Source organism: Oryza glaberrima, chromosome 1 (assembly GCF_000147395.1).
Source record: "Oryza glaberrima chromosome 1, OglaRS2, whole genome shotgun sequence".
NCBI lineage: Eukaryota > Viridiplantae > Streptophyta > Magnoliopsida > Poales > Poaceae > Oryza > Oryza glaberrima.
In genome coordinates, this window is record NC_068326.1 from 35679666 (window position 1) to 35814610 (window position 134945).

The following is a 134945-nucleotide window of genomic DNA, read 5'->3' on the forward strand; positions in this document are numbered from 1 at the left end:
CAAGTGCAGAGTAAAACCTACTGAATCAAACAGCTTTGATCAGTGATCCGTGCTGTGTTTCTAGTCTTCAGGTGCATTTTTTTTTCTGACAAGTTGTGTGATCCTTTTCCGGGACATTGTCTTGCACGTCAAAACACAAGAAGATCTATCCGAAGCAGTGAATGCAGCAAAGCTAGAGATGTCGCCATGGTTGGCCGGTCAGTTTTCCTGCAACGCAAAGGCGCGTGGCCTCCACACGCCGACGCTAATATTCAAGTGTTCATGTCGCGATCAGTGGAGATGAAATGGAGATGGAGAAGAGCGCGTGGCCGTGGGAGCCACCACTTGGTACTTTGGTTAGATTTTGCTTGGCTTTGGTTCCTTGCGAAGAAGACGACCATGGCCTGAATTCACGGCTTGTTTGTTTTCTAGCAGCAGATAATTCGCGGTCAGGTTCAGAAGAATTCAGAGATGTCTTGATCGTACTTCAACAATGTTAGCTGGTCACCGGGCATCTTTCAAAGGTGGTGAGAAACTTCGCAGGAGGGGCAAGATGTAGATGTGATTATATATTTGATTGATATAGATGAGGGTTTTAATATTGCACGGCCTGGAAACCCTCTTCTTCTAGATTTAGTTTGCGTGTAATTTGGGTACTGTAAAATGATCCGTAATCAAACTGGGATCCACGTCTGGACGCACTTTGTACATGTCGAATCGGATTATCGACCAGAGTCCAAATTAACTTCCAAGAGTGGATATATAGATAATTAAAGCATGACCTGATCTCTCTACAAAAGTAGTTCAACACTGGTCATCCACGAGCTTGAGCATTCAAGTACACAAAAGTCTACAACAAAAACTCACCGAATCAAACAGCTGTCAGCACTATGCTTCTAGTACTACTACCACTTCTTCACATGGTTTTTGACAACCATATGAGTCATTACACACATCACCAATTCATCATCATACACACATGGCGTTCGATCCTTTTTCTGGGACGTTTCGGACCAGTTCGTCAGTCACCGTCTAAATAGTTGGAAAGATTCAGAGCTGAGCTTGTGCGAGGCACCCACACGGCCACACGCACACACCCGGCCATCCGCCATTGGCCGCTGCTCGCGACATCGTCAACCAACCAAGGCGCGTGGCCTCCACACGCGCCGCTAGGAGAGCGTGCAGTCCACTAGGCATTATCTTCGGAATCGGCCTCTTCTTCGCGTTGAAGACTACTCCTTTCTTTTCAGAACAAATCAATTTCTTAATAGTATAACGTAATAACGAGCATGTCTATATTCGTTGTACTAAAATATGTTATATCTTATTACGAGATTAGTTTATTTTAGAACGAAATGAGTACTCTCGTAGCTGGCCCAGCTGATCGTGGAGGTTGGCTTTTTCGATCCATGAAGCGTGGTAAACTTGATGAGTTGTTGGAATAGTAAAACAATATATTAATTGGTAAAATTTTTTGGATTTCCTCATTACATGGCCCTACATGACCCTGAGGGCTATTTATAGTCTTAGTACAAGCTTATACCCTCTAGATACATAGGAATTTACGTAGTTATCCTTATGATAGATACATTAGTGTGGGTATAAAATGTCTTTTGTACTCATGGGCCCTACGGCGATCTTCTTGGGTCAGCCCATTAGTGGCAAAGGGCCTCTGTGGGCCGCAGGACCTCCCAAGCCCTTAGCCGAAGGCACCTTCTATTTCGAGCGACGACCATATCTTTCGCCCTTAGTGGATCTTCGGTCGATTGATAAGCTTGGTGATGAACCCTTCGGTCTTTATCGCCTGGCTTCACACAGGCTTGATGGCGAACCCCTGGGTCTTTGTCGTTTGGCTTGGGGCTTCGCCTTAGGTGCTCCTTTTGGATTTAGTCGATGTTTGATGAATTTAGATGGTTTCAGCAGGTTAGCCGAAGATCCTCATGACATGTCTCCAACACTGTGAATTGCGGTCAGGTTCAGAGTCGTCTACGTCGTCGTCGTCGTCCCGGATAGCACCTCGTCGCGTACACGCACCGTCCGCGACTTCCCCAACGGACAGCAGCAAAGCCCGGCTTCGACGAGAATATAGAAATGATTCATTAGGATTATAATATTGCACGGACTGGAACCTTCCAGGGTGGGAGTTTTTCAATTCAGGAAAAGCTTCTCGTGAGGTTGTATATGGGGCATAGTACGAAGTAGTAGTTGTTGTTATAGGAATCTGAAGGGATGGATTGATTGGAGCAGGGATCATGGAGTTGGTTTAAAGCTCTGAAACGAAAACATTCAGGCTGGAGTAGTGCGTAAGTGAAAATATTTCAGAGGCATCTTGTTCTCAAGTAACAGCACTACTCCTTTCATATCAGATTGAACATGATACAATTACAGTACTAGTACAAACACGGGAGTGGATCCACTCCCTCGAGTCACTGGAACTGAGTCACTGACTGCCTCGTTTAATTTAGATTATTGAACGGATTATTGCGCAATTTCAATAACCAACTTCCTTTGTGAACGTTCGTTTGTCTGAACTCTGAAGAACTCAACAGATGAGATAAGCTGAGAGGATGTTCGCATGTCCAAAAGAAAAGGCTAATAAGTCTCCACGCGGACAGCGTACTAGGTAGAGATGATTAGCTGAAACTAACACGTTCGTTCGGTCTCCTCTTCCCTGTTCTGACCATGAACATGGCACAGTCATCAAGCCGGTGCGGTTACAGTATTCTGCTACAACTTGCAGTTAGGCCTGCTAATGGGTTGGATGAGAATGGGTTTAATGGATTGGTTTTCAATTTGGATTGTTTTGGTATGGGTGTAAACGGGGTGAGCTACCTAATGGACTGGGGCGGTTTGGATGATGAATAGAGGTGGGTTGGATTGGATTGGTTTTTGGTTTCCAGTTTTCGGCCTGAAATGGGTGGAGTCCATGGATTTTCATTGGATTGGCCCCAATGGACTACTGGCGGCAAGAAGGACAGGAAGGGCAAGGAGTACAGAGGTGATAGCCAGCCGCCGCCGTCGTCGTCACCGGCGGCGGTGCCGACGCCTGTCTGCCAAGAAGAAGCGGTGGTGGAGCTTTCGACGGCCAGCGGCGGCGACGACCAACACGTCGTCGCTCTGCTTCTCAGGCGTGCACGCTGTCATGCAGCAGCATGACCAGCTCGTCGTCATGGCCGCTTCGCCGGCGGCACCGGAGGCGGAGAGGTTGACTGCCGCTGGCGTCGCCAAGGAGGAGTTGGTTGCGGCGGTCAGGATTCAGGCGGCGGAGGTGATGCGCGCGGCGGCGCCGCGACGGGGCGAGGGGCAGCACGTGCTGCTCGGCACCGCCGGCGAAACCCGAGCTGCACCACAAGGTCTCGCCGATGCCGTCGACGTTGACGGACTCGAGCGCGCGGACGATGAGCGGCCGCCGGCCGGCTCGATGACTACTCCGCCGCGGCGTCCGAGGCCAGTGGGCGCCAACACCGCGTTGCAGCGGCTGCAGTTGCCGCCGCCAACGGCGACCACGAGGCGACGAGCTGACGACGCTGCAGCAGTGGATTTGGAATGGACTCGAATGGTTTGAAGAAGTGGATTGAATCCACAAGGGGGAAATGGTTTGGTTTGGTTTGGTTTGGATTGAGCTGAGAAATGGGTTGGGTTGGTTTGGATCATGAAAGAAGGTAAGTGGATTGGGGTGGTTTGGACTATTGAATTTCACTGTTGTGGTTTGAACTGGAGGCGGGGCGGGTCTTGCACCATTAGCAGGCCTACTTGCAGTGCATGCCGTTCCGATCATCGCAGTGAACGCTGTATGTACATGCGTGTGTGCGTAACATATGCCACTTGCTCCAGAGAAGAAAAAGGCTTGCAAGTTTCATGCCCCGTGCTCTCTGGTCTCTGCCCGGAAAGTTGCCAACTGGGGGATATGATTCTACTTGTTAAATCAAGGTCATATTGCATGAAATTTAAGTATACATTACTGTATACATTACTGCATTTTGTTGCTAGGTTACGTTGTTTGTGAAACAATGACGACAAAATCAGTTTACAATTCAGAATGTCTCTAGAACGCTAATGCAGTTTTATGCAAGAAGGATCACGAGGAGATGGTTACATTTGGCGTACCACACAACTCACTGTCAGCCCCGTTTACCAGACAAGTAACTTGCACTATAATACCATCAAATAATGTTCTAGACAAAGTGACAATCCTAAGCTAATACGTACTCTACGTGTTAATGGATTTGTTAATGACAACCCTAAGCTAATCCTAGGCACAATTTTTTACCCTTTTTTTAGCTTAATAACTCAACGTTTTTATATGGATTTGTTTGGCCAATTGTCACCACCCAGCGTGTACGTACAACACGTTTAATTATTCCCTGCAATTTTGTTAATTAATCAGACTTGCATTTCACCAAGTCTTCCATAGTGCGAGCCAAACCAAAGATAAATACCTTCACATTTGCAAGCCACAACATGCGCCACAAGCAGCTGCACCCAGTTTTCTTCTTCCCCAGCAGCCGCCCACAGGCCACAGCTCGAACTCACCAAACAAGAAACCGAGCAGAAAAGTTAAGCAAGAAATTAAACCGATGAAGCCGAGATCTCGCTGTTCTTCCGTGATCAATGGGGCGCCACTGCTCCTGGTGGTGGTGGTGTGCTGCGGCTTGAGCCCCGTGGCGAGGTCTCAGTCGAGCGACTCGTGCTCCACTCCGGCGAGCCTCGCCGCCGGCGTCAGCAAGCTCATCCCCTTCGACACCTCCAACCTCACCTGCTTCGACGCATGGAGCTCCGAGAACTTCATCGTCCGCGTACGTTCTGTTCATTGCCATTTGCTCTCGATTATGATTGCTAGCTTCGTGTAGCTCGCGATTCGATTCATGGCGGTGTATGTACGGACGATTGATGTGTTTGTTTTTTTTGTTGTTTTGCAGTATACGAGCAGCGGGAGCACGTGGAGCTTCGTGCTGTCGGCGCCGGACAAGGGAGGGTACGTGGCGGTGGGGTTCTCGCAGGACGGCGCCATGGTGGGGAGCAGCGCGGTGGCCGGGTGGAGCAGCGGCAATGGCGTCGGCGGCGTGGCGAAGCAGTACAAGCTGGGCGGGACGAGCTCGCGCAGCTGCCCGCCGGACCAGGGCTCGCTGTCGCTGGTGGCCAAGAACACCCTCGTCGTGGCGCAGTCGTCGCGGATCTACGTCGCGTTCCAGTTCACGGCGCCGCAGCCGACGCCGTACCTCATCTACGCCGTCGGCCCGTCGAACACCAACCCCTCGGGCAACGGCGACTACCTCGCCCAGCACCGGGTCTACACCTCCGCCGCCGTCAACTACGCCGCCGGCACGACGTCGTCCGCCGGCGGCGGCGCGGCGGACACGAAGAAGTGGCACGGCGCCATGGCGGGGCTCGGGTGGGGGGTGCTGATGCCGGTGGGGATCGCGCTGGCGCGCTACTTCAAGAAGCACGACCCGTTCTGGTTCTACGCGCACATCTCCGTGCAGGGCGTGGGGTTCGTGCTCGGCGTCGCCGGCGTGGTCGCCGGGTTCAAGCTAAACGACGACGTGCCCGGCGGCGACACCCACCAGGCGATCGGGATCACCGTGCTCGTCCTCGGCTGCCTCCAGGTGCTCGCGTTCCTGGCGCGGCCGGACAAGTCGTCCAAGGTGAGGAGGTACTGGAACTGGTACCACCACAACGTCGGCCGCGCCGCCGTCGCCTGCGCCGCCGCCAACATCTTCATCGGCCTCAACATCGCGCACGAGGGCAACGCCGCCCGCGCCGGCTACGGGATCTTCCTCGTCGTGCTGGCGCTCGTCGCCGTCTTCCTCGAGGTCAAGCTCTGGCGGAGCCGGAGGAGCGGGTGATCCACCGCCGGCGTGTATGATGCTACTGGTGGTGTACACGGAGATGACACGATTTTAGCGATACGTACGCCGCGCGCTACGTGGGTAGCATGCGCGTACGCGTACGTGCTTCTTTTTTTTATTTTTATTTTTTTATTTATTTTTGGGTAGGTGTTATATGAGCGTAGATGCTCTCTCCGTGTTCATGTTCGAGATGGAGTACATTTATTTCGTGTATTATTCACTCACATTGTATTACATTTATTTTGGTGCTAGATCGATATAGAGATAGTGTATATTTTCAGTACATCAGAATACGTGTCGCCGATATTTTTTTTGGAGGGGTAACTACCGATATTTCATATTTTGTTATAAAAGGGACGTAATATACACTCACTCACAGTCACACCACGTTTATGCACGCTGCGTGTGGCTGCAACGCATCACATGCATCCACGTTGAAGGATGGACGAAGTGGCACACCTAGGTGTGATCCCAACCGGGGAGGGTTGGGATTTACACGGAACAACCTTTCACTAAACGCCTCTCAAAGTAGCATTCTTATACTCTTTGAAAAGCCCACTGGTATATGCAGAAATAAGTTATCATTGCTTAATTAATCTAGTCAGATCACTATGTAAGCATGTGTTTAGTTTGGGGACTACATGGGATAGGATGATACCATCGATGATTTTAGGGATGGAGTGATCCTATTTATTTGTTTGGTTTATTGGATGGAATGATCCCAATTTTTTCTTTGGTAGAAGGGATGGGTAGGGATGGGATGAATACCGTTTAGAGTGATGTTAGCACCACGTTACTCCCAGGGAGAAAAGGAGCGGAGCGACAGAAGGATAAGCGGCGACCGGTGACGTGAGCGGAAGGAGGAGCGGCGACCAGTGGCGCAGGCGGAAGGAGGACCGGCGTAATATCAAAGACAACGACGATGTGGACGTGGCGGCTGGAGCAATCACCCTCGCCCGCCATCGCCGCCGCAGCCTTCCCCGCCACCGGATTCGCCACCGCTGCCCTCCCCACCATCGGATCCGTCGCCGTCGCCCCAAGGCCGCCTCCGGATTCACCACCGCCACCGCCGGATTTTCCGTCGCCGCCGAGCCCTCCCTGTCTCCAAATTCGCCGCCGCCGCCCTCCCCACCATCGGATCCGCCGCAGCCGTTGCTCTCGCTTGAGCCCGCCGTCATAGTCACTCACGATGCGTGGAGAAGCAGAGCACGATGCGAGCGAGCGAGCGGCGCGAAGTGGCACCTCACGCCGTGCGCTCGTCCTAGGTGGGACGAGCTCGTCCGCTAGATTTTTCTGGATGGCTTGGTCCCGGATCTAAGAGGAATATTCCTATCTAGGGACCAACCCATCCCACTCACCCCTAAACTAAACACCTCTAAAAGTGGGTTCGTCACATCCCATTCCATCCCATCCCGCCAACCAAACACTACCTAATCTACAACTCCAAGGAGTACTGTTAAAGTGAGCCAACTTTACCATACGTCTCACCATACAACAATGGTTCGCTCATTTACAAACTTACAAATTTACTCTTTTAAGTTGACTTGCAAAATTGATGCAATCTTATTCTAAAGTTCCATATGTTCTCAAATTCAAGTTGAACTCAGACTGTTGTACAAACAATCAAACATAGTAAATCAGACGGCCCACGAGCGGACCTAGGCCCCTGTCAGCCCCTGTCACCCTAGACCATGCCCTGGGGCCTGGTGTCAAAAGCCCATTGGCCGCAATATTTTTTTTTATCATATATGAACTAGCTTAATATTAGAGCACCATAGATAGGCTCGAGCTCTAGCTGTGGACTAGGTCCGTCCCTGAGACCGATCAAAGCAGATTTTCACAAAGTGACATGTCGGTCTGACTGGTCTTTACTCATATGCTCAAATCCTTTACGATTGTAGCTCAAATTTGATCTAGCGCTAAATCAATTTCGATGTCAACACCATCGCTTGATTTCTACATCGACTAACCAAAGTTAGAGAAAGATGTACATATGCAAGTATCAAGACGTGAAATGATGTTTACAGATTTTTTTGTGCCTGATTGCCTCAGCAAGTTTTTGAATCTTAGAATTTGATTGTATGATTAATTGTAGGGGCGTTCTTGTCAATCTTTTGTCCCCAACTTTCTTTTTATGTGGTTAAGAAGTCAAGTAAAAAAACAATTCTAAAATAATCATTTCAAAAAATTCAACCTTTTAATTTTAAAATCGGTTTAGGCCCTATTTAGTTCACACCAAATTTCCCCCAAACTTCCAACTTTACATCATATCACATCACATCCAAAACTTTTCTACACACATAAACTCCTAATTTTTTTTCAAACTACAACTTTCCCCAAACTTCTCCCCAATTTTAGAAACTAAACACAGCCTTAGTTGAAATCCAATACAGTTAGGTACTATCTGCGAAAGTCAATCCACCAAAACTCCCCATCCCAAAAAGTCAAGAAGGCGTTCTCTTTTTGGCTTTTTTGCATCCTGACCCTATCAATTCGAAAACATCATCTCCCCGTGCAGCGAAACCCCCCAAAAAAATTCCCAACTCGAACAGTCTAGGGCACTGGGCGCTCACGGCCGAGAAGCTGCTCGAATCCCCTCCAAAATTCCAAGGTGAGAGCCACTGATCCGTCCCAAAGCCTTCAAATTACTCAAATCCAACCACGAAACCCTAGATTTCTCCCGCTAATTTGCTCATCCGACCAGCCAAACTGTCGCCTCGCGATCAGCGAGTACCCCAATCCCCGCATAGGCTGCGTGCTGGGTAGATCTCTTGCCGTGGAAGTATTGATCCTGTCTTGTTCCTGACCAACTGAGGATTGGAGCTTTGTGATTCTGTGATCTTCTTGTGGAGATATGGGCAAGCCTCTGATCTATGAGATATTGGAGAAACCAGCCAGTAGTAGCGTGATAGGCATCTGCTCCCTGATCTGGTTCTTCATCCAGAAGAGGAACATTGGGTATGGAGATGTTGGGCTGAGCTACGAGGCCGCCATGGAAGGCGGGCAGTACTGGAGGATCATCACCTCCGCCTTCTCGCACATCAACGTGGTGCATTTGGTGTTCAACATGAGTGCATTGTGGAGCCTTGGTGTTGTCGAGCAGTTGGGGCAGATTGGGCTCGGTGTTGAGTACTACCTCCATTACACGCTTGTGCTCGTGGTGCTGTCTGGATTGCTTGTTCTTGGGTTCTACCATGTGATGATTCAGAAGTTCAAGGTGGAGTATTTCAGGAGGGTGACCGCTGTCGGGTACTCGTGCGTCGTGTTTGGGTGGATGACAATTCTGGCTACAAAGCAACCGTCGTCGAAGCTGAATATCTTCGGGGTTCTTTCGCTGCCTATCAGCTTCGCGCCGTTTGAATCGCTGATATTCACATCTATCATGGTTCCTCAGGCGAGTTTCATTGGCCACTTATCAGGGATCATTGTTGGCTACTCAATTGCCTGGGGTTTGGTTCATGGAATGAATAACTATTGGGCTATCACCATGTTTGGTTGGATTGTGCTTGTGTTTGTCTTGAGCTTGAAGCGTACAGGCTCGATGGATTTGAGATTTATTGAGATTGAGCCAGTTACGGATCCCTCGCTGCCTTCTGTTGGCGTAGTTGCCTCAAGAAATGGCAGGACTCTTCAGATGGATGTGCTTCCGAGAAGAGGAGTTGCAGACATTGTATGACTTGCAAAGTGGGATGCTCAATCGCTGAAATGTTTTATAGATAGTCCTAAACTTCTCTGAAAATTTTCAGACATTGTATTACTTGCAGAGTGGAATACTCGGCCGCTGAAATGTTCGATAGATAGTATTGTTCAAGCCCTGAATTGTATCATGCTGATTCAATACTATACTTCCAGTTTTGAAAATCTGGAGTTACTTTCTTTGGTCATTTCTGCTGCAAATGAATTCTTTTATCTGGACTAAAGGAAATATTTGTGAAGGACAGCATGAGAGGTTGTTCAACAGAATTTGTTCAGCACGCTTTTCTTTTCAGGTTTTTCCTATGCTAATGTCCAGTTTACTTATGAGGTGTATTGCATGAGAAAAATCGATGTTCTTTTTAAGGAATTGTGCTTAATAGAACTGCTCTGTTTTCCCTGCACCATTAGTTCAGGTCTCAGGGGTACATGTTTGCTCTTTCTATGAGTTATTGTTTGCTCTTTTTACTTATTATTCCTTAGTAAATTGTTCTAGGTATAGGTTTCTTTTCACGGTTTGAAATGCTGAAACACTGAAACTTATGCATTCGTGTATGTTGATTGCACTGTGGCATTATTCTTAGAATTACACAGATGAATACAGTGAAGACAAACTCTTTGGCAGGAAGCTGCTTGCAGTTGCTAGCTTGATATGCAGTAAAATGTTCAGTGTTCAAAAAGTGGCAGAACATCACCCCGTGCACATTATATTCGCAAGTCGCAACGTTACAACGTCAACATTTCACCAATTCACAACTAAAAACAACGTGTTGCTGGTAAGTAGAATCGTATGCTCTGCTGTCCAAAAGGAATGATCTTCAGGCTTTTGTTCATTTCATTCCAATCCGGATATTCAAATTTTCAGCACACGCAGCAAGGAACACTTGCGGCTATTCTGGCCTCCCAGATCATTTATTGGTAACAATTATAAGCAATGACCATGCAAATTCCAGCTTCTCCTAGGAAGAATGCACTTTTCCGTGATTTCAAAGCTCATCCTGCAAATGGAGCATTACTATGTAAGTCACCCGCTATTATCTAATTCAATATCGATGGAATGAAGGTTTTTTGCAACTTACATGGTAGTCATCATCCCAGTGATCCCTATGACGCTGAAACATAGAGAAGAGCAAAGGGATGTTAGTAACCTAGTAAATCATAGCATTCACTTGTTTCTACCTCTATCTTTGCTTTCCTAAACTCTTGTTTGATCCTTTAATGCAATAAGCAAGGCTCATGCCCTTTTCGCTAAAAAAATCATTATCCACTCTGCATATTTGATATTTCTTGCACTACATCATGAACTTACGGCACTACACAAGTCACAACACACTTCACCACAGCCTCCCAAAAATACCTTACATCTAATCAGATATTAGATCCGGAAAAAAAATCAGATATTAGAGAGAATTTGTTTGCTTATGTAGGAACGTGTGAAGGACAATAGTATAGAAGAAACTAAGGGACCACATGATAATCTTGCATCAGTAGGCGTTTTTTTAGGGGAATCAAAGGTTATGACTCAGTGACCGGTACTCAGTACTAAGTACTTCTAATAGCTCAATGGTGGCTTCACTAGTTCATGAAGAAAGCAAGATGCAAGTTTGTTATATAGCAGTAGAAGAAATATACTCTTTTGTATCTGTCCTTGTAATCCCTGCCACGGTGCCGATCACCCCTCTCTCTCCTCCGTCGCTCTCCTTCCTCCCTTGCTCGTTCAGCTTCCTGTACAAAAGTAGTTACAGTTAGCTTCTCTAATTCCCGTCATGCTCCCACATCAAGTGCTCAAAACTAAGATTTTGACCTTATCCTCTCTAGCTTTCCTCTCCTTCTCAGCTTCTTCAAAAGCCTCTTTTTCGGCCTGCAATGTAGACAAAACTAAGATTGTGCCTAGCAGATATGAATAGCAGACAACAATTCTGTAAATATTTATGTGATGTTACCTCCCTGTTTGCACCCCATGTTTCCTCAGCAGCTTTTCTTGCATATTCCGGATCGTCACAAATGAGGATGTTGTCAAAAACCGAACCAGCCTTTACCTGCATATGAATAAAGCGTGAGTCTATGTCGCATATACATCATTCAGACCAAACTAGGATTTGATGAAGCAAGCAGACCACTATAAATGTTACCTGCCAAACCTCAATTCCAATATATTTCAAGGGTTTCAGCACATATAGGTCTGGATCATCCTCAAACTCTGCAAAATTGGAATTACACACAGCTTAAGTGGTGTTCAAACAAGAGGCCCAGTTCAAAATCAGGTGCTGAGTGTCATATCACACTAAATGTAGCACATAAAGTTAGTAGCACTATTTGCATACCTGGATTATCAATCCATGGGATCTTCCATTTACCCTTGTAGTTAGGATTCTTGATTTTCTGTACACAAAAGAATGTATGAATATGAACTCTTAAAAGATAGTGCACCAAGAAGGATTGGTTGCCAAAGACAAAAAAAACAAACCTTGCGCTTCCATGGTCCCTTGTATGCTGGATTTGGTATCATTCTAGGCTTCCATATGCCATCATCATCATCATCCCACGTGTCAGGCTGATTTAGAACAAAAGATGCATATTAGTTATCATGTGCGTTCAGTACTTCAGTTATATAGAGAACTTCACTGAAAATGCATACTAGGAAGTTATACTAGAATCAGTTGCATTGCTGTCAGAATCTTATGTTGCAGTTACTATAAATTAAATAGATGCCATGGGCTCATGGCAGTAGGTAGAGGTATAGAGCTAGACATGTGGTTAAATTGGCCAGTCTTTGGGTGCTTTTAAATGGTTGATACGTTAGGTTTTGATTAATCTAATAGCTTATTACCTTTTTGTCTTTTGGATCAGGAATCTCCTTTGGAATAGAATCATAGCCCTGACCAAGGCAAATGAAATGTTACAACACATATGCACAGTATAACATGTAAGGGGTGGAGTTTTGGCAACACAAACCTCTGGTTTAACTGCATCTGGATCCTCAATATATTCTCTGTCATCCCAATCCTTAGGCTGCAAAAGAAGGCATATATGTTAGTTATGACATCGTAATTTCTAGTCTTCATACAGCTCCAGTTATTGAAATAAAAAGTTACCTTTTTGGCATGAACATCCTTAATCTTACGAGGAGGGAGGATGTCCCAGTCAGTGTACATGCTCCCTGATTCTCTTTCACGGTTATCAACTAGTATGCTATAGGACGCATCAGGCCTTAGTATGAATGTGTAAACATGCGTCAACTTGTCTGTTTCACATTGCAGATCTTTCTTGATAGGGTAGTTCTGCCCTTGATAAGAAAGTATAAGATGGAGCTTCTTCGTTTGAGTTCCGCATATATCTGGCCCAAACATTAAGCTGCATAAAGGGGAGAAAATAAAGTTAGCAGGCATCGTTTAGCAGCAGACTAGAAAAAGGAGAGCAAATAAACCCTGTATACATGGATTAGTCCTTTGATAATCCAGTCACAGACCATGATCTGGAATTATATAATATAGCTTGCGACACTACCACACGAACAATAGATATTTGTAGGAATTGGAAATCCTGTAAGCAAGAACATACCTGTATGGAGTGTCTCCACTAAATTTCTTCTGGTTGACATAACCAGACATAAGTTTAATATATCCACCACCACATTCAATATCCTGCTCAAACTTTATGGAATACTGGAGTACCAATGTACGGCCCTTGTTACTGAATTCGGGGATCTTGGCCGATATAGCAAAATGCCTGGCGTCCAACGTTGTCTGTATACCTGAATGCCACAAAGAACACAAGGATCAAACACTGTATGGAAGAAAGATAAGCATACAGAATAAACGTTTTCACAATAAAGCCATCAATGTCATCAATTGAAATAGAACGACAATGACAGTAAAAAGCAGACCTTTGTCATCAGGATCTCCAGAATATCTTCCTGCCGTGTGTTTGAACGTTCCAGCTTTCCCTTCGCTCCTTTTCCAATCAGACTTCACCCAGCGGGACTCCCAACCATCTGAATATTTGAAACATGCAATCACGTGAGTCATGACATACACTCAGACAACCAAAACAAGGAGGAAAATAAGCAGCATGGCACCTATTCATTGGAAGTTCATAAATTGGACAAAGCATCACACCTTACTCATTCAAACCAACTCATGCCAACTATTTTCCGTTCAATAACACACTCAGGCTCTTCACGGTCACAAAATTTGATAAACAACAGTTAACAATGACACCATACAATGCTCAATACTCCACTAATTTCACTAGCGGACCTGAACTACATCAACCTGTGATTAGCCCCTTGAAGAGAAGCTCTCATTTTTTGAACGAACAACCCAACCTCCATCCCCATCCATACTTAAGTATTAACAGGTCAGCTCTAAATTCCATCTCTCTCTCGTCACGGGCCGCACCACCATCAGCAACCACCACCATCAGCAAAGATTCACGATGCTGTTAATTATGTATTAAATATCTCGAAATTGGGGCTTTTAACTATTTGCCACTTTTAGATTTGGCAAATAACTATTTGCCACCCCTATCTTAATGACATGTGGGTCCAGATGTGTCTATGATATGTGGGTCCAGTGGTAAAAAGTTAATTGCCACGTCTAAATGTGGCAAATGGTTAAATATCTCGAAATTGACAGGGACAGTAACCATAAAGCCCTTGGATACAATACTCGCACAAGCCCAGGGGGCGACATGGAAAAGCAGCCGCGCCCAAAATGGAAACCGGGAGCAGCGAATCCAGCATGGTGAGCCTCGCCAATTCGAATCAAGCACCAGCACAGAAGTAGCAGCAGCTATAACTATAAGCTCAAGCTAGGGAGCATGCGAAGCGAGCTCCCCCAAAACTGGTAAGCAATTAGGACTAAATTGGGAAACGCCGGATTATTACCTTCGAAGCGCTCCTCGAAGATGACCTCCCCGGCGGCGATGAGGAGCAGCGACGAGAGGGCGATGAATCGGAGGAAGAGTCGGTGGCGGCCGCCGCTGCGACTTCCCATCGCCGGTGGCTCGCCGGAGAAGACGAGGCTACTCCGGTGGCTCGGTAAAGCTGCAAGCATTCCGATGCAATGGAGGAATATTTGTAGCGTGCGCGAGGCCGAGAAAACCCGTGGCTTTTCGGAATATTCACGACAATGCCATCCCGACCTAGCCTAACACATGAACACGAGGCGTTTATGTACGATGGCATTTTGGTGATTTAAGCTAAGACTTCGGGGTAAATCGCGCGAGCCGAAGGGATTAGTGGAAGTGTGGACTGGAGCAGAGCGAGGCACCGGACGGGAGGGGGACGGCGATGACTCGTCCAAGTCAACGATCCAATTCAATGTTCAAACACCGCTACCTGGCCGGTGGGCCCCACCGTCCAGTGAGAGCGCACTAGACGCCGTATCCGCTCGGGGCGACGTAACCAATTCCCGCGGCGGCCAATCGCGGCTCGGCGAAGCCCCCGCGGTAGCCAATGGGGGGGCGCCACGTCACCGGACTGACGTGTTCACCACTCCACCGCCTCGTCTCGCGCTGCCTGGGATTTCTCGTGCCGTCGTGATGACTGCCGGTCAACACCTGGTTTGTGCTTGACCCGCTGTGATTCGCAGCCTCGATCGCTGGTCGCGGGCTTGAACGCCGGATTGCCGTTGAGGCGTCGCCTAAGTTCCTGCATCAATGGATCGAGAAACTATAACGAGAAATACTGTCCTCCTCCATCGTACTTTGTATTGGGACAGTCGACCTCGGGCATGTTCGGCTGCCTGTCTGCGGTGGTTGTGGTTGCATCATGTGTTGTGCGGCACTGTTAGTGTCGGATGCGTCACAAACGTAGCATAGGCAGCCGAATAGGCTCTTCTGAGACGAAGTTCCACATAGATCTCGACGTCTCGTTTCTCATCCGGAAAGACTAAATAAGGCACAGTTTAGTTTTCAAACAAAAAATTTTTTTACCATATCACATTAAATGTTTAGACACATACATCTAGTATTAAATATCACATTGAATGTTTAGACACATATATGTAGTATTAAATATAGAAAAAAAACTAATTACACCGATTAGACGAATATTTTAAGCCTAATTACTACATGATTTGACAATGTGGTGCTATAGTAAACATTTGCTAATAACGAATTAATTAAGCTTAATAAATTCATCTCGCGGTTTTCAGACGGAATCTGTAATTTGTTTTGTTATTAGTCTACATCTAATACTTTAAAAATGTATTCGTATATCTAATGTGACACGCTAAAAATTTTAGTTCGCGAACTAAACGGGCCCTAAGAAACACCCCTAAGTTCCATGTTCCATGTGATTGGTGACCCTCGCAAGCCAACGGCGAGGCAACAGGCGGGCTACACAGTGAGAGATCATAGAGCGTTGTGTGTTGGTAGGGAGCGAGAGCCACCGTGCGGATGGAGAATCCACGGAGGTGTCATGGCGAGCAGACGAGGAAGAACTAGGGATGAAAACGGTCGGAAACGGTCGGAAAAACCCTCTACCATTTCCATTTTCATTTTATTCTCTCGAAAATGGAATCGGAACGTTATACTCGGAAACGGTAACGATATCGGTAATGTCGGTATATCGGAAACGGAACCGTCGGAACGGGAATCTATCGATATCGGTCGGAAGTCGAAAATTCATGTCGGAAGCAGAGAACTGTGGTATCAATCCATATTTAACTATGTATGAAGATGACCTTATAATTTCACCCTTGCATCATCACGCTGCCACACAACACCGTTATATGATGATTAATAAGTTGACAATAAGATCGACAAACAATATAAATAAAGTTCAACAATACTTCAACATCAATGTGGCTAAAGCATACAATGTGGCTTACAAGATAGGATTACATCATAACTAATATTGTCCGACTTTTTTTTAGGATATAGATTTGAAGTCTTCGAGAACACCAAGCTCACAAGCTGGCATGGCTTCAACTGATCAGCTCCTTGTCAAACATCATTTATCATTTCATCATCAATTGACATAGCTACATCGTCATCCTACAGACTACAGTGGCACATTGCATAAGAACTTTTATGTTGACACTGTATAACTACCATTGTAAATAAGTTTCATGCTAAACTAGACTTTTTGGTAGTTTCCAGGTCAAGGGGGATCACCGAGTGGAGTCAAGTTGGTGGGGCCCGCCGGTGGGTCCCACTGTCTTTCCTTTTCCCTCTTTTTTTTTCTTTTCTTTTCTCTCTCTTATCCTTCCCTTCACTCGGTTCCTTCTCCTGCTCTCTCGATTTCTTCCCTATTTTCTCTCTCGTTCTCTTCTCTGCCTTCGGCTCCTTCACGCGCGCCCGAGAGGAGAGAGGTGCCGGAGATGGCGGCCTAGCGCAGGGCGGTGGTGGGGGAAGGAGAGAGGAGAAAGGTGTGGCGCCAGTGGGGAAGAGGAGGCCTCGATGCAGCAGCGCTCGGCACGGCGTCGCTCGGCGCTTGGCGTGGTGGCACTTGGCTCGGCGGCACGGAGGCCGGCGGTGGAGGATGGGGGAGGGAAAGGGGCTGGCTGCGATGGAGGCTGTCGGGGCGAATTAGGCTGCAGCCGGCGTCGGCGACATCGACTGCTTTAGTCTCTTAATGCCTAATGGGCTGCTCCTGCTCCTGCTAGCCAGGCCCAGCCGGCTTCCTTCTTCAGAATTTTGTCGGAAATTACCGATAAAAAACGGTTACCGACCAAACGGTCGGAAAAAAACCCCATATCATTTCCACTACCATTTCCGAAAGAGATTACCGTTTCCATTTCCGATACCGACAATTACTGATACCGACTGAAACGATCGGTGCAAACCGGACACGGAAGCCGGAATTCTCGGAAATTTCCGTACCGTTTTCACCCCTAGGAAGAACGCGGTGGTGCCTGGTGCGTGGCGCCGGCAGGCGGTTTGCGGCGAGGCTCCGCAGCCGGGTGATTTACGCGATCTGGGCCGCTGAATCCCGCTGATCCAACGTCATACTGTCACGCCCCGAACTAGCCCCGAGCGGAACAAGCCCGTAACGCTCCAAATTAACCTGTTAATTGATACCAATCCCAGGAAACAGTGCTGGTATCACAGGAAGACAGAATATCACAGCAATAGTAGCCTCTTTATTACAGAGTAGGATTACAGTCATGTTGGGCTGCGGACAGATCCCGAGCTCACAACTGCATTACAAAAGGGAAAGCGGAAGCCAAGACTTGGACCATTCATCACAGGCGCGACTTGGGAACTAGACCGAAACCCTAAAACTCATCGTAGCCGACTTGCTCCTGGAAGAACTCCGCATCAGCGGGATCCACCTCATCTTCTTCAGTAACTAGGGGGGGATTATTTATATAGAGCAAGGGTGAGTACAGGAGTACTCAGCAAGCCATGAGAATTAAGTGTTTAATGCAGGCTTCAAAGGAAAGGGTGTTGTTTTTGCAATTGATTTTATTTAAACTCCTTTTTGAAACAACTAAGTGAGTGCTTCTCAAACGACACGGATGAGACAGTGCGTCTCGTCCGGTCGGAGTATGTGCAATGTATCAGTCTTTGACTTGATTCAAGGTTGGCACCCAGCCAACAGCTTTCAAACGGCCACCCGGGCCAGGCTGATCCCATCAGCCGTAGATTTTTCCAAACATCGAACCCATTCCACAACAGTAATTTCACAGGCAGTAGTCAAACAAAACTACTCTAGGAATCACCTCACATCCGCCCATGACCGTGGGTACGGCTGTTTGAACAATTTAATAACCTCTGGAGAGGGGGTACACTTTACCCACACGACATTACTAACCCGGATCACCCAGCCCGTGCAGAACGGCCACGTCTGGAGACCTTGAGGCTTTCATGACAAGGCATTTCGAAGCCGACACAGGTTCACCATATGCCAACGAGAGGGGTCCCAGACCAACACCAGATTAGGTCCCAGACTATACTGTGCCAGGAAACCCGGGGGTTCTCCCCGGCACCACCCAGTTGAATCCACATGTCTCTTGGCATCATGGTTCCCCCGATTAGCTAATTACTCAGCCAGGGGTGTCCCATTTCACCATGTGGTCGCACTGTCTTATGTTCGGATGAAATTCCAAGGGAAACAGTCCTTAAGTGCAAGAGCGGGAAACCGTACTCCCGGTACGTCCCCCGGTCTACGGTTTTGGAAATTCATTTAGTTCGCAAGCACCGACCCAGGTGTCGGGTTTTCCAAGTCTTTTGTAAAACCCCAAATTTTACCCATCGTTGGATATTTTAAATTTGAGGGGAGGTGTTCTGATGCGCGTGCCCGAAGGCCCTTGCATCGAAGCACAACAGTTGACAAAGGAGGTTTAAGTATTCAATAATTCACGGAGGGTGATTGCAGCAATTTAGGATTGGGGCCGACAGGCTATCTCGCAAGCTGCGGCCGAATTACTTGTGTTAAACATATCCATGCAATATTTGCGGAAAAGAAATACTTAGATTTAAATTATAGGTGCAAGATGATCAAAGGTGACTTGCCTTGCTCGAGATCTTGAGCTTGATCCTCGAAATCCTCGCACGGCGGGTCTTCGGGCTCCGAAACTACACGCGAAACGGGACAACTCAACAAACGGTGAAAATAAAGCCCTATTATTGACCTCTAAGCGTGCCATTAGATAGATCTCGAGATTTGAGGATTTTTGGAAGTTGAACGGAGTCAAACGGATGTATGGTTGAGAAGTTATTGGATTTCTAAGATTATTGGATTTTTGGTCTAAAGGAAAAAGGATTTATTTAAACCCTTTTTGGAAAAGAAAAGAGGGAGGGAGGGAGATTAGACTTCCCTCGGGCGGCTAGGGCGTGGCCCGAGAGAAGGGGCGCGGCTCGGCCGAGCTAATGGGCCGGCCGGCCCGAGAAGGCGGCCCAAAGGCATGCGCGGGGGAGAGGGAGGGGGAACCGGTGGGCCGGGTCCACCTTGCGTGGTCCCGAGTGGGACCTGCTTGTCGGCGGCTCGGCTCACCGTGAGCGGGGAGCAGGCAGCGCGGTGCTAGGGTTCGGAGGGGGGCGCGGTGCACACGCGCGGCTCACGGAGGACGCGGATGCGGCGGGCCCACGCGCAGCCTCACGGCTCGCGGTGGACCGCGCGCGCGAGCGGGACAGAGGGGAGCGGTGGACCGAGGTCAGCTTGACCCGGTCGCGGCCGAGGTGGCGCCGACGTGGCTGCCACGCGGGCCGGCGGGAGGTTGAAGAAGGCGCCGGCCGGAACGGACGGCGGACGGCGGCTGCGAACAGCAGGGCGAACCACGGCGATACAGGCAAAAGCGAGCACACCGGGAGGTAGCACGGGTTGAGGGGAGACGAGCCAATGGCTTGGATTCGCCGGAGGGAGTTCAACGGCGGCGACCGACGGTGAGAAGAGAGGGAAACGGCGACGACGCGACTAGGGTTCGATTCAAGGGAGTTAGAGCATCTACGCGACTCCGGGAATCCATTCCTTGCGCCGGATTAGGAGGAAACGCACCGAGGGAGGCCGGCGACGAGCGGCTGCTACCGAGCTCGGGCAGTGACGGCGGCGAGCACACAGCGAGCGACGGCAAGGCTTAGGGCGGCGCCAGCTAGCTACTGGGGGTCTACTCGAGCTGCTACTCAAAGCTAAGGGGAAGAGATGGAGCGAGGAGGGAGACCGGAGGAAAGCACTACCGTGCGGGCGGGCGCAGTGACGATGGCCGACGGCGCTGGGCGTGATCGCTCCGGCCTCGGGCCGAGGAAGAGGAAGGAGAGGGTGCGCCCGGAGTCCACGTCACGCGTCCTCGCTCGTGCCAGCTCCTCCGACACGCGCGACGACGAACGGCGACGGTGAACAGGGCAGGGTTGCAATGGCACGGCGGCTCGGAACGAAACAGGGGGATCGAGCGAGAGGGGGAGGGTCGGCTTTTAAATGGTGGCAATGTCGGTTCGGAAACCGACCTCGGAGCAGTGCTGGGCTCACGGGCGCGGGGTCAAACGGCATGGGCGATGGCTGGCGCGGCTGCTCCTCTGCGTCCATGGCGCGGGAACCGAGCGGTGGCGCAGCAGGAGGGCGAGGCGTCGGTCCGGGAAAGGAAAGCGGGAAACGGAGGGGGAGAAAGAGAGCTCGAGCCATGCCGATTTGGGGAGGGAGAGGGATGGGAGCGAGAGGCGCTGCCTCCCGATTTTGGACGGACGCGGGCGGCGCGGCTCGGGCACGCGCGCTGGCTTGCGGGGCCGAGCGGCAGCGCGGCCACGGGCGCGGCAGGGCAGCGGGGCGCAGGCGCAGCATGGGCGGCGACCGCGCGGGCGCGCACGCGTGTGCAGCGCATGGGCAAAGCGAGGGGAAAGCTGAGAGAGAGAGAGAGAGAGAGAGAGAGATAGGCCGAGAGGGAAATCGGCCCACCGAACCTGAGGGAGGCAAACTAGACTTTTACAGAGGGATTTGAATTTGGAGAGATTTCGATTCGGGATTTGAATTCGACGACGGATCGGAATTCGAGATCAGGGATTGGCACGGAGACTGACAACATAAAAAGAAACAGATTTCGCAATTAGTGTTTTTAGAATTTAATTTTCCCGCTAAGCGCCACGACGGAACGGACGCTACACATACGGGGTCCCCAAATTGGATCATTACCCAAGGACCCGACCCAAATCGGGGAGGGCTCACATGGAAGCCCGTTCTAATTGCACGGTCTTTCCCAATCCAAAATGGCCGAACCTTTTCGATTTGGGCCATAATTCCCAAGCAGACATGAAGCCCATGAAGTCATTAAGGTTAACCCATCTAATTTGAGCAAAATTGAAAAAAGTACACCGAAGATCCCTCAACTTGTCATTGAATTACAAAATCGTCCTTAAACCGCAAAACCGGATACAACGCATCCCCTAACTTACAAAACCGTGCAAACTAGGTCCCTCGGCGGTTTTGACTCCGGTTTTGTCCGATGTGGCAGCTGACTCAGCGTGGGACCCACGTGGGTCCCACATGTCAGCCCCTTCTCCCCCCTCCCCTCTCTTCCTCCATCCTCTTCTTTTCTCTCTCCTTTGCTCCTCAGTTTCACCACTTCGGCATGCAGGGCAGCCGGCGGCAGGTGGGGGAGACGGGAGTCCAGCGGCCGGCGACGAGGCGCCGGCGGCGGCGACGGGCGACGAGGCTGCCGCGGCGACGAAGCGGGAGCAGGAGGGCCTCCCCCATGCCGCCGCCACCGGCGCCGCCGATGGCGCGGGCGCCAGATCCTGCCGCCATGAACCCTCGCCATGGTCCTCGTCGATGGCGCGGGTGAACATGTCCTCCGCGCCGGCGAGGTCACGGCCCCGACCTCCGTTCCCACCTCGCCTCATTCCCCTTACCCCCGCCGCCTCTCGCGTGCCTCCGCCTCCTCGCTGCCTCGGGTGACCACGCCTCCGCCCTCGACGCCTTCGCTTCCGTTCCAGCCAAGCCGCATCGCCCCGCCGTGGAGGCCTTCCTCGCGATGGTCCGCGAAGGCGCTCTCCCGAACGCCCGCACCTAGACCGTCGTCATCGAGCACCTCGCGGTCGACGTGGACTGCCTCCTCCTATCGCAGCGCGCATGGCGGACCACCCGGCAGTACAACATGCTCGCCGTGGCGCTTGCGTCGGCAGGGAAGTTTGAGCTGCTCCGGTGGCGGTCGGGGAAGATGGGGTCGGGGCCTCCGCTCGAGGGAGGAGGGTTCCGGGAGCGACGGCTGCTCGGCGTCGGCGCGCAGGTCGCGCACCGCGGCGAGGTCGTCGTTGGCCGCGGCCGCCTCCCGCCTCCCGCTGCTCGACGTCATGTTGAGGTCCGCCGCCGCCTCGTTGCCGGCCGCCGGACTCCCGCCTCCCACTACTTGATGTCGCGTTGAGGTCCGCCGCCGCCTCGTCGCCCATCGCCGCCGCCACCGCCCCGTCGCCGGCCGCCGGATATCCGTCTCCCCCACCGGCCAGTTGCCCTGCCTGACGAAGTGCTGAACTGAGGAGAAAGGGAGACAAAGAAAAGAAGAGGATAGTGGAAGAGAGGGGAGGAGGAGAAGGGGCTTGTCAGGGTTATGGATACCACATACCTAATAGTAGTCAACTAAATCTCGGCAGGACCCACCACATACCATGTCCTATACGGAAACAACCTGCGGATATAGGAGGAGTTCCGGATAAGGAAAGACAACCAGAGTTCTACATGGAAACGACAAGGGACTACTCGGATTGTATCCATATTGGTTTCCCTAGTTCTACTTGTACAAGGGGACACCTATGGGTATAAATACAAGATCCCCTAGGAGGAGAGGGGGGAGAACATAGACACACCCACCACAATCTACGGAACAATAGATCAAGACACAGGATGAACATACAAGCCAACATACGTCAAGACAAGACGCCGGATATCGACTTCAGAGATAGGCATGGCTAGTCCCATACGGTATCTCCGGATACTGATAGGAGAGACATTGCGCTGTCTCTGATCTCGCCGGGCACGAACTCGAGGAGGAAGACTACCCTGTTGCCGACTACGAGTCAGATCTTCAGACCGCCATGTCGACAACAGTTAGATAGGCTACCCCAAATATTGTACTTATGTCATCCAGATGAATAAGAGCAATACCGGCTTCGGCCAACAGGATGTAGGGTTATTACCTGACAATTCAGGGGCCCGAACCTGTATAAAAATCCTCGTCTCCATCTCTTTTACCTCATCTCGCGCATATCCTAGTACCAACGATCCCCATACTATGTAAATACCGGAATCGCGACATCAAACGTCGACAGGGCTGACATGTGGGTCCCACGTGGGTCCCATGTTGAGTCAGCTGCCACATCAGATAAAACCGGAGTCAAAACCGTCGAGGGACCTAGTTTACACTGGTTTTGTAAGTTAGGGGACGCGTTGTATCCAGTTTTATGGTTTGAGGACGATTTTGTAATTCGATGACAAGTTGAGGGACCTTCGGTCTACTTTTTCCAGCAAAATTTGTACTGATTGGGCCCAACAGGCCCAACTAGAGAAGAAGCGCACCCACCAGCCCGTCCCTTCCGTCTCCGGCGGCCGCCGCGCCGCCCCCGCCCCCGCCGCCGCCGCAAGACTCATCCGATCCCTCCGCTCCCATGCCCAGGCTCATCTCAGCGCGATGCTCTTGCCATCACGTAGACGCGCGGCGTGCGTCCACATGGGGAAACCTGAACTTGCATGCCTGCGAAGCCTGTCAAGTTTCACCTCCCAGTTGCCCCAGCCTGTCGAGCACTCCGGCATCTGCAAGATTTGCAGCCATATTATTCAATTCAGCCACACCACCAAAAAGAAAAGGTTTGCACCCTGCAATTGATATTTGATTCCAATTCACCGACAGTTCTTAAATTATATGTTTCAACCTAACAGGTTCAGTTCAGTTCTTCAATCAAGTTCAGTGCGAAAACCTGCCGACTGAGTTAACTGAATCGCACGGACTCACTAACTCTACCCAAAAGGCTCATCCAAAAAGTGCTTCTGATCAGGTAAAAAAGAATGCATATATTTACGCGTTCCATGTTGGTTATGTTAGTTGTTTGTTAGTACGCTTGACACCTAAGAGAGTAAAGCACTTGGGATATTAGATTATGAGAATTGGTTGCTCTTTCTGATGATTAAAATTCAGAAGCAAGCAGAAAGGTGACTAGTTTATTCCAAACTGAGGCAGTACACAAGCAACATTGAGGTGATAGATCCAACTAAGTTATAAATAAATAAACCTGAGCCAAATAGTCTCAAGATGAAGACAGAATTGTCAAAGAAGGCCATGGGATGTGGCCTACATGAGTTGTTGTTAGGAGCAACACCCAACCCAAGCACTAAGACGCCCTCCTCTGATTTTGATGAGGGAACCAACTAGCTAGCTAGACCTCTTCTTTTCTAGGAGATGTTTAAGTTTCATTTTGTCCATGGAGTACCTTGCAAGCAAGACCCCATCTTCTACTTACTTAAGCCACTCAATCCGATTCATTTCTTCCCCCTTTTTTACAACATGTTCCGCACGCATAAAACAGCGCAGATGCAGATGGACTAAGATAGTACATCTTTTTCACTGTGAGTTTTGGTCTCAGCAGTTACTTCTTTTTTCGGTTTTCAGGAGGTGCATCAGCTTATGCTAGTTTTTTTAATTTTTGATAGTAACTTGATTGACAAAGTGCAAATGAGGAACAGTTAGAGGGGAATCATCATACTGGTCCAGAGGATTCATTCTTAAGCAAGTTTAAACAATGACATACAGACGAAGTTACCTACTGTGTGACAGCTAGCTCAGGTATGCTAGTCTAATAACATAGATCAGTTACAACTCAAACTTCCTATTAACCAACAACCAGCATGAGCATGACAGCATCATTTCCCACTTCAGAACCCACGTATGCTAGTGCCAAAGTAGAATCATCAATGTACTTATTACCCTGCAGAAGGCATTGATTTCAGATATAATTGAGAGTGATGCGGCGACTGATTCACATACTAACAGATGAACAGGGACTATTAGATGAAGGTAATTACATCTGTTTTGACTGATAATCTGGACACTCCCCTCTCATATCTGGTCCTGTTCAAAACACATGAGCATTCAAGAAAACACAAAAAAGAAGTGTATTTTACTCGTATTTCAGGGTAGAGCAGTAACAGTGAAGCATACATGTGGATAAAAACCCTTTCATGCATAAATTTTTATTGGCTCCTCATACAAATAAATTGCAGCCTTTATGTTTTTTTTGTACAACTGAACAAGCCATGTTGGTTCTTGTACATCACACATGGCAGAGGTCTAAAGAGACATGTTTGAAGTACAAAGGCAAGGCAAGCCAAAACATTGCCCCTCTAGTTCTCCCTGCTGCAAAAATTCCTGCCTAGCTTTTGAGGCTTATCAATCAAGCAAGGTTGGTTGGATGTCATCGAGTGGGAAAGTGGGCACTCCCCTTCATCAACACCAATCCAGAAAGAAAATCTATATAACAGCCTATTTCAGATGAAGGGCTTTCGAAGGAAAAGGAGATGGACCAATGTGGTTCCATTGCTTGCAAGAACTTGATGCATGCGGCTTGAACAAGAATGAACAAAGATTTGTCGTGAGCTTGTGAGGCTAGTAGAACAAGGTGACAAGAAGAGCCTATCGAAGTATAAGCAAGATTTCTGGGGAGGACTGGGAAGTATAGAAAAGGTATGAACATCAACATGTTCTTGTTCTTGGTAATATTTACACAGAAGTTTTTTCCCATGTTGTGGTGCATTGTTGATGTAGAATTCATGTCTACTAGTAAAAGTTTCCATAGCCTGACATGATATTAATCATGTAGAAGTAGGCATTGACACTACACTCGTATATAGAAATGATCTTATGCTAAACTTTCTGGCTGGATACATGATGTTGTTTTATACCTGTTCGCATGCAGTAGAAGCTGTAGTAGAGATTTCAAACGGCACATTAATGCCATTCAGATCTTAAACATCTGTGTCCTTATGGAGTTAAGTGTGTTGTTTTGAAGTTCCAACAAGGCTGAAGCTGGTCACAGCAAATTTGGTTCTTAGGAAGTAGGACAGCAATGAAATATATTCAGCTACAGCTATTCGAAAGTCAGACAAAAACAATACAGTACTTCGTACAGTTTGACTTGTAATCTGTTACATATAGACGCCAAACCGGTTTTCAAGCATAAGCAGTTTCAGCCATTCAGTTTTTTTTTTAAAACAACTCCATTCAGGCTTCAGTCATACAGCACTTCAGTTTTTGCATATGCAGGCACAGGGAGGAAATGGTCTTGTTGAGTTTTGAGCAGAAAACATCAATTATAGAGGAGTGTGGCAAGGAGATATGTTAAGGAGATGGGCAAGAAGGGAGGCTGGATCACTGCACTCAAGAAGGCTTTCGCCTCTGGCCCTAAGGACAAGCCTACAAATGTAAGTGGTACAGGAAAACAACTAATTACATCCCTTGATCTACCTCTTCTCAACAGTAAATTCCTCATTATGCTTCTCCCACTTGCAACTGACAAAGTACTGAACAAAGTTTTTCAAAAAAGAAAAGCAAAAAAAGATGATTGCCAAAATCTGGTCTTTGCCTGGAAGCAACTCTTGCAAGCTGTATGCACATGTAGAATTGTAGATGAATACAGTGGTGCCGTAGCGACGAATACACTGTTCTGTACTGGACCCAGCAGTACAAAACATTTTATGATGCCAAGTGGTGAATTACTCAAAGCAATCACATTTTATGATTTTATCACAAGATTTTGTAGTAGATGCCAAGTGGTGACTGACAGGTGTGATGGCAATGGCAGGGGCAGCTGGTAGCGCAGTACTCTCACCAGCACAGGAGCGGCGGCGGCGGCGGCGCCGCCGCGAGGGACAAGAAGCGATGGGGATTCGGGCGGTCGCGGCAGCACGCCGAGCCGTCGCCGGCGGGCGCGCTGATCAACATCCCGCTGTACCGCGAGCCGAGCAGCATCGAGAAGATCCTCGTCGACGCCGAGATGGAGCAGCAGCACCGGCAGTACAGGGCGCAGTACCAGATCACGCCGGCCAAGCCAGCCACGGTCACCGCGCCCGCCGCCGCCGCGTCGCTGCCAGCGCCGCCGCCACCTGTGTCGGCACGCGAGCGCCAGCGCCGGCGTGACGTCGACGACGACAAGCCCGCCATCGTGCTCCCGCTGCCTCCGCCGTCGCCGCCCCCGCTCATCAGGAGGTTCGACCATGACAGGGAGCAGCAGCAGAAGCTGCAACAGATGCAGCAGCAGACCCGCGCCGAGACCGAGTGGCGGCGGCCGCAGGCGCAGCGGCGTCGCGCGGCGAGGCCGAGGGGCCCCGCCCCGCCGGACCGCGCCCGCGCTGCCGCCGTGGCGATCCAGTCCGCGTTCCGCGGCTACATGGCGCGGCGGAACTACCGCTCCCTGCGCGGCCTGATCCGGCTGCAGGGCGTGGTCCGCGGGCCCAGCGTCCGTCGCCAGACGGCGCACGCCATGCGGTGCATGCAGATGCTCGTCCGCGTCCAGTCCCAGGTCCGCGCCAGCCGCGTCGAGGCCATGGAGCGCCGCAACCGCCACCACCACGCCGCCATGCTCCGCGACGCCGCCCGCTGGCGCGCCGCCTCACAGGTACGTGAACAAGAACAAACACCGTCACACCAGCGACACCAACCAAACACCGCCGCCTCCGGTGACATCGTCGTCGACGTCGCGTGTGCAGGACGGCGGCATCTGGGAGGACAGCTTGCTGAGCCGGGACGAGATGGACGCGCGGACGAAGCGGAAGGTGGAGGCGGTGATCAAGCGGGAGCGCGCGCTCGCCTACGCCTACTCCCACCAGGTACGATGCCGTGCCGTGCCGTGCGTCGCGACGGCGACGCGGCGGCGGCGGTGTCGGATGGACCGACGTAGTAGTAGTACTACGTAGTGGTTGGATTAGACGTGCCACGAACGCGGCGAAAGGGACGATTTGGTACGAAAAATATATCGTGTGACCGGCCAGCTAAAAGCAGGGCGATTGATCATACGGTGTACCGTCGTTGTTAGTTGGTGCCAAGCCGAAATCGGCTAACTTTCCTTACGACCTCAACACATCCGAGTGACTGTGTGCTGTGTCGGTCTCATCTTTTCGCTCATAGTTATATTTATCAGTCAAAATTTAATTTTTCAACCTTAAATTTAGAATTGATTTGGAAAACACCCACGGCTCTTCTGGCTAGCTCCACAAGGTGAGTTAGACGACTTGGGTTCGAAGCCTCACCCCTTCTAATTATTTGATATTAGATATTTCCCTAATATTTGCTTTTTTAATTAATTTTAGGATTCCTTCATCCAAGCTTATTTTTCAATCTTTATTTTTGATCGCTAAGAATATTATATAAAAGTTTTATTGACCAGATTATTTTTCGTTTGCAAATATACAATTTGGCTTATTTTTCGTGTGGCAGCTGCTGAAGGCGACGCCGATGGCGGCGCACGCGATCCTGGCGGACCTGCAGTCGGGCCGGAACCCATGGTGGTGGACGCCGATCGAACGCCGGCACGAGGCGGAGGCGGCGGCGGCGCTGCTATCCCGGCAACGTGTGGAGCACGTCGGGAACGGCGGCGGCGGCGGCAGGCATGTGGCTGTGACGGCGACGCCGGCGCGGTCGGTGGTGTCGTCCTACTCGACGGCGACGGCGACGACGGCGGTGAGGCCGAGGGCGACGCGGCCGGCGAAGGTGGCGTCGAGCTACGGCGGCGGCGGGAGCATCCGGGACGACGAGAGCCTGACGAGCTGCCCGGCGTTCGGCGGCGCACTGCCCAACTACATGACGCCGACGATGTCGGCGTCGGCCAAGGCGAGGGCGCGCGCGCAGATGCTGCGGCAGCAGCAGGAGAAGCAGGCGCAGGCGGCGCAGGAGAAGCCGAGGTTCTCGTTCGGCCTCGGCCAGAGCATCGGCAGCTGGGCCAAGAGCCCCTTCTGGAAGGGCGGCGCCGCCGCCGCTCCGCCGTCGATCTCGTCGCGGGTTGCCACGCCGGCTGCGTCCGTCGCCGGCAGGCACCGGCCGACGCGGTCGTCGGTGAGCGAGCTCAGCGTCGACTCCGCCGTGTCCATGCCGGCCGGGATCGGCCGGAGGACGTTCAAGTAGTACGATCAAAATCGCTTGCGTCGTGTGTTGGAATTCGTCGTGTCGTCGTCGTCGACTCCTCGTCGTTCGTGCTTTGGTTGGTTTGGTGTTTAAGTGTAAAATGGTGTGGGTTTCTCGTCGTCGTTGTCGTTGCATTGCATGGTGCGTATGTGCGAGCTTGATGTGCGTGATTCGTCGCGGTTTTTACACGTGTGGTTGCTGCCTCCTTTTTTTACGATTTTGTCTCGTGTCGTGACGATTTCGTTTTTTTTTGAGGGGTTGGTTTGCTGTGGTGTAAAAGCTCGGCGAGTTCATGGAACAGGATATGCTCCGTGCGTTCGTGCGCGTGTGGCGTTATTTTGTCATTTGTGATTTGTTCGTGTGCCGTTCCAGTGTTTTGGGAATTTTTTTTTATCTTTTTGCTCGTTTCTGGTTGGCAGAGATTGCCAATCGCCTTCTAGAGCCACTACTACTAGAACCCTAAAAACGCTGGTTGTATCGTAAAAACGTTGGTTATCAATACTACTGCTCTTTTATTTTCACAGTGTCGTATTATTTCACTCTTACATCAATTTTTTTTCTTTTTTTCCATGCTCGAATAAATGCGAAAAGGAAAATAAGCCATAATTGACCTGAGTGGCGTAGACTCGTTGCCTACTGTTAGAACGGTTAGCCACGTGGGTAGCCATTCTCTAAAATTTTATCAATTTGGTAACTAAATCTCTATTGCTTCGTAAACACACTTGCACATGCGACAATATTAATTTTGTACCATTTGGATCGTATAGTCATATGCATAATTATGGATATATTGCTGAAGAACAGAAATAAATTTAATTTTGCTACTGAATGCACTCCATTGGTTTTAAATAACCCAAAACGCGGAAGGAAATGCATAAAACATATATATCAAACATGTGTGATAGCATGGCTATAATTACGATGCACGAGTTCACTCGATTTAAAATCTTAATAATCACTAAAAACCTATAGCATGTAACGTTGATGCTATTTGATACAGTTTATCATGACATGTGAGGTTCATGACTTATCTTAGCCTTCGTGTGTTGAACAGATTCAGGGGCGGAGATAGGTAGAGGCGGGTAGTGGCTTTGGCCTACCACATGTTTTACTTGTTCTTCTTTTTTCTTTGCACTAAAGTTGTCATCTTCTTTTTTCTTTGCACTAAAGTTATCGTAGCTTTAGCAAATTTTCAGAAAAACCAGTATAGCGAATCCCGTTAGGGACACGAGGGCACAGGATAAAAATAGGGTGAACGTTACATATCTTCCAGATTTGTTTTCCCCACCGACTTGATTTTCTTCCCCACCGAGCAACAACGCTTCGTCTTCCTGCTCCCTCTCCCTCCATCCATTCCTCTACAGTGGCCATCCTCATCCTCCCTCTCCTCAACTCATTGACCATTGTTTTCAACGCCAACATTCCTTATCCTCTTCTCTCCCTTCCTACGGTGGATTCAGAGCATGTGAGTGAGTGGAGGTTGGCGAGGGCATGGGGGTTATAGCCAAGGAGGCAGCTAACTATGGCTGTGAGGTTGGGGGATGTCATGTGTGAGCGGAAGGAAAGGGAAGCGGCGAGGCTGAGGGGAATGAGGTCCTGGGCATCGACAGTAGGGTAGAGGCAGCTGATCTCGACGTATATGGTGACGTCGAAGTTGATGAAGTGCATGAGAGGTCGTCGGGTCTCTTCATGCTCCTTGGCAGCCCATCACTTCTACTCGCCGGTGTTGTGTACAAGTACGTCATAGTTGATACTTAGGTATCAGGGGGTCAATACCAGGGTCTGACCGTTTGATACCTCGGGTATCATGCATGGTACCAGGTACCAGGGTCTGGTACCTCAAGCATCATGTCTTGTATCTCAAGTACTAGTTGGTACCCATAGGTGGTATATGGTATCGGGTATGTCATCTATGGTATCAGGTACCGAGTCAAGACGTGGGGAAGGAGAGCGCATTATCATCGTCTGGCTTACCGGCAAGTTACCTATCATTGTCTCACCTTTTCTTCTCCATTCCTCTCATCGACGTCTCCCCCTTCATTTGTTGTTCCCGTGACTGGTGGGGGCAAGGAACTAAGGGTGTCGTTGCTTCGTTTCTTTACAACACAGGAGCTCGAAAATGGGGAAAACAATGTTGGTCCCCTCCAACACTATTTTTTAAAGGTTGCTGAGAAACCTAAGTTCGGCTGTAAGGCAAAAGAAGGCCTTTTAGTTGTAAGGGACAGTGATGGGCTGGTATAGCCACAACCCACATTGCTGCAGCGACCCAATAGCATTTCCCTTCGTGCTAGGCTGCTAGCAGCCGGCGCGCTTCCGCGGGAAGCCAAACCCCCAAAAAAATTTCTCAAAAACTCCGCGGGAAACCACACGCGCGCGCCATCTCCTCCTCTTCCCATCCTCTTCTCATCCCCAAAGTCCCAAACCTCACGCGCGGCGCGAAGCGGCTCATTTTCGGATCCCGCATCGGGCGGGAAAACGGCGGCGGCGGCGAGGGAGGGAATGAATCGCGCCGCTTGAAAAATATAGCCTCCCTCCCCACCCTAATCCCCATTTCCATCACCCCCTCGCGTGGCGGCGATTCGTTTTTTCCCCCAGATCCCTCCTCCGCTTCACTCCACCGCCTCCGGTCGAAGCAGGTGATCGATCGATCTCCTCGCGCTCCTCCTCCTCATCCTCTTCGTCGGCCGCGACTGGACCGGCGGTAGAGTGGAGATCCTCCGGGCTTTTGGGTTGGTTTCTTTCGTTGGATTGTTTCGAGCTAGGGTTTCGTTATGGTCTTGTATTTGCCGTGGGCAATCGAACTCTAGGCTGTTCTTTCGAGCCAGGGTTTCGTTACGGTCTTGTTTGCCGTGGGCAATCGAACCCTAGGTTGTTTTTTTCTCTCCACTCTGTCCATTTTAAGTGGTAATTAGAATTTTTTTTCGAAGTAGTTTTGGGGGCTCAGATGGTGCACTCACGTTTAGATCTGGTCCTGTACTGTTGAATTCCTAAACTTGTTTTTTTGGGTGGGGAACTTGGGATCTGAGGGCTAACACCAAAGAGAGATTTGATTTTGTTCATTAATATCGTGTCTGTCCATGTCCAAGGAGACTGATTTATCTTTTTTCTCCATGTTTAATTTATCTTGATCCAGGTTGAGAAGGGTGGGGGAGATTCTTCGTTCAGGTGGTTAGGTAGAGGAATTCGCTGTTCCTGAGCCAGCCATCGCAAGAACTGAACTCTCAAGTTCGTGCCTTTAGGTGAACATCGCCATTTCCCAGCAGCAATGGAAGGCGGCAAGCTTCTTGGCGTTGCTCACCCTGAACCTGCTAATAGTATCGATGCTGAGCTGCGCTATGATTTAGGACAGTCGCGAATGCAAGTAGATGGACCTGTTGTTCTCAACCGATCTGCCGAGCTTGAGCCCAGCGATTCGATGGCCATTGATGATGTCCCAGTTGAGGCATCAAGCCAACCTGCGCCGGCGAAGCAGTCTCCTGCGCTGATGGATACCATCGTGGAAGTGCAGAAGCAGCTGAAGAGGAAGAGGGCTTCCAGTGGCCCGGCGCTTGCTGCAGCAGACAAGGATGCTCTAGTTTCTGGATGTTGCCAGGAGCTCGAGGGCTTATTGGAGTATTACAGGGAGGTTGCGGGTCACAGGATGCAATTCGAAGTTGGGAACCTGTCGACGAATGCTGCTATCGGATGCTTGCTAGAGGAGAGCAGTCTTGGATTGTCCAAGTTGGTGGATGAGATATATGAAAAACTGAAGGGAATGGAAGGCGTGTCGGCGACTTCGGTCCGGAGTTCTGTGCTGCTCATTGGGCAGAGGATGATGTATGGGCAATCTAGTCCGGATGCTGATGTGTTGGAAGATGAATCAGAGACGGCTCTTTGGTGCTGGGAGGTAAATTCTTGTGTTGCTTGATCAGTTGATGGCTTGATGCACGCAATTATGTGTTTATATGTGTTGTGGTGGCTTAGTTGGTTTTTGTCCATTGACAGGTGAGAGATTTGAAGGTGATTCCTCTGAGAATGCGTGGACCTCTGAGTACACGTAGAACTGCTAGAAAGAAAATCCACGAGAGGATTACTGCTATTTATTGTAAGCCAGACCTTCTTAAGTCCACTTCCATTTCTCAATACGTGGTGGTAGTTTTATAAGAAATTAGCACGTTCTAGCGTAATTGCGTGGGGGCAATTATTGTTCCAAGTTAGAACTGCATTTACTAAATAATTAGTATTGTGTTTATTTCTGGAAAGGCAACCACATTTCTTATATAGTTGTAGGAGTGCTCCAGTTTATTTTATTTTGATCTAATTTCCATATCGGCTTTACCATGAAAATCTACTTATCCAGTACTCCATATCTTTCCTTTTCTGCTCACTAAATAACTGCACCGATTGCAGCAACGTTATCAGTTCTAGAAGCTCCGGGAGCTGAAGCTCAAGTAAATGATATGAGGAAAGCATCACTGAAGTTAAGCAAAGCACTGAACCTGGAAGGTATTAAATCATTGGTGGAAAGAGCAACACAAAAGAGCAACATTGAACGGTTTGTACCTTCTCGTTAGAGTAAAGTGTACGGGCGGTCCTTAAACTTGTAGGGGTGTGTCATCTAGGTCCCTAAACTCTCAAAATGTATATCCAAGTCCTAGAACTTGTCATAGTGTGTCATCTAGGTCCCAAATTGCCACAACCACTTCAGGATCATACATGGCGTTGATGTGGCATGCCACACGGACATGACGTGGCATTATTTTGACTGACAAATAGGACCCATTTAAATTTTTTCCTTTTTCTTTTTTCTTCTCTTTTTCCCCTTTATTCTCCTTTCTTTGTGACCTGAGCAGAAGAAAGGAAAAAAAGAAGAATAAGAAGAAAACGGAAAAGAAAAAGAAAAAGAAAGAAGAAAAAAAAGAAAAGGACACGTCATGTCCATGTCACATGCCATATCAGCGCCACGTAGGATCCTAGAGGGGATGTGTTGATTTGGGACCTAGATGATACACTTTGACAAGTTCTGGGACCTGGATATGCATTTTGAGAGTTTAGGGACCTATATGACACAACCCTACAAGATTAAGGACCGCTCATACACTTTACTCTTCTCATTATTACTTTCTGTCCAAGGATTTTCTTGCACATTTTTTATGACACAGGTGCACACATGATTTTAATCTTGAATCTTTTAGCACTCTGATTTATATATTATATTTTCTTGACAAAACAGGGGTGCCAAAAATACTGGATCAACAGCTAAAGAGCCAATGCAAGAGATGGTGAAAAGCAATAACGATACTGGGATTATTGAGAATGTGGATGACTCTCAGCTGCAAAAAAACACCTCAACTAATGTCAGTATTTCTTCCTGTTTTGTTCTTGAAATGGTCACATGCAAATCTGTTAATGCCAAATTTATTAGAGGATCACATGTATTTGACCAACAATAATTTGGTATATGTTCTGTTGCATATTAGAGCTAAAGTTCTGGACATGACTTCACTTCTTTGAACTATCAACGGCTGACTGTAACAAAAAGCACACAGCTGAACTTACATTATACTACAGTTTATTCTTAAGCAAAGCCACTTGAAATAAGTACTCCCATTTACAATAGGCATGTTGAGCTTGGTGTTGTGGTCTTGAAGTCTTGCTATTTGAGCTACATGTAATTATTCCAAGGATATACTGTTCACTAGCATGGTTTATTAATTTGTTTTGGGGCACAGTGCAATGTGATGCAACAGTAGTTTTGCAAGGAAATTACATATGTTTATCCACTAATGCTATACTGCTGAATTTTAGGAAAAAGATACTCAGAAAGCACAGAAACAAGTTGAAAAGGAGCTAAAACAGAAGGAGAAAGAAGAAGCTCGAATGAGAAAACAACAAAAGAAACAGCAAGAAGAGGCGCTGAGAGAACAGAAACGACGTGAAAAGGAAGAAGCTGAAATGAAGAAACAGCAAAGGAAGCAGGAAGAGGAAGCACAGAAAGAACAGAAGCGCCGTGAAAAGGAAGAAGCTGAAACGAGGAAGCAACAAAAGAAGCAGCAAGAGGAAGCTGAGAAAGAACAGAAGCGCCGTGAGAAGGAAGCTGTCCAACTCAAGAAGCAACTGGCCATTCAGAAGCAAGCTTCTATGATGGAACGGTTTTTCAAAAATAAGAAAGACAGTGAAAAGCTTGAGAAATCTGGAGGAAAGGACTCAGGCGTTCAAACTACTGATCCATGCACCACCAACAAAGAGGTGGTACCATTGGTTACATCCATAATTGATTCTTCATTCTCTCAAAAAGAAAACTGGGCTTTGGAGGATCTTCGCAGGTTAATTTCCTTCTGATGTCAATATGTTTCATATATATGCGCCTAATTGTTACCTCATACTTGAGGCTTTACCAGAAAAAAAATCATTTACATTCATATATTGTTTTAAGATATGCCAATGCATCACATTTAATAGAAATATGTAACAGGTTGCAGATCAGTGGTTGGCAGAAGTTATCTAGCTATAACAGGTCCTCCAGGTGGGGGATCAGAAACAAACCCAAGAAAGAAGCTTTTAAGGAGCTCAAACTTCAAAAAACCTCTGATAACATGCTTGAGGAAATTCTTTCTCCTAATGAAGATACCTGCCACAATTTAAGTCAGGAAAATGAACCAGATAAGTCAGCAAATGATGTTGATATGCTACCAGCGGTTGAGCTACAGTTTCATGGCACCAATCATGCTAATCCTCTGCCAACTAGATCAATAAAGCGGAAGCTTTTGCAATTTGACAAAAGCAACAGACCTGCATATTATGGGACTTGGAGGAAGAAAAGGTTAGTATTTAATTTGAATACCATGTTCTTAATACTTTCCAACCTCCTGTTTTGAATGCCATGTTTCTTAATGCTTTCCATTCTGTAATCCTTTCCAGTGCTGTTGTTGGCCCAAGATGTCCACTTAAGATGGATCCTGATCTTGACTATGAGGTTGATAGTGATGATGAATGGGAAGAGGTAATTGGTGATTTTGCTCCTTTATTCTCTTTCTTTCTGGCAAGAGGTACTCATGTTGTTTGGCGCACAGGAGGATCCTGGTGAGAGCCTTTCCGACTGCGAGAAGGACAATGATGAAGTTATGGAGGAGGATTCGAAGATCACAGATGAAGAGAGCGAAGATAGCTTTTTTGTCCCTGATGGTTACCTCTCGGATAATGAGGTAAGTCATTAATAAGTGAATTCTTTACCAGTTTACGATATAAATAGAACTTTTAAGTTTGTCTTTTTGTGTAAATGTACATCTCTAAGATGCTTCCATTTAGTTATTGTAACTAACAATCCGTTCTGTTGTGAGAGTGGTGTGCTATTTGTTTCTCTGTACCTGCTGAAAGGATGATAGAAATGATATTTGTGCATACTTAAATCTTCGTTGAATTTATAAGAAAATAAAATTGTGGAACAAGACAAATCCTTATATGAATATGTATGCTGATATGAGCTACGTCTTCTACTTTTTCCGTATATGAATATGTATGAGTTCTAGGTTGTGATACACTTTCAGTTCTGTTCTACATACATGCGAGATCAATAGTTGTTTCATTGACTAAGGCCAAGGACTAGGTTCAAATCAATTCAACATTTGGAGTTCCTTTATTGCAGGGGATTCAGATTGAAAGCCTCTTGGACGACAAGGATGAAGCCAGTAGCTCACCACCAGACCAGTGTGCAGAAGTAGAGGAATTTAGGGCTCTACTACGCCAGCAAAAAGTACTAAACACTTTGACTGAGCAGGCTCTCCGCAAGAGCCAACCTCTAGTGATATCAAACTTAACTCATGAAAAAGCTGACTTATTGACTGCCGGAGACCTCAAGGGAACTTCTAAGATTGAGCAGCTCTGCCTACAAGTTCTTTCAATGCGCATCTGTCCTGGAGGTGCTACTATTGATTTACCGGTTATTGATAGTTCATCTGCAAATGCTGAGGAGACCAATCAGTTGAATGTGAAGAGTAGTCCTGCTGCTGCTTCAGCTATACCAGATACAGACCTGGCAGAAATTGTAAGTAATCACTTAGTATTCAATGGTAATGTGTTGATTGGATATGCCATTTTCTTATACATATTGTTCAATTCCAATGCAGGTTAAGGTGATAGGATCATGCCGTGATGGTATCAATAAGCTGGTTGAGTCACTGCATCAGAAATTCCCGAATGTGTCAAAGTCACAACTGAAAAATAAAGTGAGGGAGATTTCTGAATTTGTTGATAATCGTTGGCAGGTAAGATACTTTCACATTCAAGAACGCCATACCAACAATGTTTGCTTTTGTGCTAGTGTTATTTACAGCAGCGCATTATGAGAGATGAAATATACTTGGAATGCTCTATTAAGTTATTTTTTCTTATCTCTGCAGGTCAAGAAAGAGGTTCTTAGCAAGCTAGGCTTAAGTTCATCTCCTGGTACTGTACCTCATATTCATTTGTCAGTAGGAATCTTGCCCCCATTGTCATCTTCTGAAACCCTTCTAACAATAAGTCTTGGTTTTTTCAGCGAGTTCCAAAAAGCCCAAGAGCATAGCGACATACTTCTCCAAGCGGTGTCTACCTCCGGAGGAGGCCATCCTGGCTTCACCTGAGCTGCGCCTGAAGTCGAAAACCACTCAAAACGTCAATGGTGACACTGATATACCTCGAATCAGTCTGCTCCCCTCGTCCCAGTAGGATCCTGGAAGCATCTTCAGTACACCCAGATTAGATACCTGAGCAACAATGGTCTGCAGCAGCAAGGTTACTGCATTGCAACTCCATTTTGCAACATTTCCCTGACGAAAGAGCTAGAAATGTGTTATATAACTTGTGATGGATGCTCTTTTTGTTGCGTTCGCCCTCTGCCGTTTGACATGTATTTATCTGGCAGTGATGGTGATTAAATGTCTGTCAAACTACTGAATCATCTGGGTTTTTTTTGTTACTACAACTTACAAATGGATTCCAAGCAAGAATGTGAATGGTTGAGGAGCAGCAGCATAGCATCATAGCAAACGCTTTAAAGCAATATATATTTGCTTTGCATCTTCGTACAAAAGAATTCGAGTACACATGAAAATATCACTAGTACAAAAGAATCATGAGAGTAATTCTACTAATAATCTAAACAACACACGAAGAATGGACTCTTCGGTCGCACCAATGGCGGAGTGGAGTGGAGGAGGTGATGAGGGCTTCAGAGTTTCAGACATGGTAGGAGGCGGCGGCCCAGTTCTTGTTGTCGTAGTCGCCGGCGCCGTCGTCGTCGTCGAGGCGGAGGGAGAAGGCGAGGGCGAGCGCGGCCCACTCGAGGACGAAGATGGCGGTGCCGAGGCCGCCGACCATCTTGAGGATGACGGCGGCGTCGTCGTCGCGGACGTAGGACTGGAGCTCGGCGAGGAAGTCGGAGGTGCGGGTGAAGGCGAGCAGCGCGACGGCGCCCTGGAAGATGGCGGTGAGGGCGGCGCCCGCGGTGTGGGCGTTGTGCCACTGCGCGGGGGTGGCGGGCGCGGTGAAGGAGCCCGAGCAGCCCGCGGCGGAGAAGACGGCGGTGAGGGCGTGGAGGAAGAGGAGGAGGACGCCGCACGGGGACGGGAGGAGGCGGAGGGAGAGCGTGAGGAAGATGCAGCTGGACGCCGCCCCCAGGAGCGCGTAGTTGCAGAGCAGGAACGCCCTGTGCGTGTGGCTCCCCTTCCCCGCCGCCATCGCCGCCGCCGCCGCGAGAGATCGAGCCGGAGTCGGAGTCGGAGTCGTCGGTGGTGGTGGAGGAGGCCGGCGGCGAGATGGCGAGAGCGAGAGGAGATCGTGGGTGGAGGTGGAGAGGGAGGAGGAGGGGGCTGCTACTTATGCTGCGTGGCGCGGGGGATTTGGCCGTTGGGGGAAGAAAGGCGATGGCCGCGAGGCAACGGCTAGTCTCGGTGAGCGGGTGGGCCACACGGCGGTCACTGGCAGGTGGGACCGGGATGGCAGAGAGGGAGAGCCGTTGCTTGAAAACGTTTGCAAAAGTGGGGGAATCCAATGAGTGGCAGAGTATAGAGCCAGCCGTTGGTGTATGCTTTTCTTTCTCTTTCTTTCTTTCATTCTTTTTTTTTTTTTGCAGCACTGTATTTCTGTATGTGTCTTGAATTCCTGATGCAAATGTATTAGGCATACTCTCCGGCCTCAATTCTCCCAACGTCAAGTATTTGCCATCACAGTTCATTTGATGTTGATGTTTTAGCTATCCCAGCGCCAAAAAATTTTCACTCGAGGGAGTAATTTAGTTCATTGATTAATAAATTTCAAGTAAATTTTACAAAACTATATAATTAAAAATGGGTATCATAAATCAACAGATTTAGCGTGAAATTTATCACAAAGCTATAAATTTAAAACATCATATCACAACTACATATTTAATAATAAAGTTGTCAAACAACTGCAGATTTTAGAGTCTATATCCATAGCACTATTCAGATTATCAAAGTTATAGTTTTGTGATAAAACCAATGTTAAATCTATATGTTTCTATTATGATTCCTTAAATATATAGTTTTGTGATAAATTTTCTTATATACACTTTCTTAGATCTGTAGTTTCTTAATTCTGTAAATTGTGATAGATTGTTCAAAGGGACTATCTAAAATTCTGGCTACAGATTTTTTAGAAAAAAAACTTTCAAATGTAATTATATGTAATTACAGTGTAATTTCTATGTAATTACAGTTTAAGTAATGTGTAATTTTTGTTTTAATTCAAGTTTGGATAACTGCTCACTTGGTTGAGGCGTGATGCGTGCGACCAGTTGGTCCTAGGATCGAATCCCCGTTCCTGCAGTTTGCTGTGTTTTTTATCTCTGGCAGACCAGAAATCGAAAGATATCCATAGAAAAAAGTTGTTCAAATATCTATAGATTTGTAAAATTTAATCTACGATGGTAAAAAATGCTTCTGATGTGGAGCTTGTCAGAACAACGCTATGGATCAATCTACAGACTACAGTACAGTACTGTCTGGACCATGGGCCCCACGGATCAACTCCACATAGAAGTGAAACAACATTAACATCATCTTGTGCTAACATGTGTTCATTATTGTTGAACGCTGCTTATAAAAATTTACAGTGCCGGTTCATCACCACGGCTGCTCACAGTAGCTCAGATCAATCAACTACATGAGAAAACATCAAATTTTTCCACAGAATTTACTGGGCGTGTAGCTACTGGCTAACGACTTTCACTCAGCTGCACAGATTGGGATCACATTGGCCACTGAAACCTGAAACTCTCACGCTTCAGAGACCAAACTGTCTGCCTCGGCGTCAGACGGCTGCGACTCGTGCTTCGCGGCGGCCTGGAGAACCCGGTCTTGGACCGCCGTCGTGGAGGGGGAAGTCGCCAAGCCAATCTTGCTTGGCTCCAGCTTCTTGGCCGCCCACGAGAATGCCTCCGCGCCTACTCTTAACGGGGAAAGCAGCAGTCTAGGCAATCACAAGGAGAGGAGTAAGGGGAACTTGTAAATTTGCAATGGTTTCTTTTTTTTGTCATGTGTTGGAAAAATGGCAGGTTTCGAGCACCTGAGCTGTAAATTTGTACTACAGAAAAGAAGCACACCACGAGAACGGATGATACTAGGATGACTTACTTTAGATCTTGCTCCAGATCCTCTGAACCCTCGTACGTAGAGAACCGCAGATAGATAGTCTACAAGAGTAGAAGAATGTCATGTAAAATGTGTTGTTTCCGCTTGCCATGATATTTGGATCGGAGTGAGTAGTAATATAAAAGGCACAAAGCTGTATTACTTTACTTTCCAGGCAATTGAACAGAAGAATATATGATATGTACCGACAGTTTGAAAATGGAAAATACTTACCAGACCAAGGCTTAGAACACCTATGTATTGCAGAGTCGTTTCCCATTCTGCAGTTGTTTATCAATATCAATTAATCGCATATTCAAAATGAATACAAGTTTGAAACGGTTGAATTATAGCTGCTTTTCCTAACTAGGTTATAAAAGTTCAATAGCACATACCCATGATGGGCATCCAGTCAAAAAGATCAATTATGCACATTTAGGTAAAATGACAAATAAAAACAATCATGACTCCTAGTAATCCAGTAAGCTTCCCAGGGTATGAATTATTCAAAATGGTGTTTAAAGCGACCTGCAAACACTCCACTAAGAAATGCCTTCTCAAATTCCCTAAAATATCATACTTGTGAATGCAGCATCGCTTTCTGTTGATAAACTGACACTGAGATTAAAAATTTACTATTTTCAACAGCGTTCTGTTGCTGTTTTTCTGTAACTTGTACTCTTCCAAATCTTAATGAAATTACTCGGCCTCCTTCGGCCAGCCCGCCCAAAAAAAAGAGAGAGATTAAAAACCTGTCCTCTTTTTGCATAACTGTGAATCCTATAGACCATTAGGAGCTCCAAAGAGCAGGACAAAATAAAAAAGAGAGAGAATATGAAAGAGCCCTTATCTCTGACAAGAGAACATACTGTTCTGAAAATCATATGACTTGCAATATATTTAATGTATAGCAAAGCAATGCAATAACCACACTTAATGCTTTCCTACCCCTCTTACCTAGCAAAGCGTACGCTGCTGCTGAGAGGCCCTGCACAAAAGAACCAAATTTAGAAAGGAAGAAATATTGCACGTAAGGCTTCAAATGCACAAAGGGAGAAATGTCGTGATTCAGTACAACTTTTAAAAGAACCATTCTTAAAAAAATATAATGGAACCAATAATCAAAGAGAAACAGGACAGTGTGCCGACTGCCAACAGAGGCAAAAGAAAGTAAAAGGAGACCAATTGATGTTTATGTACCAGGAGAGATCCAAGGACAAGTGTTGGAGTGGGCTTTATGCCTTCAAGGATTTCCTCTGCGTCCTGCATACATTCAAAACAATATTGTGAGTTTTCGATGTTAATAGTACATAGTGATAACAAAAAGTGCTACCTCTACGTAGTATTCAACGCTGATACATACAAATTTTTGGAAAGGAACAAAGAAAAATTGTGACCAAAACCTTATACACTTCTTTTCATTCAAACATGAGGTTTTTGTCTGAATTTTTACCTCATTTATTACTGTTAATGCGGTCTCAGGTTTCAATTCTTTCACTCGAAGGTTCTTTGCCCAAGATTGGAAACCACCTTTAACAAGGTAAGGTCGCTGCCATCAAAACAGTCAAATTTAGGCAGGACTCGGATCAGTGAAAATGAAATATTTTTGGGAGAAACTGCATTGGAACTTACCTGCACACCAAGCTTCTTCAGTAACCTAGCAATGGCCTTTGATCGGCTCCCATTAGCATCCATAATTATAACCTTTGAATCACCCTATAAAACAAGATTGAAAACATACTTCACTTATTTTGAAGAAATCTTAGACTGAAGATATCAAATCCAAGTTCAGGCAAACATCATACTTTGACCAACTTCAAGTTGCGGATGATAACTGCGAGCAACGCATCATCAACATCTCTTCCACCTTTAAGTAGCCTCTTTACTGAACCTTTAATCTAAAGAAAAATATGTGAACTTAATATCAGTAAGCAAAATCAGTTTTGTACTCTCACCCGTTTGAAATTGAAATGGCTGACTGCTGCTAGAGTTGCATAAGTTTACTTCTCAGTTTTCTTTTTCTAGAATGAAAACAACTCCTAACATTATTCCAACGAAAAGAACTCATTGCATACACTTCAATCCTCACGGATATACATAAAAAATTGGAACTGAGTTCAGGTTAAGTAGACATATAAACTGTCCAGCAATCAATGGCTGGTAGCACTTCAGATCTCCAAGTTCAAACAAGACATACCTCAGGTGAAGCAGCAGTTGCATATTTAGATCTAGCTGCACGGCGTAGATCCGGAATTCCATCTTTCACTCTCAAGTCCTACAAAAAGGATTCCATGATAAGCTGTTACAGTTGCTTTTGAAATACTAATGATGAATCAAACACTTGAAGTTCAGGTACATCTGCATGTAAGCTTATATTCTCATGCTCTAGAGGAAACGCATCAAAGAGTTGTAGTGCTACAGTACTAAAAATGTTTGTACTGAATGGCTTGGCAGGAACAAACTGTTCTACATTGGCAAAGGCATGTAGGTGGCTAACAAACAATATTATCTTTTCTACGGTTTGCAGAATATATCATGGACCGGATATAAAAGATGAAACGGACATCAAAGAAAGAATAGGCCAGTGAGATTTACAATCTCTTGCCTCAGGCCGAACATCAATAAGTACGGCTTTGTCATCATTTCTCAACAGCTCTAGTGTGGATTCGGGTGACAAGTCTCCGGAATAGCCACCGTATGCGAAGAGCCAGTAAGTTAACCTGCAACATAGCAGGGATTAAGAAGAAGATTTGGTATGAACATGTCAGCTATAAATGGCAAAGAGAAAATCTCATTTACCCGATTGTGGTTGAACCTCCAAGCAGAACTGCCAATTGAACAATAGGATCACTTGGGTCCAAACCAACATTCTTTTCAATACCTTCGACGACTACATATACCTGAATCATAGCAGGCAACAACAGATTGAGCAATTTCAGTAAAATGCTAACTGGCATACCAAGAACAAGAGCTGAATTCTTGCCACTGATTTACCTGTTGAAGGGCACCTCCAATCGGTTTCAGAACTAGACTAGCTTTCTCCTCGGAGGAGTTCAGCAAATCTTTCACATTCGGTGGCAACGACGACTTGGTTGATCCATAGTAATATCCAATGGATGTTGCTGCGCTGCCCAGTGAATCCTCGGCAGCAACAATAGCCTTCCTAAGGACATCGACGGCGGCGGTGCCAGCTCCGGCCACCTTGTCCTGCAACGCGCCGGAGGCGTCCGTCACCCCACCGGCGGCCTGCTTCTTGGTGGCGTCCACCGACGCCGTGAGGCCACCAACCGCGCCGTCGACGGACTTCCTCCAGGCGCTGAGCGACTGGTACGCCGACAGCCGCAGCTTGTCGTACCCCTCGGTGAGCGCGTCCTCCGCCTGGAAGATCTTCTTCCCGAGAGAGTCGATGAGCCTCGCGAAGGCGGCCTCGGCGTCGGACGCGTCGGCCGGGAACGTGGTGGGCACCGGCGCGTCAAGCAGGGCGCGCTCCGCGGCGTCGGTGACGGCCGCGTCGGCCGTGGTGGCGGCGAGGTCGGAGACGGCCGTCAGCGTCGCCGGCTCGACCCCGCCGCAGCAGAGCGCGTCACCTGCTGCGGTGGCGTCGGCGCTGGGCACCTCCGCGGCGGCGAGGCCCCGCACGATGTCGTCGGGTGACGCGGAGTAGGGGGAGAGGATGGATGAGTCCGCGAGCAGCGGGCGGTCGGGCACCGGCCGCGCCACGAGCGGATCGGCGTAGGACCTGAGCGCGCTCACCTCCACCACCCTCCCTCGTAGCGCCGGCGCGCCGACGACATGGGCCACCGACGACGTCACCTGCCAAAGCCAACCAAACAGAAGCATTAGCGACTACCAGAACGACAACGGCGGCGGCGGCGGCGGAGGCGGCGCGCGGTGGCGGTTTGTTCCATACCGGGCAGAGCGGGGAGCAGGTGGGCGCGGCGGAGCAGACGGGGAGCAGCATGGCGGCGGGCGGGCGGGGTGTCAGCGGCAGCGGCAGCGGCATCAGCAGCTCGCTGCTGCCTGCCTGCCACCCGTTTGGTTGGCGCGTGTCGTCGCGGCGCGGGGCGGCGAGGCGTGGCGTGGCGTGTTGTGTGGAAGAGGCGGTTTGTTGATCCGGGACGAGTGGAGACGGTGCGACGGCGGATTTGGTGATCGCGGAGGCGGGGATTGCGCGGATTGGTGCTCGTGGATTCTTCGGTTTCTTCCCCGCGCGCGTGGGACCCCGGCGCGTCGCTTGCCCCGCGCGGCCGCGCCACATGTTCGACGCCTCGTTGCCCCCGGTCGTTTTCACCGCTGTTTGCTTTGCTAGCTCCTTGGTCGTTGTTGCTGCTGCTGCTCACAGTCCATCATCCATCCACTGGGCTACGAGTGCTGGTTTCTGAATCCTAGGGGGGCAAACATTTTGCTATTTGAGTTTTTTTTAAGTAGATTTTGTTTTAAACCAAACTGTTGCGAAACTATAGATACGTCGCTAAATTTGTTATCAGACTATTGATGAAAATTTTCCCTTAGCGAAACTAGCAACCATTTTGAGTTGTTGTTCCTCTCCCAAGGAAGGTTCTTACGCATTACTCACACGTCCGCAACTAAAAACACCACTTCCCGTTCGACCTGTATGTGTTAAGCATGCCCCAGCGTTTATCTTGAGCCAGGATCGAACTCTCTATAATATATTTAGCAATTTAGTTATGGCAAAACTGTGTATTTAACAATTTAAACCAGACACGCTAAGAAATATACTCGATCCAAGCCAACCATCCCATCCTTAAACCAAATGCAAATGCACGGTAGGTGATCAATTCAACGAGTTTTTGACTGCCAAAGTCATTAGCCCATCCAATTCTACATTCTACGAGGGAATAAGTTCAGTTTAGATCTCCATACGTCAAGTTTGAATTACATCACTACACCGTGATACTAGATACATATAGCGTGTCTCTAAACTTGCAAAATAGGTATACCTGAGGTCCTAGGGTAATATAGTGCCCAATCTTAACTCACGTGGCGAGTGGGTCTCACATGTCAACAACCCACTCTTGTTTCTTCTCTCTCCCTCCTCTCCCCTCTCTTCCCCATTCCTCTTCAAGCCAGGAGGGGGGCGGTGAGCGACAGGGAGACACTGGTGGTCAACATGAGCGCAGGAGCTTGACCGTGGAAGGTTTCCAAGGAGGCGGCCCACCCTCGGGGGGCTGAAATTCTATGATGTCGAGGAGGATGAGCTGGCAGGAGCACGTTGACTACTGGTGGAGGTATGCAGTGTACTAGACGATGACGAGCGTGTCCTCAGGACTCAGGAGGCCATGGTCACGAGGTGGAGGCGATTAGGGTGGGCTGCATTGCGAGCACGACAGCCGCCGATGACCAACCTGAAGCTGCCCCGGCGCGGGGTTGTCCCCAACCACCCCCCCTATGCGACGCTATCCATTAGTGGTGCCTTTTGCCGCGCCATACGAAACAAGTGGCTTATCAGCGATTGCCCTTATCCCCGCCGCTCGGAGGCCTGGTGATAGATGGGGAAGATAGGGAAGAGAGGAAGAAGAATGCTGCTCCCTGCCCTTCTAGTTTGAAGACCATTGTCCTTCTAGTTTGCCGCACCCACTGCCCCACTCTAAGTCGGCGGTCGTCCCTCTCCTTGCTACTCGCTGCTCACCCGTTAGTCCACCTTGTTGGTTGGCCCTCTCCAAGTCGGTATCCACCCTTCTCGCCGTCGCTCGAAGGCTAGGTGAGAGTATGAGAGATGTGGAAGAGAGGGAAGAGAGTGAGTGGGGGGGGGGAAGAACAAGAGTTGGCCGATGACAAATGTGGCTCACTCGTTGCATCAGCTAAAACTAGGTACTATCTTGGACCTCACACCAGTTTTATAAGTTAAAAGATGAGCGTTATATTTGGTATTATGGTACAAAAACATAATTAAAACTCGGCGTCGAAGATACGAGAGATGTAAAGTGAACTTATTCCTTCTACAAAATGAATTTCGTTCTTCTCTACGCCAATCTCCTGCAGGCCATCCGTTCGTAGAAGATGGGACTAATGCTGGCCTGCAAATTTATTTGGGCTGGTAACGAGGAAACATTTCCTTTCCCAGCCCCACAGACTGAGGCCCATCAAGCCGCGGAGAGCAACCCCTCAAGACGATCTGAGCCGTCCGATCCATCTCCCGCACCGCATCCGTCCGCCCGATGCGCTCCCGCGACTAGGGTTTCTTCGAGAGGAAGGATAAAAGGGCTCGTGGGCAGCCGCCGCTATAAACCCTAACCATTCCTTCTCCCACCTTCTCCCTTCTCCTCGCTCCTCCCCCTCCGCCGCCGCCGCAGCGGAGCAGCAACAGCAGGCGAGCGACATGGTAAGATCCTCTGCTCCATCCTCTCTACCTCGTTACGGCCCGTGCTCGAATCGGTCGCTGCGTGCTGTGCTGTGCTGTTTCGTTCTCGATTCGCCGCGTTGCGGTTTGGTTCGTGAAGGTTTTATGTGGTGGTAGCTCCGTGGGTGATTGGTAGAGCGGCTGCGAGGTTGTTTGCGTTTGTGGCGATGGATATGATGCTGGGTTCTTGGGATCCATTTCGATCCGGTAGGGATCTATGGCGTCATATAGATTTCTTGCTTAAACGACGATGTGTTGTGCCATCTCGGTCAGCGTGCTTCCCATTTGATGGTTGCTAGCATCTCTTCTCTTTGCGGTAACATTCTGCAGTAGTTCGTGACATCCATATTGATTGTTTTGTTCAGTAGATCCACTTAGGTGTATTGCCACATCCCTGTAGTGGAAGTATACTAGATGTCACAAACACTATCTAGTTGCTACAACCAGCACAAATTTCACATGCTTGTCTAGTTCTATCAGTTATACTCCTACGCATCAGAGATTCATGTGTTTTGGATATTGGATTTTAGATGGTTCAGTCGTGTAGTTGCTGCAGTACATTTGCTATCCTAACTGACTGCATGATGATAAAACTGCAGTGTTTTGATATGCGTTTAGGAAGTTCTCAAATTTAAGTCTAGTTCACATGTTTGCTTGCCTTCAGTTTTTATGCTGTTGTATTAATGTGATAATGTCTCTCCAGGGAGGGTTTGTCAAGACCCAGAAGACCCATGCCTACTTCAAGCGTTTCCAAGTCAAGTTCAAGAGACGGAGGCGTAAGTTCAATATAATCCTTTCATGTGGCTCATGCATTCTGTGCTTGTAATATAGCTAGGTTTTGATGTACTTAATCTCATTTGTCATTGTTTGCAGAGGGCAAGACTGACTACAGGGCCAGGATTAGGCTCACCAACCAAGATAAGAACAAGTACAACACACCGAAGTACCGCTTCGTTGTGAGATTTGTATCCTTTTAGTTCTTTTTATCATGGTATTTATGCATTTCCTTGTAAATTCTGGTTGTTATACCATATCTTTATTATTATCATACTGTATGCCTTAATAGTACATTAGACAAACAAAGATATCACAGCTCAAATTGTCTATGCTACCATTGCGGGTGATATCGTGATGGCTGCTGCCTACTCCCATGAGCTGCCTCGTTATGGTCTTGAAGTTGGTCTCACCAACTATGCGGCAGGTAGTTTCCTCAGCTGAATGAATATGCAGAATGCTGGTTTGTCTTGCTGTATGCATACAATTTAATTCCTCTGTTTTGATGCATTGTGTAGCTTACTGCACTGGCTTGCTTCTGGCTCGCCGTGTGCTCACGCTCCGTGGTTTGGACCAGGAGTACGAGGGCAATGTTGAGGTACAAATATAATCCTTATAATTTTTTTACTCTATATGCTCATGCTGGTCTTGATCTTGATATGTATGATTCCTTTGGTCAGGCCACTGGGGAGGACTACTATGTTGAACCAGCTGATGAAAGGAGGCCTTTCCGTGCTCTCTTGGATGTTGGCCTCATTAGGACAACCACTGGAAACCGTGTCTTTGGTGCCCTCAAGGTGTGTTGTGCTTTGATCTCAACTGTTGGCTACTGTAATAATAGTTGATTTGTCACTTGAACATCAAATTCCTCAGCTCTTTTAGAAACACAACCGTCACTATAACCTTTGGATTGTTGATCTGTATTAGTAGCTCATGTGGATATATTTCTGTTTTCTTCTGCAGGGAGCTTTGGATGGTGGTCTTGACATTCCTCACAGTGACAAGAGGTTTGCTGGGTTCAAGAAGGACGAGAAGCAGCTTGATTCTGATATTCACCGCAAGTACATCTACGGTGGGCATGTGGCTGACTACATGAGGGTGAGCTGGCACTATTAGATCAATTGTTCGTGCTGTGGGTTGTATTAGGAATTATGTAGCTGCCTTGATGTTTATAACATTGACTAAAGCATTATATAAAGTTTGGATTATTTACTGTTTAGCTCAGTCTGCTTTATTTTGATTCTCATCAGGATAAATTTTCTTCTTATGTACTTGTTGCAGTCTATGGCTGAGGAGGAACCTGAGAAATTCCAAGCCCACTTTAGTGAGTACCTCAAGAAGGGAATTGACGCTGATGGCATGGAATCACTGTACAAGAAGGTCCATGCTGCCATCCGCGCTGATCCTACCATGGCCAAATCGACCAAGAAGGAACCGGCTACCCACAAGAGGTATATTAAGCTGGCTGATGATTTTGTAAAGATTATTTGTGATGTCCATGTATGATGTAACTAACTTGCCTCGTTGCTGCAGATACAACCTCAAGAAGCTGACCTACGAGCAGAGGAAGGCCAGTCTCATCGAAAGATTGAATGCTCTCAACTCCTCAGCTGGTGCTGATGATGATGACGAGGAAGAGGATGACGAGTGAGAGAGTAGCCTTATCACAGTAGTTTCATCTTATGCTGCCAAACAAACTCCATATGGCATTTAAGTTTACCTGTAGTCTTGCAATTTGCAACAGGCATTTTTGTTTATGTTCTGCACTCTGCTCAAAGAACCTATTTCTTTCGGTTTTTGATTCTCAACCTTGAGCTATCGGTTATCTTATTTATGTGAGAAGCTGCCGTTTGGATATTGATATAATTGTGTTCTGCCTGCCTCTTCACTTGTCATTGTTTTATGTTAGTTTTTCCTTTTTAGCAATGGGCAGTCAAATCTGCTTGTCTTGCCTGCATTTATTCTAAACTGGAGTTGCCTTGGGCTCTTTACTCGCTAGATGAAGTTTGATCGCTTGCTTGTGTCATTCATTCAGTTTGAGATTGACATCTTGCTTGCTCATTCATTATGTTGATAATAATGTGAAGCATGTAGTTCCTAGTTTTGACAGATTTTGACATAGGGTTTCTATATAGTGATTTTGGCAGGAAATACGAGTCCATCACTATTTTCTAACTAAAGTTTACCGTCCAGCATGAGTTAGAACTCTTTGAATAAAATATTTTCACACATTCTTGTTGATTGTCCAGCATGAGGATTGAAAAAGACTATAAAATCAAAAAAAAAAATTCACACATTCCTGTCTTAGATTCTCCTGTTTGTGTCTTTACAACTGGTTTTGTAATGCTAACAATGCACACACCGCCTCCAAATCAATCTCAAATTTCACATATTACTGCCTCGAATGCTCCAATTTTCACCAATTCGTCTTTTAAATTGGTTTGTTACAACTAAGCCAAAGCGAGCGAATCTCACTTGGTACTTGGTAGCTCTTCATGAACTAACCTAAACGACAGCCACTTCGCAGCAACATTTCCGAAGCAGATTTTAGATTTTTAGTCAAAGTTAATGGGTTAATGGATTGACATCCAAACTAAGATAATAAAAATAAGCGGTACCGCAACTAGAAGGGAGTCACGGGAACAGCGGCTTGCAGGAATCAGTTTATGAACAATGCAGGCATATCAAAATTTCATGTAGATCTATATGATCGGATTATGCCAACTTGCCAAGCATGAGTTCATGAGAATGCTAACACTACCTGCAACACCTTAAAAGTACTAATCCTCTAATATAACAACGAAGCATACTGAAATCTCGTCAGCATACTCATGCAAAATGTGAAGCAATGTCGCATCTCGTGATCATTTCTGCTGTATTGCAACGTACATATGCAGCCGTCATGTGTACTATCCACAATTCACATACTCCCTACGTCCCAAAATGTATCTATTTCTAATACAGTGTCTTGTCTCAAAATAAACCTATTTCTTCACCTACATCCTCCTCTCAACCAATCACAACATTCTTCTTCACCTATTTTCTCTTTTCAACCAATCACACACTTCCTTCAATCATCACCTACTTTCTTAATATCCGTGCCAACCTCAAAAATGACCTCATTTTGGAACGGAGGAAGTACATGGTAAGAGAGCAGAATAACTTCCAGCGTGGATCTAACTACTAAGTACTCTCTCCGTTTTAGGTTATAAGACGTTTTGACTTTGGTCAAAATCAAACTATTTCAAATTTAACTAAGTTTATAAACAAATATATTAATATTTATAATACTAAATTAGTTTTATCAAGTGAACATCTGACACAGAAGCGGTAGAGACTAGAGAGCACACTGATTGTCTCTCGCGCGTTCTTCTTGGTCACATTAACAAAAGACCTGAAGATACAACATCGAGTGAGTGAGTGACCAGACATAAGGACGGATGTATTACACAGTTCTGAAAGAACACATTTTGACTAGAACAGTAATGTCAGGCTGGATAAGAATATAGCGTCAAGGGGCTAAACAGAGCTACTTGGAGGAGCACGGAGCAGCAGCAAATTGAATACCCATAAGAATATATAAGATGATGTGATTATGTTACTGAACGGAATGAACACTAATTTACTTAATACATAGAACCACGGTCCGACCGATGAACCGGAGGTTTAACCAGTGAACCGACAAGCTCACCGGGTCAGTCCTCGGTCCAACTTTTTCTACTATGGTGGGGCGTGGTCGGCGGCACATGTCCCCAACGTCCCTGGCATCCCGACGGAGATGGACGCCGGCAGACACAGAGTTGGAACGGGAGGATGCGGCACAGGGGTTGTTGACCGTGCGTCGCTGGTTCAACGTTGATGGAGTTGGAACGCCGCCACCGCGACCTCCCCGAGCTTCGGCATCCCCCATCTTAAGCGAGATCGGTAGTGTCGCCGCCTCACCTCCCCAAGCGCGCGTGTCGCTGGTCCAACGCGGACGGAGCCGGAACACCGCCGCCGTGACTTCCACCAGTCCTCCATTCAGCGCTCGTCTCGCTGGCGCCACGGGAGATGTAAAAGATAATAGGGGAAGAGGAGAGTTGCTGACAAGTGGGACCCATAAGCTGACTCAGCTAGTCAGCGGAATCAAAGCTGCCATGTAGGACAAAACCGTCTCCGAAACTGCGAGGGAGGTGATTTACTCAGGTTTTCAGAGAAGGAGGCGTTATACCCAGTTTTCCGGTTAAGGGATATTATTCACGCAAGCGTAACAGAAAAGGGACGCAAAACGGACTTATTCCAACGAGGAATCATCTCCTTTCCCAGGCCCACAGACTGAGGCCCATCAAGCCGCGGAGAGCAACCCCTCAAGACGATCTGAGCCGTCCGATCCATCTCCCGCACCGCATCCGTCCGCCCGATGCGCTCGCGCGACTCGGGTTTCTTCTTCGAGTGGATGGATAAAAGGGCTCGAGGGCAGCCGCCGCTATAAACCCTAACTATTCCTTCTCCCACCTCTCCCCTCTCCTCGCTCCTCCACGCGCCGCCGCCGCCGCAGCGGAGCAGCCACAGCAGGCGAGCGACATGGTAAGATCCTCACACTCCATCCTCTCAACCTCCTTGCAGCCCTGCTAGAATCGGTCGCTGCGTGCTGTGCTGTTTCGTTCTTGATTCGCTGCGTCGCGGTTTGGTTCATGGGTGTCCTTGATTAGCTCGGTGGGTGATTGGTAGTGCGGCTGCGAGGTTATTTGCGTTTGTGGCGATGGATATGATGCTCGGTTCTCGGGATCCATTTCGATCCGGTAGGGATCTATGGTGTCATGTAGATTTCTTGCTTAAACGATAATGTATTTTGGCATTTCGGTCGTCGTGCTTCCCATTTGATGTTGCTAGCATCTCTTCTTTTCGCGGTAGCATTTTGCAGTAGTTCGTGCCATCCATCTTGATTGTTTTGTTCAGTAGAGCCACTTAGGTGGGTTGCCACATCCCAGTAGTGGTAGTATAGTAGTTGTCACAAACACTATCTATTGCCACAACCAGCACAAATTTCATATGCTTGTCTAGCTCTATCAGTTTTTCTGGATATTGGATTTTAGATGGTTCCATTGTCTAGTTGCACCAATACATTTGCTATCCTAACTGACTGCTTGATAATAAAATTGCAGTGTTTCGATATGCGTTTAGGAAGTTCTCAAATTTAAGTCTATTTCACATGTTTGCTTGCCTTCAGTTTTTATGCTGTTTGTATTAATATGATAATGTCTCTCCAGGGAGGGTTTGTCAAGACCCAGAAGACCAATGCCTACTACAAGCGTTTCCAAGTCAAGTTCAAGAGACGGAGGCGTAAGTTCAATATAATCCTTTCATGTGGCTCATGCATTCTGTGCTTGTAATATAGCAAGGTTTTGACGTACTTAATCTCATTTGTCATTGTTTGCAGAGGGCAAGACTGACTACAGGGCCAGGATTAGGCTTACCAACCAAGATAAGAACAAGTACAACACACCGAAGTACCGCTTCGTTGTGAGATTTGTATCCTTTTAGTTCTTTGTATCATGATATTTATGCATTTCCTCGTAAATTCTGGTTATTATACTATATATTTGTTATTATCATACTGTATGCCTTAATAGTACATTAGACAAACAAAGATATCACAGCTCAAATTGTCTATGCTACCATTGCTGGTGATATCGTGATGGCTGCTGCCTACTCCCATGAGCTGCCTCGCTATGGTCTTGAAGTTGGTCTCACCAACTATGCGGCAGGTAGTTTCCTCAGTTGAATGAATACGCAGAATGCTGGTTTGTGTTGCTGTATGAATGCAATTTAATTCCTCTGTTTTGATGCATTGTGTAGCTTATTGCACTGGCTTGCTTTTGGCTCGCCGTGTGCTCAAGCTCCGTGGTTTGGACCAGGAGTACGAGGGCAATATTGAGGTACAAATACAATCCTTATAAATTTTTTACTCTATATGCTCATGCTCATGCTGATTTTGATCTTGATATGTATGATTCCTTTGGTTAGGCCACTGGGGAGGACTACTATGTTGAACCAGCTGATGAAAGGCGGCCTTTCCGTGCTCTCTTGGATGTTGGCCTCATTAGGACAACCACTGGAAACCGTGTCTTTGGTGCCCTCAAGGTGTGTTGTGCTTTGATCGCAACTGTTGGCTGCTGTAATAATAGTTGATTTATCACTTGAACATCAAATTCCTCAGCTCTTTTAGAAACACAACCGTTACGATAACCTTTGGATTGTTGATCTGTATTAGTAGCTCATGTGGATATACTTCTCTTTTCTTCTGTAGGGAGCTTTGGATGGTGGTCTTGACATTCCTCACAGTGACAAGAGGTTTGCTGGGTTCAAGAAGGACGAGAAGCAGCTTGATTCTGATATTCACCGCAAGTACATCTACGCTGGGCACGTGGCTGACTACATGAGGGTGAGCTGGCACTATTAGATCAATTGTTCGTGCTATTTTGACATTGCTGTGTGTTGTATTAGGAGTTATGTAGCTGCCTTGATGCTTGTAATATTGACTAAAACATTATAAGTAGGCTGGAAAATTTGTTACTGTTTAGCTCAGTCTGCTTGATTTTTATTCTCATCAGTTTAAAATTTCTACTTATGTACTTCTTGCAGTCTATGGCGGAGGAGGAACCTGAGAAATTCCAAGCCCACTTCAGTGAGTGCCTCAAGAAGGGAATTGATGCTGATGGCATGGAAGCACTGTACAAGAAGGTCCATGCTGCCATCCGTGCTGATCCTACCATGGCCAAATCAACCAAGAAGGAACCGGCGACCCACAAGAGGTACATGAATCTGGCTGATGATTTCTGGAAAGGTTATTTGTGATGTCCATGTATGATTGTAACTAACTTGCATCTTTGTCTCAGATACAACCTCAAGAAGCTAACCTACGAACAGAGGAAGGCCAGTCTTGTCGAAAGATTGAATGCTCTCAACTCCTCTGCTGGTGCTGATGATGATGACGAGGAAGAGGATGATGAGTGAAAGAGTTTAGCCTTATCACAGTAGTTCCATCTTTATGCTGCCAAACAAACTCCATATGGCATTTAAGTTCACCTGTATAGTCTTGCAAGTTGCAACAGGCATTTTTGTTTATGTTCTGAACTCCGCTCAAAGAACCTATTTCTTTCGGTTTTTGGTTCTCAACCTGGAGCTATCGGTTATCTTATTTATGTGAGAAGCTGCCGTTTGGATATTGATCAAAATGTGTTCTGCCTGGCTCTTCACTTGTCAGTGTTTTATGTTACTTTTTCCTTTTTAGCAACGGGCAGTCAATCTTCAGGTCTTCTTGCCTGCATTGTCCTAAACTGGAGTTCCCTTGGGCGCTTTACACACTAGATGAGGTTTGATCGCTTGTTGAGGCATTCATTTGGTTTGAGATTGATTGCTTGCTTGCTCATCCATTATGTTGATGATATTGCGAAGCATATAGATGCTTGTTTTGATAGATTTTGACATAGTTCTATATGAAGAGATTTTGGCAGTATACGAACCAACAACTCTTCATTAACTAATGTTCATCGTCCAGCATGAGTCAAAACTATTCAATCAAAAGTATTCACACATTTTTGTTGACCGTCCAGCATGAGAAAAACTCTTCAATCAAATTTTTTTAATCTCACATTCCTGTCTCTGATGTTCCAGTTTTAAGAGTCTTTACAGTCCAGCATGAGAAAAACTCTTCAATCAATTTTTTTTCACACACTCCTGTCTTAGATGCTCCAGTTTTAAGAGTCTTTACAACTGGTTTGTAATAGCTAACAATGCACACCGCCTCCAAATCTATCTCAAATTTCACATATTACTGCCTCGGATGCTCCAAATCTATCTCAAATTGGTTTACTAAGTAAGCCAAAGCGAGAGAATCTCACTTGGTGGTAGCTCTTCATGGACTAATTTAAACGACAGCCATTTCGCAGCAACATTTCAGACGCAGATTTTAGTCAAAGTTAATGGGTTAATACATAAACATGCAAACTAAGATAATATATAATCTAAAATATATGCGGGTATTGCAACTAGAAGCGAGTTACGGCCTTATGGGAGCAGCGGCTTGCAGGAATCAGTTTAGGAACAATGCAGGCATATCAAAATTTCATGTAGATCCAAGCATGAGTTCATGAGAACGCCAACACTACCGGCAACACCTTGAAAGTACTAATCCTCTAATATACTCATGCAAATGTGAAGCAAACTGTCGCAAACTCGTGATCATTTCTGCCGTATTGCTACATATGCAGCGGTAAGACATCCACAATTCACAGATATGGGTAAGAGAGCAGAACAACTTCCATTGCCAATCTAACTACTAAGTAGAAACCAACGAATAGAAGCGACATCAGAGGACAGTATCGCCTCGAGGTAGCAAAAACTCCCAACATCTTGAACATCTGACGAAGGGGTAGAGACTAGAGAGCACACTGATTGTCTCTCTCACGCGTTCTTCTTGGTCACAGTAATAAAAGACCTGAAGATACAACATCAAGTGAGTGAGTGAGTGAGTGACCAGACATAAGGACGGATATATTACACAGTTCAGAAAGAACACATTTTGACTAGAACTGTAATGCCAGGCTGGGTAAGAATATAGCGTCAAGGGGCTAAATAGAGCTACTTGGAGGAGCACGGAGCAGCAACAAATTGAAATACCCATAAGAATATAAGATGATGTGATTGAGTTACCTTGGCACAAGACGAGGCTCACTTCTGTTTGTGCTTCGAGCAACTCTTGAGGCCTGTTGTGAATTGTTGGTGCAACTTAGTAGGATAGTACAATGACAAAAATTAAGGGTCAATGATTAGAAGTGAGGCAATAACTCACCACAGCCCACATAACAATGTGGCCCACAAACTGAAGCAATTCCACTGTGAGGAACGTATCCTTGGAGATGTGCTGCATAGCGTAGAGGAGGTAGACAGCAAAGGTTGACAACATGAGCAGACTGATCATGCGTGCTTGGTGCTGGTTGAAAGCACAGAAACAAAAGGAAGTATTTAGTTGTGGGCTTGTGGCATAGTTTTCAAAAGTACTAAAAAAAGAGACATCCAATGAATGCCATAGTGTACATCAGACTACACTTCAACACTCAGTAAACAAAACGGCTGAACAGAATAGCTGTTGTGATCACTGTCAGTTCACCATTTTATTACTGTAACGCAAACATGAACACAGCTAGAGGGCAGAAGACAACTTCAGAAGTTAGAGGTTAAAGGATGAAGAGTTAACTGATTACAGATGCATGTCTGTGTTCCAACTACTCGATCTATCCACAGTTGCATCTGCGTGTCACCAAGCAAAGATAGCATGCACAGTCGTTCAAAGAATCAAAGTTATTAATCACACAACAACGATATCTAATTAAGCTCACCTATTTACTTGAGTAAAACAAACTAATAATTAGCCATCCATTGTTTCTTTAGAATCACAGTTGAGACTCTACCTTCAGTGCCCACAAAACGTACAAGTTATATAAACAATAACATACATAATTAGCATGCTTATGTGAAGTTTTATTATCCAGTGTACTTAGACAAAACAAACAATAACATACGTAGGCAATAACGGAATCAATAATAATAGGTAACTTATATATGTTCATTTCTTTAGGTGAACAATGCATAGATACGCACATCAATGTCCTAGTCCAAATTTATTGAAACTGCATAAGCACCAGCTTAGCACAGTTACTTTTATAACATGTCCACGTCCAATCCAACAGCTTCAGGTACTACCAGTCTACCAGTACCACACGCATACACAAAGCATTAGGAACCCTCACACAGATTCACAGTGACAAAGCTAACTGAAGTATAATATACTGAGGTGTTCTCCACAAAATTTTGCATTAGGTAAAATGAATTTAACGATAAGTGGATACTGGTGAGTAGTGACACGCAAGTTCAATTACTAAGCAATCAGAACATTATTTTTCAATAACCTTCAGCTGAATCAACCTGTACGTCAACAAAAATAATTGACTAAAAATAACTATGTGCATTTCTCTACTATTTTATATCAAGTAAGGTGAAGTAAAACAATGAATCCACACATGTACATGGAACGATCCATGCGGCGAAATACTACAGCGACAGCGACACATCATCGGAAAAACTAGCACACCACTAGAACTGACAACAATCAACAACTCATCCCATCACGGCATCGATAATTTTGGCAAACCAAACTTTGGGCCGCTGCTCGTCTGGAGCATTGCCCTTCCCCAGCAAGCGAGATCCGAGTATCCGACAAGGCGACAACCCTATGGAGTTCTACCGCTACCACGGTACCACCGCCGCAAAATCGCCGCGGCGCTGCTGCTGCGGCATCCGCTCCATGTTTCGTGAAGCAAATGGCACGGAAAGGGCAGAGAGAATACTTTACCTCCTTTTTCTCGGCCTCCTTGCTGGTGTTGAGGACGAACACCACAGGGACGTAGCACGGCCCGCCGGCGCCGCCACCGCCGCCCCGCTCCGCAGCACCTCCTCCCACACCGCGGTGGCCCGAGCGGAGATGGAGGTGGTCGGGGTCATCGCCGCGGCGGGGACCGTTCAGCGCGGCCTGCAGCGCGGCCATGTTAACGGACACCTCCGGTGCGCCGCCACCTCTCGACGCCACCCGAACCACGCCAGCTGCCGCGGGGACGTGCACCACCGTCCACTCGGAGGCCATGGCCTCCGGCACGAGGATGTTCCAGCCGCCGTCACTGACGCCTCGCGGTAGCAGGAGGGCCACGTACCTCACCGGCGTCAGCGCGTCCCGGCCCCCGCCCCGCTCCGGGCGGAGATGGAGGTCGGGGTCGTCGTCGCCGACGCGGCGGCCGTTCAGCGCGGCCTGCAGCGCGGCCATGTCGACGGAAACCTCCGGGGCGCCGCCGCCTCTCGACGCCACCCGAACCACCCCGCGGACGTGCGCCACCGTCCACTCGGAGGCCATGGACTCCGGCACGAGGACGTTCCAGCCGCCGCCGTCGCGGACGCCCCGCGGTGGCGGGAGGGCGACGTACCTCACCGGCGTCGCCGCGTGGCCGGACCCGCTCCCCGCGCTCTCCATGGTTCTCTTCTCCCCCACTGCTCTCTCTCTCCTCCCCTCTCTCGCGTGCTTCTGGAAGGATCTAGAATGTTCTGGATGTGATTCTGAGAAGGCTTCGACTCCAAGTCGACTGGGACCACGGGGCCACTTTATAGTCGGGCCCCGGCACACACGCGAGAAGTGGCGGACCGACGCCGTGACTCGCGGGCGCGCGCCGTCACTGACAGGTGGGTCCTGAGTCCTGACGAAGGATTTGATTTTCCTTGACCAAGTTGGACGAGTGGACGACCTGTGTGCATGACAGACATAATGTCATACTCACTCGCAAATGAGTTTCCTATTACCTCGGTATTATTTCTAGCACAGTAGTTTATCAAAAAAAATTTATTTCTAGTACAATGCCTTGTCTTAAAATAAAGCAATTTTTCTTCCTACATCTTCCTCTCAACTAATCACATCCATTCTCTTTCACATACTTTCTCTTTTCAATCAATCACACATTTTCTTTAATAATTATCACATACTACTTTCTTAATAACCGTGTTAACCTAAAAGATATCTATATTTTGGAACGGGAAAGTAGTACACGCTGAAAAAACGTAAACTAATAGTATATGCTTGATCTCACTAAAGTTGAATTGAAAGTCAATTGATGTTTTTTTTCTCAAGATTAAGATTTTACCTCGATTTTCATAAGCACGCTCTTCAAACTATTAAACGGTGCGTTTTGTGAAAAACTTTCTATATGAAAGTTGCTTTAAAATATCAAATATACCCATTTGTTAAGTTTATAATAATTAAAACTTAATTAATCATGTACTAATAGTTTTCTCGTTTTATGTGCACCAACTTAATCTTTATTTTCATGAGTTTCAAACTTAATCGATCATCTTCATCATTTTCAGCATCCCAGCTAATTACGGTGACAAATATTGGACCATGGCTTCATCTTTTTAGAGCACAAAAAAGATTTTTAACATATAAGCAAATCGCCCCTCAGAGCACATGAATGAATTTGATAATCTACTAAACAACGACTAACAAAATCATTGCAAGTGTAAAGGTGGAAACTAATGCTTGGCAATACTTCGTCAAAGAAACAGGCAAATATATTGCAACCTTCTTGTCCATAATACATATGCCATACAGCATAGAAACAAACCCATTTTACATTCAAACTGTATTCAAGTTGCCTAGATGGCAAACGGATTTCCTTGTTGGATCACAAAGTAGGGTGCTAAGTAGGCAAAACGAATTTCCTTGCTGCTAACAGCAACACGTTTATAATCAAATGACACAACAGAACATGGACTTCGTCAATCACATGGTACAAACTAGAACTGGGACTTGTCGAGGCTGTCGAAGTAGGGGTGTTCCATAGCAGCCTTTGCTGAGATCCGATTTGCTGGGTTATACTGGAGCATTTTCTGCAAGAAATTATTCACAATATTATCACCTCACATCTTGTTGAAAAATTGAACACAATTTAGCAAATCAAGAGAAGTTGGGCACAATTTAAAACCAACCAAAATCATACATGAAAGATTCCTTTGAAGCTATTAAATTAGGGAGAACTTCAAATTATCTTACAGCCTAAATAATTTCGAATAGTGACAAAATGGAAAACCAGTATAGATCAGTTTTCTTACCGATAAAAGGTCAACTCCTTCAGGCTCCAATGATGGGACTTGACGTTCTAAAATCTGTGGCTTCCACTGTGGAAACTCATGCCAGTCCCTCAAATCAGTTACTCCAGGCCACTGCTCCTCAGTAGGAGTTCCCAACAACCTATTAAGAAGTCGGTTTTAGTCAATGGCTTAATGCATAATACTCCCTGAATAAATTACCATAAGGTATACAGGCTGAGGCAAACTATCACACACTATACAGAAAGTAGTTTATGAAATTCTAGCATGGCAATTTTTCATCACACACAGCTATATGTTCAGACTATGTCAAACATGGATTTATGAAAAAAAAATCATCATCTACAGCAATAACTACCGATTATCAAATTATTAAACCATTGTCTTAGCAGATAAGCAATGTAACTCATATTATGATAACTGCACTTCTTGCTAATCATGAAAGGCAGAAGGAAGAAAGACCTGAAAATGTGAAGCAACTGTTGCAACTCAGAGTCACCTGGAAAAAGAGCTTGTCTTCTGACCATTTCAGCTGTATAGAACAGTACGAGAATCAAAATGAGGAGGCAGTATGTTTTTTATACTGAAAGCAAGGGAAAAACTTGAAGCAAAAGTATGATATATGCTGCTTAGTCAGCCAGAAATTCAAAGATCATGACAGCGATGAAAAATTGGAGCTCAAATATACACATTCATTCAAAACTAAAGAATCCTTGATAACACATACACGAAAAACTTTAGAACTGCTGGTGCACATCTACCTCTCCTTTGTTTAAAGGTTGATATAAACAGGTGACCATGAATCTGCTAGTGCGTTTGTTTAAAAGTTGTATCCAGGTTGTGCTTTTGGTTTTTCAAATATAAGAATGAAGTGCCCCCACAAAGCCGTAACAAAGATCAAAAGGAGCATACCGAAGATGCAACCAACGGACCAAATGTCAACACCGGTTGAGTAATGTGTTGATCCAAGCAAAACTTCAGGAGCTCTGTACCAAAGAGTCACAATCTGCAACACAAAACAGACATATAAGGAAATTGCTAGAGCATGTTCAGAAATTAGCCCAGATGAGATGTGTAAACATTACCTCATGTGTGTAGCTTTTCATAGGAACAGTGAACGCCCTACCTAGCCCAAGATCAGCAATTTTCAATATCCCCTTTTCCTTGTCGACCAACAGGTTTTGTGGCTTTAAATCACTACAAAATTGAGCAGGAATAAGTATAAACCATGTTATCAACAACTGCAATGCTGTATGGGGCTGATAAGCCCAGCAACATAAATCACAGGGAGAGAACAGAGTCCAACCGGTGAAGGACACCATGGCCATGGCAATGTGCGACTCCTTTGCATAACTGATACAAGAAGCTCTGCAGGGAATTGAAAAAAAAAAGAAGTCATTTCTTTTCATTGCCATATAAAATTTGTAGAGAACTAACTTGGATCACTGTTGTTGTATGCATAATTAACGTGCAACAATTGTGAATTCTATGCAATTAGAGCAATGTGCAACTTGACAGAATATGAAACCACTAACCGATTAGTCGGTCGTGCATCATCTATCTTTGTTTGTAAAAGGTCTCACAATAATCAAAGGAAAAACCTCCAACAATCAGAGATTATATATATAAAAAAAGAGAGACATAGGAACTATAAGGATTGTTAAATTTTTTTTCTATTTCGTATTTAATTTGATCCACACTTCCATGGCCCAGTATTTGCCTCTGAATAGTGAAAAAAAAACTGAAAAATCAATAATGTCATTTGAAAACTCATACATTTAGTGTTTCATTCATTTTCACTAACATGGTTGCTGCAACCGATTTTCACCTAGGCAACCAACCCAGAAGCGAAGAAGACACGGGATAATCAGGCAAGAGGTGTACCTTGATGACGTTGGTGGGGAGGGGGCGAGGGTTGGGGCCCTTGCGGTAGGCGTCGACGAACTTCTTGAGGTCGGTGTCGAGGAACTCGAAGACGAGGTAGAGGACGGGCTTGCTGTTCTTGGTGGCCTGCTCGACGGAGAGGAGGCGGACGACGTAGAGCGACTGGGAGAGCAGCCTGAGGATGGAGATCTCGCGCAGCGCGGTGGGCGGGATCCCCTCCTCGTCCATCTCCAGCCTCGTCTTCTTCAGCGCCACCAGCTGCCCCGTCGCCCTGTCCTGCGCCTTGTACACCTTCCCGTACGTCCCTTCCCCCACCTTCTCCAGCTTCTCGTACTTCTCCATCGATCCCGAATCCCCGATGAACCCTAGATTCGGCGGCGGTGGCGGCGGTGGAAGGGTGTGTGTGGGGGGGGGGGATTTGAAATGGGGGAGGAGCGTGGGGAGGAGGGGGAATGGAAAGGGGAAGGGAAGCAGCGGTGGCAACGGTCGAGTGGGTGGGTGGCGGCGCGTCGTCTCCTCACTCTTTTTCCACTCTCCAGTTCACGAGAGAGAGAACGCGCGTCTCTCGCTGGGAGAGAGAGAGAGAGGGGGGGGGGGGGGGGCGGCGGCCGGGATCTGAGGGAACACGAGTTTTTCAACTCGCGGAGCGGCGGGGATGTGCAGCGTTGTGTGGTTGAGGGGAGGTAGTGGGTTGGGGTTGGGCTTTGTGGCCTGTGGGCTACGCGAACTTGGCAGTGGGGGCATGAATAAGTTCACTTTAGATCTCTTAATTTGTCGCTGAATCTGAAATTCTTGCTTGAATGCAAAAACCAGGTATAGCGTATTTCCCATCTTACAATACCGTGCAAACAAGGTCCCTCGGTAGTATTATGCTCGGTTTTAACTGACGTGACTCCTTTGGCTAAGTCTTCGTCTCACATGATATTGACGTGGCGCTTACGTGACAATTGGATCCCGAAAAAATAATTAAAACCGTGGGACATACATTTCATCATCGCTTGTGGGGCCACATGGGCCACACCAATTTTTATTATTTTGTGTGTAGCTGACATATGGGGGAATGGTGACAGTAGTGGTGATATATAGAGAAACAGACAAGGAGAGTAATGGTGATATGGAATCAAACAATTCATAGTTTTGGTGATATATTTTAAAAGGACATGACTACGTAGAAACCGCACGTTATATTGTCTTACCAGAAATTCATCTTAGGGCTGGTTGTCTACTAGTATACCAAATTATACATATCTTTTTTTTCTTTTTACAGTTTTTTATTTTAAATTACTTATACCCGATATATAATCCAATTATACTATTGTGTTCGTTGCAATTAAATCTTTACAACAGGATTTTGCATTACTATGTTTTGATGAAAGAAATGTCTATGTTGTAAATTACTTTTATTATATATGTAAGTTACTTTTATCATATATATAAATTACTTTCCGATTTGATTAAATTACCTCATATAATCATAATGTTGTGAGTTGTTTATTTTATTATCATTTTTAGTGAATTGCATAATTTGTACTGATTAAATTAAATTTCTGGATATACTCATATTTTTACCTCCATAACGGATCTAATTTTAATGTCGTGATAAAGTAACTTCCTTTTTTTAAGTTACTTCTACTTTTAGGCTTTATTAAATTTACCTTTATATGTCTAAGAAGTAATTTAGTGAAATCTAAAAGTAATTTAGAATATTATAAAAGTAATTTGTATTTTTTCATCAAAACATAATCATGTGTGAGCTTGTTATAAAGATTTAATTCTGAACACAACCATGTAATCGGATCGTGGATCGAATGAGTAGTTTAAGGATAAATTTTTATTTGAAACAAATAGGAGTATATTTTCTAGTTGCTTGATGGACTGGTACTATATTGTTAAGGTACCTATAGAGTCTCTCGTTAACACTAAAACCAGAAAGGCCTTAGATTTTCCCATTTCAAAAGACGTACTCCCTCCGTCGCATAAAAAAACAACCTAATACTGGATGTGATATATCCTAGTACTACAAATCAGACATAGGTATATCTAGATTTATTGTACTATAATATGTCACGTTCAGTATTAGGTTGGTTTTTTTGATGGAGGGAGTATGACTGTAGAGTAAATTTTACAAAACTACATGTTTTATGGTCCAAGTTGCAGAAAACCACACACGCTTTGACACTTGGTATTTAAGTACATATATTTTGGTAGTGTAGTTTCACAAAACCACACTATCAATAAATAGATTCACCCGTGAGATGACGTGGTTGTTCCACATAGGACAATGACGTGCATCCTATTACCAGCCATCTCACGAAATTAGTAGGATGCCACGTCCTCATCCTAGGTGAAACAACGACGTCATCTCACAGGTGAATCCATTCATTGATATTGTGGTTTTGTGAAAAAAAAACTACCCAAAAAATATATATATACTTAATTACTATTCCCTCCGTCCTACAATATAAGGGATGTTGAGTTTTTGTTTGCTACGTTTAACCACTCGTCTTATTCAATTTTTTTTACAAATATAAAAAACAAAAAATTGTGCTCGTACTGTAGATAATAAGGTAAGTCACAAATAAAATAAATAATAATTTCAAAAAATTTTGAATAAGACGATTGGTCAAACGTTGCAAGCAAAAAACTTAAAATCCCTTATATTATGAGACGGAGGGAGTAAATGTTAAAATGTGTGTGGTTTTCTGTAACTTGAACCATAAAACATAAAACATGTAGTTTTCTGAAATTTACTAATGATCGTACGAATCGAGAAAAAAAAAGTATGTGAATTGGGTGGCAAATTTCTCCAATTTCACCGTCACCGCCTCATTCTTTCCGATCCTCCGCGCCGCGCTGCTCGGCGCTCCGCCGCCGCCGCCGCCGCCGCCGCTCACCGCAACGAGCATACTACCGCCTCTCTTCCTCGTCGTGCCCTAGTGGGAACTGGGAACCCCCGCCGCGCCCAGCTGGTAAGCGTCGCGCTCCTAATCTGTTCATTAAATTGGTCGAGAATTTGGTCGCAATCACGGAGTCCTCTTGGAGCTGGAGAGAGATCGTGGTGCTCGGGGGAGTTGTGAGGTTTTCCTCTCCTCGCCTGCTCGATCCGCCGCCGCCACCGCCGCCGCCTTCCTCCTCACGCCACATCCTCCCGCCGTCCTCGGGCAGGGGGCCTTTCCTTGTCGCCCCCTTCCTCTTTGCTGCTCTTCCGCCTCGCCTCCCATCTCCGCCTCGCCTCCTCCTCCATGACTTGGTCGGCCTGGAGGTGTTCGTGAATCGTGAGAGACGCTAACCTGCCCCGCTGCCGTAGAGGTCTCAGTTGGTACCTGTTGTGCTTCGGTTTCTATTTCCTAGCCAGGAACTTTTAAATTTTGCATTTCAGTTTAGGGTTTCCGATTAAAATTACCTATGACGTTTCAACAGATAAATAGGTGTTGGGATCAAATCTCGGCTAAGTTAAATCCATGTTGAATTTTACTTGGCAATCTAAGGTTTTAGTGTTACCTATATGCGTTACTTCAATGAGGACTGGAGAATGTGAAACATTGTTATTGCAATTTGCAACTTTCAATTTCAGGAGCTAGAAAATCTCTCTTGGAAGATGGTTCAACTCTTTTTTCAAGGGACCACAGATGGTGGTAGTGTTGATACAGATGCTGTAAAAGCAAGGCGATCTCTTCTTGGCAAGGTGGAGCCTATAATCAGGTCGGTTATAAAGTCTGGAGGTGGGTATGAGGCTCGGATGTGGCTCTGCAGTACGGTCTCATCCATTCATTTGCTCGACCCATATGGCCAGCGGGACCTGTTTCTCAATCTCTTGGGGATGAAAAATTCCAAACGGGATGTCGCTGCCCGCTTGCTGCGGATGATTTTTGACAAAAAGCCCAAAAAAGCAGGTTCTATTATAGCAAAGAAATGCCAGATGCTAGAGGACTTCTTCCAAGGTAAGGAATTACACTAAGAACTCGATGCTCTGAATTTTTCTACTGCTGCTCACATATATCTGTTTTATATTCCTTTTTCTTGCTGCGACTCACTGTTCAGTATCCAGAACATACTCTAGTTGAGATATATCTGTTTAGGGATTTACCTAGAAATATGACATTTGTTCCTCTATTACAGTTGCATAAAAATATTAAGCCTGTTTGGCTTGTTGGCAATACAAGATATGGAATTATGCATAATTGCGTACACTCAGTTTGAATTACTTCTTCACATAATGGGTAGTAACTAGTGGCCCGCCCCTCAGTCCCTCACTCATGCAAGTAGTTTAACACATTCTTAGATTAATACAAATGTGCCATACACTAGAAGAAGATGAAATGGTGTTTCCACTACAGTAACATCATGCTTTGTTCCTGCCTTTTTCTATTTGTGTTTTAGGTATAGAACCATTTTTTGGCTGTGATCTAGGTCTCAACTTGGACTGACTGACATGAGTTGGCTCTCGCATACTTGCATATATGATTGTATGATCTTATTTAGTGTAATTTGTCAGAGAGATTGTAGGGTGAGTGCCTTTGTGTACTGAAAACATGCTAAACATCCATGTAACTTTTTGTGCTGTGCAGCTGTAGTAAGCCCTGAATCAAATATACAAAGCATATTGAGTTTTCTGTGTCTCTGTTGCAACCCAGAAAGACTGGTTTGATACTGGAAGGAGCATGAGCATCTATTCTTTCTGACATAGTGACATTCCATTTATTATGTTCTACAGGGAACCCAAAGCGGATAATGCAGTGGTTTGGTCACTTTGCGGTTACTGGTGAATTGACACATAAGAAGGGTGCTAGGGCACTTTCTCAATTTGCATTTGTGAATCGTGATATTTGTTGGGAAGAGCTTGAGTGGAAAGGCAAGCATGGGCAGTCTCCTGCTGTTGTTGCTACTAAGCCCCATTATTTTCGTGATCTCGATGTTCTGCAGACTGTGGAAAATTTCCTGGAGTATGTCCCAGACTTCTGGTCTTCTGAAGAGCTTGCTGATTCCGTCAAAGACGGTGAAATACTGCAAATTGACACAGAATATTTTGTAGATCAATTCGTTTACTTGATGTATGAGGAGAATTCCAGAGATGCATGGCAGTTAGTTGATGAATTTTTGATGGACGAGCAGTTTTCTTCTCTTTCTCAACATCTTCTTATTCATTTAGATGAACAAAGGCTTCTTAATTTCTTGAGAGCTTTGGGGAAGTTGATCAAGCTGAATTCACAGTGCAAGGAAATGGTGTTCCCATGCTGTTGGCTTGAGGTTCTTTTGTCAGCACACAGTGATCACATATCTCTTGATGAACTTGTGCTATTGAACTGTGTCATTTCTAAGGGCAGACAACTTTGGCGCCTCATGAATGATGAAGAACAAGAGGAAGAACAAGGACAGATGCAAGAGCTTCTGAAGAGCACTAATCAATTGACTGATGCTGATCATTTTGCTCTCATGAAGGGATTTGTGGATACAGAACTTCCGGACGCACTTAAGTGGATAGGCATCCAGTCCTGGCTAGTTTTCTGTGAATTGTCAAAAGGGTGCAAATCAGCTGATTCTTGTGAGCATCTGTTCACTTGTAACAGAATAGAATTTCGCAAGGCTGATGATTACCCATTGGTCCAAAATGATGGGAACTCAATTGCACTAGACAGTGATGATGAGGATCTCATAAGAGGTAGCCATAAAAGGAGAAAGAGAGATCGGAAGAGAAAGCGACGGAGATATGATTCTGACGAGGACGATCTTGATCAGCTGCTTGAACTTGGTACCTCCAATAGGAGGGGCATTGAATCGCACCATGGATGTTGGTATCTTTCAACTGATGGCTTTTCTGCTTCATGGGACATTGTATGCTATCTTCTTTTTTATTAACACTTTTCATTCAGTGAAGTTACTAAATTAACACCGTCTATTTTATTCGGTATACTTATGATTGTCTTGCTACTACTGCAGGCAGACATACCAGATCACCTTTCCTCTCATTATCTAAAAACATGGCTAAAGTTTGCTTGCTTTAGATGATCCTCACAACATGAGTTCAACAACCCACCAGTTTTCGGGTGAATTCATGGGGTCATGGAGATGTATGTACAGGCTTCGCTCTGTTTTCCAACCTCAGATGCGCATCTTTAGGCCATGAATTCTGAGAGTAAGTTAGTCACTTCCTGTACCCCCCACTTGTTAATCCTTTATTTCTTTAGTGAAGTTCCATAGTTTGATAAGTACATGTAATATATACTTGGTTTTGCTTTTTGTTTTCTATTGGCAGTCTCTCCACGTTCATCTTTATCATTTTAATAACCGTGAATCAATAATGCTTCAACATTATTTTGCTTTTATTGGAAGTTTTGATGACACTTGTCATATTTTGCAGATTCATGCATTTCTGGACGTGCTAGCCGCTGCTGCATGACCAAAGTACCGTGCTGGTTGATTCCATTGAAAAATTACAGGCTAGGACACTGAATTGGCAGGTTTCACTGGAAAGCGGAAAGTGAAAATACATCTGAATGTTGTAAGACTTGACTAGAGCTGTTAAAAGTTGTGTGCCCCGGTCTGCGGGCCTTACCGCCTTATGCTGTAGTTCGCAGCTGGTGACTTAAGAATTTTGATCGACCTTTTTCTACATGAAAATTGGTTGCTGTTTGTGCCATGCTCGCTTGATTTATACTCCCTCCGTTTCGAAATGTTTGACACCGTTGACTTTTTAGCACATGTTTAACCGTTCGTCTTATTCAAAAACTTTTGTGAAATATGTAAAATTATATGCCTACATGAAAATATATTTAACAATGAATCAAATGATAGGAAAAGAATTAATAATTACTTAAATTTTTTGAATAAGACGAATGGTTAAACATGTGCTAAAAAAGTCAACGGCGTCAAACATTTCAAAAAACGGAGGGAGGGAGTACTGTTCTACAGTTGTTGGTTTGTATTTGCTGCAATTGCCGGTGTGCAAAAGTGTGCATTTTCACCTGTACAAAGGGAACATGTATAACTGACGATGACAACACAATAAAGTTCTTCACTCGAAAATGTCTCGCACGATCTTAACGAATTGTACTCAAAATTCACGTGATGACTTGCTCCATGTCAACACGTACTCTGGGCACATACATGATAGATATTCGTAGCCAGAAAAGTTCAGACCGATTGCCACTGTCCATTGTAATTCAGCAGATTGCAGTCGCAGATGACCCTGACCAATGACTATATACATGGACGAACTATTTTCCAACCTTGCATAGTACATAAAGCAATTGATTTTTCAGACACAATCACATTATCCGTTGTTCTGGCGTGCCGTGCTTACAAATGTAATAATCGAGTTATCTAGATATACATTTCCTTGAACCTCAATGCCGGCCCCAGTATGTCTTAAGCAGCTAAGAGCCCTGAACTACCGGCTTCATCATGGCCATGTAATTCTTGCTCGCGGTAATCGTATCTTAGGATGTGTAAAGATATCCATAGACCTCACTTTCGACTGTTATGATCTCCCGAGTAGAATTAGCATGTACTGCAATCATGTTCAGACGAATCAGACAATAGGATTAGCATGCGCATCAAGAGTTGGAAAAATGATTTACATTCCAGCAACTGAACTTACCTATGGGGTCATATGTTGGCAGGGTGATGTATCGAGGGCAATACTTCTTCTTCGATACGTTTTCATTGGTAGCAGTAGTAGTAAGGCAATCAAGGGGCTGGAAATATACCACCGAGTTTAGCAATATTGTACAGGTTTTCTTTGAAAAAGCAAGATTATAGTATTTTATTGTACAGCATATGCAACATGTGACCGTGTGAGACATTGCCAAATAACACGTGCAGGACTGCGCACATTCCCAACTTTTGGGGAAAATATTCACATGGGTAGCTAGTTTGGGAAAAATACTCACCAGTCAAAATTTATGCAGCACATGTTTAGAAATTTCAACACAACAGATAAAACATTCCTTAATAGGGGCATGAAGAAACACAAGCAGAAAACACTATATGATGCATATAATCACCTTGAATTCCGTACAGTTTAGTGGTGTTTCAACAGTGATCAAGTTTTTTGTTTTCACTATTAGGCATACATATAGAAAGATGTAGCATGTTTGAGGTTGGTAAATGCTTGAGTTTTAGCAAATGAAACTGCAGGCCTGTAGGAACATAATTTCAAAATGTGCATGCTGTTGGTCGTTCATTCTAAAAGACAGCATAATTTTCATGATACAAACTGTAGGAAGTTGTTCGAAGAACAAAAAGGAGAGCGAACCTTCAAATCTTTGTCAAAGCATAACCTCAGTTCTTCAACTGAGCCCTTCTTGCAAACAATTTGCGGTGAGGCCCCAAAAGCACATTTGATGGCATCAATGACATCAGTTAGCGCATATTGTTTACCATTTGAAACATGGATACCACCACTTGCCAACATTTCCTGCAATGCGGTGCAATTTAATCAGTGAAAAAAGGACAAGATTTTGTGCCATGGCATGTGGCTCAACTTGGGCCTTGTCCTTATAACACCCTGACCTATTTGGACAAAAGGCTACTGTTGCTGTAATTTGTGACCCAGTGACTTTTGTCTGGAAAGTAAATCAACTCGATGCTACAAGCCTACAACTAGTAAGTCCAAGCCCAAATGCTTACCGTGACGTTGTATTTGAAGTAGAGGTCAAGAGCAGTGGTGAAATACTCTAATTCATCCTTAACTACCGGGGATGAGCATGTTCCATGTTTCTCTGAGAAAAAAAGAAAGCTGAGTTGAGTAATGACAAATCAGTGCCTAGTAAATATAACTACGTGATATTTCAAGTGGAATCAATAACTTCCTGTTAGAAAGTTAAACAATAAGAAAGCTCATAACATAAGGTGGAATGATTTGAAGAACATTACCCCACTAAAGATATGCCACGAATGATCGAATACCATATGACAAACAGACAGGAAAACAGCACAAAAGGTCAGTTGCAAATCCAAAAGAGGTATACTTGTATAATCCAATCCATTAGTTCTTGACTTCTGAAACTTTTATATACCTCATGAGCCCAGAAGGGCCCCTTGCCACTGAAGCAAGTGGAAGAGGATGAGCAGTAAAGGGACGGCCAGTACTTCTCAAGCGTCGGCTTCAGGGGCAATATCTACACCACAAAAATCGAATGACGAATCCATGCATCGATAAGGTTAGCACCAAAGCACAACCACCTTGTCATTGTCACTCTTTCAATTAACCGTGTAAGCATCGAGCATTCGAGCTACAAAGAGGAGGAGCTCTGCAGCCAAGTACCTTGTCCATGTCGAAGCTGGTGTGGCGGCAGCACGCCGGCCAGGTCCCGTCGTCGTAGTCCGGCCACAGCCCATCTGTTCATCCAGTACGCAAAATACACACGCACACACATCGATCAATCAGAAATTGATTCGCTCGAGCAGCAAACGGCATCCAAATCGAACGCGAGGGTGGGATTAAACCGATCGATCGAGCAGCCGCGCGGCGCACTTACGGATCGTGAACGTCTGGAGCGGCTCCGAGCTGCAAAAGCAACCGCATCAGGGGAAAAAAAAAATCTCCGAAGGTCGCGGCGCGCGCGCGAAAATCGCAACGACCACCAAAACCGGCCGACGAGCGCGCGCGTGCGGCGGCGGCGGTGGGAGGAGACGGGGAGGAGGCTCTACCGGCAGCATCCGTTGATGGCGCAGCAGTGACGGGTTGAGGCGCAGATGGTGCCAGGCCACTGCAGCGCCAGCGCGAAGTAGTCGAACTCCCGCTGCTTCTTCCCCACCGCGTGACGCGCCGACGCCGACCGCGCGACCGCCGCTCCGAACAGATCGGCGGCGACCACCACCACCACCACCACCACCGCCCAGATCGCCACCATGCGCGGCGCCTTCCTCGCCGTCGCCATCGCCGCCGCCGCCGCCGCCTCGCCCTCGACTGATTCCGCCTTCCTCTTCTCTGCGGCTTGGTTGTACGGTCAATTCGCTCGGCGTGGCGGCCACGTGGATTTATTTGGATGCGGTTACCGCGATGGTCGTCTCACTGACAGGTGGGGCCCTCCCGCCGCCAAATCAGAAATTACTGCACCATTTCTGTTTTCAGTTAGTTACAAGTGATTTGGTGGTTAGCATTTTTATCGAGAGATATTTTTCCGCAAAATTCATCCATTTCAAACTTTCAAAGTAGTGGGCTTCAAATGGATTGTTATTCGCTTTGAAGTATTCGAGTTGTTTTCTACACATTTTTTCTCAGAATTCATGTGAATTTTTTTCCAGATTGGTTAAGATACAGAGCCCTGCAAGGTGAAGCAACCGGAGGCTGATTACCATTTTGGCCCGGGATGCCATGGCATGTGGATTTGGTAACTTTGGAATATTCCTTATATGATTAAGGCCAAAAGGTGACATTAATCAGCATCTGATCAAACAAATCTTAGAACGCAAATAATCCGAGGTCAATCAGAAAGCAGGCGCTTGTACAGCGATAGGTTGAGATGCGTAAAGTGAACGGAACAGAGAGCACGAAGCTCCCAGACTTCAGCGAAATATTCGCTGAGAACATAAACGCTGTGATGTGATATTCAGCGAAAATATTATAGCTGCTGACAAATTATGAAATCTAGCACAATGGTTTTGACACAAAAACATGAGATTGGCAATTGTTAACGGCGCGCTTGAATTTGGAAATGACGGGATGCTGCAAATTTGCAGACAATTCAGAATTACAGATTTACAGAAACTGAGATGCAGTAAAAGTTCTGCATAACTCAGCATGGGATTTTCAGTTGCTTTATAATCAATTGAATTGCATATAGAATTACAGATGCAGACGTTACTGTATGTGTGCCTGGTGGGTTTCTTGCTGTACATCTCATTCCTGAGTCATCAGAGCCGTGTTTATATTGTAGAATACTCACAGTGAGATGTGAGATCTACTGATATGATTGGTGCTCAACGTTGACTTGGTTACTGATTCCTTCTGTAGAACTGCCAAATGCTGCAAGTGCAACCGGAGTGTCAGAAAAAGGGAAAACACATGGGATGAACAAGGTATGTTTTCATTGAGAAGGTAAAGTCACATGAATTGCAGAAGATGACTGAAACAATTATACTATTGTTCTATTAGCACAAGGCATGCATTTCTCCAGATAATAAGTGTCAAAACTGAGAGAATTATTTCAGAAAACCTATCTTTAAAACAAGAGAAGGTAAAGCCACATAAATTCAAGAAGAAGATGATTAAATGAACTATATTGTTCAATTAGTACTATTTCAGAAAACCTAGTACTATTTCAGAAGTTCAGAAAACATAGTTTCTATTGCATGTACTGTCTGTTCATTTCAGTGACTGATAATTGGCACAAACAGATAACTCACCGTGTGGTTTATATGATGGTAAAGTGACGTATCGAGGGCAATGGTTTCTTCTAACAGAGTTCTCACCCTCAACTAAGCAATCGCGAGGCTGCAAAAATACGCTATTTAGTTCAATTATGAATTTGAGAAATGCTCAGAAGAATCTGCACTTGACGATAAATGTTTATCACGAAAGCCACATAGTAAAAATAATAATTTCAAGGACACTTGAGAACTGGGAGCCTGGGATATCCATTCCAGTTGTCTATCTCAACACTCTATGTTTAGCCGTTTTGAAAAAATATGTATGTTTTGTTATTGCATAATCTAGGGCCTACTGTGACTCGATTAAAAATTAGGCCCTGCCCTTCTAATATCACTATAACAGGAGAAATTCCTACTTTGACCGATTTAATCAAATCTGAATATGTAAGGACATGATGACATAATAATGTGCTTCACTCACAAATACATCAAAATTACCTGATAATCCTTGTGGAAGCAGAGCCTCAGTTCTTGAACTGAGCCGTTTTTACACACAATAGATGGCATTGCCCCAAAGGAAAATTCAATAGCAGAGACGATATGACCAACTAAGTATTTCCTGCCTCCTCTAGGATAAATATGTGCTTTCTTCAGAGCTTTCTGCAAGACCAGAGTGAGAACTATATCAATGTGCTGAGGAAATGTTACAACCTCAAATACCTTGCGCATATGTATATAATATTGAATTAAGATTCTTTTTTGACGCGGGATATTGAATTAAGATGGGAGGTGATTATTTATAGTTTCACGAATTCATATCATGAAACCAAATACTATCCACTAACCGTCACATTATATTTGCTGTAAAGGTACAGTGCTGTAGAGAAGTAGTCGTATTCATCCTGTATTTCAGGGTAACCACATGTTCCATGAGTTTCTGCCCAAAAATGTGGAGTATTAGATACAATAAAAATGGAGCCGCATCATCTGGCACGCTTAGGAAAGTTTAGGTTGGGATGCTCCTGCCAATTAGAGGTCAAACCTTTTCATGCAGCTTCTGAACTGTCTGTTTGTGACCAGATAAATTATACGTAAAAAAGACATAAAGCAGTCCCTTTTTAATACATACGAGGAACTAACTGAATTTGTCATGTTCAAAAAAACTCATGGAATGCAGTCAGTCTGTCTTCAGTGATTCGAGGACAGGAATTATTCATGGTGTAAGAAACTATAAAGATTCTTTTCTCAAGCATTGGCAACATGATATTTTAAACAAAAGGAATTTTGTAGTACTTATCTTATCTAGGAATAACAATTTTGACAACATTAAGGAGCAGAACAACAAGTTCAGAAATCACATACCCCACTGACGAATGTCGAGTAAAGCATCAGCACATGAACAAGAGTCAAGAGGAAAAAAGGGTAAGATGTCAGTAATTTCTCCTCATCAAATCACATATCTCATTTAGATACCAATGTCTACCTCATGCACCCAAAATGGCCTTTTCCCACCAAAGCAGGTTGAGAAAGAGCCGCAGTACAAGGACGGCCAGTACTCCTCGAGTATCGTCTTCAACCTCGAGATCTGTCACAAGGTAAAACCAGATAAATACACACCCACATTGACATGCCAATCTTACAGCAAGAAGCTAGCAGTTCTTCATCAAATTGGGGGGGAAAACGACCACATCCCAATATCCCATTCTGAAGATAAGATGGGTGGTTGGCAGCCACCTTGTTGCCGTCGAATGTGGTTGGCCTGCAGCAGGATGGCCATCCCCCATAGCTGTACTGCGGCCACAGCCCATCTATTCCAACAAATTAAGAATATGAATTCACGAATTGATACAATCGATTATCAATTTAGCTTCTGATCCGCAAGAACTCATACACACTTACGGATCGTGAAGAATTTGAGCGGATGTGAGCTGCAGAGACGGAAAAGGGGGAGAAGCACCAGGTGAGCAAATCAATCCAAGCTGACAATGGCGAAACTAGCCAAGAAAGGGAGGGATGGGGGGTCACCGGCAGCAGCCATTGGAGCTGCAGCAATGGCTGGTCTGGCGGCAGACGGTGCCCGGCCACTGCAGCGCCAGCACGTAGTAGTCGAACCCGGCCCACCGCCGCTTCCTCCCGACCCCTCCCGCCGCCGACGCCCGCGGCGGCAGCAGCGCGCCGGACATCACGGCGACGGCGAGGCAGAGCGCCGAAAGAGAGATCACCAGCCGCTGCCTCTTCCTCTCCATCCTCCTCCCGCGCGGCCGCGTTTTCTTGGCTTGTCACCCGGATCTTGTACTGGTAGTTGTACTGTCCATTACCGCATCAATCAAAGAAAATCGGAGTAGCTTGGAGAGCATGGCAAGGTATGATTTTGACTTGGATTATTAGCTTAAACATCGCATCGGGGTTAACGTCGATGATCTATCTTGGCAGCCTTGCTGCAGAGTTGCAGATGGCTTGGTTTGGTGGTGAAGTTTGCACTTAGCACAAAGCTACGTGAAAGCTGCTTGCCATGTCATTTCTGGGCTTCGTTTGCTTCCATGGAGGGTGCAGAAAATCATCTGCAAGCTATTATTGCTTTGCCGATGTGAGCGGCAAGGGAGGATTTAAAAGATTTTTTTTTTGTTTATTTGGGAGGATAAACTTGAATTTGTTAAAAAGCAAGTGAAATTTATGCAAATTTTGAAAGAATGTATGCAAATATACAAGCTCTTTCTCTTTTTCCTTGATTACAGGCGCCCGATTGTCTTTCAGTGTTCCCCCTATTTCCTGTTACCCTGATGACTAACAGGTATTAGTTGTAAAATATATTTTTCCCTTCTAATATATCGATGCGCAAGGATTGTGCGCGTTCAGAAAAAGAAAAAAGAAGAAGAAAGGGAGGTAAAAAAAATGGCTCAAACTCGTTGGAAACGAAAGGAGCCCAATCTGAAGAAGGCCAAACTTGGGCCCAAATTGAGCCCATATAATGAGGCGGGCCTGTGGGGCCCACTAAGCACTAAGGAGACAAAAGAGGCTCGCTCCCACGACTCCATCGTCTTCTCCTTTCCCCCGCCGTTGCCGCCTCTTCCCCTCTCGTCTCCGGCCACAAGTCCACCGCGGGAGATCAACATGGTTGTGGCGCCGCCGGCCTTCACCGGCAACCTCAAGGTCAGTTACCTCCTCTCCGGTAGATGGCATCGAGGTCTCCGTAGAGCGAGCCGCGCTGTCCTCCTCTCGCATATTTCGGCTGGCGCTGAGACCTAATGTAACCTGGATCCACCCACGGCGGCGGCGCGGGCGCGGTGCCCCGTGGAATAGGAGCTTGTGCGCGTGTGCTCTCCGCAAAGCACCGGGTGGGGTGGAGGGATGTGTGGTGTTTTGGGTTTCGGCGGGAGCCGTCGCCCATCAGGTTCTCCTCGTGGGCATGAGCTTTCGTTCACATGTAGTGTACCGGTGTTGTTGTAGCCGCAGTCAGAGTGGGTGATCGCCGAGATGGGGTCTATTTGGTTGTCTGCTGATTGAGAATGTGCATACTGCAGCTGGTTGAAACCGTCAGATACCAGAGCGACATGCGTGTTTGTCTTGCCTTTAGGCTTTGATACTGATGAAATGTGAGTCTGATCCTAGAGATAGCATAACCTGCGTGTGGTCGTTTGTAGCGTGGCCTGCAGGAGGTCGTTTGTAGCAGCTGGGATACCACGGGCAAGGGACGAGCTGTTGGCTTTTCGCAAACGTGTAGTACATCCATTCACGGTAGAGCCAGTTAGGCCAGTTAGGTTCAGTATAGAGAGATTCACATCAGTTCTTGATGTGGACTAGCTTCATGAGTTGTGAAACTCTAAAGTTGTAATAAACAGTGGTGTGCTGATGGATCTAGATGGCGTATTGATGATCGAATACAATTATACAATAGTAGATATATATTTTGAGTTGCCTTTGCTACGTATTGTGATTCTGGTAGTGTATTCATCCTGCCAATGATTCCTCATAATACCCCCAAAAATTGTAGGGATACAGAATCTGCAGTGACATGCTGATTGAATGGTGAAAAATCAAGTTTTTTTGATTATTTCATTATTACAGCAAGCAGCATATCTGTGTTTATATTGCACTGAGCGAAGGAAGCTGTATACATTTGTTTCCCCTTGAAAAGGAATGGAGTCTATAATTGAAACATCTAGATAGCTATCCAATATGAATCCTGTTCTACATCTAGCCTATAGTTTCGGTCTCTTAGTTTGGAATTACATTAATAAGATAAGATTTTTGAGCTTCAACCTACTAAATTTGAAGTACTGGTACTGACAGTCCTGTTGTTTGAACTGAGCAGAAAGCACTTGCAGGTTTGAGAAGAATCAATTTAGATGGATTGAGATGGCGTGTATTTGACGCAAAGGGCCAGGTTACCAACTTTGTGCTGGTTCCAGTTGTTAAGAAAATATTAATGGGTAATGGTTTTTTTACCAAGCCTTTGTTTGTGTGATACGTCCTTGGACGGTTGGCGTCCCAAATAGCTGTTGTGCTTCAGGGCAAGGACAAGCCAACGTATGCACCACATGTGGAAAACGGAGACATGTGCGTTGTGCTTAATGCGAAAGATATTAGTGTCACAGGAAGAAAAATGACCGATAAGATCTACTACTGGCACACAGGGTTTGTATATTTCTAGCTAATACTGTTGAATACCTTTTGGTTTTATTATTTACAATTGCCTGTTGTGTGTTTTTTCAAATAGGTATATTGGCCATTTAAAGGAACGAAGACTCAAGGACCAGATGGAAAAAGACCCAACTGAAGTAATTCGCAAAGCTGTCATGCCCATGCTTCCTCGCAATAGATTGCGTGATGTAAGTGAAACATCATTTCTCTTTGTTTCTGATTGGAGACTTGATGATAGATTTATTTGGTGCTATCTATACACTCCTTAGTTGTCTGAAATGTAACACTGTAATTATTGTTGTACGCATCTTTACAAGGGTGCTTCTATTTCTTAATTGTAGCAACATCAGTTAAGTTTTCACACTAGACAGTATGTCTTCTCGTTGGTGAACAAGTGATAATGCTACTTTTCATTTTATTCATTGTTTAATGATATACATTTATTAGCAAACACTTGGATCTTTTTTGTGAACTGGTATAAGGATGGTTGCGAGGGGTCTCGCTTCATATGTACCACGTAAGCTTTTAGGGTATGGTTTCTGCAGTGCCTTTGCTGAACTAGTGATCTGCTTCTATATCTTACAATTCTTCTATGTGGTGGGGATTTTCAAGAGAACTACCATAAAATCCAACCAGATCTTCTTGGTTTCATATTCAACATGAAAGTTGTATACTGATATTTATGGTGTTTCTTTGTTATATGATTTAACTCTATTCTGTCCGAGAAATCAAGTCTTTTCCTCTCTTGTGTGTGGTAAAACATCTATGTTTTCCTACAATTCTCGTCTTCAAATTGTTAAAGCTTTCATATAATGTTGTTGCTTATTAAGCATGTACTGTTCTGATCACAGGACAGGGATCACAAACTGAAGATATTTTCTGGAAATGAGCACCCATTCCATGATCGCCCTCTTGAGCCTTTTGTGATGCCACCACGCCAAGTGCGTGAGATGCGTCCCCGGGCAAGACGTGCACTGATAAGGGCTCAGAAGAAAGAGCAGGACAGAGCAGCAGCGGCATCAACCAAAGATGAAGAAAATGCTAAGAATGCCAAATCCGAGATCACTGCATAGATGCACATTCAGATGTGTGTTGTGTGGGTGGAGATTGCTACTATATTGCAAATCTACCTGTTGCTGCTTTTCTTAAAGGATCCATGTATCTTTTATTTCTTTGACATGTAGCCTGCTGGATTCAATAGACAGTAGAATCATATAACCTGGAAATGAGCAGCTCAATCTGAATGTCATTTTTGTGTCTTACAGTATGTAACTCAAACCTGGTGTCCCCCGGAAAAAAAAAAAAAACTCAAACCTGGTGTCGCTAGGAATAAAATCCATCTGCTTTGATTTCCTTTGCTGTTGGTCAGTACAAGAGTCCATCATAATATGTTCCATGGAAATGCTGAAAATTCCATCGAATATTTGGATTCAACTTATCTCGAAAGTGAAGGCGATGATTCTTGGAAATGAGGCTTATAGGCCTTGTTTTGCTCAGTTCCCGTCTTTCAGTTGTTAGATTTATAATAGATTTGAAGTTTGTATGTTGAATTATAATGATTTAAAAATTTATATTTCATCTAAAATAGGAACAGGATGATTTATCTAAATGTTATCAACGTAATCATGAATCGTGGATCTAAATTTATAGATTTATGGAGTCGTGTCAAAGAAGACCTAAGCTGTGTTCGGAAGTGCCAGTTTCCAATCCATCTCTCTCGTTTTCCGCACACACACTTTTCAAATTATTAAACGATGTGTTTTTTTTAAAAAAAGTTTCTATACGAAAGTTGCTTAAAAAATCATATTGATCTTTTTTTGAAAAAAAATACCTAATAATTAATTAATCACGCGCTAAACACTGCTCCGTTTTGCGTGCCTCCCGAACACAGCCCTAAATGTGTTGAAAACAACTGGTAATTTAGTTTAGGGGAAAAAGAGAAAAGTTTCATATCGGCCCAAAAATTATCAGGCCCGGTCCAGTGCGCCATCAAGGCCTTAAACCCTAGAAAGCAAGAAAGAAACCTTCCGCCTCCCACCTCGACTCGACCAGTGACTCCTCCGCCTCCACACGTTACAGCTACCACGCCGCCGCCGCCGCCGCCGCCGCCGACGAGGAGGAGATGTGGCGGCGCTCGGGAGCTCGTGCTCTCCTCCTCCTCCGCTCCTCCATCCGCAGGACTCTCCCGCCACCACCGCCATCTCCACTTCGAGCCTTAACCCGGGCGCCACCACCTCCGCGCCCCCTCTTCCGCTTCCTCTCCTCCTCCCCGGAGCCCCTCCCGGATGCCGCCGGCGGCGCTGCTTCCGCGCCCTCTGATCCCGCCGATGCCGGGGAGGATGGCCTCGCCTCTGATCCCACCGAAGCCGGGGAGGACAACCTGGCCTCGCTCTGGGAGGAGGACGCCGGGGACGCCGACGACGTCTTCGCCGCCGACGCCTCCCCCGACCCCGCCGATGCTGTGGTCGACGAGGTGCTGGCCGCGCGCGTCCGCGCCGTCGTGGAGTCCACCCCCGAGGATCAGATCCCCTCCGCCCTCGCCGACATGGTCGTGGACTTCAACGAGCCACTCCTCGCCGCCATTCTCGTGTCCGCCGCCGAGAGCTGCTCCGGTAAAAAGCTGCTCCTCCTGTTCAAATCTGCCGGGAAGAACAACCCCGCGGCCAAGAGCCTCGCCAATCTCGAGATAGTCGTCGACAAGATCGCTGATTCCGATGGGATTGACAAGATGGATGTGTATTTGCTCTGGGATTTGGTTAAGGAAATGGGAGCTGTGCCTGGATCAGTGAATACACAGGTGCTGAATAAACTGCTTGCGATGTTCTGGAAGCTCGAGAAGTCAAAGGCTGCATTGGAGGCGTTTGACATGTTTAGTGAGTTAGGATGTGCTCCGGATGGCGACAGCTATTATCTGGCGATTCAAGCAGCTGGGAGGAAGTCCATGGTTGATGCTGCATGGAGAGTTTGCGAGGGGATGGTTGGCTCTGGCTGTTTCCCCGATGGCGAGAAGGTCGGTGACATTGTGACGTTCTTTTGCAAGAAGAAGAAGGTGAAGGAGGCACATTCAGTATACATGGCTGCAAAGGAGAAGAAGGTGCAGGCTCCGACCTCGGCCTTAACTTTCGTTGTTAGCGCTTTGGCGAGGAATGACGAGACCATTAATACAGCTCTTGAGCTGCTGGAAGAGTACCAGGGGGAATCTCTTAAGGATGCTGGCCAGTCCTATGCTGCGGTTATACATGGTTTGTGTAAGACAAACAACGTGGAAGATGCAAAGAAAGTGCTGACGAGGATGGTGAATCTAGGCCCAGCTCCTGGTAGCGCAGTGTTTAACTTTGTCATCACGGCATTGTCTAAAAATGGAGAAATGGAGGATGCAAAGGGTTTGATGAGAGTGATGGAGAACCAAGGGATCTGCCCCGACATTTATACATACAGTGTGATCATGGGTGGCTACGCCAAAGGAGGCATGATGGATGAAGCCCATGCACTACTTCGTGATGCTAAGAAGATTCATCCAAGACTAAGCAGGGTTACATATCACACACTTATTCGTGGTTACTGCAAGATGGAGGAGTTTGAGAAGGCCTTGGAGTGCCTAAAGGAGATGAAGGAAGATGGGATGGAGCCAAATATGGATGAGTACAACAAACTTATCCAGTCACTTTGTCTCAAGGCTTTGGACTGGAGAACTGCTGAGAATCTCCTGAAGGAAATGGAGGATGGTGGTTTATGCCTTAAAGGCACTACTCGAAGCCTTATAGCAGCAGTCAAGGAATTGGAAATGGATGAGTTGTCAAAAGCCAGCCAAGAAGCATAGTTTCTTTTCGGTATGCTTGCAGTGACACAGCTGCCAATCAATTTTGGGGCAGTGCTTTCTTTTGCTCTCTGCTTCTCTGGTGAGCTTATGAGAAACATCAGCTTTTGTACTTGTGTCTGTTTGTTGTTAGATGCTACAATAATCTTGCATTTATATTGTAAGTGCTAGACTGACAGGAAGAGATTTAATTTTGGTCTAGAATTCCTACTTCTTTAGAACTGAGAGAATTCCATATTTTATTTTCCATATGATCTCATGCCTTGCAAGGAGAGAATACAGAGCTACAGATCAGAACAAAAATGTCAGTGTTGCAGCAGGTACCTCTAGAACCTTATATCAAAGAACATGTAGACAGTTATGATGTAAAAAAATACCAAAATGTCAGTGACTAGCAGTAAACTGTGATTGTATAATTTATTCAAGCATCGGAATCTGATTTAGGGAAGATATTTTTCATTGATCTGGTACTAGGACATGCATGAATAATTTGGTGTGCAAGTAGATAGCTTTTATTTGATAAATATAGTTTAGTTCCTATATGAGTGCACCACCATTCAGATAATATATATAGTTTCATTGTATTTGGTCGGTTGGACCTGGTCGTTGTAATAGCCTCTTCCCAGTTCTCTTGCATGATGAATTGCTGTGTTGCATTCAGTTAGTATTACTAGTCATGTGCTTGCTCTTAGTTGGTGTTGTATCACTGTCTTATGGTGACTGGTAGCTCAATAGTATTGGAGCAACTATACACATCATATGTTGTGCTGCTTTGATTTTTTTTCTGACTTGATTTCCAAAACAAAAAAAGAGCAGACTACCAAGTTGCCTAGCATTACAGACATTTATATTTAGAGAAGTGTAGTAGAGTCTAGAGAAAGTCGTGCCAGGAAAATCCTTTGTTTGTACTCCCACCTTAAATAGGCAAACTCTACTTGGAACTTTTTTATTGGATCACCTGTTACTATTGACAAAGTGACAACTGACCTAACAGAATTACCATAATGTAGTAAGATAATTGTAAACTTTTTTGGTTTAATCCCTTGCATCTATTACAACAGACCGTTTTCATTTCAGTGTATCAGTGTCTGTTGGGTGATCAGCTGTGAGAAATTGGAAACAGCTTGTGGTAATTGAATTTGGTAGAAAGAATTGCGTCATGTCATTTTAGAGTTTTGTCTGGTCTCCTACTTCCAAGCCTTTGTCGTCACCCTCTGAAAAGACATCGACGGTTTTCTTACTTCGTCAGGAGCTGTGTCTAGCTGCTGCTGTTATGTGTACCGATTGGTTATCTGTGAGCGGGCTGTTGGGTGGAAGCTATCACGAGCCGCACAACCACAAAATATATTATTGTTTGATTTTTGATAATGTATTCAATTGCTATGCAGACAAGAAGGAATCATGCATTGATTGGCCATGATCAAGGTCTTCTTTCATTAGGTAAAGCTAAAATGAAGTTACTCCCTCCGTTTCGAAATATTTGACGCCGTTGACTTTTTATCATATGTTTGACCGTTCGTCTTATTCAAAAAATTTAAGTAATTATTAATTCTTTCCGTATCATTTGATTCATTGTTAAATATATTTTTATGTAGATATATAATTTTACATATCTCACAGAAGTTTTTGAATAAGACGAGTGGTCAAACATGTGCTAAAAAGTCAACGGTGTCAAACATTTCGAAACGGAGGGAGTACTATATACTAATGAAGCAATCAGTGACCGTCCATGGTGATTGTCGGAATCAGATCCTGAGTTCATGAAACTATTTTGGTCTGATGCAAAGTTGCAAAAGGATTATTTGCAGTGACAATATGACATGGTTTGCTTTGTTCCTCCACTGGAGATGAGCTGAATGTGAGCTGAGTTTCTGTAGTGGAATCTCTGCCGGCATCCTCTCACATTTTGTTCATGGGCATGGCAAGAACAAGTTGGCTGGTAATAGTGCCTATTTTCTATTCGAAGTAGTGCTCTCGTTGCTGTTTGTTTTTCGAACAAGTTGCTCTAAATTGTGACGCAAATTTTCGTTCGATTTAACTTCCCGTCTTGTTAAGCTTGGCCACATGATCTGTCACTGTATGGAATGATGCAAAGCTGCTGCTGATGCTGTATTTTTGACGGCGTGTTTGCACATTGGGCTGTTTGACCTCAAACAAATGGCAAGATCATGTCCCCTTATGAAACAGTCTCGATATAATTATGAATTTTGAAATATATAAACCCATGCCATAAACAAGCCATTAGTCAAAGACCGGCCAAAAAATTTTAAAGACTTCGATAGAGTAATTAGCAAGAACTACAGTTACTAACCTCTAAGCACGACAAAAAGGACAGAAGGGGAGGGGGGGGGCATAGAGTCGTGGGGGCGCAAACGAGATCCGGATCTCCTGCCTCTATCAGTATGACATGTGGGGCCACCTCCCGGGTCGACAGAGCCTGCGCGGTGGGTCCCACCGCCTCGTCCCCGTGCCACCCACCCCCGTGGCCGCTCACGTGGGCTCTCCTCCTATTTATTTGCACAAGTCTTCTTCACGCCTCGTCGCAGGCAGAAACCACGCGAGGCGCGCGACTCACCTGCCGAGCCACGCGTCGCGCACGCTGCGGAGATCGCCTCCTCCTCGCCGCCGCCGCCGGGGGGAATGGGGAGCACGGGGCGCGACGCGGAGGTGACCCGCGGCGACTTCCCCGACGGCTTCGTCTTCGGCGTCGCCACCTCCGCTTACCAGGTACTCGCCGCCCGCGTCGCGTCGCATCGCATCGCATCTGCTTGCTGCCCGTGGTGACTGTACTAGACTAGCTACTACTAGTAGTAGTGTACTGTACCCCGGTGGGAAGGGATGGAGTTAGAACTTTATTTGGGATTTTGGGTGAGTGTAGCTCTCGGTTCTGGTGGCGCCATCACTGTGGATGTTGTACCCTTTCGGTTTCAACTTGCTGATCAGCTTAGACTTAGCTGTGGATTGGTTTTACTGTGAATTCTGATCACACGGACAGCTTGAATTGGCATTCTGCGTGTAGAACTCCTGTATGAGAGATTTAATGTTCATGATGTGCCTTACTTTTTGTGCATATACTCAATCGGCCCCAGGTGCCACTTTTGTGGAAATTTTTTTATGAGTCGATGGTTGGATGAGGAAGATATATGGGGGAAAAAAAAAGGTTAACAGACAAACTAAAATTGGTGTGCAACCTTTAGTTGAAAATGGAAAATACAGGCTATGGCAAGAGAGAATTTTAACCCAATAAGGCCTTGATTGGTTAATCCTCAAGAGAGAGTGATTGGAGGGGATTGAGGAGGAATAATTCCACACCACAATAGGTGTGGATTAAACAAATAAGGCCTAATTGTATTTTACTTTCTCTTCACTAAAGAGAAGAGAGGAACATTGAGTAAAGAAGTTTGTGCAGGGAATAAAGAAGTTTGTTTTGCTGTTGTTTCATTTCATAGAAGGAAGAAGAACAGCCGTGCTACTTCCTTTCTCTCCCAAAATGGAAATCATGTATATATGAATCTTTTACTGTATAGATTGAAGGGGCGAGACGGGAGGGAGGCAAAGGAGATAACATATGGGATGTTTTCACAGAAAACAAAGGTTTGTTTACCTGGGTTCTATGTTTTTGGCGCCTATCAATTTAATTTGGTAATGTTCAAATGCTTGTGCTTTTCAGAACGTATCTTAGATGGGAGCAGTGGAGAAGTTGCAGTTGATCATTACCATCGATACAAGGTAGCAATTGCCTTCCTTGTCTTTCTTTTCAAGGAAAAAAGGGAAACAACACTGGCTTCATTTTAATTTTATTGCAAACAATCCCTGAAACTTGTTCTAAACAAACATTAGTCCTTTCCCTCATAGACCACTTTAATATTTCTGTACAATGCATTTTTTTCATAGAGCAGTAACTTCTTGTCTGTGATGAGTTTTTTCAGGAAGACATTGAACTCATGGCCAGTTTGGGTTTCCGTGCTTATAGATTTTCTATATCTTGGCCACGCATATTTCCTGGTATGTTGAGCTAATCACATGAGAGCTTCACATACAAAAATTGCACATGCCATGCATTTCCAGATATATATGACATCCTTTTTTTCATCAGTAATGCTTCAGATCATCTTTCTATGATTGAGACTAATTTTATCATGCCTGCAGATGGCCTGGGGAAAAATGTCAATGAGCAAGGAGTTGCCTTTTATAATGACCTTATAAATTTCATGATTGAGAAAGGTGGCATATGCTTTACTTAATACCTTACAAGTTTGCAATGTTTCTAGTTATTAACCAATGACATGTCTGGCTGTAGGTATTGAGCCATACGCAACTCTGTATCATTGGGATCTTCCACATAATCTTCAGCAGACTGTGGGTGGTTGGCTTTCTGATAAGATCGTGTAAGACACTACGACATCTTTACTTTGCACTATGATTTAAAAAGTCATTTAAACAGCCATATAACCAATTTATAAGGGATATTATTATTAAGATGAGTGATTTAGTTTAAAGTGCTTGCAAACTTGATTTGGTTTATGTGAGTTTCTTACTGTCAAAAATATCCCAGGGAGTACTTTGCACTGTATGCAGAAGCTTGCTTTGCAAATTTTGGAGACAGAGTAAAGCATTGGATAACAATCAATGAGCCTCTTCAAACTGCAGTTAATGGTTACGGAATTGGACATTTTGCACCTGGAGGATGTGAAGGGGAAACTGCTAGATGCTACTTGGCCGCCCACTACCAAATCTTGGCTCATGCTGCTGCTGTTGATGTTTACAGAAGGAAATTTAAGGTCTGTCTCAGTGATATACTAATATATCAGGACATTGGTTGTGTTCTATTAATCCTATGTCAGGACATTGGTGCTGATGATACGTGTTTCCATTGGTAGATATGGTAGCAGAAAATTTGGGCACCCTGATCATTATTCCATCAGTTCCTTGTAGTTGAAGAACATTTTATTTTCCTGACAGTTTTACATTATACAAAAATAGGCTGTGCAAGGTGGTGAAGTAGGCTTGGTTGTCGATTGTGAATGGGCAGAGCCATTTTCAGAGAAAACAGAAGATCAGGTTGCTGCAGAACGAAGGCTTGACTTTCAGCTAGGATGGTATAATTTCTGCTCATATTACTTGCGTCACAGTTTCCCACATTAGCTACCTTTGGCACAGTGTTATGCTGCAATATTGTTTCTGAAACAAGGGAAAGCTTCTACCATTTTTTTCTGCAAGGCAAAAAATGTTTTTTCATGGTATAATGTTATGCTTTGCACAGTATTGTCCTGCATCTTTTTTTTTCCCTGAAACATGGGGAAAATGCTGAATTTTCTCCCACAAGGCATAAATGCTTTGTGTATACACCGAGAGAAATTGTAACATTTTTTTTTTCATGGTACAATGCTCCCACATCTTTTGGCTCAGGGAGGCTTAGGATATTGCGTGTCATAGTCTTACATAGGTGCTACTTTTCCTTAAAGGTACCTGGACCCAATATATTTCGGTGATTACCCAGAAAGTATGCGTCAGCGACTGGGCGATGATCTTCCAACCTTCTCGGAGAAAGATAAAGAATTTATCAGGAACAAAATTGACTTTGTTGGAATAAATCATTATACTTCAAGATTCATTGCTCATCATCAGGATCCAGAAGATATTTATTTTTACCGAGTACAACAAGTGGAGAGAATAGGTACAATTCTTCAGCTACAGCAGAATCTTTCTCTTACACAAATGTTGCAGCATAAGACCTCAAACAACAATTATACTTCAAACAAAAGAATGTAATGCATAGGCATTGAAAACTGTTGAACCGCTTATAATAGATGTAAGAGGCTTCATTAGCAAGAGTCAAACTTTAAATTTATGTGCAAGAGCAACCATTGCCTAGTTAAAAGAACAGTTTGTCAGTTTGTACCTGTGTAGTAACCTTTCTGTTAACTCCATCTCCATTGCCAAGCGCTTTACTAACGAACTTGAAATCCACATAACTCCTCTGTTTCATTTTTCCAGACTGTTTTCTTGGAGTAAAACACTGCAAATTTGTTGGTCCGCGTGGCAATACTAGCATTATTGCAGTTTGGCTTGTGTTACTGCGATCTCCTTTATGTTATTCAAAATGAAATGATATCTTCCATTTTTGCGAAACCTTATGATCAAACTATTTGTAACATTTGTTTACTTTTTGCAGAAAAATGGAACACTGGTGAAAAAATTGGTGAAAGGGTCAGAACTGATCTCTCTCTCTCTCTCTCTCTCTCGTGTAAATTCTGTGGATTATGTCCTAACATATCATGTCAACATTTTTGCAGGCCGCATCTGAGTGGCTTTTCATAGTTCCTTGGGGCCTCCGGAAATTACTTAATTATGCAGCAAAGAGATATGGAAATCCTGTGATATATGTAACTGAGAATGGTAAGGTTTCCATACCTCCTAAAATGAATGTGATGCAACATAGAATTTTCTAACATATATATCTTTATGCCCCTTTGTTCTACATAATTAACTTGTATGTTTGCCTGTGACTATTGAGCAGTGAACCGATTTACATTCTGAGGGTTTACATTATTTCACTCTTCACTTCAGGAATGAGAGCTACAGCTCACAACTGATGCATTACTAGGTCTATATAGATTATAGAGATAGCACATGAGACATGAAAAACCAAAGCTGGAGAACCCTATAAATATGGTCTGGAAGCAAATTTCTTGATACAGTCTTTGGCCATTCCTTGTTTTAATTTCTGGAGCGGTCAGAATATGCAAAGTAGTAAAAGTAAAACATTATTGGAAATCTGGAGTGAATTAAATTTGTCAATCCTGTATGTGAAATGTCCCGGTATGATGTTTGTTACGCTAGTACTGTACCTGATGATAAAGGTTTTTGCGAGCACACTTCAAATTGTTGTCACATTTGATATTTGCTTCCTTTACCATAGTTTCTCTCATGTAGGCATGGATGAGGAAGATGATCAATCGGCAACGCTTGACCAAGTCTTGAATGATACGACGAGGGTTGGTTACTTCAAAGGATACCTCGCGTCAGTTGCACAAGCAATCAAGTTAGTTGATTTTGCTTGCTGTTTACCACGCGTCTAAGTGTTTTCTGCTAAAAATCAACTAATGCAACTAACTGTATGATGCAGGGATGGTGCTGATGTTCGTGGGTACTTCGCATGGTCGTTCCTGGACAACTTCGAGTGGGCTATGGGATACACCAAGAGGTTTGGCATTGTTTATGTTGATTACAAAAATGGGCTTTCCCGGCATCCCAAAGCATCGGCCCGGTGGTTCTCGCGCTTCTTAAAGGGCGATGACGCTGAGAACAAAGCTGACATGAACTAGGCCATCCTGAAGAAAGTAAAGGAACATTACACAGTAATCGTTTCTGCTGTTGTTGTATCTTATATTGATATATGTAGTGTATCTATTCATCATCATAATAGTGTATCTTATATTGATATACATCTCAGATGTGCTATTTAGTTTGTCATTGATCAAATTCAGAGGTTTGCCCATACCAATAAAATCTGAATCAATGCCAAACACTCATGTTTACAGCCCTCACGCTTATAATCTCCATGCTTCTTTGCTGCTGCTGTTGTATCAGTCTTTGGTTGTCCTTCAGTAGGCCCCAGTAAGCAATTACCAGTGTAGTAAAACTGTAAAAGTTTGTGTTTAACATTCTAGTCTCTGAATATCCCTTTATCTTTAAATGATGGTGGGCCGAGGTCTTCTCTGTTAGGTCACTGATGATGGACTGATGGTTGGTGAAGGACAAAGTGACCTGCCATTATTGCCCCCCATGGAACCTGTATAGAAGCTATTGGCCCCTTCACTTTCTTTTCTGTTCAGGGGCCTATCTGTTGTAGGATTTGCCTCTTTATTCTGTCAACAAGAATCTACGGATACTCATCAAGAGCTTGGCCCCTTTGCAAAATTGCAATGGTTCTCTCGTCACTTTATATGGAGCTTCATGCCGTTGCATTGCTGCTTTGGATTTTGATGATGGTAGCGTCAGGAGCAGGAATCAGGCCGTTGCAAGGGCCTAGCTGTTCAGAGCTTTCAGATGTACTCTGATGCTGGCACTCTTAGAATTGTTGGTTATACTCTTTCTGTTTCTGTAGAGGGGTTGCTACAGGGATGGACTCTACCTGTTGAGCCACTCTGGTTTTTAACCAAATAAAGTATAAATACACAACACTGGCTACGAAGTACCCTCTCTGTTCTGAAATGTCTGATGGTTAGCTCATATTTGAACTAACCAATGTAAAAGGCAGTATGAAATTTAGTTCATTTGGTTGAACTAGAGTAGGCCTGACAAGAATCCATGAAGGTTAAGCCACCGCAGCCATCCCTATTTGATATTTTTCTAAACATTTTTTTTCTTCTGCTCTCATTTCCTTGCCTCTTTCTTTTGTGCTTAGATGTCAATTGTGTGAAACTAGTCAATGATCTGATCCATCAGTGACAGTGTGACACTCGGCCTGCAATAACTAATTCATTTAGGGCCTCTTGTCAACTGGTTAGGTCCAGTGATCACCTCCATTTGCAGGCCCAAGATGTCCTCTTCTTTTTTATTACTCTCTTGCATCTTGTTTTTGGCTTCCTTTGCTCTGGTTCATGCACAAACCTGAACCTTTCTCAGAGCATCTCAGAGAAATAGCTCGATCTGGTATATATTCTGATCTGAAGAAGAACGGGAGCCCGTTCAGGAGACACGCCTCCCTTTAAAGATAACGTAAACAAGGCATCACACCTTGCAACTTTCTTCTTTGCGAAAAGTGAGAACCATGGTGCATGAAAAAGCTTTGATTCGTGGGCAATTCCTCCTCACGTGACAGGCCAAAGCATTTTTTTTCTTCTTTGCAATTTTGCATTGCATGGTAGTACAATGGAGGAACATTTTCAAGTACGTAATTATTCTGATTAGACGATAAAGATGCCACCTTTTCTTGTGTTAGCATCCCTGATTTTATCAGGAATGCCATGTGGTGCAGAAGCTGCCTTGCTTTCTACTTGTGAAAAGCAAAGTAGTAGTAGCTAGATCAAGTAGAGGTAGATTCAGGCTGAAGGATCAATTGCCTCTTTTGAAGGAGCTCTGCTTGGACTGAAGCAGCAAAAAATAAGTTAATTAGCAGCCTTTGTTTTCTGTTCAAGTACCTGACATCTTTGTAACCTGTCAGGCTCATATCCCCGATTAAGAAGTTTCTGAAGAAAAAAAATAAACATATTACTGGATGTTACTACTCTAGTTGATTTCTGATTTATGGTTTGTGCACACATCATTCACAACCGGTGAAGAGTTCACAGCAAAAAGCCTTCAGAGTTCAGAGTGCTTAACTTTCATGGACAGTGCAATCACAGCACATTCATAAGACATCATTGATATTGTTACTAACAGTAGTTTGCACATGCAACTCATGAGACTGATGTAGCGGAGGAATATTTAAAAGGTTTAGCGTCATTGCAAGAATTGAGTAGCACATCTCCAAATCATACTAGTACTCAGTACCTGTCATTCATCCTCTTTTGCTTGTTCAGTTGTTCTCTCCTTCCAAAATTCAGAATCTTTTCTACCCCAGTAGATTGCCATGGCCGGGTCCTCTCTACCTTCCAACTCCCAACTGCTACCACTAATCTAAGACCTAGTATCACCTCCAAGATTCATAAAACCGATCGGTTTTCGTGAAACCGCTAATGGATGGTTTGTGGAAACCAATCTTAGCTGGTTTTCGTATGGCATTACCAAAAGTTGTTGGTTTTTGCTAGTTTTTATCGGTTTTCAGTAAATGGTGAGAAGCGTGTTTATTTTCAAAAAGGAAATGCAAACCCTGATCACCTCTGACTATTTCTTGCTTCCTCTCCTTAGCATGCTCATAGTTCTTTAATCATAGTCTCTGACGAACATATGCATCTCATTTGCAGCCAAATTGATCCATGTGTGTGTGTTTGGAGGCCAAAACAAAGAGCTTTTTTCTTGGCTTTGGGGTCCAATGATTTGAGTTCATTAGAGAAGAGAATCCACAAGGTGTAGGAGACAAAGTGAGCCATGTGGGGTTTGCAAAATGGCAAGGAAAGAGTTTGGTAGGAAAGGGGGCGCCATGCCACAACGTTTTGTGGGCATGGCTACAAGGCATGGTTGTCACCCTCACATGGGGATGGGGACCTAACGATAGCTGCCACCCAAACCACCGTCTCTGAGAGTCTGAGGGTGTGTTTAGTTCACGTTAAAATTGAAAGTTTGGTTGAAATTGGAACGATGTGATGGAAAAATTAGAAGTTTATGTGTGTAGAAAAGTTTTGATGTGATGGAAAAGTTAGAGGTTTAAAGAAAAAGTTGAGAACTAAACGAGGCCTGAGTCTCTCTCTCTCTCCCCGGAGTACTACTTCTATTATGCATGCCATGAAGCCATGGGAATTCTAGCTAACATGGAAAATGAAATGTTCAGTTAGTTAAGCTACAGGCATTATGTATGTTTAAATGCTCAAAATGGGAAGTTGATTGAACCATTACTTGCTGGTTTTTTTTTTACAATTTGGTCATTTTTTGAAACATATTTGGTAAATAGACTTTTTTAAAAAAAATTATTGTAAAATAGACCCATAATTTGGCGCCAAGGCTATTGGACCGAAGTGGAATGTTTCCGCGCCAAAGATCCTGGCGATGAAACTCGAGGGTCAGTGCTAGTTTGTTTGGCGCCGACCCTTTGTCACCTATGAACAACTTTCCTCTCTTCTCCACATCCTCTCCGAGCCCTATTATTTGATTTGGTGTCAAATTTCATGGAAAATTGATGAATCAATGTATCTTGATTTACTTTCCTTAATTTGTTATTAGGTTGTCAAATTTGTGGGGAAATTTGATAAATCATGATTTATTTGCCTTTTTATATTTTTAACATCAAAGACTTGAATATGGTGATGATGGTGCGGGAGATCTGTTGCATGGAGACTGGCCCAAATCCTCAGCGTCAACGAGAATGGCATTGAGACGTCCATCATCGAGCCGAGGACTCTGGCATTGAGTTCTAGGTCTATTTTTGTGATAATTTTTTTGGGGAGCCTACATGTGAAATAAGTTTTTTGAAACGGGTTAGAATGTAAGAAAATCCAGCCATTACTTGAGCCTTCCATGGCTTCAGAATGTCAGCCTCTGAGTTGAGCGTCAGTGAAATTTCTGAACTGAACAGAGTATGAAGTAATTGAGAGGTTCTTTTACTGTAAAATGATGAAATTGTCAGGTAAAGTCTATGGTTGTATGTATGTGGTATGGACCATTTGTGCAGGAAAGATGGTGACAAAACACAATCGATTCTTTCTTCTTGGCACCACCAGCAGTCCAGCACTAGGATTCAATGTATTTTGTTTTCTGTTCCAAGTACATCTGAGTTCAGCTTACCTTTGAATTCTGCAGACTGGCCATACTTGAAATTGTTAGTACATTGTACAGGCTGTTTCACTACCTCGTGTCATGTACAGACTGAAGATGACAAACACATGAACTGCTTATTTCCTCCTCTGATCTAGATTTTATCTCCTCTTATATATAGAAATAAATATTTGCAAAAAAACTTCTTACATTCTATAATCTACAGGTACAAAAGGTTCAAAAAAAAATTTGACACCCCGTCGCCGTTGGTCTCCCTCTGCCCTATGGAGGTTTCCCACAGTACTCTGCGAAAAATTTCTATTGGCAGACTACTGGTGATCAAGGTGATGATGCTGAAGTGGCTGAACTTTCATCATCTGAGATTCCAGCTCTCAAAGCATGAATCCTGGGGAACAACTGTGGCATCATTGGGTTGACGGGTACTGGGAAATGGCGCACCGAGCTAGCGATCGTGCGGTCATTGATCCTGCCAACTTCCTTGCAGACTTGATCAAGAACTGAGAGGAAATCCCTGACCACCATGAAGATCCTGAAAGGGTGAGCTTCCTCTTTCGCAGAGTCACCATGGAAGTACTCGGTGATCTCCTTCACAAGTGATAGCGCAACGCTCTCCTGAGCCTGAACCCTGATGATGTCGTCATCAGCCCTCTTCAAGAACTTCTGCATTGAATCATGGAACCTCCATGCATCTTCCCTGGACTTGACTTCTTCATTCAACCGCAACACCTCAGTGATCTTCTCTATTCCTCCAGCAAGTTTCGAGACATAGCTGCTTAGCACGTCGGAGTCCATGGCAGCTGCCTTCTTGACATTGCTGAGCTCGTTTCCGAGGCCAGCCACTACCTGGAGGCCAAGCTTTTTGCACTCGAGCTCGTCCCGTAAAGGGTTTGCCTGAGTTCGTGGAGTTGATCGGTTGCTAGCAGAGAGGTGGGAGCCCTCCGTTCGGATAATCTCCTGCACGACAAAATGCAGAAGTGTAGTCTTGCCATCAGTGCCTTTGACATCAACCAATTTGAGTAGAGTATCAAGCTTGAACGCGTGTGCATCGCCGCGATTTGTTCCAACATTCATCCTGTTGCCAGTCTTCAGGACAGCTTCAAGTAGCTTCAGAAACAGCCTGCTGTTTCTAAGCTCGTCACAAGCAGTCTGTTAAGAAAAGTTTCATGTACTTAGTTATAGGTAAGATGTCAATATAATAATAAGTATGAAAGGAAACTCGGAAACGATAATTCTCACCTCAAGGGTCTCAAAGGACTTCTTCAGGTAATTAACCTCTGATTCAAAGTTAGCAATGTAAAGCATTGCGTCTACTCTTTTGAAAGCAAATGGGATATCAAGGACTGCCTTAAGGAATTTCTCAGCAGGACCAAGCTTAATAGGAGATGTCTCCTCTTTGAATTCTCTCAATTTGATCTCCTCTTCCTTGGTAGGAGCCATCTTTAGCAAGGTCTCCAACAATTCTGCTCCAAAGTTCTCTGTGTTACCTGCTCAGTGAATTGGTACCACGTTAGTAAGGATAATACTATAGGAAGGATCAATCTCATTGACTTGACTAGAAACTTAGTGCAATAATGCAACTATCTTGCAATTATTTGCACCCAAGTCAAGACTATGTGCAGAGAAGTAGTAATACTATATCAAGCAACTACGGTAGTAATACTAGTAGATCGAAAGACTGGTTTTCACATCAGAATAATGGTATCTCTAACCATCTTCACCGCAGGTATAACTCTATGCACCTAATTCAGTCATCCAGAAGCAATTACTAGTCAGTTTCAGCATAAAAACGGCTAAATTCAGCAACGACCACCAACGGGTGTATGCTGGCATTCACTTCTTCAGACAATGTATTTAAAGCCCAACCAAATTCTACGGACAAACATCTCGATTCACAAGCTCCATGTGTGTTCAACCAAGAACCACGAGAAAAATGAATCCAATTAGTTAGAAGGTATCATCAATTCAGATACTGCTTCAAACATCTCAAAAAAATCCCCAACTCAATGCAGTATGCAGTTCATCAGAAACTGGCAAAATTGTGATGAGTAAGTTAAGAGAAAGATCATGTTCTTCACCTTCGCAGAGCGCGTCGCAGACCTGCTCCTTGGATACATTCAGAGCTCGCAGCAAGATGGCGATGTTCTGCGACTTCTTTGGATCAAGCACCTTGTTGTCCGTCTTGGGCGTCGGCAGCACCGGCCTCCTCGTTGCTGGCTCCTTCGGTGGCGCCGAGTTCGCCGGATTGCAGATGAACAATGTCTCGATCATCTCCTCATTCACCCTGCAAAGAATTCACCACAAAATGATTTAGACAAAAAGAAAAACAGATCAAGAACTGAATAAGGTTGTGAATTTGGGTGGAGTTCTCACTGGAACGAGCTGGATTTGAGCTGATCCCACACCATGACGCGGTCGGAGCTTGCCCGGACCTTGTCCCAGTGCAGCGGCTTCAGCTTCGGCCGCGGCGTCGCCTCCTCCGACTTGTCGCCGCCGCCGCCGCCGCCGCCGGCGGCGGCGTGGTCCGCATTGTCCGCGAGGCGGCCGGGGAACGCGTCGGTGGGTAGACCGCTCTTGAAGCTGGCGGCCTGCGGCGGCGGCGACAGCGCCGGGGACCGGGTTTCTTTGGACGTTCCGGTGCCAGGCTTCCGCACGCGGCTCTCCCAGTAGCCCACCGGCGGCGGAGGCGGCGGCGGCGGCGGCGGTGGTGGTCCGTGGGTGTGTGTCGGTGGGGGTGGTGGTTGTACGAATGGGTTTCTTGGGATGGTGGTGTCGGTGGTGGTGGTGGATCTGAGCGCCGACGTGTTCTCGATGAGTGGGGAGGAGGGCGGTGATGGCGACGGCGGTTTCCGGCGAGGCGGAGGCGGCGGTGGCAGCGTCGGCGCGAAGGGAGGTGGTGGTGGAGGCGCCGGTGGTTGGCCGAAGGTGCGCACGCTATCGGATCTTGACTTGACGGAGCGGCGGCCCGACTGGCCGGGGCTGGAGAAGAGAGGCGGCGAGGCGGGCGCCGGGGACATCGTCGCGCCGGGCGAGGACGGGTACGACGGCGTGCTCACGATCGAGCCGGGCGAGGGGCTCTTGGAGCGGTCGCGCGCGGCCACAGCGGCTTCGACCGCGGCGGCGAGCGTTCTGTGCGAGGTCGACATCTTGGATGATCCTTGCGGCGAGTAGAATTCCTCGTCGCCGGACGACGGCGACGCGAACCCGCCGACGCCGCTGCCAGGGCTCCTCGCGCCCATCGGCCCGCATTGCCGCGCCAGCAGCGGCGGCAGCGGGCGGAGCTCCGGCGATCCGCCGGTGCTCCGGGACGCCTCGTCGCCCGACGACGTCGTCTCGCTGCTCTTCTCGTCCATCCGCCCGATGCCGGCGTTCCCCACGTAGCGGTAATCCATCGCCGCGGCCGGCGGCGCGGCGGCGCCGCCGCTCCCGCCGAACTCGTCGCGCGCGAAGAGGCTCGCCCTCTCCGGGTGCAAGAACTTGGCGTCCCCGCCACCGACGCACCCGCCGCCTCCTCCTCCCCCGCGCGCCGCATTCCCACGCCGGTGCGTGAAGAAGAACGCGATGGACAGCCCGAGCACGGCCACCGTGAGCAGCGGCAGCACAATCGCCGGGACAAGCTTCGACGCGCTGCTCTTCGACTTCCTCGCCCCACCACCACCACCACCACCTCCATCCGGAGCGGCCGTCGCCGCCGCGCCACCGGCGCCGGTGTTGGGCAGCACGAGGGCGGGGTACGTCGGCTGCTCCTGCCCCGCCGTCGCCGGCGGCGGCGGCGGCACCGGCAGCGCCGGGAAGAACGGCGGCGCGGGGCCGGGCGGCGCCGGCGTCGGCGGCGACGACGACTGATCCGGGAAGAACGGCTGGTGCAGCTGCCTCCTCGCCACCGCAACCTCCAAACCATCACTCCCGCCATTGACACCACACACAACAATCCCAACCACCACCAACTCCAAGAATCGCCGGAGAGACGGCATTGCCACACACACCGCCACCGCCGAAGCAGCAGCAGCAGCTAGCAAGAACAAGCTAGGTCAGTGACGCCACAGATCTCGCGAGGAGAGAGAAAGAAGAGAGAGAGAGGAGGAGAGGAGGAAGAAGAGGAGGAGTGGACGTCGTCGTGGTGGATACAGCTTACATGGAGGAGTATTTTGGCTGCTTTTTGATGATTTTTTTTTTTGCTTTTTTTGTTTCTTTTTCTAATTGTGATTAGGCAATTAGCTAAGTAAGGGTCACTATGAGGGTAGGTGATTAGTGAAGGGTGAAGATATTAATTAGGGAGAGGGAGAGAGGTGGTGGTTGATGGCTTGCTTGGTTTTGTTCTCATTCTTTGTCCGTTTTTTGGGCTGTTTAATAATGTGGAGATGAAGAGGGTAGTTGGAGAAGAGTGCAAGACAAGTGAGAGAGCATAGGCTAAGTGTGGAAGGAGAAGCACAAGTACGAGCAGAATGCTACTAGTAACTCAACTGTATTTTGTACTCTGAAAAGAACTGTTTTTTTATATATATAATTTAGAGTGGGGACTGAATGATCAGTGGTATATATATTAAGGAGTGTAAAAAATTGAGCTCGTTTTTGGTTCAGATGTCTCCAAATGCTAGGTGTTCTTTCGGTTTGTTGGCTAGAAGCGTGCTTGCGTTCTGAGTTAGCAACTGAATATATATACAAATATGCAATCACACGTAGGAATATACTCATATAAATGATGTATAGGTTGTTAATTAATTGGTACTTTGAGTTTCAGATCGTCGCCGCAAATTGATGTGCGATGGAAGCGAGTATAATTAGTCGGTGAGGATGATGAGCTCATCTGATTTCCAGCTAGGGTACGAAGAAACAGCCGGCTAGAAATCAGGGCAGACACATGAGACGTGTTGGTATCCAGTAAGTAGCGAGCTGATCGATCGAGCAAGCATGCATGCATGCAAACGAAAGCCGAAAGCTTTGACTGTGGCTGGATCCATCGAGTTCGTGAGGAAACACTCAAACAAACCGGATGGTCCTTTTTTTTGTTACTGGATGATATGATACAATGGTCCAGTCACATACACTACTCCACGAGCTATAGCCACTCCTCTTCATCTAATTACTCAAGATTTTACCCCCTCCATTTACATTGTACGGTCCTTGCTGGTCCACTTGTTATTAGTCGTCGTGGTACTGTAGTACTCGTAGTAAATTTTGGGTAAATTTAATCAGCGACTGCAGCGAGTGAGTGAGATGTTACTGGCAGTGAAAACCTCGGCAGTCAGCCATCACAAGCGGCACAGAAGGGATCCGTTGGCAGTCCAACGTCCCAGAGCCCCCCAACGTGGGGCGCGTGAGAAAAAAAGGCCGGAGCCGCGTGCGTCTGCGTGTGAATCTCACGTACTCCATCAACCCATGCCCTGCGTCTGCGTGCGTCCGCCTGCCAATGCCAAAAAGCCCGGACGCGTCGGCGTCGCGGTCTGTACAGTAGATAGAGTACGTACTCTCCCGTGGATTTCACAAACCATCCAGGCGATCCGATCCCCATGTACGCGATTCTTCCACCTTCACTCGAGGTAGTATATGGCGTAAACGCCGCCGCCGTGCGTGCGTGGCCCGCGCCGGCGATCGATCTATTATGGATGCGTGCATTGAATTGCCGTGCCCGCGCATACCAGGCTACCGTGCAGGACCGGAGGAGGCAGGTCGGGGCGCCGTTAAATAAACCTAGGCTGTGTCTGCAAGACTCCCGTCTCGTTTTCCACGCGCACGTTTTTCAAACCGTTAAACGGTACGTTTTTTTTAAAGTTTCTATACGAAAGTTGTTTAAAAAATCATATTGATCCACTTTTAGAAAAAAAATAGCTAGTACTTATTTAATCACGCGCTAATGGACTACTCCGTTTTCCGTGCGCATTCCTATCCTCCTCAAGCGAACACAACCCTAGGACGAGTCGTGTTTATTAGTTAGATTCGTAGTAGTAGAATTATCATGTCTGATATGAAGTTAATTTATTTTAATATGGAAAAGTACTCTTTTAATTGCATTGTGAATGAGTGAATGACCAAGGCAGTAGTGTAGCTATGCACAGTAGCACGTACAGAAAATCTGATGTTACTTAGTACTCCTAATCAATCGGGACATTTGCAAATTTACCATCATTTATTTTTAATTTTTGTAAGGATGTCATTTGAATGACAGTTCTAGTAGTACTTTTGTAATTTTCTAGTGGCAGTCTTACAATAACGATTCAAAATAGTGATAAATTTGTAATTGCCTCTAATCAAGTTCATTAGGCTGCCTTGGGCTGCTTAATCTGATGGATATATGGGGCTCGATGATGGTGGTCGCATCATATCGCCGGAGAAATAGACGAGAGATATGATGGTGCATCTATAATAACGATGGAGCGCGACACGGCCGTGCGTCGACCTCGCCGCACGAGCACATCTATGGCGTACGTACGCTTGGGACACTTGACCTACCTGACGGACCAGCTAGCTAGAGCAATATATATAAACTCTATTAGCTTGATGATACTTGCATACATGTAGCTAGCGAAGATAGCCACTCTTACCGGCTAAAGCATGATAACTCTTGACACTGACACGCACACATAATACTGCTAGTAGTATATGTGACTTTCGTCTCTCACTTTATCAGGCCACGAGATGAGATAATAATCATGTTAGATAGAGCATTCATTAAGCTGCTTAATGATGTGGGTTTACTCACCTAAAGCAGCAGTATCATCGTCTTTGTCAGATGGCTTTTCTCGCTTCTTCTTCTTCTTCTGGCCTTTGACTCCCGACCGTTAATTGCAGCAACGTACACACCCAATGGCACTGCACGTACGTACAAATTGCAAACAGATCAGTGACACTGTGTGCTGTGCTGTGCATAGCCATGTCGGCTGCTCGAGAGTCAAGAGACCGATGATGGCCATGGCCGGTGATCGCCATGGCGACCTGAGAGAGCTGTCTTGTCTTGTGTGTGTACTACGCAGGCGTCGACGGGACACGTTGCGTGGCGTTCAGATAATATGACGGAAAATTATTCAGCTAGGCTAATCTGGGTGACATCATCAGCACGGTGCATTATTAGCACTAGTTGATTATACTATTACTGTTGCAGTATTAGCTTTGCTATGGAGTAGTACTAGTACTAAACTAATCGCTGCTATCTTTCTGTCCCTCAGAGGTTAAGTTTGCAGCCTCGAGATGAGTAAAGTAAGCTCGTACAGTACTAGTCTTTGTCAGATGCGGTCTCGTAGTAGTAGACTGCAGGTAAACCTGGAGGCTTGAGTACAAATTAACCGTGTTCGATCGATCGATCGATCTGCAAGGCGGTGGATAGGCACAGCCTTCACTTGGCTCACTCCCGTTGTGTACTGTATAACGAGTAGTTTAACACTGTTGCCGACTTGCTGTTGCCGGAGCCTAGCTCACGGAAGAAATGCCGTCATCCGCAGAAGTTTCCCGTGTGATTCTCTCCTCGCTGCGTCGTACGCGAAGGCCGATCGATCCGCGGAGGTCAGACGGATTAATCTCCATCGATCTGTGTATCTGCACCTAGAGACCAGTAATTAAATTAGTAAGCTCTATGCTTGGTGTGTCAGAAATATCGATGTGGACTCGAGGTAAACGTTGACGAGTGCCGTGCTCGATCCGCAGGACGGCACCATGTACTAGACTACTCGGTAGTAGTACTAATCTACTATACAGAATTTTTACCTGTGTACGATTGGTATGATATTGATATACGGAGTGTAGATCTCTTTCCTGTCACGTATGTCACGTACTAGTACAATTCGTGAGCTGCAGGGCCGGCCGGCCGGTACAGTCTATTATACTTCGTTGGGTCTAAAACATATTTCCTCCGTTTTAAAAAAAAACTAACCTACAATACATATTTTAAACTATGAATCTAAATATATTTGATCCTAGATTCATATTTTATAGGGACAGAGGGAATACACCGCAAACAGCCTGCAGCCTTCCCTTCCCTTCCCTATGCATTATTCCTTGGCGTGCATGCACGGCGCACGGAGTAGTAGCTAACTGCTACCAAGTCGATGGCACGCGCGCAGCAGGTCAGGTCACTAGGTCAGCCAACGCGCGTGCGATGCAACTCATGCGCGCGAGGCCAACTCACCAAACCGCACCGCATCCAACAGGTGATCAACCGAACCAACTGGGCGACGCGACGCGCGTGTGCGGGATGGGGCAGGAGGAGAACACCGTGATCCGGAGGCAATTTCTCCGTGCGATTCCGCCTCTTTCTCCGCGCGATCGACGTGGGGCGGCAACCGACCGACCGCGACTTCCTTCGCCGAAGCCGAGCAGAGGTGCAGAGCACCGCGGGCCGGGGGAGTGGACGCATGTCGCTCTGCGCCGTGTGACTGTTTTCTTCTCCTTTTTTTTCTTCACGGTGCTAACCACGAAAAATTCTGGCGCTCCGGGTGGTGGATGGAACGGCCATCGGTTTCGGTGAACTTCAATTTTTCTAGCCGATCGATCGTCTTTGCTTCTGGACGCCGGCCGATGCATGCAACTCTAGTACATTGGAACCTTCGGTGCTCACGAGTCACTCCTGCTTGCTCCTCTAGGTTCCCCCGCAACAGAATTTAGGTGGTGTTTGGTTGGAGGGACTAAAGTGGAGCTAAAGTTTAGTCCCAGTTCCCAAACACCCTCTTAACTATGCGGAAAACTGCAACTATTTGCATTGGGCGCTCTGTCTTCCAGTTCACTCTTTTTTGGCTCAGAAAATCACCATGGAAGTGAGCAAGCATGTCAGATCGCTGATTCGCTGTTACTACCCAACTTCACATTTCAGAAATCAGAATCAACCTCGTTGTTCTTGTTGACAACGACATTAGAGGCTGGAGAAGCCAGCAATGTTATGAGCTGTGCAGAGTTTACAAAACCCTTTTCAGTTTTTAAAACCACAGTATCGCGATAACCGTGTGGTTATCATGATAACCGCGATAACCGTGACCGTAGGTGACGATAACCCTACTTAAAACCGTTTGGTAAACCTCTAGCTGTTCAGTGACGATTGAAACTCGCGTGCCCTTTTCCAGAGAAGGCATGCAAATGTGAGATGTCTGCAGGAAGATACTCCGCTGCTGGTAATGACAGAATCTATTCGATCGGCACTTTCTGGGCCAGCTTTCGCAGGCCCTTTTGTTCCTGCTCTCTTTAATCACAAAGCGATACTACCCTTTTCACAGTGGATGGATCCATCCATGTCTCTGCATGGAGCCTGATGCCGACTGCTGAACCGAAACCCTCCTCCTCTTCTTGTGTTGTAAGCAAACAGAGTGCAGAAAGGAGAGAAAGAGAGAGACAGTGAGATTAGAGCAGTTGTGGTGGCAATGAGCATTTTGTTATGCATGGTTGTTTGCTTGTTGGATTTGTTTCTTTTTGATTAGACCCACTAAGTGATGCTGGATTATGTTAGGTCTGCATGCCTTCCTAGCTAGGAGTAGCTTGTGTTGCTTCTCAATCGTTTTCAGGCTTCAGTGTTTGTGAGAGGAACGAATGAATGAGTGCCGTACAGACAGCCCAACCTTCATGGATGTAATCATGTAATGCAAGCACATTGGAAAAAAAAAGAGAGAAAAAAAGGGAAAATATTAGGTCAAAAGTAGTTGATGAGTTGGATGATCGACAGGAGAAGGGAATTAATGTAAAAATCTCCCTTTTGACGACAGGAAAAGAGGTAGTAGTACCACAATTTTACATCGTTGTACTAGTACCCTTTTAAGGTGAGAGGAAACGTTGAGATTGTTGGTTTCTAACCCAGATACGGTCTTGGATTAGGTCATTAAATTAGACGGAACAGGGAAGTGGTGACAAAATGCTCAGATCGGAAGGAATTGAGAGACGAGGGACGTGCTTATAGCTTAATTATTTGTTAATCATTGTGAAGAGCTAGCCATATAATGGAGGAATGAGGACAATGCACACATCATCCATGCTAATGTGCATCAACCAACATCGGCGTACGGCGTCACATGCCATGTGCGCCTCATGCATCCGCCGAATAAGATAACAGGTTACACCTCACACTTGAACTTTCTTCGCCTAATCATGCTTACACATATGTACATATATATACACCTCTAGATCAAAGGGCATCGATTTTGATCACATAATTAAGCTAATCTCATATTTCCAATTTAAGCAAACATTTTCCAAACTAGCTATATATATAGGACATTTCTCATGGAAGAAATAATAACCAATCGAGTTGTACTACTAATGGTAATGAATAACAGGTACTCCTTCCGTCTCTAAATATAAGATTTTTTTTATTAGATGTGACATATCCTAATACAATAAATCGGGATATAATCTCTGTCTAGATTCGTTGTGCTATGATATGTCACATTTGGATAAAAACTCTTATATTTTGAGAGAGGAAGAAGGGAAAAAAAAAACAATGCACCGACACTTGCTTGGTGAGAGCCGAGGCGCTACAGGTAGTAACAAGCTAAACAGCAGGTCAGGTCAGGCTATAGCTCGAGATATATGCCACTTCGTGTGGCTGACTGGCTGGGTGTGGCTTGTCACCCTACTGTTCACGCACGGGCTCGCCGTCCGTCTGATCAACCCATGGGAACTCCACTGATCGGCGTACTGTAGCCGACAGGATGGCGCTGGGCACGCGAGGCGGATCTCGGCATCTCGCGCGCACGACGCCATGAAAATCGCCGTGGTGGCAAGGCAACGGCGTGGCTCGCGCGCGCGGCTTTGCGTCCGCGCGCGTGCGTGGCGTTGAGTTCGCGGAGATGTGTCGCGTGATTTTGCACGGGAATTGCCGGTGTTTGGGCGTGGAATTCGTGCGGACGTTGTTGGTGGAGGATGCCGCGCGCACGAGGCAAAGGAATCGGCAGCAATGCCGGACAATGGGACAAACTGCCTTGCGGCGCCCATACATCCATCCATCGATCAAAGTATGGTCGTCACTCGTCAGGTGGCAATGCTTGCTAGGCTTCACTTCAGTCTTTCATGAGCAGTGAGCTAGTGAGACACGCGACACGAAAACCCTGTGCTAACCGTGCAGATAAAAATAATTTCGGCACCGACATTCGCTGCTCCGTTCTTCATTTCTGGTCGGCTTTCCCCTGTCCTTTTGGCCGTCGATTAATACTTGTCATCCTTCCAAGAATTTCCATTTTCCAAACACCTTATTCTCTGCCAATTCTGTCTTGCATTTGCTGATGCTTTTACATTTTCTGCGAATAGCGAGAGCACACAGCAGCGTGTCACTTTCCGTATGTGCTAGAAAGGGATCAAAGCTGCTTTAATCACACGCCCCACATTGCTCAATGGTCATTCTGCCGTTCATGCTGGTGACTCGGATCACCAGCAGAGTGGTTGTAATGATATAATACCAATACAGAATTTTGAGCAACCTTTCCCCTCCACTTCAGGCAAAACAAACAAAAAAAGGTTCTCTCTTTTCTCACGATTGATCTACGAATCTGAATAAATTTGAAATTAATCGACAGGTTGCTCAAAGTCAGAGAAGTATACAGGTTTGAAGGTTTATTCAAAGCAACAATAGACGGGGACTTAGGAGCTGATGCTATCACATTACACAAGCAACTTTACAAGAGCTAATCATATATACACTGAATAGCCAACACGGAGGGGGGTACAACAGAATCCTACCCAAGAAGCCTAGTAAACACAGATTAGTGCGGGGATACTACAGAGGGAGGATAAATTAAAAAGAACAAAACAAAAATGACGGTCACGGCGATGCGAGATCTGTATGTTGTTGGTAATGTGACAGATATGGTAAGATTGTATGTATCGCGCCACGCTAGCTGGTTTTTGATCTAGAAATCTGACTTCAGGAGCTTTGGCCCTGGCTTAACGCTGACAAAATCGAAGGAGTTTGGTTGATCCACACTTATGAAGTCCTTTGTTGTCAGAACCTGTGAATGGAACAGAACACAATAAGTACCAAGGATAATGTCAACAGAAATGATTCGAGAAAACAATTTAAGCTACCATTGCAGGTCTAGTTTGACAATGACTACAGAAATTGGTTGATGCCAGTAAGATTGTCTAATGAGATGATGGCTAATCGAAACATGCAATATAAAATGAATGGCGTATTCTTGATCATGCAATTCTAGGTGCCTCCAATCACACTGGAGCTGAAGGTAGGTATTCCATTTCTTGAGTGAAGAAACAGAAAAGCATAACCGTCTTACCAATGTCTCAAAAAACATCCTTGATGCTTCTTTCCTAGTCTTTCCACTTAACAGATGATCAATGGCCACACTCTTTCTTCCCAGACCAGATTCCTCATCAAATAAAGTTTTGAGATATCTTGCAACACCCCTGAAGAGCAATTGTAACAACTCATTATAGAACTCAAAAAAATATTGAGCATTAAACCCTGAGAATATTATCACGAAATCCAATCGTACCTAGTACGTGAAGACCATCCACTGTTATCAAGAGACTGGAATTCCTCAGGATTAGGCTCATCATCATTAGCCTCATCACAGTCCACCTCATCATCATACATCAGAAAATCTGAAAGTGTAGAGTACAAATATGACACAAGTCATAAAACTTATAAACCTCTCGCGATGCAACACTAGAACAGTAAGATCCACCAGTGTCACATACGGGCGTGTGGAAGTTCCCATCACAAAATTTGCATATAAAATACAATTAAGAACGGATATTGCACTAGTCATGAAGGTTAATGTCATGTTTATTTCTACTAATACAAAAGAACCTAGGAATGGTGGTTATGGTGAGTCTGAAATCCCACCGCCACTTCTTGAGTCAGCCTGACCCTTCTGTGAATAATTAGAATATCTGAGCATGCGTCTTGTAATAAGATTGTTTTTATTTTGACATTGTAATATGCGTCTTGCAAATTACATATGATTCTCAGGATAAATATGCTCACTTTTTGAGTTTCGAACTGATGATATATTTATTAGAAAATCTGTGCATGGGTATTTAGCTAGTTTTCTGCTGCACCTACAAAGCATTGTACACATAATCCACATTATATTAGAACACTACTACACTAGTTTACACTTATGTATCAGAACAAAAGGCAATACCTGTGTCAACACCCTGAATCGCACTGCCAAAATCCTGCCATGTGAACAGCATACCAATTATGCCATGGACTTTAAATAACGACTGAATAAAATAGTGCAAGTACTGTATAGCATGCTACATTGTGGAATTAAGAGAAACACAAGTCATCTGACAAGTGTCTGAAGACAAGTGGAAACTTCTATATGGACTTACACTGCATTCCTTTAGTGAAAAGTCATGCCCCATATTGTCCAGATCCATAACAGATCCTACATGATTTTCTTGCAATCCAGAATTTTCACCCATTGCGGACAGAACATTTTCATCCTCTGTTGGCTGAGGAAAACCAGAAGCGTTTTGAGTAAATTCCAGTACGGTAATCTCAGAAGTCGGCATATCCTTATTGTCAAATGCATTGACATTGTCATGGACAATGTCACTCAACTCCCCTTTCATATCATCCACTGCTTGTGCAGAAACTGGATCAGAGCTATCCAGAACCACATCTGGACCAGGCATGTCATCTAGCACAAACAGAGGTGTATTTGTATTTGTGCTCCTCTGCAGATCAGCTGGAACATCTTGAAGATATTCCTTATCAAGTGAATCAACTTGAGCACTGTCACCCATATTAGTGGTTGCTTTCTCAACAACTGCAGTTTCTTTCTCATTATCAGTTAATTGTTCAGTTACTCCTTCAACATTGTTAACCTGTTTGTCAGATGGCATGTGTGAATCAAAATCAGTTCTAGCATCTGCTGCATCAGTTGCTTCTGGATGCATCGCATCTGACTCAGCTCCATCTGGTAGCACTACATGATCTTGGTGATTTCCACTGTCCTTTGCGCCAGAGGTGCCAACATCATTGCTGCCATCTGCCATAGTTTGGGACATGTCTAGCCGTACATGTATTTCCATATTATGAATGGTGGGATGAGCAACAATCTCATAGGTCCGATATTGCAAATCGTTTAGCTCCTTGCACATGCCTAGTTGGGAACACAAACATGCATCAGTAGAATTTCAGAGCATAAAACTAACCACTAATTATCCTCATATATCAAAACTAATTTCACTTCTGTTTCAGTTCTTTCCTAATTGAATTGAACATACAGTAAATGTGTAAAGAGGAAGCAGAGAATAAAAACCAATTTAAGTAGCTTACAGGAAAAGATGGGCTCATGGAATATATCATCTTCTAAGGAACCTTTCTCGATCATCCATATTTCGGAACGGGTACATGGAGCCTTTTTACGAATGCGCCTTATATCCTCAGTGCTGATCAACTGCTGCCGTATGGTACTGGAGAATGGAAGAAACTCAGTAAATAATATCACAGCAGAAAATAATTTGGACAGCAAAATAGTCCGCAATCTGATTTCCAGAGATGGACCAATCAACTCAATGTATATACTGCACAAAATTTACAAGAATATATGGAAAAAAATATACTATTTGTTTCCCATCAGAAGACAGTGATGGCAGAAATTTAAGGACATAACACTAAAGAACAACAGTCACACAGTTCCATTCAACAAACTTGTTTGAAGGCTATGAGGCGTATACATACTCAGCATGTATAACCATGGCATCATCCATTTGCACTTTTCTCTTCGGTGTGGTAGTCTTTGACGTCAACCTTGGACGTTTCAAAGATGACGTCTTAGGTGGTATTGGTGTTGAATCAAGCCTCAGTCCAGGGGTCCTTCTACCAACTAAATACAAGTCCACACAGTTAGTGTTAGACAATGCAGCAAAAGCCAGGCACAATTATTGTTGAGGAGGTTCATCCATACCTAATATAGACGCCAGTAAATCATCATCATCAGGAATACCATCAATGGTTCTTTTACCACGTGGTCTGCTAGACAATTTTTCAGTAGTTGCACTTTCGAGAGCTGGCAAACTGTCCTCCAAGTGTCTTTTTCTGCTAGTGAGACTACCTACTTTGTTACTTCCATCAGATTCAGTGGTTCCCTTTTCTGCAGTTACCTGGCCCAAGTCATTTGCCTGGTACAATTCAACGTCTGGAGCTGACAGCATTTTCTCACGTTCTGGAAATTCCAAGGTTGGTAGGTCACTTGGTATATCGTTAGATGCCATTTCTTGTGTTGATGCTTCTACATTCACTTGGGAATCTGCAGTTGCTAAGATAGCATGAGGTGCATGCTGACCGCCCCCTGCAAAACAAATAATCAAAAAGCAGATGATTTCACCTTTTTTTTATCAAATACAATGACTTTAAAAACAAAATCAACGAATAGTCAATTTACCTTGCACATCAACTGATCCATCATTAAACTGTGTTTGGTTCTCAATCACAGGTTCAGTAGGACCATCAGCGCATAGCTCTAAAGAATTTTCAACCAATGACACTTCAGTGGTTTCTTTAGCAGCTGTAGCTTCACCTGATGCAGCTACACCATCAGTATTTATCATTGACTTGTCCATGGTAGCTTCCAAGTTTGAGGTTTCAGCTTGGGGTGGCAATTCCTCAGTTGCACATTGTTGACTCAAGGAATCAATCTCCTGTACAGCACCAGAAGATTCAATTTGCACAGGCTTTGTCAATGCAAGTTCAGTCGTCTCAGCACCCACAAGATCATTAGCATTTTCAGCTGTCTTTGCAGTTTCATCATTGCTTGATGGTGAAGCTTTTCGCTGTGGACTCAGAACAGGACTTTCATGCACTCTGGAAGGAACAGTCTCTTCCATTAGGCCAGGTGTAGCCGGGGCCTGGGCACTTACAAACTCTGGTGATGCAGGCTCATCACAAGGGAAGGGACTAGGTTGATAGTATGAAGCTGATGGTCCTGCATTCCCATCATTGTTCAATAGCATATCATTCAGATCAGGTGTTTGCACATTGTATGTATGCCAATTAGGAAGACTGTTTCCTACTAGACCATCTGCACTTAACGGATTTAGTTTGTTGTGACTGGAAGGTCCATCCTCCATGTTGTATCCTTCAGCGCTTTCATCTTTATTTTGGTTATCATCAACTTCCATATCAGTAGGATGAACTGCTGATCGACCTTGAATAATAATGCTGAAGAGAGGCACAAACCAATGTAAATAAAGTAAAAATACAGAAAAAGGCAAATGCAAGATGCTGCCACTTTCAAATGTCATGGAAAAAAAATCACAACACGTGTAGCAAATATATCAGTGTCACACCCCAGTATGGCCATCTGGACTCAAATCAGGAGAAAGTAGTAACTAGACCCTGGTTTGATTCAGACTCAGTCCAAATGTACAATATAAGGTCAGAAGTTATAGGAAAACATAAAATTGCCTAGAGAAACTTAACCTCATCTGTGAAAACCCACAAAGGCTCCTTTAGATAGGATCAAAGACCCTTTATATGGGAGCAGAGACGTGTAGATAAAATTTCCAAGGGACTTGAATAGCTATTTTTTATAAAAAAAAAGTGGAAGAGGTGATTTTACCCATCATCAGCCTCAAGTTGAATTGACTGGTCCTTGTTCAGCATTAATTCCTGAGGGGGAAACAAATAAAATTTAGCTGCTGAAGATATACAAAGTTTTGTTTTGGAATTGCAGTTTATCAAGTGATAGGACACAATAACACAACAACCAGAAATAGAGAGCTTCCATTAATCAATCATCTATTAGCCATGTGTTACCCTATACTCAAAAGAAATATTGATTCCTAACAGGTAATGAACCAAAGCTGCCAAATATAAAACCAGAAGACAAGGCATAGACAATGGCCGCAAGGAATTGGTACATGGTAAAATCATTGTTATGTTCAATGTTCATGCTCTAAACATTCTTGTACAACTCAAAATGAGTTTTCATCTGCATAATCTGCATTCCCTATCATTATGACCTAAAAACAAACCAATATGTGAAGAACTGCCATGTTATGGAGCATGACAGTAAATATTTACTCTGGAAGTACATCTATGATAATGCGGAGAAGACTGAGATGATAAAAAAAGATCCAAACAGCACATACAAGATAATGCAGGATGAAGACCACAAACATTTCAATGAATTTTTGGAGAAAAGATATATTAGCTGAGATTACCTCTTCCAAATCCAACCCAATATGTGAAGAATTGCCATCACCAAATCTTTCTGTAAATAGAGATATGCTTAATATGATTAAATGGCTGGCTTCAAATTTTGAAAAGTAGATGACGAAAAGTAGATGGCGTGAATACAGAAGGACCAACCATCTAAGCCAAATTGGGATGTTGAGTATCCAGTTTTCTCTGGGTTGTCTTGCAAGGTGATCTGTTCTTTTGTGCTTACATGATGATCAATGTCACTGGATCATGGTGGAAAATCTTAAGAGAGTTGAAGGGCACATTTTAAATAACAAACTTATCACAACAAAACCAATGAACTTACCCCTGAAATGCAGCCTCCGGTAATTCAAAATCATCCAGATGGAATGTCTCTGGAAGTGTTATAGAATGATAAGGAGCAGTTGATTCTTCAGGGGGAAGATCAACGGCAGTAGACCTAAAGGCTTGTTTTATCTTCAGCAACGCTTCACTGCAATCATGGAATAGGTAGTTCACCTTGCGAGAATAGATCCTGACCACACCAAGCATAAGATGGCTTGATAATCGAAGTGCAATCGGAACTTCAGGGAATATAATTGAATCTGCAGGAAAAAAATGATTATTAATACTAAGCTCAAAATGAAAAAAAAAAAAAAGACATATGGCAGATATATGACCACTGTTAGGAAAACATAACATTTCCATCACAAAATTCTGTGAATTGCACTAGTGAGTGTTTTAGTGATGCACATGGTGGTTTGCCCTGTATCATGGGCAGGGTTAATGCCATGCTTCAGCTGCTCTAAGATTTTAAGTCCATGTGTTGATGTTATAATAAACTTATAATGGAAACCTTTTCCTGTATTTATACTACTAAATAGTGGAGTACTATTTAGAATCATAACAGACACATGCGGCATCTAAGTACTTCTATTTTTATCTTTGGAGAAAGGAATGGAGTTGAATGTTTTTCACCAATTAACTGCTATAAGCTGGTTTGCTTGCCCAATGATGGCATGACAGCGCTTTCTATCATCAATGCTATCCTTTTAGAAGAAATTAACATATTAGATGTAAGGACATGTGGTGGCCAGGGGTGGATCTACTGAGCAATGTGGGACTGCAGCTGCAGCTACAGGATGATGTAGGACAGCTGGAAGGATATGTAGTGCCTGGACAAGGCCAAAGGCATTCACGCGTACACCGCACCACTAGATTTCCGATGTAGTGGAATATTTACATTCATAAAAAAGTAAATTGATCACATTTTTCCATTGGAGAAAATTAAAGGCTACCAAAGATAGCTGGCAACCAATTGGCATAGCATGCATTGACACAGGCATTACTAAAACCCATGCAAGCAATACGGAAAAAAAAAAGGCTAGGAACATAAAAGTAACTACACAGTAATTGCACGAAAGAAAACAAATATATCCCAAAATGGTAAGAACGAAATGAGAAGACAACGATAGCTTGCATTTTTCTCATATGCGAACAAAACATGATTTCTTTTCCTTCTTCAATATATAACTCATGCATATATGGCATGGAACCTTACATTGCTCGATGGCTCTTACATGCTACATACACTTATGTAGGTTTGAGTGATCTTCTAAGTAAGAAGTGGGTTAACATGCACATATTTATTTTATTTTACAAATTACATGGTTCAAGTCGTATACTAGTCACCCTTCAATATGCATGCAATGAAACAGACACGTATTAAATTTGGTATAAGGAGATGGAAATAATGTTGTTATCAGCCTTGATCTCCATCAAACCATTGCCACTCTAGCCTGCTTTTACCTTTAAATAAATGGGAAAATAACCAAAGAAGCTTCTGGTTTACTCATTTTGCTGCACATGCATACAGGACACAGCTACTGGAGGTTTTCTTGAGTCCTCTCTCTCTATATCTTTATTGTCGGGATCGCGTCCTCTATATTGACCGTATATGGTATGCTTTAAAAAATAATGAGACGGATCAGTTGGTACCTTTGGAACATTATTTTAATCTGTATTTGGAATCATCATATCTTTCTAAATTTGGCAGGAAAGTGATGTACATGGTGAAAGTGAATTGGAGTATTGTTTAGTTGGGCGCACCTCTTTGCATATTTCAATAAAATTCCCATATACACCCCAATCCAGTTGTGAATGGAATCTATGGATAGCTCATGGCATTCCCCATATACACTCCAATATTACTTGAAATTTGTCCGAATGATGCTTGTGTAGTTTTTTTTTTGGTCAAAACAACATTTAACTAGCTTTACACTTTTCTAAATTCCATAACTTTCTGTTCGCTGGGCTTCATTTACAAATTATCACATTCCTATTCCTAACACAAGCTTCACTGTGTAGAGACACGACTTGACAGCTAATATCACGGAGCCTTAACCAACTTCACAATATTGCATGATCATGGCACTAAAAAAAAGATGTTCTTTCTCATGTTTGCTACACTTCAACTAGAATTCCGTAACCAAGTCCTTACATACCACATGCATCACAGATACCAATCCTTAACACAAGCTTCACTGTGTACAAATGCATTATCAGCTATCATGCAATCAAATCCTATGCTACAATTTTGCTTCCTTCTCTACAGACCCTGTGCACTTATGTTGTCTGAGACCTTCACAGAAGTATTGAATTCTGGTCATCGTAAACCCAGATTTTGAACTGGCTTGACTTGCATATAATAGCATTAGCAACAGAGCAACATCAGAGGAAAAAAAGAGATCTCATCTCTACCACTATATCCGTGATAAAACCAGTCCAGTAGTAATTCTGCTTGAAGGCAAGCTACCAGCATTCTCAATCTAATAAGCTGTACTTAACTATTACGATTAAATCTATAAAACAACTAGCGACGACGATGGATACTGTAAAAGCACATAATAAAATAAAATATTGTGTCATATTAGTGAACAAGTGGCTTGTAACTAGTGAGGGAGTTAGTGTTTTCTTTGTCCCCGAGAAAGAACAAAAACACTATATCCGCAATTTTTCAGACATCTAAAAGCATATAGTAACAAAATCCACATGAAGCATTAATACTAACAACCAAATGACCAGTGCAACTCAAGGTTGAAACTTTTTACCAATCTATCAGTTGTAAGAAGCTAATCAGCGACTGCATTGATACAGGTGGTTTCTTTTCCTATTACTGTAGTACAACAGTGATAATCCAGCAAACGAGCACGTATAAGCAAAAATGAAGAGACAGCTCATTAGCATAGTTGTAAAAATATGGTTGCTCTGCCAGCAACAATTAGGTCAACTAGGAATTAACACTATCCCAAAAAAGCTAACATCTTTTACTAATTAATCGCAACATATGAGCAGTAAGAGTACATATAACCATAAATAAGCGAGAAAAAAAATGTTTTCCCCCTCCTACAGCACAAACGAGCATTAGCAAAGACAATGCTTTAGCAGTCTACGTGTGAGGCCCTAACATGCTCGAACAGAAACAAAAAAAAAATGGTAGTAGATCCGAAAAGAAAAAAGCTTGTGAAACAGCAAAATCACCCACCTACGGAGACGCCGATATCCGTATCCGCGACCTGATTCTTCCGCAGCTTCCGCTCCAAATGCGCCGCGATCCATATGGTCCCGAGGGGCCCCTTCTTGGCCAAGATGAACTGCGAGTAGAACATTTTCCACCCCCCACCTCCCTTCCTCAGCACCTCACCACCAAACCCTAGCTCAGCTCAGCACCACCCAAACACACACACCCCAAGCAAAGCTCCCACCCTCCCAACACCCTCCTTATCCCATCTCTCCACGCCCCCCAAATTCCAAACCCTAGGCGGAACAAGGAACAACACCCCCCGAAGCTCCCCCGAAACCCTAAATTCGTGCCGGGAAACCCTAGAACCGCCTTCGAATTGGGCCGCGCGAGCTGGGGAGGAGGTGGGATCTGGGGAATCCGCGGCGGCGCGAGCAACTGGGGCGTTCGAATTGGAGGCCGCGAGGAGGAGGAAGGCACGAAGATTTCGAACCCAAGGGCGAAAAAATTTTGGATCTTTTTTTTTTTTCTCGAGAGGGGGGAGTTCACAGTGTTGTGTGGACTCGCACTCGCAGCGACTTGAGGAGAGGCAGCTAACGAAGCAAAAGTGCAGCACGCTTCGCAATTTAGCCCCTGGAGAATTGACAAATTACGCGCGGGGCTCTCCGCGTGCGTACCGTTGGTACGAGGGCGAGGGTGTGGATGTGTTTTTCACTTTTTTAGGATGGGTAGAGGGGGTTTAATGTAAAATTAGCGGATTTTTGAAGAGGAGCTTCCGCTCGCGAGAAAACCGGGAGAATATCAGGATATCGTGTTGGGGGTGGGGGAAGGAGCGCTGTTGGATGGGGGATGGGTAATGGGTTTGAGGCGGTGTGGTGTGTGGTTACCGTTGGATCGTCTCGCGAGATGTTGGCGCCGTCTCCCAACTGCTGCGGTTGGCTTCGTGCTCGCTTGACTAGCTGAGACCTGTCACGTGTGCGTGACTCTTCTTTACCCGTAGTATATACGTGGAGTACGTGTAGTATTTTGAATTTTGAGAGAGGGGCGTAACATTCCGGGCTCGGCCATGCAAGTTAATTACGTACCCGTCCGTTAAAAAAAAAAACCCTCAATCATAACTACGAATCTGGAGATAAATGTGATTAGGTTTGTGGCTAAGGTTTTATCTTTTTTTAACGGAATAATACAAGTTAACGATTATTAGAGACTAAAAGAATAATTTATTGATAATAATTTTTAGAATAAATTTCACATAACTACACGTATTTGATCTGTCTATCATAAAACTATATATTCAAGTGGTTTATCTTAGCGTGCTAGCCGCTGCTTCATTTCGTATAGCGATAACGCTTTTCTCTTTCTTAGCGCTCCACCCCGCGGAGAACTCTGGTTGTGCTTTGGTTGGCTTTCTCTTTTTTTCTATTTTCTCTGACTTGACTCAGCTTGACCTACTTGACTCAGCGGTTAGAGTATAAATATTTGTATTTATGGGTCTGTCTAAAAGTCTTTAGCATGTTTTTTGAGTAAAAAACTTTCGAACGTAACTACATTGTATTATACTTACAACATAACTACTATACATCGGGCATGACTAAACAAAAAGATGTTTTTGGCTCAACGGCATGCGCCATGCTCGTCGGGGGAGAGGTCCTTGGTTCAACCCCCGCCTTGCTCGTGCGAAGGTTTTTATTCCACCACATGTACATAGCATGACTCTTGAAGCGCATCAAGCGGAACTACTTGATATGATCTAGCGATAAGAATATGGACAGACAAAACATTAAAATTAAGTTTTAAAATTAAATTTTGATTGCAACCAAAAAGTTGAAGAGCATACATTATTCGAGTCACAAACAGAAGACATTCAATTTGGGACTGGTTTGATTTGATGGTGTATTAACGAAATTTGAGTCGAAGAAATTTTGGAGGAAAAATGGACGAATTTAATCCAAAGGAATTGTCTTTATGCGTGCCATTTGCTTTATATGATTGCTTCAAAGGAAATACATAGGATAAAAAAGTTGCCTCTATTTAGTAGGAATGCTAGCATGAGGTCTAATCTTGTGTTTTCAATTTTCTTTGAAACTCCATTCTCTCCCTTTCTATCCTTATCCTCGTTCTAATAAATCAACACGTAAATTTTAAGGGCTCCTTTGGATTGAAGAATTTTTAAAATAAAGGATTGGAATCCTTAGATGAACTTCCCTATGGGGGCTCTTCGGATCAAATGAATAGAGATGCCAACACTTATATAGATTGGCATCCTCCTCCGTTGTATAGGAAAATGAACATGAGCTCATACGAACAATTTTCTTTTAAATTCCCATGTTTGTTTCCTACCATCCAAAATGCACCAAAATTAGTATTTCGGTGGCTTGGAACCTTGCAGGATTGTGTAGAACATTATATCATAATCTTGCATATTTGTAGCCCCATCTTTTGGCTTATGATTATACTTATAAGCTAAAATTTGAATTTCCAACCTTAAATTTAGAGTTGATTTTAGGGTTTTTCCATTGCGGTTTATTTTTCAGTCTTTGTTTTTAGATCGTTAAGAACACGTATATAAACGTTTTATTTATAAATTATTTTTCGTTTGTAAATATGATGTTTCGCTGGAGTCCTTAATGTTACTGCGTTTTCAAAATCCTGTGTTCCAAATGAGCTCTAAATTTCTTGGTTTTTCATGTGATACATCAAAACACGTGTTCGGAGCATTTCCCGTGTGATTCAACATGGTACATGAATCAGTTAGCCAGCGGTCAAATCGTGGTCACCACATACGGAGTACGTGGCAGTGGCATAAAACAACCTGGACTCCTTCGATTCGTGTCCTCCCGAAACCGAGCTCGTTATCGGGTCCAATATTCCAATCCGACACGAGCGCGACCACGTACGCGATCATCACATCACATATACACATACCGCTGCTGGTTTTTGCTCTGCCCCGCGTTAGGCGATCGATCTCATCTCTCCTTCTCCTGTTGCTGCTCGGCCCGCCGCGTTCGTCGTCGTCGACCCCGGCCGGCCATCCGCTCGCCGCCGGCGTGCGCCTAGCTAGCCATCCATCCATCCATCCATGGCCGTTGCAATGATGCACTACTTCTTTTTCCGGCGACACCGCCGGGACGACGACGGCGGCGGCGAGCAGGACATGCTGCTGCGCGAGAGCTTCCTGCGCCGGATGGAAGAAGGCGCCGCCGCCGCCGCCGCCGCGACCAAAGGCGGTCGCCTCCGACTCTGACTCCGACTCCGAGGCGTTGCTACTCACGGGAAGCTGGCTACCGCTTCGTCCGGGTAAACCAACTTAACCGATGTATACAGCTAGTAATTATTTCATTAAGGCTGTTCTTTTCTTGCTCCACATGAAGATCGAAAAAATCTCCCAAGTCCATAATTACAGATAAACAAATCCGGCTAGCAAATGTCACAAAAGGTTCCCGTGCATACTAACTAGCAAATATCACTGAAAATTTTTTAAAAAAAATGTACAAATACTTATAATAGTATTACACCTACCGAACTACGCGTGAAATATTATCTTCAAATTCATTATATTTTATCCATAATAAAAAGAATAAAATTATGATAGATTTTTACCCTCAAAACTGTCATTATTTTTCACTTTTTTTGTTACGACTAAAATATAAGGGAGAATCCCTTATATGCCACTCTAAATTAACCGACTCCCTTATATGCCACTTTAAATTGGCTTCTCCCTTTTATGCCACTGGTTCAAGTTTCTCCTTCCTTTTATGCCATTGCCGTCAGTCCATCGTCAGTTGACCGTTAACTTCATTGTAAAAAGACGCATTTGCCCTTGAGAATTAGTATACAACCAATAATAGGTATTTTAGTACTAATATAACTACCGGATACAACATATAAAAATTAATTTTTTCTGCATCACATGCAATTTTAGCCATTACCATCACAAATAAATTTTCAATGTAAGCATGAAACATGCAGTTTTCCAACAATATTTTTAATATAAAGAGCATTTTTCACTAGTTCTGACAAAATTTTGTTCACTCAAAAAGGATTTAAAATAAATTATTTATGATTTTTTTAAGTTTACACATTTTTTAGTTGAGAGGGCATATTGGTCATTTACGAAAAAAACTAACCTTTGACTAACAGTCAACTAACACTATAGTGGTGGGAGTGGCATAAAAGGGTGAAAAAACTTGAACTAGTGGCATATAAGGGAGAAGCCAATTTTGAGTGGCATATAAGGGAACTGGTCAAATTCTAGTGGCATATAAGGGATTCTCTCAAAATATAATGAGTTTGAATATGAGACTTTGCAGATATGTGTAGTAGTACTAGAAGTAAATGCCCAATTTTTTTTAGAATTTTTCGTGACATTTGCTAGTTGGTGTATATGGGAAGCTTGCATGCATAGGATATGTTCGCCAATTATATGTATCCCAAGTCTCGTTAGTTCTCTTCTCTCGCTGCAAGTGCTCGTAATTAGCAATATGTTCGTACATTTGCAGATATGGTTAGTTAATTACAACTCGTAATTAATACTCCCTCCGTTTTATTGTATTATAAGTTGCAACTTTTTTTCTAATCAACTTTTTAAAGCTTGATTAAATTTGTAGAAAAAAATAGTAGCATCTCCAACACCAAATTAATTTTGTTGAAATTAATATCCAATACCAAGTTTTATGAAAAAGATACTACCATTGAATATCTACCATACTAAATTAGTTTTAATAAATGTAACATTAAATATATGTTGATATTATGTTTGATTTGTGTTGAAAATGTTAATATATTTTTTAAGTTTGATCAAACTTAAAAATGTTTGACTATGAAAAAAACAAAACAACTTGTAATATGAAACAGAGGGAATATATTTTAATAATATGTTTATTTTGTTATATTTATCTATAAACTTGATAAGTTTGATAAAAAAAATATAAAAATGACTTATATAATATGAAACGAAAGGAGTATGATACAACAAATTTTCTTTTGCAGGGTTTTGGGGTCATGGGGAGCTTAGTGCTGTTGTCTTTTGGTATCATCGGGTATCGTACAAACCCTGCATCCTGCCCACCACTGCCGTTTCTAATCGTCCTCCCTCTTCTTCCCGCAGCATTTGTTTTGATGCTAACGCAATAAAAGCCGGTTTTCATATGAACACCATCCAGCATTTGTTTTCATTTTTTGCGTTCAGCATTTGTAAAAAGACTACTTGTTCCCTTGTTTCTCATTGTGAGAGCAAACATATTTATGTTACCTTTGGAAATTAAAACTTCTGTAGAAAATTTGAAGGTTCAATTTCTGAACAAGTAACTCCAATAGGATGCTTCAGGGATTGTTTATATACTCTTGATTGTGGTTTGGGCTGTGTACATCTTTCTAAGGTGTAGAGGCCGGGTTAATATAATCCATTATATTAAAAAAAAAGATGCTTCAGGGATTGTTCCGCTGCATTCCAATCGGCGATATGTTTCAGGGATTGATGGTGCAAAATGTTTTCCCATTGCACTGCAACTTTGAAATCTTTTACTACTATATGGTTATTACTGGTTGGCGTTCCTAGTAGGCTCAATGACCAGAACATGAGCTGGGATTTCTGCACACCACGCTTTGTTCAGGGTTTTCTAATTTGGTATCAGCTAAAAAGCAATGCATCGTTACTGTGGGGAAAAAAAAAACTACGGAAGACGATTCTTTGTATACCTACCACGATATTACAGGCTTACAATGAATGCTAAGAAACCTTTAAGTGTTAGTAAGCTGCTCCCATTGGCTTTCAAGGCGTGTTCAGAAGAATAAGGTTGGAAATACTAGGGAGAAGTGTTTTCAGACTTTCTGGGACAATATCCATTTTTGGACAATGACTGGAACAGCTAGCCAGATATGTAGTTTAAGGCATTATAAAAACTGACTCAAAACTTGCTGAACCTTGACCTTCTACTTGCATGCTCTGACCTAGAGTTCCCTACTTTCCAAACCATTGCCAAATGAGACACTTTAGCAATATTCTATAAATTCTGAAGCAGCTGTAAATGAACATCAGTTTGACATGTATCATGTATGGCAATCTGTAACTCCATCCGACAATCAACAACTATATCCATTAACTTGCTGTTCTTTAAAAAAGGGACAGCAATAGTACCAACAATTCATTGACTGCAGTCAATTATCCTAACAAACAATTCATCGACTGCAGCAATAAGAGGAAGTAAGAGTAAGGTCAATTATCCTAACAATTCATTAACTGCACAAGACAATCCATTGACTGTAGTAGTAGTAGGAGGGAGCAAGATCAATTGTCCTAACAATTCATTGCTACTTATCATTTGGATGAGAAGTGATTCTATCGATATGTAATATCTTCAAGTCTCCTTGTTCATGTGATCCTGCAAAAGGGATAAAAACTTTTCTTTGTTAATACTTTGTAACATAAACTGCAACTTGCAAATAAGAAACAATTAATGAGACTAACAATAACCCAAAGAGCTAAATGCAAAAAGGTAGCTATCCCCCAAAGGATATACAATCCGATGGCCTCAGTTGGAGCTAGCTCCAGATAGTTATAGAGTATAACCATCAAAGTGATGCCAAGCATGGCAAGTCGAGAAGCAACTTCTAAATATACGGATAAGATCAAGCCCCATATATCTCTCTCTACACATTGCTCTCCCTGAGCTGCTGCAAATCACACCGACGCCAATGCAAATCCACCACGACGAGAAGATGTAGTGGAAGACAGACGGGCTGCACGGTGACACTGTTTTCCTCAGTCCAGAGCCTAGATAGGGTAGGAGGGCAGGACCTCCAAGAAAACCATAATTGAGGAGTTCTTTGCATTTTCCAAAAAGGGACGACTCCTTAATCTGCAAAGGACCAAATAGGCACAATCATTTCAGAACAGGTGTTTCATAATGCAATTTTTTTAGAAGAAAGACACAATCGTTTCAGAATGCAAAAAGTGTGTCAGAATGCAGAGACTCCTTGAACAGTCTTGAATGCATAATCAAGAACTCAAGATACCGACCCGACGAATGCACAATTAAGAACTCAAGAGAAAGAAGTTGAATGCACAATCAAGAACTCAAGAAAACATTGTTGAATACCTCCGATTGCTGAAGTGGATCAGAGTCCGCTGCACTATTCCTCATCTCGCTGAAGTCCTTGCCCTCGCCGGTCATCTTCTCGTTCTTGTCCTGACATGACCCAAGAAGGGGCTCGGTTAGGAGGTCGCCGGCGTCCCTCCCGCTCGTGCTGGACTCCGGCAAGGACCCCCATCCCGAGGCGGCTACCGAGAACGCGTAGGTCGCGCAGGTCAGATTTTGGGCCGCATCTGAGAGACCCGACGCTCCTGACGCGTCGGCCTCCTTGGCCACCATGGACGCCGCATCGAAAATCCGCTCGGCGGCGCGCCGCCTCGGCTCCGCGTCGGTGTCGGACCTGGACAGCGCTTCCGCAGCCTCCAGCAGCTTCTTGCCGGAGACTCCGCAGGCGTCGGCGGCGTTGGCCACCTCCTTCGCCACCCGGACCATCTCCGCGGCGGTGATGGGGGAGGAGGCCTCGGCCGCGTCCCTGGCCGAGGAGATGGCGCGGCCCAGGAGCGCGGCGGAGCTCCAACTCGTCACCGGAACGGGGAAACCCCGCATCTTCTTCCGGTGGATTCTTGATCGCCTCCGGTCGTCGAGGATTTCTTGATTTCAATCGGACTTTTGGTTATGGGGGGCAAGGGAAGAAGAAGAAGAGGCTAAGGAGGAGGGGCTAGATGGCAATGGCGTGGCCGTGTGCGGAGAAGGAGCTCCGGATGGGGAGAGGCGAGCCGAGGCGAGGGGTTTGGGAATGGCGGAGAGGCGCGATTTTGCGGTTTTGGATGACGCGGCTCGAGGTGGAAGACGAGGGGTCGTTTGGTAAATAAGGGATAAGTAGGGTGGCAAATGGAAATTATTTGCAATCTTCACGTTTCCAGCGTATTGCTGGATTGCGGTGATGGTGAAAGTTATTACTAAACTGCCCCCGTTAGCTCCATTTTGAATCGTTTGCCATTTATTGCAAGGAGGGATATTTTGGTCATTAGTCAAAAAAGCATTCCCTTCCATATCCATCAAGTTCGTTCATATCCATCAAGTTCGTTAGTGCATCATTATTATATTGCAGTCGATAATAATGCAATATGTATTTTTCAGTGCTTATTTTTTCCTAATAGAAGCATGTTTTCTCTGATATACTCCGTAGTTAGAACATCAAGTTAATGGATATAGTTGATTGTTGGCTGTTAATTTGACCGGTGAGTGTGTGACCAATATGCAAATTACAAGCCGGGATGCTTCATCCTCAGCGTTTTAAAACTGATAACTTGCAAGGTTTGTAATTTTTTTACTTGCCCCCCTTAATACAAGTTCGGCCGCCCAGCGAAAAACAAAAAAAAAAAGGTTTCAGGCTTACTTCTGATTGAGCGTGCGCATTCACCTTGTTCTTTTTCATCGTTTCCTCCACCGCAATCCTGAACCGAGGCTATTCATTGCACACCAGTAAATCTCACGTATCGTCTACAGAGTAGAGACACTGAAGAAGGCATCGGCGTCTCTGTCGATTGCGTGCGTCCGCCTTCGAGATGGGAAGACAGAGAACAGCCTAACGACTGACACACCCTTTCACTTGCGACCAGGGTTATATTAACGTCGGTAACCGTGCGGTTATCTCCCTTACCACGGGCTACGGTAAAAGAAATACCGCGGTAATCTCCTTAAATTCAAATAAATTTAAAAAGTAATTTAAATTTTTGATAAATTTTACACGGTTTCGTACGGTTTTTCATGGTTTCCGCAGTTACCGCGCGGTAATCGTGCTTACCGCCAGGGCGCGGTAACCCCGACCCCGACGGTTTGGGAAACCTTGCTTGCGACGCGACACGATTCGATTAGAAGAGCAGCATACACCGGCATGAAATGAGGGAGGATTTTGTATGGATGAGATATATATGTTTCATTCGTTTAAAATCCCTTATATTTATCGATTAGAAGACCAGCGCACACATGCATCATATTAATTTGTTTTGGAAAAAGTATGAATTGACCTCCTAAACTATCGCCGTCGATCAAATTACCCCATGAACTTGAAAAGCAGACATTTTATACCCTCAACTATGCAAACCGAACAAATTATCTCCTAGCTCAATCCGGTGTGGTTTTAATCCTACATGGCAGTCTAGTCAGCAATTTTTTTTTGAAAAATCGGTGGGACTCACATGTCATACTCTTCCTCTCTCCCCTTTATCCCATACCTCCTCAATTCCCATCCTATCTCTCTCTTCTCCCTCCCCTCCATCTCTCTCTACAATCGAGCCGAGCAGGGAGAGAGAGGGGAGAGAGAGGAAGAGTATGACATGTGGGACACACCGACTTTGGAAAAAAAATGCTGATTGAACTGTCACGTAGGACCGAAACCACTCTGGATTGAGTTAGGGGGTAATTTGTTCAGTTTGCATAGTCGAGTGTGTAAAATATCTGGTTTTTGAGTTCAGGGGGTAATTTGATCGACCACGATTTATGGGGGTAATTCATTTTTTTTCATTTATTTTTTATTTTTGGCTGACACTTAATTAATCAATTAATCATTTATTATTATATCGTTCCGTTTTCGATACGTAGGGATTAGTTCGGTAGTTCTACGGGTCCGCATCCTCTGCCTTCGAGACCAACGGCAAACTTTGCCGTTGCTTTTATCCATGCGAGACATAGTAGAATCAACGGTGTATGGCTTGAGCCCATGACAGTGATTAATTAACAGTTAAATAATTGATAAAATTAGATGTTTCTCAAGCAAAATCTCTACTACTTAAAAAATAAGACGTGCTTCTATCGTCCGTCAAAAAAAACCGGGAAAAAAACCAAGCGAAAAAACCGGGCGAAAAAAAGTCCGATAAAAAAACGGAGAAAAAATGTCTGATAAAAAAAACGGAGGGAAAAAAAAACAACTGTCCGACCCAAAAATTACGAGCCGGGCGAAAAAAACAGGCGAAAAACAACGAGTGAAAAAAAGTCCGATCAAAAAAATCGGAGCGAAAAAACGGGAGAAAAAAATGTCCGCTCCAAAAAAATATGGGGAAAAAACGAAACGAGTCAGTAAAAAAAGGGAGAAAAAACCCGGTGAAAAAAAGTCCGACCCAAAAAAATCAGAGCGAAAAAAAGGGGAGAAAAAAATGTCCGCTCCAAAAAAATACGGCACAAAAAAACGAAACGAGTTAGTAAAAAAAGGGCGAAAAAATTATCCGATTTCGAATTACATGTGACGCGGTAAAAAAATCGACCAGGGAAAAAACCGAGTAAAAAAACCGGGCCAAAAAATAAAAAAAAGACCGATAAAAAAAGGGCGAAAAAAACAAATATGTCCGATCCAAAAAAAGGCAAAAAAGGAAGAAAAATCGAAACGAATCCGACTTCGTCGACGCAGTAAAAAAGGGCGAAAAAAATAAATAAAATGTCTGATTCCAAAGAAAAAGGAATTATATGTAACACGGTAAAAAACAAATCGAATCATATTATATCTAGAAAGGTCCGACACTATAATAAAGTGGTGAAAAAAACCGTTCGTAAAAAAATGCACAAGAAAAAAATAGGGCGAAAAAAACCGCGGCGGAAAAAGTCTAATTCGTCGTTTTATATCTCTTCTTTATCTCTAATCTAATCTAATGTACCTATGTTTCTACCGTATATTAATAAAGAAAAAAATGCACGAGAAAATAAAAACGGTTTAAACAAACATGTGAGGAAAAAATGTCAGGAAAAAGCGCAAAAGAAAACGCGCTAGAAAAAAAGTTCAATAGTCCAAAAAAAAAACACATGAGAAAAAAATATTTCCATCGTCTGTAAAAAAGCAAAAAAAAAAAAGCATACGAGGAAAAGAACCGTTAGAAAAAAAGGCTAAATTTATGGACACCTGGTCGGATAGGCTGCAACCACTTTTTTCCATCTCCATGACTCGTCATCTATTCTTCTATAGTGGAGACCCTGCACATCTTTGTAGATAATTGTCATACTATTTTTTGAAGTATAACTATTATTCTTGATAACATGTTATATGGAAATAATCTTAGAAAATAAACATATTCTTATTGTTATTTAGAGAAGAGTGCATAGTGACTCTATTTTGTGTAGACTTGACCATACGAGGCAGTGTAGGATTTGATTAGTTGCAAGAATGAGATTAAAAGAATATTTTAGATTATATGCATGTTGTTATATGAATAATTCAATTATTTTAGGTAAAGCAAACATCGTAAGGTTGCCATAACCATCATCGAGGTTGGGCTATTACATTTAAGATGTTTTAATTTTTTGATTTTCTGATTGTCATCGACATGATTATGCATGAAAAACGTATCATTACGATTTTTCACCCGTTACAACGCATGGGCATGTTTGCTAGTAAATCAAGAAACAAAATCTGTGATGACAGAGCACGAGGCATACACAATACATTCCCTCTCGCATTTTGACGCCAACAATATGAATGAACATCCAATCTCCATTCATTTAGAAATAACATGAAAAGAAAAAAAAATCCTTCGTTGATGGAGCAGCCAATTAATCTTAATTACCACCTTATGATGCAAGAATATTCTCTTTATTTGATATGTCACCATATTGTACCTTTCGTTGTTATCCTTTTTAAATCTATATTTTATGTTTTTACTAGCTTCTTTCATACTATAAAAAGTGATTTACCAAAGCTCTTGTTCATATTATTCAGTTAAAAGAACCCATGTTCACTTAAAGCAATTCGATCTCTTTTGTTATGCGCACCCTGCCACCGCTTATTTTGTTTGTTGATTCTTTTTCCGCAGAGAAACGCATGGTTTTATTGATTAAGTAGGTGCTAATTAGTAACTGGTGAGGCCAAGCTGTTGCAGCTGTTGATCTCAAGATGGGTGGCCTACAGGAGAGCAACGGTAAAGTTTGCCGTTGATCTCAAAGGCAGAGGATAATTAATCAATTAATCATTTATTATTATATCGTTCCGTTTTCGATACGTAGGGATTATAGTTCGGTAGCTCCCAATGGCCTCTCGGCCACACGTGCGCTCCTACCTCTACTCCCGTGGCATTGATTATCCCGTGGACGGTCAGATAGTGCTCACGTGCACGTGGCATAGATCGAACGGGGGTGGGGTACGTCTTTTGGTTCGAACTCGAGTAACAAAATCTTCACGAAAAACACAAAAGTTTAGGGCTGGTTTGGTTTAATACCAATTTATTACCCTACCAAAATTTTGGTAACTTTAATAGTAGCAATTGCATGTTTGGTTTGCTACCAAATTTTACTCACAATAGTTCAAACTAAATACCACCCAATTTGATAGTGTCAAAATTTACCAATGTTTTAGCAGTATCAAAATTTTGGTAGGGCAAAAATTGGCTCCAAACCAAATAAGCCCTTAATTTGAATCCGACCCGACACGGGAAACGCACTACTACGCGATCGGTCATATATAACTTGTTTGGTTTGCTTCCTACGCGCGCTTTAGGCGATCGATCTCACTTCGCTCACGTACGCACGCGCCGCGCCGCGTTCATCGTCGTCGTCGTCATCAACGACGACCAGACCGACCGGCGCCGTCCGGCCATCCGCCGCCGCGCGCGCCGCTCAACGGCGCCCCTTCCCGGCCGGCGGCCAACCATGCCCGTTCTGATGCTCCCCCGGCAATACGATGCCGCCGCCGCTCCTCGACGGACGACGGTGACGATCGACGACGGCGAGGCGGCGCTGCTCGAGAGACTCCTCCGCCGGATGGAAGAAGGCGACGACGCCGCCGCCGCCGGCGGCGACCAAACGCGAGCCAACGACCGGCGTTGCTTCTCGGTCAAGGCTGGCTGCCGCTTCGTCCGGGTAACTTAATTAGCTTAACCGATACGAGCAGCTAGTATATTAATTACGCCCTCTGCTGAGTTTTTAGTTGGTCAAATTTTTTAAGTTTGTTTAAGTTTGTAGCAAAAAAAAAGGTAATATTTAATTTTAATATATATTCAATGTTAAAATTAATGAAACTAATTTCATGTCACAGATGTTGCTATTTTTTCTATTAACTTGATCAAAACTAATTCAAACGAGGTATAATATAATAAGGAGGGAGTAATTATTAGTGCCAAATTCTGGGTCATATGAGGATTGAAAATCACTACCCTAAATATAAATCCAGTTATCTCAATTACCTTCATACATATTCGGACATACTTACACCTTCTAATTTATTTAAATATTTTTTTCTGCAGGGTTTTGGGGCTATGGCGAGCTTAATACGGGTGTCTTTTAGTCTGATGGGTGATAGTTCCTACTCACTGGCGCTTCGAACAATCATATCTCTTTCTCCCGCAGCATTTGCTTTCTTTCTAACCCAAGAAAATCCGTTTTTCGCACGAGAACCATTCGTTCGTTTTTTTCTTCAATGAATTTTATCATTCAGTATTTGTTAAAAGGAGTAAATCCCTTCGGGAAAAAAAAATCAACGCTATAATTCTAGACACAACGGTTTTTCTTCCTGTATCCCAGACAGATGTTTCTGAGATTGTTGATGCAAAATTATTTGTAATCTTTTACTATTAGTATATGGTTACTGGTTGATGTTCCTAGTGAGCTCACCCAGATTTCTGCACGGTGCAAACACACTATGACTGTGTAGTTTCTGAAATTGGGATAAATTTAGAAAAAGTTGAGAGTTTATGTGTGTAGGAAAGTTTTGGATGTGATGAAAAGTTGGGAGTTGGAGGAAGTGTGATGTGAACTAAACGGGCCTATGTTCAAGATACTTGTAGTTTGGTGTCAGGTTAAAAAAAAACAGATCAATACGTCAGTACTGTCGAAGCAAGAGAGAGATAGCGCGAAGGAAGATGAGATAAAGAGGATCCCTTGTTTGCTAACCACAACATGGTTGGCTAATCATAGCATTATAGGAAACCTTACTCTTTTTTTTTTGGGGGGGGGGGGGGGGGGGGGGGGGGGGAGAAGTATCATTTTTTAGGCAATGACCGGATAACAAGTGAACAACTAACAAGATCTGTAGGTTAAGGCATTATGTAAATTGATTAGTTCCTCCTAAAGTTACTGAGAACGCCCCAAAATACTGTCAAAAGTTGCTTGTTTTTGGAGAAATTAAGACCATAATACCCATCACTAATAAGGTATGGTTAGATGTGCGCTGGGTTTAGATATAAGATGGAAATGTTTTGAATTAGAGATGATTAATGGGACGGTTAGCACCGGAGAAAAAAGTTTGAATCCCTCAAACATATCACTGTGAGGTACTCCCTCCATTTTATATTATAAGTTGTTTGACTTTTTTTTTAAGTCAAACTTCTTCAAATTTGATCAAGTCTATAAAAAAATATAATGATATTTTCAATACAAAACAAACATATTATTAATATATATTCAATGTTAGATTTAATGAAACTATTTTGATATTTTATATGTTGTTAAGTTTTTTTTTAAGCTTAGTTAAAATTAACAAAGTTTGACTAGAAAAAAAAATTAAACGGCTTATAATATGAAACGGAGGGAGTAGTATCTACAAAAGACATAGAAGTAATCCTAACAATTCATTGACTGCACAAGGGTCCACTGCATAAATAAGAGGGGGGCAAAGAATATATCGAAAGAAATGGCACTGACAGGCTGCTAGGCTCACAAGGTCCTCCAAGTGCAATGCTAAAATCAGCTCAGAAGTCACAAGATAACTAAACTACCACCGAATCAGACATAAATATTTGCTGTATTTACATACTAACACCCCACCCAAAACAAACAAACCCAGCAATGGTGCCCTTTGTTTGGGTGTGTAATCTGTAACAGGCTAATGTAATAAACAATTGAATGCACATATCCAACAGAAAACCTAATAAAATGTTATCACAGAATAGAAAGAATAATATATGAACTGCTGAATTTCACCAGAAGCAATGCAGTTTTACACCATGCAAAGGTTCCACTTCTAACTTGTAACACTCGATAATCACAATTGTAGGATCAACACTGAATTGGGACTGTTATGCCATCAATGTACATCGAGCATCAGTATGTTCGCAACTCATTTGCAGAAGGTTGAAGAGTGAGATAACATCGAGCAACTCTACATTTGCCATGTATCAGTATTTGTGCCACTGTACTAGAACACTAAGATGGTAAAGGGCAAGATCCCTACATTTGCCATGTATCAGTAATTGTGCCACCGTACTAGACCCTAAGAAGTAGGTAAAGCAAAAGATCCCAATGAAAGAATGAATCAAATTATCAACAATCAGCCACTCCTAATTTTTGGTCCTAACAAAAACTGTCCAAATACTTCTCTCTTTTCGCATACCAATTGGATTGGGATCAATCAGCAGCATCTCCGGGGGCCCTGCTCATGTAATCCTGTGAGAACAAAAGAATTTGTAACTACAAAACAGCAAAACCTGCAATATGGAAATAAGAAACAAGGCCTGAGGAACTAACCATAGCCCAAACGAGTAAATGCATACATGTAGCGGCCCCCAAAAGGATGTACAGTGTGTAGATTTCATTGGGAGCTAGCTCTAAGTGACTGTAAAGGATCACTAGCAGTGAGACGCCCAAGATTGCAAGTCTAGCAGATGCTCGAGCATAGAAAGCCAAGATGAAGGCAAGGATGTTCTTCATCATGGCTCTCCCTCTATTGCCACAAAGTACATCGAGGCCCACACATATCCACCATGTACAGAAAATAATATGGAATGTGCTTGGGCTCAAGGGGGAGTATGCGCTCTTGAGTCCGCCTGTCCTCGTCAAATAAGGGAAGATGGCAAGGGCACCAAACATTCCATAGTTGATAAAGTCTCTCTCACTCTGAGACAATTCAATAATCTGCAAAACGAAAATCAAATAAAATTAATAACTAAATACTACTATACAATTGGCATATCAAGGAAGGAACAAGAAGCAAGCTCCTCTACATTTGGCAAATCAAGAAAGGGAAAAGAAGCAATCACCTATACAATTGGCAAATCAAGGAATGAAAAGGAAGCAATCTGCAAGTAGAAACTCCCAATTTAAGCTCACTGTTCCAAACAGAAAGTCATGTGCATCAATAACGCTAATATAGTTTGAATCTGTATGAGATATGGTTCTTTATGAGATTTAATATACATGGTTATAATCTGTGATCACCAATTCACCATACAATCATCTGTTCATATTTTTATTATTTTTCTCAGACTAATGTGCAACTTAGCATGGGCTAAAAGCTGTCTTTTCTATAAAAAAAAACCTATTTGGTTGAGCCAAAAATAATAAGGCATTGATCATAGTATCTTTCAGTGAGTTAGTTATCACAAAACCAGAGAGTTCTATGGCAAAGACATGTTTTTACATTGTCCCACGGTAAATGCCACGAATCTACCTTATCCTATGGCAAATTTTGCCTAAAAGCTATACAGTGTTATGATGTAAATGCGTTAGATTTAGCTTGTGACTTTGGTTTCACTGCAACATGCATCAGATTCTGCATCCCACAAGGCTCTGAGCAAACTTGTTCTTACCTCCGATAGAGAAGCCCCGATCGGCGAGGAGGAGGAGGATGGCCTCTCGTGGGGATGGAGTAGAGGTGCCTCCAAATCAGCCTCTCCCGCCGCGTTCTTGTTGTGGCGGTTCTTGCGGCGCCATAGACGAAGCAGGCATCTAGGTCTCTCCGCCGCAGGGCCCGACTCGACCAGGGCGCGGACACAGTCATGCGCGGCGTGCGCCAGGTCGCCGGCGACCTCCGCGACGCCAGGCGACCCCGCCTCCTGCGCCGCCCGGAACACCATGGCGGCCGCGCGGACGACCTCGGCGGCGGCGCGGGGCCTCGCCTCGGGGGCGGAAGACCGGGCCAGCGCGAGGGCGGCCTGGCGCAGGGCGCCGCTGGGAAAGCCGCGGTCGCCGGCGGCGCTCGCCACCACCTCCGCCAGGTGCTCGGCGGTGACGGCGCGGCCGGTGGAGGTCGCGGCGGCCCGCGCCAGGCGCGCGGCGCGGGCGAGGAGCGCCGCGGAGCGCAGTAGCCTGCTCTCCATTGGAGGAGGAGGAGGAGGAGGAGGAGGAGGAGGAGGGTTCTTGGAATTCTTGGAGGGCGCGAAGGTTTCTTGGAATGGGAGGGGATCGCCTCGCCGCGGAGACGAAGAGGACCTTTTACGGACTTAGCTCGGGACGGAGAGACGACGAGAGGAGGCGGAGGCCCAAAAATATGGGCCGCATACGTGAGCCCTCCTTTCCCTTTTTTGAGCCCAATTACATTTTGCTTTAGGCCCAGGCCCGTTTCCTGTTTTCCTATCCTCTCTTTTGCTTATTCCTCTCCTCGCCAAACCTAGCTCATAGTTTATTTTCACTTTATGGAAAAGTAAAAACAATATATTAATATTGGAAATTTCTTGGATCCCCTAGTACATGCCCTATGGGGCCTATTTATAGGTTCATGTGCCCTAGGGTTATTAAATACATCGAAATTTATATGGTTACTCGTATGATATGAGATATTTATGATGGTAATTATGAACAAATTAGCCTTAGGGCTCTTCTTGAGCTGCTAAGTGGGCCTTCATTGAGTGGTTGCCCCTTTAAGGCTTTGAGTCCTTCGGCTTGGGACAAAGGTCTTCGGCTCCACCTGGTGACTTCGCCCATAACCTCTATCTTTGTGACAGTCGGCGCTTTACCGCCGTGCTTCCCCCTGGCAATTGTAGACCTGTTTCTGTAGGCTCGGTCAAAGGCCCTCGTGACATGTCTCCAACAATATATTTTCTGGACATTTAAATATTTAATACAACTTCATCCATCAGATTGCACCAATGCCTATACTTTTATTTATTCTGGGTCTCTACAACAGTAACAGAAATTTGTACACCTTCTCGAGAAATTTACACTCAGAAGAATAAAAAATACAAGGCGACAATGAAAAGAAACAGCTTCAGAAGACTTGTATCTGTAAAAACATTTCTGTATACAGGCTTGAAAACTATCAGATCCTTGGCGCCATCGCATTGCATTGCACCAGCCTATCGCCCAGCAGCTCTCATGAACTTGTCATATGGGCTTGCAGGTGGCAGCCTGAACGACCGGTCAGATTCGCTTGATGCCGAGTCGCTGCGTCGCATTCGCTCCTTCCTCGTCGACTGCGTCTCAGGCTCAGACCGAGCAGATGACTGCAACAAGATGTTGATGAGTTTTTCAGGACATTTTCAAAGATTTCAGTAGTGATGGATAGATTTTTTTTTTCTTGTCAAGATGAACATGCCTCGTTTGTTTCCAGTCCATTTTCTGCAGTCGAGCCACGGGAATCGGTCCTCGAGTGTTTGAAGCTCAGGAGAACAGACATCTTCTGTTGCTTCTCCATGACTAGGGCTTCGCATTGGCTCTTCATTTGATCGTAGGGTACAAGGTTGGCAGAAACTGGAGCATTAGCAACCTGCCTTGCTGTCTCATGAACCTGAAGAGAAAAAAAAGTCGTTTGATTACAAACGGATGAGGGGACTGTAAGAGATCTAGAAAATAGCGAGTGATCTTCATGTGCCATTGTTGTAGACAGAAATGGCGCATACCGATTCTATTAGTTGATTGACGTTTAGAACATCTGATGAAGCCATAGATCCAGAGGTTTTCCTGTCAGATTGCGATCCACTGTGTTCAAAAACGATGTCATCGTCATCATCCATCTCACAAGGAATGACTTCCTGGAAGCACAAGGGACGCAGATGCAACCAAAAAAGTTAAGACAACAGCAATTCATAAATAACAAAAAATCACCTAACTATAGAGAATCAGTACGGACCTCATCAAAACAATGGTCATCCTTTTCAGCGTATGTCGAACAAGAGTGTGGTGTTTCCATGAATAGTGGAGCACTGAGAGGGAATGAATCATCCAGGGAAAACTCCTGAAGAAGCTGCTCTTCTATACCATTAAACTTCTGCAATTTGCAGTGAAGACACTTAATCGTCAAATAACTTCTTGATTGTGAACAGAAAAATCAAGAAAACACGCTCTCATAATGTAAATCTGAATGTATACCTCTGACAGATTTTCAAACTTCTCCTTGAAGTGGGATATCACAATTTCTTTTAACTGTGTATCATTTTTATTTACACAAGAAAGAAAATTGCGTGCATCACTTTCATCTTCCTCAGAACCATAAACTATCCCACTGTTAGATGACTGTGGTGAACTAACAACGAGTCTACAATCATCAATCAGGCAAAGATGAGGGTCGACCTACAAAAACATCAATAAGCGAATTCAGAGTAAATTGAAAAATGTCACATCAGAGATATATATAAAGCAAGCATATTCAAAGTCAGGAATCAACTAACCATTTTCTCTGGAACTGCTGCTTTCACAAGAGGAATTGTCTGAGGAATATCAGCAACTTTTGCTGAAAAAATCAGCATTGCTGATGCCATTGTATACAAACACCTCCTACGTGATGGCTGCAAACCATCTTTATTTACAGTAGAAAATGTAAGAATAAATCAAGCAGGTATCAAATGACTAGATTGATAGGAAATATAATAAACTTGAAGTTGGACGCAATGGCTAAAATATACTGGTATTAGAAAAAATGATATTCCTATTTGGAAAAAATCCCTAGCTAGTTGTCACTTTTTTTTTTTGCATCATCATTTTGATATACAAAAGCAAAAACTTTAAAGAGCAGGCAAATGAGGATAAACTTACTTTCTTGGTTAAGGGACATCCTCCTGAGAGAGAAGGCCAACTGGAAACATCGAACTAATGCTGCGTGACTAGAGCTCTGCAACGAAAATTCAATGGTCAATCTCACAAATATAGCACACAATTTCAAGTCCAAAGGAGAAGTTGGCATCACTAGTCAAACTCACACTAGCAGGGAAATCTTAAAAAAAGTGTTAATCCATGCCTATTACATCAATAAAATATTCTAAAGAATCTATCTTGTGTAAAAATAGAGTATAAAAAAATATTATATAATATGAAATAACTCCATGCCAAAAGGGAAAAGACGGTATCTTTCCCTTTGGCTATTCTTTGATAATTTCAAGGCATGCAGAACAATGTTAAGTCAAGTTACTTGAACAATTCTTTTTGCCTATTGTATAACAAGAATGAACTAGATTAAGTGACCTACCTTTGTCATTGAACACAATAAAGCAATATTGTAGGTATGGCACATTGCTTCAAAATTTGCTGGTGAGTTATCTTCTAGAGGTGCTTGGCTCCAAATTGATGAAAGGAGGAGAACAAGTTGGCTACTGTTCAGCTTCATGAACTTAAGATTCTGCTTCAGTGGAAGAAAATGTGTCAGCTGGACATCCGAAAACACCAAGACCAGAAAATACCAAGTTCAATAAGAATACTAGTTGGAGTACATACTTCATCTTTCAATGGAATTCCAAGACCAGGGCTCTTCCTTGAATTTGGTTCTGTATGTGTGTATCCGTTCTCAGAGCCAACTAGAGTTTCTGGTTTTACATTGTTTTGTAACTGTTCATGGGTCCTGCTTTTGATCCGGACTTCATCCATTATGGCCTCAGAAGAAAAGGCAGAAAGAGCCAACAAAGTAATGCTCTGTGAATCATTGCCCTTCACAGGGATAGGAAAACTTATGCCTGACCATGGGCATAGAAGTGAAGGTGCAATAATGGTGGATAGGACACGATGTGAACCAACCCTTGTCTTTTTGTCTGGGTGCATCATTGCTAAGAGAAGCTGATGAAACAAAGCTTCAGGAAATGCCTGAAATATTAACAAGGAATAGCCAATTAACACTTTTGTTCAATAGCAAAATTCTCCTGCAATGGTGAACACACTAGAAAACTTGCCTTCTG

General features: G+C 44.6%; 20 protein-coding genes and 1 pseudogene across 31 annotated transcripts in view; 10 read left to right on the forward strand and 11 right to left on the reverse strand.

Annotated features, from left to right (window-relative positions):
* Window positions 1-4440: 4440 nt before the first annotated feature.
* On the forward strand, window positions 4441-6048 carry LOC127759891 (cytochrome b561 and DOMON domain-containing protein At3g07570-like; annotated as a pseudogene).
* A 2249-nt stretch (window positions 6049-8297) lies between these two features.
* LOC127780097 (RHOMBOID-like protein 13) lies at window positions 8298-9712 on the forward strand. Its single transcript, XM_052307051.1, has 2 exons — window positions 8298-8439; window positions 8533-9712. The coding sequence occupies exon 2, from the start codon at window positions 8683-8685 to the stop codon at window positions 9502-9504; it is 822 nt and encodes a 273-aa protein (XP_052163011.1). The 5' UTR covers window positions 8298-8439; window positions 8533-8682; the 3' UTR covers window positions 9505-9712.
* A 426-nt stretch (window positions 9713-10138) lies between these two features.
* LOC127780086 (calreticulin-3-like) lies at window positions 10139-14593 on the reverse strand. Its single transcript, XM_052307040.1, has 14 exons — window positions 14410-14593; window positions 13408-13515; window positions 13083-13275; window positions 12617-12875; window positions 12477-12533; window positions 12352-12399; window positions 11989-12075; window positions 11846-11903; window positions 11654-11721; window positions 11465-11560; window positions 11326-11382; window positions 11154-11246; window positions 10601-10633; window positions 10139-10519 (listed from the first exon to the last, which is right to left on the reverse strand). Exons 1-14 carry the CDS (start codon window positions 14576-14578, stop codon window positions 10508-10510), a joined length of 1338 nt encoding a protein of 445 aa, XP_052163000.1. The 5' UTR covers window positions 14579-14593; the 3' UTR covers window positions 10139-10507.
* An 8951-nt stretch (window positions 14594-23544) lies between these two features.
* On the forward strand, window positions 23545-29580 carry LOC127753191 (protein IQ-DOMAIN 13). 5 transcript variants are annotated; one of them, XM_052278656.1, is made up of 7 exons: window positions 23545-23757; window positions 23830-23945; window positions 24598-25627; window positions 26207-26364; window positions 26745-27557; window positions 27649-27768; window positions 28376-29580. In XM_052278656.1, the coding sequence occupies exons 4-7, from the start codon at window positions 26290-26292 to the stop codon at window positions 29057-29059; spliced, it is 1692 nt and encodes a 563-aa protein (XP_052134616.1). In that variant the 5' UTR covers window positions 23545-23757; window positions 23830-23945; window positions 24598-25627; window positions 26207-26289; the 3' UTR covers window positions 29060-29580. The 5 variants fall into 5 exon arrangements, with proteins under 5 accessions (XP_052134616.1, XP_052134637.1, XP_052134623.1 ...); XM_052278677.1 differs by having other exon boundaries at window positions 25231-25627; XM_052278670.1 differs by lacking the exons at window positions 23545-23757; window positions 23830-23945 and having other exon boundaries at window positions 24901-24961; window positions 25231-25627.
* A 1808-nt stretch (window positions 29581-31388) lies between these two features.
* LOC127783389 (chromatin assembly factor 1 subunit FSM) lies at window positions 31389-38034 on the forward strand. 2 transcript variants are annotated; one of them, XM_052310659.1, is made up of 13 exons: window positions 31389-31788; window positions 32193-32945; window positions 33044-33143; window positions 33449-33593; window positions 34272-34395; window positions 34847-35364; window positions 35514-35861; window positions 35960-36041; window positions 36112-36243; window positions 36684-37082; window positions 37165-37302; window positions 37438-37483; window positions 37575-38034. In XM_052310659.1, the coding sequence occupies exons 2-13, from the start codon at window positions 32325-32327 to the stop codon at window positions 37742-37744; spliced, it is 2823 nt and encodes a 940-aa protein (XP_052166619.1). In that variant the 5' UTR covers window positions 31389-31788; window positions 32193-32324; the 3' UTR covers window positions 37745-38034. The 2 variants fall into 2 exon arrangements, with proteins under 2 accessions (XP_052166619.1, XP_052166624.1); XM_052310664.1 differs by having other exon boundaries at window positions 31389-31695.
* Window positions 38035-38058: 24 nt separating this feature from the next.
* Window positions 38059-38865, reverse strand: LOC127783404 (uncharacterized). The gene has a single exon (XM_052310675.1). The coding sequence runs from the start codon at window positions 38753-38755 to the stop codon at window positions 38255-38257; it is 501 nt and encodes a 166-aa protein (XP_052166635.1). The 5' UTR covers window positions 38756-38865; the 3' UTR covers window positions 38059-38254.
* Window positions 38866-40074: 1209 nt separating this feature from the next.
* Window positions 40075-44937, reverse strand: LOC127759876 (uncharacterized). Its single transcript, XM_052284091.1, has 13 exons — window positions 44579-44937; window positions 43663-44481; window positions 43468-43568; window positions 43274-43388; window positions 42866-42943; window positions 42474-42566; window positions 42301-42384; window positions 42122-42217; window positions 41869-41931; window positions 41626-41656; window positions 40903-40949; window positions 40672-40730; window positions 40075-40507 (listed from the first exon to the last, which is right to left on the reverse strand). Exons 1-13 carry the CDS (start codon window positions 44924-44926, stop codon window positions 40315-40317), a joined length of 2127 nt encoding a protein of 708 aa, XP_052140051.1. The 5' UTR covers window positions 44927-44937; the 3' UTR covers window positions 40075-40314.
* A 1973-nt stretch (window positions 44938-46910) lies between these two features.
* On the forward strand, window positions 46911-49685 carry LOC127772462 (60S ribosomal protein L5-2). The gene is made up of 9 exons (XM_052298409.1): window positions 46911-47011; window positions 47733-47805; window positions 47903-47994; window positions 48104-48230; window positions 48322-48401; window positions 48484-48600; window positions 48767-48901; window positions 49085-49254; window positions 49337-49685. The coding sequence occupies exons 1-9, from the start codon at window positions 47009-47011 to the stop codon at window positions 49452-49454; spliced, it is 915 nt and encodes a 304-aa protein (XP_052154369.1). The 5' UTR covers window positions 46911-47008; the 3' UTR covers window positions 49455-49685.
* A 2578-nt stretch (window positions 49686-52263) lies between these two features.
* LOC127772478 (60S ribosomal protein L5-1) lies at window positions 52264-55041 on the forward strand. The gene is made up of 9 exons (XM_052298411.1): window positions 52264-52369; window positions 53053-53125; window positions 53223-53314; window positions 53424-53550; window positions 53642-53721; window positions 53810-53926; window positions 54093-54227; window positions 54428-54597; window positions 54682-55041. The coding sequence occupies exons 1-9, from the start codon at window positions 52367-52369 to the stop codon at window positions 54797-54799; spliced, it is 915 nt and encodes a 304-aa protein (XP_052154371.1). The 5' UTR covers window positions 52264-52366; the 3' UTR covers window positions 54800-55041.
* Window positions 55042-55828: 787 nt separating this feature from the next.
* Window positions 55829-58945, reverse strand: LOC127772489 (uncharacterized). The gene is made up of 4 exons (XM_052298419.1): window positions 58197-58945; window positions 56637-56777; window positions 56498-56550; window positions 55829-56282 (listed from the first exon to the last, which is right to left on the reverse strand). Exons 1-4 carry the CDS (start codon window positions 58863-58865, stop codon window positions 56249-56251), a joined length of 897 nt encoding a protein of 298 aa, XP_052154379.1. The 5' UTR covers window positions 58866-58945; the 3' UTR covers window positions 55829-56248.
* A 990-nt stretch (window positions 58946-59935) lies between these two features.
* Window positions 59936-62962, reverse strand: LOC127760223 (cyclin-dependent kinase B1-1). Its single transcript, XM_052284448.1, has 7 exons — window positions 62375-62962; window positions 61797-61858; window positions 61576-61687; window positions 61403-61496; window positions 60953-61022; window positions 60494-60632; window positions 59936-60271 (listed from the first exon to the last, which is right to left on the reverse strand). The coding sequence occupies exons 1-7, from the start codon at window positions 62714-62716 to the stop codon at window positions 60179-60181; spliced, it is 912 nt and encodes a 303-aa protein (XP_052140408.1). The 5' UTR covers window positions 62717-62962; the 3' UTR covers window positions 59936-60178.
* A 2150-nt stretch (window positions 62963-65112) lies between these two features.
* Window positions 65113-69028, forward strand: LOC127771997 (uncharacterized). Of its 2 annotated transcripts, none has more exons than XM_052297967.1 (5): window positions 65113-65343; window positions 65949-66315; window positions 67089-68206; window positions 68312-68507; window positions 68733-69028. In XM_052297967.1, exons 1-4 carry the CDS (start codon window positions 65128-65130, stop codon window positions 68378-68380), a joined length of 1770 nt encoding a protein of 589 aa, XP_052153927.1. In that variant the 5' UTR covers window positions 65113-65127; the 3' UTR covers window positions 68381-68507; window positions 68733-69028. The 2 variants fall into 2 exon arrangements, with proteins under 2 accessions (XP_052153927.1, XP_052153932.1); XM_052297972.1 differs by lacking the exon at window positions 65113-65343 and adding an exon at window positions 65375-65683.
* Window positions 69029-69486: 458 nt separating this feature from the next.
* Window positions 69487-72335, reverse strand: LOC127772019 (ribonuclease 2-like). The gene is made up of 9 exons (XM_052297992.1): window positions 72026-72335; window positions 71854-71882; window positions 71640-71713; window positions 71392-71493; window positions 71249-71252; window positions 71003-71094; window positions 70629-70790; window positions 69972-70068; window positions 69487-69881 (listed from the first exon to the last, which is right to left on the reverse strand). Exons 1-9 carry the CDS (start codon window positions 72253-72255, stop codon window positions 69811-69813), a joined length of 861 nt encoding a protein of 286 aa, XP_052153952.1. The 5' UTR covers window positions 72256-72335; the 3' UTR covers window positions 69487-69810.
* A 653-nt stretch (window positions 72336-72988) lies between these two features.
* On the reverse strand, window positions 72989-76179 carry LOC127772032 (ribonuclease 2-like). Its single transcript, XM_052298001.1, has 9 exons — window positions 75713-76179; window positions 75587-75615; window positions 75422-75495; window positions 75171-75272; window positions 75050-75053; window positions 74533-74624; window positions 74186-74347; window positions 73724-73811; window positions 72989-73343 (listed from the first exon to the last, which is right to left on the reverse strand). The coding sequence occupies exons 1-9, from the start codon at window positions 75931-75933 to the stop codon at window positions 73279-73281; spliced, it is 837 nt and encodes a 278-aa protein (XP_052153961.1). The 5' UTR covers window positions 75934-76179; the 3' UTR covers window positions 72989-73278.
* Window positions 76180-76720: 541 nt separating this feature from the next.
* LOC127772010 (uncharacterized) lies at window positions 76721-79701 on the forward strand. The gene is made up of 4 exons (XM_052297983.1): window positions 76721-76837; window positions 78000-78322; window positions 78405-78516; window positions 79180-79701. Exons 2-4 carry the CDS (start codon window positions 78243-78245, stop codon window positions 79399-79401), a joined length of 414 nt encoding a protein of 137 aa, XP_052153943.1. The 5' UTR covers window positions 76721-76837; window positions 78000-78242; the 3' UTR covers window positions 79402-79701.
* Window positions 79702-80347: 646 nt separating this feature from the next.
* Window positions 80348-84392, forward strand: LOC127753546 (pentatricopeptide repeat-containing protein At3g02650, mitochondrial). 5 transcript variants are annotated; one of them, XM_052279029.1, is made up of 3 exons: window positions 80348-82465; window positions 83534-83585; window positions 83741-84392. In XM_052279029.1, the coding sequence occupies exon 1, from the start codon at window positions 80451-80453 to the stop codon at window positions 82146-82148; it is 1698 nt and encodes a 565-aa protein (XP_052134989.1). In that variant the 5' UTR covers window positions 80348-80450; the 3' UTR covers window positions 82149-82465; window positions 83534-83585; window positions 83741-84392. The 5 variants fall into 5 exon arrangements, with proteins under 5 accessions (XP_052134989.1, XP_052134992.1, XP_052134994.1 ...); XM_052279032.1 differs by having other exon boundaries at window positions 83766-84392; XM_052279034.1 differs by having other exon boundaries at window positions 80348-82227.
* A 295-nt stretch (window positions 84393-84687) lies between these two features.
* On the forward strand, window positions 84688-89725 carry LOC127752470 (beta-glucosidase 4). The gene is made up of 13 exons (XM_052277854.1): window positions 84688-84872; window positions 85673-85739; window positions 85816-85874; window positions 86075-86150; window positions 86295-86369; window positions 86446-86533; window positions 86701-86926; window positions 87129-87244; window positions 87611-87822; window positions 88321-88355; window positions 88442-88544; window positions 89082-89190; window positions 89275-89725. The coding sequence occupies exons 1-13, from the start codon at window positions 84786-84788 to the stop codon at window positions 89471-89473; spliced, it is 1452 nt and encodes a 483-aa protein (XP_052133814.1). The 5' UTR covers window positions 84688-84785; the 3' UTR covers window positions 89474-89725.
* A 3801-nt stretch (window positions 89726-93526) lies between these two features.
* Window positions 93527-97820, reverse strand: LOC127786084 (formin-like protein 1). Its single transcript, XM_052313411.1, has 4 exons — window positions 95892-97820; window positions 95597-95802; window positions 94758-95005; window positions 93527-94667 (listed from the first exon to the last, which is right to left on the reverse strand). Exons 1-4 carry the CDS (start codon window positions 97490-97492, stop codon window positions 93840-93842), a joined length of 2883 nt encoding a protein of 960 aa, XP_052169371.1. The 5' UTR covers window positions 97493-97820; the 3' UTR covers window positions 93527-93839.
* Window positions 97821-104961: 7141 nt separating this feature from the next.
* Window positions 104962-114690, reverse strand: LOC127772230 (sister chromatid cohesion 1 protein 4). Its single transcript, XM_052298244.1, has 14 exons — window positions 114146-114690; window positions 110948-111206; window positions 110770-110864; window positions 110622-110671; window positions 110018-110067; window positions 108842-109617; window positions 108365-108748; window positions 108139-108283; window positions 107734-107870; window positions 106782-107557; window positions 106589-106622; window positions 105935-106043; window positions 105716-105845; window positions 104962-105433 (listed from the first exon to the last, which is right to left on the reverse strand). The coding sequence occupies exons 1-14, from the start codon at window positions 114267-114269 to the stop codon at window positions 105335-105337; spliced, it is 3168 nt and encodes a 1055-aa protein (XP_052154204.1). The 5' UTR covers window positions 114270-114690; the 3' UTR covers window positions 104962-105334.
* Window positions 114691-120191: 5501 nt separating this feature from the next.
* Window positions 120192-121992, reverse strand: LOC127757220 (uncharacterized). Of its 2 annotated transcripts, XM_052282696.1 has the most exons (3): window positions 121219-121992; window positions 120690-120978; window positions 120192-120501 (listed from the first exon to the last, which is right to left on the reverse strand). In XM_052282696.1, exons 1-3 carry the CDS (start codon window positions 121756-121758, stop codon window positions 120431-120433), a joined length of 900 nt encoding a protein of 299 aa, XP_052138656.1. In that variant the 5' UTR covers window positions 121759-121992; the 3' UTR covers window positions 120192-120430. The 2 variants fall into 2 exon arrangements, with proteins under 2 accessions (XP_052138656.1, XP_052138663.1); XM_052282703.1 differs by having other exon boundaries at window positions 120192-120978.
* Window positions 121993-131925: 9933 nt separating this feature from the next.
* The window catches only part of LOC127784247 (protein SEMI-ROLLED LEAF 2), a 6699-nt gene continuing 3679 nt past the window's right edge, over window positions 131926-134945 (reverse strand). The window contains exons 10-19 of the mRNA XM_052311443.1: window positions 134940-134945; window positions 134491-134853; window positions 134246-134395; window positions 133816-133891; window positions 133452-133579; window positions 133153-133353; window positions 132914-133051; window positions 132684-132815; window positions 132380-132571; window positions 131926-132287 (exon numbers count right to left, since the gene is read on the reverse strand). The exon at window positions 134940-134945 is cut by the window's right edge and continues 144 nt beyond it. Coding sequence (XP_052167403.1) covers window positions 132141-132287; window positions 132380-132571; window positions 132684-132815; window positions 132914-133051; window positions 133153-133353; window positions 133452-133579; window positions 133816-133891; window positions 134246-134395; window positions 134491-134853; window positions 134940-134945 — 1533 coding nt within the window. The 3' untranslated portion in view covers window positions 131926-132140. The remainder of the gene's footprint in view (window positions 132288-132379; window positions 132572-132683; window positions 132816-132913; window positions 133052-133152; window positions 133354-133451; window positions 133580-133815; window positions 133892-134245; window positions 134396-134490; window positions 134854-134939) is intronic.

Bases quoted from the DNA above. Each gene is read 5' to 3' on its own strand.
- LOC127780097 (XM_052307051.1), top strand. From the start codon at position 8,683: ATGGGCAAGCCTCTGATCTATGAGATATTGGAGAAACCAGCCAGTAGT.
- LOC127780086 (XM_052307040.1), bottom strand. From the start codon at position 14,578: ATGCTTGCAGCTTTACCGAGCCACCGGAGTAGCCTCGTCTTCTCCGGC. The intron at 12,076-12,351 runs GTAATAAGCTAT...GTTCTAAATCAG, and splicing joins CTGATCCAAAAGACAAAAAG to CCTGACACGTGGGATGATGA. The intron at 10,634-11,153 runs GTATATTTCTTC...TCTATGTTTCAG, and splicing joins ACAAGGACAGATACAAAAGA to CGTCATAGGGATCACTGGGA.
- LOC127753191 (XM_052278656.1), top strand. From the start codon at position 26,290: ATGGGCAAGAAGGGAGGCTGGATCACTGCACTCAAGAAGGCTTTCGCC. The intron at 27,558-27,648 runs GTACGTGAACAA...TCGCGTGTGCAG, and splicing joins GCTGGCGCGCCGCCTCACAG to GACGGCGGCATCTGGGAGGA. The intron at 27,769-28,375 runs GTACGATGCCGT...TTCGTGTGGCAG, and splicing joins CCTACGCCTACTCCCACCAG to CTGCTGAAGGCGACGCCGAT.
- LOC127783389 (XM_052310659.1), top strand. From the start codon at position 32,325: ATGGAAGGCGGCAAGCTTCTTGGCGTTGCTCACCCTGAACCTGCTAAT. The intron at 36,244-36,683 runs GTAAGTCATTAA...CCTTTATTGCAG, and splicing joins GTTACCTCTCGGATAATGAG to GGGATTCAGATTGAAAGCCT. The intron at 37,083-37,164 runs GTAAGTAATCAC...ATTCCAATGCAG, and splicing joins ATACAGACCTGGCAGAAATT to GTTAAGGTGATAGGATCATG.
- LOC127783404 (XM_052310675.1), bottom strand. From the start codon at position 38,755: ATGGCGGCGGGGAAGGGGAGCCACACGCACAGGGCGTTCCTGCTCTGC.
- LOC127759876 (XM_052284091.1), bottom strand. From the start codon at position 44,926: ATGTGGCGCGGCCGCGCGGGGCAAGCGACGCGCCGGGGTCCCACGCGC. The intron at 42,218-42,300 runs GTAAGTTCCAAT...TTTTGATGGCAG, and splicing joins TGAAGAAGCTTGGTGTGCAG to CGACCTTACCTTGTTAAAGG. The intron at 41,657-41,868 runs GTACATAAACAT...TCTTTTGTGCAG, and splicing joins TTGTCCTTGGATCTCTCCTG to GGCCTCTCAGCAGCAGCGTA.
- LOC127772462 (XM_052298409.1), top strand. The intron at 48,601-48,766 runs GTGTGTTGTGCT...TTTCTTCTGCAG, and splicing joins GTGTCTTTGGTGCCCTCAAG to GGAGCTTTGGATGGTGGTCT. The intron at 49,255-49,336 runs GTATATTAAGCT...TCGTTGCTGCAG, and splicing joins GAACCGGCTACCCACAAGAG to ATACAACCTCAAGAAGCTGA.
- LOC127772478 (XM_052298411.1), top strand. The intron at 53,315-53,423 runs GTATCCTTTTAG...ATAGTACATTAG, and splicing joins ACCGCTTCGTTGTGAGATTT to ACAAACAAAGATATCACAGC. The intron at 53,722-53,809 runs GTACAAATACAA...TCCTTTGGTTAG, and splicing joins AGTACGAGGGCAATATTGAG to GCCACTGGGGAGGACTACTA.
- LOC127772489 (XM_052298419.1), bottom strand. From the start codon at position 58,865: ATGGAGAGCGCGGGGAGCGGGTCCGGCCACGCGGCGACGCCGGTGAGG. The intron at 56,778-58,196 runs GTAAAGTATTCT...GCTTTCAACCAG, and splicing joins AGGAGGCCGAGAAAAAGGAG to CACCAAGCACGCATGATCAG. The intron at 56,283-56,497 runs GTAACTCAATCA...TTGTATCTTCAG, and splicing joins GAGCCTCGTCTTGTGCCAAG to GTCTTTTATTACTGTGACCA.
- LOC127760223 (XM_052284448.1), bottom strand. From the start codon at position 62,716: ATGGAGAAGTACGAGAAGCTGGAGAAGGTGGGGGAAGGGACGTACGGG. The intron at 61,688-61,796 runs GTTGGACTCTGT...TCAATTTTGTAG, and splicing joins GGCCATGGTGTCCTTCACCG to TGATTTAAAGCCACAAAACC. The intron at 60,633-60,952 runs GTCTTTCTTCCT...ACTTCTTAATAG, and splicing joins CAGTTGCTTCACATTTTCAG to GTTGTTGGGAACTCCTACTG.
- LOC127771997 (XM_052297967.1), top strand. From the start codon at position 65,128: ATGATCGTACGAATCGAGAAAAAAAAAGTATGTGAATTGGGTGGCAAA. The intron at 65,344-65,948 runs GTAAGCGTCGCG...TTTCAATTTCAG, and splicing joins ACCCCCGCCGCGCCCAGCTG to GAGCTAGAAAATCTCTCTTG. The intron at 68,207-68,311 runs GTATGCTATCTT...CTACTACTGCAG, and splicing joins TTTCTGCTTCATGGGACATT to GCAGACATACCAGATCACCT.
- LOC127772019 (XM_052297992.1), bottom strand. From the start codon at position 72,255: ATGGCGACGGCGAGGAAGGCGCCGCGCATGGTGGCGATCTGGGCGGTG. The intron at 71,714-71,853 runs GTAAGTGCGCCG...CTGGATGAACAG, and splicing joins GCTCCAGACGTTCACGATCC to ATGGGCTGTGGCCGGACTAC. The intron at 69,882-69,971 runs GTAAGTTCAGTT...ACATGATTGCAG, and splicing joins GCCAACATATGACCCCATAG to TACATGCTAATTCTACTCGG.
- LOC127772032 (XM_052298001.1), bottom strand. From the start codon at position 75,933: ATGGAGAGGAAGAGGCAGCGGCTGGTGATCTCTCTTTCGGCGCTCTGC. The intron at 75,496-75,586 runs GTAAGTGTGTAT...TTGTTGGAATAG, and splicing joins GCTCAAATTCTTCACGATCC to ATGGGCTGTGGCCGCAGTAC. The intron at 73,812-74,185 runs GTAATTTTGATG...GTATTTTTGCAG, and splicing joins GCTTCCACAAGGATTATCAG to CCTCGCGATTGCTTAGTTGA.
- LOC127772010 (XM_052297983.1), top strand. From the start codon at position 78,243: ATGTGCGTTGTGCTTAATGCGAAAGATATTAGTGTCACAGGAAGAAAA. The intron at 78,323-78,404 runs GTTTGTATATTT...TTTTTCAAATAG, and splicing joins ATCTACTACTGGCACACAGG to GTATATTGGCCATTTAAAGG. The intron at 78,517-79,179 runs GTAAGTGAAACA...TTCTGATCACAG, and splicing joins CTCGCAATAGATTGCGTGAT to GACAGGGATCACAAACTGAA.
- LOC127753546 (XM_052279029.1), top strand. From the start codon at position 80,451: ATGTGGCGGCGCTCGGGAGCTCGTGCTCTCCTCCTCCTCCGCTCCTCC.
- LOC127752470 (XM_052277854.1), top strand. From the start codon at position 84,786: ATGGGGAGCACGGGGCGCGACGCGGAGGTGACCCGCGGCGACTTCCCC. The intron at 88,545-89,081 runs GTAAGGTTTCCA...TCTCTCATGTAG, and splicing joins GATATATGTAACTGAGAATG to GCATGGATGAGGAAGATGAT. The intron at 89,191-89,274 runs GTTAGTTGATTT...TGTATGATGCAG, and splicing joins TCAGTTGCACAAGCAATCAA to GGATGGTGCTGATGTTCGTG.
- LOC127786084 (XM_052313411.1), bottom strand. From the start codon at position 97,492: ATGCCGTCTCTCCGGCGATTCTTGGAGTTGGTGGTGGTTGGGATTGTT. The intron at 95,006-95,596 runs GTGAAGAACATG...TTCACTGAGCAG, and splicing joins CTGCGACGCGCTCTGCGAAG to GTAACACAGAGAACTTTGGA. The intron at 94,668-94,757 runs GTGAGAATTATC...TTTTCTTAACAG, and splicing joins AGTCCTTTGAGACCCTTGAG to ACTGCTTGTGACGAGCTTAG.
- LOC127772230 (XM_052298244.1), bottom strand. From the start codon at position 114,269: ATGTTCTACTCGCAGTTCATCTTGGCCAAGAAGGGGCCCCTCGGGACC. The intron at 110,068-110,621 runs GTAATCTCAGCT...TTTCCCCCTCAG, and splicing joins TTGGGTTGGATTTGGAAGAG to GAATTAATGCTGAACAAGGA. The intron at 107,871-108,138 runs GTATGTATACGC...TCCATTCTCCAG, and splicing joins GCCATGGTTATACATGCTGA to TACCATACGGCAGCAGTTGA.
- LOC127757220 (XM_052282696.1), bottom strand. From the start codon at position 121,758: ATGCGGGGTTTCCCCGTTCCGGTGACGAGTTGGAGCTCCGCCGCGCTC. The intron at 120,979-121,218 runs GTATTCAACAAT...GGTCCTTTGCAG, and splicing joins ATCCACTTCAGCAATCGGAG to ATTAAGGAGTCGTCCCTTTT. The intron at 120,502-120,689 runs GTTATACTCTAT...TCCCTTTTGCAG, and splicing joins TGCTTGGCATCACTTTGATG to GATCACATGAACAAGGAGAC.